The sequence below is a fragment of the Rana temporaria genome, chromosome 6 (assembly GCF_905171775.1).
Source record: "Rana temporaria chromosome 6, aRanTem1.1, whole genome shotgun sequence".
In the NCBI taxonomy this organism is placed as follows: domain Eukaryota; kingdom Metazoa; phylum Chordata; class Amphibia; order Anura; family Ranidae; genus Rana; species Rana temporaria.
In genome coordinates this window covers 224,573,275-224,717,453 of record NC_053494.1, presented here as the reverse complement: position 1 = coordinate 224,717,453, position 144,179 = coordinate 224,573,275, and the positions used below count along the sequence as shown (strand labels likewise).

At 51.3% G+C, this 144,179-nt stretch overlaps 1 protein-coding gene across 1 annotated transcript; it reads left to right on the top strand.

Annotated features, from left to right (window-relative positions):
• The first annotated feature begins 52,078 nt into the window (after positions 1-52,078).
• LYPD1 (LY6/PLAUR domain containing 1) lies at positions 52,079-141,215 on the top strand. Its single transcript, XM_040358379.1, has 3 exons — positions 52,079-52,254; positions 82,317-82,451; positions 140,771-141,215. Exons 1-3 carry the CDS (start codon positions 52,200-52,202, stop codon positions 141,004-141,006), a joined length of 426 nt encoding a protein of 141 aa, XP_040214313.1. The 5' UTR covers positions 52,079-52,199; the 3' UTR covers positions 141,007-141,215.
• The last annotated feature ends 2,964 nt before the right edge of the window (positions 141,216-144,179 follow it).

Genomic DNA, 144,179 nt, shown 5'->3' with positions numbered 1-144,179 from the left:
TATGAATCTCCTGTGATTGTCACTTCAGAGCCATAACCTGCCCCCTCCCATAGCGGGACACCTAGACGGCGGCGCACAGACCCATTCGCTGTCTTCACACTGACTTCTGGTGACTTTGCAGATCGCACAAAGACTTGGGGACTGACCGGCGTGTGATCTGACGACCCGGTGACATACCTGAGTCTGAAGCAGTTGCCAAGGGAGGTCAGTCACGCCAAACGGAGTTAACCTCGGACTAAAAGCTCTGAACCCGTCAACCCTACTGGACCAGGGAAGGTCCAACCGGGTTTGCCGGAGCAGGGAGCAAAAGGGGGGCCATTGTGATACATTTGCCTATATGTCTCAGTATACTGCTCCCTGCTAGCCATGGGTAGAGGTAGAAAGGAATGTCATGTGTGATTCATTCCTCTGACAGGTTATTGACGTGCTAATGTCCCCTCACTATTCTAAAGGTTAATTGATCTATTGTGTTGTGTAAAGAAGATCTGTGTTTACCCTTAAAAGATGTGTATTGTATCATCAGGCTAAATGATTAGAGAAGTAGTATGTTAATTATTCTGATTGCTTCAGTGTATTAATTAACTCCCCTGATGTCTTTATCTAAAGAAACGTGTCTGCATGGTCGGCTCCGACTTGTCTCCTATAATCTGTATGGGAAACCCCACTGTGTGAGGGGGGCGTTCCTAACAGGCTGTAACCACATATAAGCAGAGGTTTTGTGTCAATAAAGTGTCTTGTTCTAGCAGTAAGCTTGTCTCATGTGTGGCTTTCTGGGCGATTCCAGGGATATCCCTCCTCGTGGAATATTGGGGTGATTTTCGTTATGGGAAGAAGGGAACGTTGACGGGGATATCATACCGATACCGTCACAGTAACCATTAAAGTTGATCATTACATTTGAAACCAGAAGCACAGAGCTGTGTGTTTCGTGTCTGGGGGGAATTCTTATGGATCGGGTCCTGTTGGTTGGAGTGTCGATAAGCTGTCTTGGATGGGATGGAAGGTCGTAAACGATGGTGACCGTTACAGTGGTGGCAGCAGCGGGATAATTCCATCGCCTTAAAGGACGGCTACAAGGACACAGGACAATGGAAACGCTGTATGAACCTCTGAAGCTCTCTTCCCTCAAGGACTTACTGGAGAGCCGGGGCAGATCGGCCAGCAATCGTAAGAGAAGGGACATTATTGCAGAGCTTGTCCAATAGGATAGAGCTGAAAGGCCCAGCGTAACAGAAAGGCCCAGTATAACAGACAGGACACCCGATGAAGAGTTTTTTGACCGGGCTGTTAGACGTGGACTGGCACAGTATGGACCTAATCCTCCACCGGAGATCATAGACCGGGTTATAGCGGCTGTGGATGCCACTTGGCTAGAGCAAAGAGGTGCTGCAGCAACATAAGTCACCGCAGCACCAACTGAAGAGAGGGGAGAGGTACAGATGCCAGTCACCATGGAAGTGGAGTTCCAGGGAGCCGGGGCAATTGGCCCCTCTCCCCAGCAACAAGCTGTGGTGGTAAAGCATTTACTCCCAGCTGAATCTCTGACGGCAGGGCAGGATGCTACTGGCTGCTGCACACAACTGCAGCTTGAGCTGACATCGGGGGATGGGACTGTGGTCTCCCCCCAAAGTGACCCAGCAGAAGATCTGGCAACAGAGCAGAGAGCGAAAAGCCTCTGCTCTCAACTAGCAGGAGAGGGAGTTCCTGTGGGAGTGGATGGGACTGTGGTCTCCACTCAAAGCGACCCAGCAGAAGAGCTGGCAACAGAGCAGAGTGCCACAAGCCTCTGCTCTCACCTAGCAGTAGAGGGAGTTCCTGGACCAGTGGATGGGACTTCAGTCTCCACTGGTATACCCCAGGGATGGGGGGCAGTTGGCCCAGATCCCCAACAACATGATGGACTGAGCCCAGTCACCCTGTCTTCTCTCCAGCGGCTGAAAGGACTCCAGGGAGAAGGGCCAGTCCCGGCCTCTCCCCAGCGGCAGGCAGGTTCTCTGAGAGAGACAGAGGTTGGCAGGGTGAGTAATGCTCTGTTTGGAGCAATCTATTTGGGGTACGGTATGGATACCAGCATTGGAGGACTGGATCTACTGACTGACTTCGGAGTCAACCCGTTCGGGGTCTCCTCCTTTGTCAGTCTCCCACCGAAAGGGGAGAGATGTAACGTAATGACCCAGGACACCCAGAGACTTTGTGAGGATGGGGGGTACTCCTGTGTCAGCGTCACTGATAACTCTTGGGTCTGAGTCCACCCTGTGCCCTTTGGGCATGGGGTGGCAAGCAAATCATAATTCATGTATTACATGAGATGGGACATCACTGATAGTTCGTATTGCAGGATTTTGAGATACTGCAAGATGTTGGCCCAACCAGTCAATAGTGACTCATTCTATGATTAGCCCTGACTAGTGACATGCTAATTGAGTCAGGGCCTGGAAGACATTTCATTGTCCTTGTGTAAAGGTGTTGTAAGGGACAGGTGTTAATCCAGGTCTGCTCCCAGACCTCTAATTATGTATGCTAAATACTGTTTATGTGTGGAATATACTTGTTGGAGACAGAACGTCTGTCTGGGGATGTGGATTAGAAAGAGAGCATTGTGTGATGGTGTTTTGTTTGTAATGCTGTTAATGAAGGAATGTTTAGTAATTACCCTTAGTGTGTGGGTGGGGAGTTGATTGTTCCTTTAATGCCTTGTACTGTATATAAGACTGAGAAGAAACCATTAAAGTTGTCTTTCATTTGAAACAAGTACAGAGCTGCGTGTCTCGTCTTGATTCTGGGGAAATGGGAGGCCTGCTGGTTTGTCTGTGTGTCAGATGAGCTGTCGTAGCTGATGGAAGGTCGTAAACGGTGGTGACCGTTACATAGAGTATGTAATGTGTGTGTGTATAGGGTGTATATAGTGTGTATATAGGGTATGTTGTGTATATAGGGTATGTATTGTGTGTGTATACAGGGTATGCAGTGTGTATAGGGTATGTATTGTGTATATAGGGTATGTATTGTGTGTGTATAGGGTATATAGGGTATGTTGTGTATATAGGGTATGTATTGTGTGTGTGTATACGGGGTATGCAGTGTGTATATAGGGTATGTATTGTGTATATAGGGTATGTATTGTGTGTGTGTGTGTGTGTGTATAGGGTATATAGGGTATGTTGTGTATATAGGGTATGTATTGTGTGTGTATACTGGGTATGCAGTGTGTATATAGGGTATGTATTGTGTATATAGGGTATGTATTGTGTGTGTATAGGGTATATAGGGTATGTTGTGTATATAGGGTATGTATTGTGTGTGTGTATACGGGGTATGCAGTGTGTATATAGGGTATGTATTGTGTATATAGGGTATGTATTGTGTGTGTGTGTGTATAGGGTATATAGGGTATGTTGTGTATATAGGGTATGTATTGTGTGTGTGTGTATACGGGGTATGCAGTGTGTATAAGGTATGTATTGTGTGTGTGTATAGGTTATATAGGCCCGGATTCACATACATTGGTGCATATTTATGCCGGCGTAGCGTATCTTTTTTACGGGAAGCCGAACTAGCGCAGAGAGGCAAGCACAGTATTCACAAAGCACTCGCTCCCAAATCTACCCTGGGTTCCCTCGGCATAAGCCGGCGTAGGTAGAAGTGGGCGTGAGCCATGCTAATGAGGCGTGACCCCATGTAAATGAAGGACTGAGCGTCATAAAGTTACAAATAACGTACGGCGCATGCGCCGCCCCGTGGACACCTCCCAGTGCGCATGCTCAGAATCACGTCGAAACAACTGCCTAAGATACATCGAATCACTGAACGTAACCTACGCCGAGCCCTATTCACGTACTACGTAAACGACGTAAAATACGACGGCTGTGTTCCCTGGTCCATACCTTTGCATGACTTGCGCCTCCTATATGGGGAATAACTTTACGCCGGACGTACGACTTACGCAAACCGCGTATATTATGCGCCAGTCACAAGTACGTTCGTGAATCGACGTATCTCCCTCATTTATATATCGAATCGTAAATCAATAGGAGCGCCGCTTGCGGCCAGCGTAAATATGCGCCTAAGATACGACGGCGTAGGAAAGTTAGGTCGGTCGGATGAAGCCTATTTTCAGTCGTATCTAGTTCTGTGGGCATGGCGCACAGATACGACGGCGCATATTTACACTTACGCGGCGTATCTCAAGATACGTTGGCGTAAGTGCTTTGTGAATCCGGGCCATAGTGTGTATATAGGGTATGTTTTGTAAATAGGGTATGTATTGTGTGTATAGGGTATGTAATGTGTGTGTATATAGGGTATGTATTGTGTGTGTATAGGGTATGTATTGTGTGTGTATAGGGTATGTATTGTGTGTGTATATAGGGTATGTATTGTGTGTATAGGGTATGTATTGTGTGTATAGGGTATGTAATGTGTGTGTATATAGGATATGTATTGTGTGTGTGTATAGGGTATGTATTGTGTGTGTATAGGGTATGTATTGTGTGTGTATATAGGGTATGTATTGTGTGTATAGGGTATGTAATGTGTGTGTATATAGGGTATGTATTGTGTGTGTATATAGGGTATGTATTGTGTGTATAGGGTATGTATTGTGTGTATAGGGTATGTAATGTGTGTGTATATAGGATATGTATTGTGTGTGTGTATAGGGTATGTATTGTGTGTGTGTATAGGGTATGTATTGTGTGTATAGGGTATGTAATGTGTGTGTATATAGGGTATGTATTGTGTGTGTATATAGGGTATGTATTGTGTGTATAGGGTATGTAATGTGTGTGTATAGGGTATGTATTGTGTGTGTATAGGGTATGTATTGTGTGTGTATAGGGTATGTATTGTGTGTGTATAGGGTATGTATTGTGTGTGTATAGGGTATGTATTGTGTGTGTATATAGGGTATGTATTGTGTGTGTATATAGGGTATGTATTGTGTGTGTATATAGGGTATGTATTGTGTGTGTATATAGGGTATGTATTGTGTGTGTATAGGGTATGTATTGTGTGTGTATAGGGTATGTATTGTGTGTGTATATAGGGTATGTATTGTGTGTATAGGGTATGTATTGTGTGTATAGGGTATGTAATGTGTGTGTATATAGGGTATGTATTGTGTGTGTATATAGGGTATGTATTGTGTGTATAGGGTATGTAATGTGTGTGTATAGGGTATGTATTGTGTGTGTATAGGGTATGTATTGTGTGTGTATAGGGTATGTATTGTGTGTGTATAGGGTATGTATTGTGTGTATAGGGTATGTATTGTGTGTGTATGTAGGGTATGTATTGTGTGTGTATAGGGTATGTATTGTGTGTGTATATAAGGTATGTAGTGTATATATGATATGTAGTGTGTGTATATAGGGTATGTAGGGCCAGATTCACATACAAATGCGTTACGCTGCGGCGGCGTAACGTATCCCATTTACGTTACACCGCCGCAAGTTTACAGCGTAAGTGCCTAATTCACAAAGCACTTACCTGTAAACTTGCGGCGGCGTAGCGTAAATCCGCCCGGCGCAAGCCCGCCTAATTCAATGCGTGTACTGGAGAGAGGAGCCGGACTGCAGGAGTTGGGAGTAGGCAGGCCTCCCCCAGAGGCAATCTGCCACCTTTCTCCATGCCCCGGGTGGCAATGGTGGGTGTGTGAGTGGGCAGCCCGCCCTACCTGCTCCGCTTTGAAGCCCAACTGGGCAGAGGAACTCTCTATAAGGGAGTGAGAGGATCTAGCCCGCTCAACCAGCCCCGTTAGTCCTTCGCCTCTCTTTTTAGAGACCGCGTGGTCAAAGTGCGTGCATGTTAACCTAATTTCGAGTGCGTGTAAGTGTGGTGGTTTTTGTGGGAGGGGGGTGGGCGTACTAAGCGCAAGCTTACCTCGCATAGCACACCCACCGGGAGCCGGGCTGGGACCACCAAACTCAATTCACATGTAGCGGAGACCGGGAATCCGAACCTCTAGTTGCAGAGGTGAATGGCTTGTCAGCGCAGTGCCAATCGCGTTGAGCCACCGCAGCTCCCTCGGGCGGGGACCATTTAAATGAGGCGCGTTCCCGCGCCGAACGTACTGCGCATGCTCCGCCCCTAAAATCTCCCGAAGTGCATTGCACTAAATGACGTCGCAAGGACGTCATTGGTTTCGACGTTAACGTAAATGGCGTCCAGCGCCATTCACGGACGACTTACACAAACAACATGAAATTTAAAAATTCGACGTGGGAACGACGGCCATACTTAACATTGGTTAGACCACCTAGAGGGCATGCTTAGTTTTACGCGACGTATCTCTACGGAAACAACGTAAATTTAGAGCGACGGGCAAAGCGGACGTTCATGAATCGGCGTAACTAGTCCTTTGCATATTCTACGCTGACCGCAATGGAATCGCCACCTAGCGGCCGGCCTAGAATTGCAGCCCAAGATCCGACGGTGTGAGTCACTTACACCTGTCGGATCTTAGGGCTATCTATGCGTAACCTGATTCTATGAATCAGCCGCAAAGATACGACAATCGTATCTCTTTTGTGAATCTGGCCCGTAGTGTATATAGGGTGTATATAGGGTATATAGTGTGTGTAAATAGGGTATGTAGTGTGTATATAGGGCATGTAGTGTGTGTAAATAGGGTATGTAGTGTGTATATAGGGCATGTAGTGTGTGTAAATAGGGTATGTAGTGTGTATATAGGGCATGTAGTGTGTATATAGGGTATGTAGTGTGTATATAGGGTATTTAGTGTGTATATAGGGTATTTAGTGTGTATATAGGGTATATAGTGTGTGTAAATAGGGTATGTAGTGTGTATATAGGGTATATAGTGTGTGTAAATAGGGTATGTAGTGTGTATATAGGGTATGTAGTGTGTATATAGGGCATGTAGTGTGTATATAGGGTATGTAGTGTGTATATAGGGCATGTAGTGTGTATATAGGGTATGTAGTGTGTATATAGGGTATTTAGTGTGTATATAGGGTATATAGTGTGTGTAAATAGGGTATGTAGTGTGTATATAGGGCATGTAGTGTGTGTAAATAGGGTATGTAGTGTGTATATAGGGCATGTAGTGTGTGTAAATAGGGTATGTAGTGTGTATATAGGGTATGTAGTGTGTATATAGGGTATATAGTGTGTGTAAATAGGGTATGTAGTGTGTATATAGGGCATGTAGTGTGTGTAAATAGGGTATGTAGTGTGTATATAGGGTATGTAGTGTGTGTAAATAGGGTATGTAGTGTGTATATAGGGTATGTAGTGTGTATATAGGGTATATAGTGTGTGTAAATAGGGTATGTAGTGTGTATATAGGGTATGTAGTGTGTATATAGGGTATATAGTGTGTGTAAATAGGGTATGTAGTGTGTATATAGGGTATGTAGTGTGTATATAGGGTATATAGGGTATGCAATGTATATAGGGTGTATATAGGGCATGTAGTGTGTATATAGGGTGTGTAGTGTGTATATAGGGTATATAGGGTATGCAATGTATATAGGGTGTATATAGGGCATGTAGTGTGTATATAGGGTGTGTAGTGTATATAGGGTATGTAGTGTGTATATAGGGTGTGTAGTGTGTATATAGGGTGTGTAGTGTATATAGGGTATGCAGTGTATATAGGATGTATACAGGGTATGTATTGTGTATATAGGGTATGTAGTGTGTATATAGGGTGTGTAGTGTATATAGGGTATGTAGTATATACAGTGTATATAGGGAAAGAGTGGAAATGAAGATTGCAGCTTTTCATTTGCTGAAGCTTTTAATGTTTTTCTTTGATTGGAACAAATGACCTTCATGGGAATCGGTTGCCTCGTCCCTCCGCCGGTTATCGAGCGTTTTATTGAGTCTTGGCCTAAAAAGCAGAACTAAAACTTCCTGTAAAATCCGGCGTGGAACCGATCCCGAATGGCGGGGAATTCACGACTCTCTGCAATGGAGCGACGCATTTCTTTTATTTATCACCTTTCTCTATCTGGTGAATTAACAAAGAAAACGATTGTCTGAGGGGGAGGGGTGACCTGCCCTCTGGGGGACCTCCGGGTCCGTTATTGAACAACCTACACTGCTTAATAAGTTAAAATCTGATTGGATGTGGGAGATGATGGCACCATTGCATCGTCTTTTATATTTCATAATAATGATTAATAATAAAATAAAGTAAAAATTGGACTGGCGATCCTGCTAATGATCGGCGTGAAGTCCGGCGGCTCCAATAACCGGGTTTGATTTTCTTAGAATTAGACCAGCCGGCTGTTTTCAATACAAATTTTAATAAATATGGAAATGAAATGAGGACAACGGTCTTTCTCCTCTGACTAGAAATGGAATATTATCGGTTTTAGGATGTAAAATAATCGCTCGTTGTGATGAAATATTATCCGCCGTCTCGCCCGCAGTTGTTTGCTTATCTTATCTCTGAAGGAACTTGGTAAAAATTGATTAGCGAGGAGTCTATCAATGAGTCCATAATTCAGATGAATTAGATTCTTCCAATCAAGCGTCGGGCTGGGAGCCAGTGAGACCTCAGAAAACGGCTCCCCTGTGGATTGCAGCGCCATTTCTAATCACCAATCAGATTAAAGGCAGAACATCACCGCCAGCGTTTTCCTCTCTCAGCGTTATCTCCGGATGGAAAGTTGTTCTACGTATCGCGCTGCCATCTCCCTCCGCTGATTACAGAACCGAGAGGCTGTGAGTGCGCTCATCCGTCTTCTCTCATCGTGTCCTCGGGATTCCTCGCCTGGACAGACCGACGTCTTCTCTCATCGTGTCCTCGGGATTCCTCGCCTGGATAGACCGACGTCTTCTCTCATCGTGTCCTCGGGATTCCTCGCCTGGACAGACCGACGTCTTCTCTCATCGTGTCCTCGGATCCCTCGCCTGGACAGACCGACGTCTTCTCTCATCGTGTCCTCGGGATTCCTCGCCTGGATAGACCGACGTCTTCTCTCATCGTGTCCTCGGATCCCTCGCCTGGATAGACCGACGTCTTCTCTCATCGTGTCCTCGGGATTCCTCGCATGGACAGACCGACGTCTTCTCTCATCGTGTCCTCGGATCCCTCGCCTGGACAGACCGACGTCTTCTCTCATCGTGTCCTCGGATCCCTCGCCTGGATAGACCGACGTCTTCTCTCATCGTGTCCTCGGATCCCTCGCCTGGACAGACCGACGTCTTCTCTCATCGTGTCCTCGGATCCCTCGCCTGGACAGACCGACGTCTTCTCTCATCGTGTCCTCGGATCCCTCGCCTGGACAGACCGACGTCTTCTCTCATCGTGTCCTCGGATCCCTCGCATGGACAGACCGACGTCTTCTCTCATCGTGTCCTCGGATCCCTCGCCTGGACAGACCGACGTCTTCTCTCATCGTGTCCTCGGATCCCTCGCCTGGATAGACCGACGTCTTCTCTCATCGTGTCCTCGGGATTCCTCGCCTGGACAGACCGACGTCTTCTCTCATCCTACCGCCAGGACAGACAGACGTCTTCTCTCATCCTACCGCCTGGACAGACAGACGTCTTCTCTCATACTACCGCCTAGACAGACGTCTTCTCTCATCCTACCGCCTGGATAGACCGACGTCTTCTCTCATCGTGTCCTCGGGATTCCTCGCCTGGACAGACCGACGTCTTCTCTCATCGTGTCCTCGGATCCCTCGCCTGGACAGACCGACGTCTTCTCTCATCGTGTCCTCGGGATCCCTCGCCTGGATAGACCGACGTCTTCTCTCATCGTGTCCTCGGGATTCCTCGCCTGGATAGACCGACGTCTTCTCTCATCGTGTCCTCGGATTCCTCGCCTGGACAGACCGACGTCTTCTCTCATCGTGTCCTCGGATCCCTCGCCTGGACAGACCGACGTCTTCTCTCATCGTGTCCTCGGATCCCTCGCCTGGATAGACCGACGTCTTCTCTCATCATGTCCTCGGGATTCCTTGCATGGACAGACCGACGTCTTCTCTCATCGTGTCCTCGGGATTCCTCGCCTGGACAGACCGACGTCTTCTCTCATCGTGTCCTCGGATCCCTCGCCTGGACAGACCGACGTCTTCTCTCATCGTGTCCTCGGGATTCCTCGCCTGGATAGATCGACGTCTTCTCTCATCGTGTCCTCGGATCCCTCGCCTGGATAGACCGACGTCTTCTGTCATCGTGTCCTCGGATCCCTCGCCTGGACAGACCGACGTCTTCTCTCATCGTGTCCTCGGATCCCTCGCCTGGACAGACCGACGTCTTCTCTCATCGTGTCCTCGGATCCCTCGCCTGGACAGACCGACGTCTTCTCTCATCGTGTCCTCGGATCCCTCGCCTGGACAGACCGACGTCTTCTGTCATCGTGTCCTCGGATCCCTCGCCTGGACAGACCGACGTCTTCTCTCATCGTGTCCTCGGATCCCTCGCCTGGACAGACCGACGTCTTCTCTCATCGTGTCCTCGGATCCCTCGCCTGGACAGACCGACGTCTTCTCTCATCGTGTCCTCGGATCCCTCGCCTGGACAGACCGACGTCTTCTGTCATCGTGTCCTCGGATCCCTCGCCTGGACAGACAGACGTCTTCTCTCATCCTACCGCCTGGACAGACCGACGTCTTCTCTCATCGTGTCCTCGGATCCCTCGCCTGGACAGACAGACGTCTTCTCTCATCCTACCGCCTGGACAGACCGACGTCTTCTCTCATCGTGTCCTCGGATCCCTCGCCTGGACAGACCAACGTCTTCTCTCATCGTGTCCTCTGGATTCCTCGCCTGGACAGACCGACGTCTTCTCTCATCGTGTCCTCGGATCCCTCGCCTGGACAGACCGACGTCTTCTCTCATCGTGTCCTCGGATCCCTCGCCTGGATAGACCGACGTCTTCTCTCATCGTGTCCTCGGATCCCTCGCCTGGACAGACCAACGTCTTCTCTCATCGTGTCCTCTGGATTCCTCGCCTGGACAGACCGACGTCTTCTCTCATCGTGTCCTCGGATCCCTCGCCTGGATAGACCGACGTCTTCTCTCATCGTGTCCTCGGGATTCCTCGCCTGGACAGACCGACGTCTTCTCTCATCGTGTCCTCGGATCCCTCGCCTGGACAGACCGACGTCTTCTCTCATCGTGTCCTCGGATCCCTCGCCTGGACAGACCGACGTCTTCTCTCATCGTGTCCTCGGATCCCTCGCCTGGACAGACCGACGTCTTCTGTCATCGTGTCCTCGGATCCCTCGCCTGGACAGACAGACGTCTTCTCTCATCCTACCGCCTGGACAGACCGACGTCTTCTCTCATCGTGTCCTCGGATCCCTCGCCTGGACAGACAGACGTCTTCTCTCATCCTACCGCCTGGACAGACCGACGTCTTCTCTCATCGTGTCCTCGGATCCCTCGCCTGGACAGACCAACGTCTTCTCTCATCGTGTCCTCGGGATTCCTCGCCTGGACAGACCGACGTCTTCTCTCATCGTGTCCTCGGATCCCTCGCCTGGACAGACCGACGTCTTCTCTCATCGTGTCCTCGGATCCCTCGCCTGGACAGACCGACGTCTTCTCTCATCGTGTCCTCGGATCCCTCGCCTGGAAAGACCGACGTCTTCTCTCATCGTGTCCTCGGATCCCTCGCCTGGACAGACCGACGTCTTCTGTCATCGTGTCCTCGGATCCCTCGCCTGGACAGACAGACGTCTTCTCTCATCCTCCCGCCTGGACAGACCGACGTCTTCTCTCATCGTGTCCTCGGATCCCTCGCCTGGACAGACAGACGTCTTCTCTCATCCTACCGCCTGGACAGACCGACGTCTTCTCTCATCGTGTCCTCGGATCCCTTGCCTGGACAGACCAACGTCTTCTCTCATCGTGTCCTCGGGATTCCTCGCCTTGACAGACCGACGTCTTCTCTCATCGTGTCCTCGGATCCCTCGCCTGGACAGACCGACGTCTTCTCTCATCGTGTCCTCGGATCCCTCGCCTGGATAGACCGACGTCTTCTCTCATCGTGTCCTCGGATCCCTCGCCTGGACAGACCAACGTCTTCTCTCATCGTGTCCTCGGGATTCCTCGCCTGGACAGACCGACGTCTTCTCTCATCGTGTTCTCGGATCCCTCGCCTGGACAGACCGACGTCTTCTCTCATCGTGTCCTCGGATCCCTCGCCTGGACAGACCGACGTCTTCTCTCATCGTGTCCTCGGATCCCTCGCCTGGACAGACCGACGTCTTCTGTCATCGTGTCCTCGGATCCCTCGCCTGGACAGACCGACGTCTTCTCTCATCGTGTCCTCGGATCCCTCGCCTGGACAGACCGACGTCTTCTCTCATCGTGTCCTCGGATCCCTCGCCTGGACAGACCGACGTCTTCTCTCATCCTACCGCCTGGACAGACCGAAGTCTTCTCTCATCGTGTCCTCGGATCCCTCGCCTGGATAGACCGACGTCTTCTCTCATCGTGTCCTCGGATCCCTCGCCTGGATAGACCGACGTCTTCTCTCATCGTGTCCTCGGATCCCTCGCCTGGACAGACCGACGTCTTCTCTCATCGTGTCCTCGGATCCCTCGCCTGGACAGACCGACGTCCTCTCTCATCGTGTCCTCGGATCCCTCGCCTGGACAGACCGACGTCTTCTCTCATCGTGTCCTCGGATCCCTCGCCTGGACAGACCGACGTCTTCTCTCATCGTGTCCTCGGATCCCTCGCCTGGATAGACCGACGTCTTCTGTCATCGTGTCCTCGGATCCCTCGCCTGGACAGACCGACGTCTTCTCTCATCGTGTCCTCGGATCCCTCGCCTGGACAGACCGACGTCTTCTCTCATCGTGTCCTCGGATCCCTCGCCTGGACAGACCGACGTCTTCTCTCATCGTGTCCTCGGATCCCTCGCCTGGACAGACCGACGTCTTCTGTCATCGTGTCCTCGGATCCCTCGCCTGGACAGACCGACGTCTTCTCTCATCGTGTCCTCGGATCCCTCGCCTGGACAGACCGACGTCTTCTCTCATCGTGTCCTCGGATCCCTCGCCTGGACAGACCGACGTCTTCTCTCATCGTGTCCTCGGATCCCTCGCCTGGACAGACCGACGTCTTCTGTCATCGTGTCCTCGGATCCCTCGCCTGGACAGACAGACGTCTTCTCTCATCCTACCGCCTGGACAGACCGACGTTTTCTCTCATCGTGTCCTCGGATCCCTCGCCTGGACAGACAGACGTCTTCTCTCATCCTACCGCCTGGACAGACCGACGTCTTCTCTCATCGTGTCCTCGGATCCCTCGCCTGGACAGACCAACGTCTTCTCTCATCGTGTCCTCGGGATTCCTCGCCTGGACAGACCGACGTCTTCTCTCATCGTGTCCTCGGATCCCTCGCCTGGACAGACCGACGTCTTCTCTCATCGTGTCCTCGGATCCCTCGCCTGGATAGACCGACGTCTTCTCTCATCGTGTCCTCGGATCCCTCGCCTGGACAGACCAACGTCTTCTCTCATCGTGTCCTCTGGATTCCTCGCCTGGACAGACCGACGTCTTCTCTCATCGTGTCCTCGGATCCCTCGCCTGGATAGACCGACGTCTTCTCTCATCGTGTCCTCGGGATTCCTCGCCTGGACAGACCGACGTCTTCTCTCATCGTGTCCTCGGATCCCTCGCCTGGACAGACCCACGTCTTCTCTCATCGTGTCCTCGGATCCCTCGCCTGGACAGACCGACGTCTTCTCTCATCGTGTCCTCGGATCCCTCGCCTGGACAGACCGACGTCTTCTGTCATCGTGTCCTCGGATCCCTCGCCTGGACAGACAGACGTCTTCTCTCATCCTACCGCCTGGACAGACCGACGTCTTCTCTCATCGTGTCCTCGGATCCCTCGCCTGGACAGACAGACGTCTTCTCTCATCCTACCGCCTGGACAGACCGACGTCTTCTCTCATCGTGTCCTCGGATCCCTCGCCTGGACAGACCAACGTCTTCTCTCATCGTGTCCTCGGGATTCCTCGCCTGGACAGACCGACGTCTTCTCTCATCGTGTCCTCGGATCCCTCGCCTGGACAGACCGACGTCTTCTCTCATCGTGTCCTCGGATCCCTCGCCTGGACAGACCGACGTCTTCTCTCATCGTGTCCTCGGATCCCTCGCCTGGAAAGACCGACGTCTTCTCTCATCGTGTCCTCGGATCCCTCGCCTGGACAGACCGACGTCTTCTGTCATCGTGTCCTCGGATCCCTCGCCTGGACAGACAGACGTCTTCTCTCATCCTACCGCCTGGACAGACCGACGTCTTCTCTCATCGTGTCCTCGGATCCCTCGCCTGGACAGACAGACGTCTTCTCTCATCCTACCGCCTGGACAGACCGACGTCTTCTCTCATCGTGTCCTCGGATCCCTCGCCTGGACAGACCAACGTCTTCTCTCATCGTGTCCTCGGGATTCCTCGCCTTGACAGACCGACGTCTTCTCTCATCGTGTCCTCGGATCCCTCGCCTGGACAGACCGACGTCTTCTCTCATCGTGTCCTCGGATCCCTCGCCTGGATAGACCGACGTCTTCTCTCATCGTGTCCTCGGATCCCTCGCCTGGACAGACCAACGTCTTCTCTCATCGTGTCCTCGGGATTCCTCGCCTGGACAGACCGACGTCTTCTCTCATCGTGTTCTCGGATCCCTCGCCTGGACAGACCGACGTCTTCTCTCATCGTGTCCTCGGATCCCTCGCCTGGACAGACCGACGTCTTCTCTCATCGTGTCCTCGGATCCCTCGCCTGGACAGACCGACGTCTTCTGTCATCGTGTCCTCGGATCCCTCGCCTGGACAGACCGACGTCTTCTCTCATCGTGTCCTCGGATCCCTCGCCTGGACAGACCGACGTCTTCTCTCATCGTGTCCTCGGATCCCTCGCCTGGACAGACCGACGTCTTCTCTCATCCTACCGCCTGGACAGACCGACGTCTTCTCTCATCGTGTCCTCGGATCCCTCGCCTGGATAGACCGACGTCTTCTCTCATCGTGTCCTCGGATCCCTCGCCTGGATAGACCGACGTCTTCTCTCATCGTGTCCTCGGATCCCTCGCCTGGACAGACCGACGTCTTCTCTCATCGTGTCCTCGGATCCCTCGCCTGGACAGACCGACGTCTTCTGTCATCGTGTCCTCGGATCCCTCGCCTGGACAGACCGACGTCTTCTCTCATCGTGTCCTCGGATCCCTCGCCTGGACAGACCGACGTCTTCTCTCATCGTGTCCTCGGATCCCTCGCCTGGATAGACCGACGTCTTCTCTCATCGTGTCCTCGGGATTCCTCGCCTGGACAGACCGACGTCTTCTCTCATCGTGTCCTCGGATCCCTCGCCTGGACAGACCGACGTCTTCTCTCATCGTGTCCTCGGATCCCTCGCCTGGACAGACCGACGTCTTCTCTCATCGTGTCCTCGGATCCCTCGCCTGGACAGACCGACGTCTTCTGTCATCGTGTCCTCGGATCCCTCGCCTGGACAGACCGACGTCTTCTCTCATCGTGTCCTCGGATCCCTCGCTTGGACAGACCGACGTCTTCTGTCATCGTGTCCTCGGATCCCTCGCCTGGACAGACCGACGTCTTCTCTCATCGTGTCCTCGGATCCCTCGCCTGGACAGACAGACGTCTTCTCTCATCCTACCGCCTGGACAGACCGACGTCTTCTCTCATCGTGTCCTCGGATCCCTCGCCTGGACAGACCGACGTCTTCTCTCATCGTGTCCTCGGATCCCTCGCCTGGACAGACCGACGTCTTCTGTCATCGTGTCCTCGGATCCCTCGCCTGGACAGACCGACGTCTTCTCTCATCGTGTCCTCGGATCCCTCGCCTGGACAGACCGACGTCTTCTCTCATCGTGTCCTCGGATCCCTCGCCTGGACAGACCGACGTCTTCTCTCATCCTACCGCCTGGACAGACCGACGTCTTCTCTCATCGTGTCCTCGGATCCCTCGCCTGGACAGACAGACGTCTTCTCTCATCCTACCGCCTGGACAGACCGACGTCTTCTCTCATCGTGTCCTCGGATCCCTCGCCTGGACAGACCAACGTCTTCTCTCATCGTGTCCTCGGGATTCCTCGCCTGGACAGACCGACGTCTTCTCTCATCGTGTCCTCGGATCCCTCGCCTGGACAGACCGACGTCTTCTCTCATCGTGTCCTCGGATCCCTCGCCTGGATAGACCGACGTCTTCTCTCATCGTGTCCTCGGATCCCTCGCCTGGACAGACCAACGTCTTCTCTCATCGTGTCCTCGGGATTCCTCGCCTGGACAGACGACGTCTTCTCTCATCGTGTCCTCGGATCCCTCGCCTGGATAGACCGACGTCTTCTCTCATCGTGTCCTCGGGATTCCTCGCCTGGACAGCCCGACGTCTTCTCTCATCGTGTCCTCGGTTCCCTCCCCTGGACAGACCGACGTCTTCTCTCATCGTGTCCTCGGATCCCTCGCCTGGACAGACCGACGTCTTCTCTCATCGTGTCCTCGGATCCCTCGCCTGGACAGACCGACGTCTTCTGTCATCGTGTCCTCGGATCCCTCGCCTGGACAGACAGACGTCTTCTCTCATCCTACCGCCTGGACAGACCGACGTCTTCTCTCATCGTGTCCTCGGATCCCTCGCCTGGACAGACAGACGTCTTCTCTCATCCTACCGCCTGGACAGACCGACGTCTTCTCTCATCGTGTCCTCGGATCCCTCGCCTGGACAGACCAACGTCTTCTCTCATCGTGTCCTCGGGATTCCTCGCCTGGACAGACCGACGTCTTCTCTCATCGTGTCCTCGGATCCCTCGCCTGGACAGACCGACGTCTTCTCTCATCGTGTCCTCGGATCCCTCGCCTGAACAGACCGACGTCTTCTCTCATCCTACCGCCTGGACAGACCGACGTCTTCTCTCATCGTGTCCTTGGATCCCTCGCCTGGACAGACCGACGTCTTCTCTCATCGTGTCCTCGGATCCCTCGCCTGGACAGACAGACGTCTTCTCTCATCCTACCGCCTGGACAGACCGACGTCTTCTCTCATCGTGTCCTCGGATCCCTTGCCTGGACAGACCGACGTCTTCTCTCATCGTGTCCTCGGATCCCTCGCCTGGACAGACCGACGTCTTCTCTCATCCTACCGCCAGGACAGACAGACGTCTTCTCTCATCCTACCGCCAGGACAGACAGACGTCTTCTCTCATGCTACCGCCTGGACAGACAGACGTCTTCTCTCATCCTACCGCCAGGACAGACAGACGTCTTCTCTCATCCTACCGCCAGGACAGACAGACGTCTTCTCTCATCCTACCGCCTGGACAGACAGACGTCTTCTCTCATCCTACCGCCTGGACAGACAGACATCTTCTCTCATCCTACCACCTGGACAGACAGACGTCTTCTCTCATACTACCGCCTAGACAGACGTCTTCTCTCATCCTACCGCCTGGACAGACAGACGTCTTCTCTCATCCTACCGCCAGGACAGACAGACGTCTTCTCTCATCCTACCGCCAGGACAGACAGACGTCTTCTCTCATGCTACCGCCTGGACAGACAGACGTCTTCTCTCATCCTACCGCCAGGACAGACAGACGTCTTCTCTCATCCTACCGCCAGGACAGACAGACGTCTTCTCTCATCCTACCGCCTGGACAGACAGACGTCTTCTCTCATCCTACCGCCTGGACAGACAGACATCTTCTCTCATCCTACCACCTGGACAGACAGACGTCTTCTCTCATACTACCGCCTAGACAGACGTCTTCTCTCATCCTACCGCCTGGACAGACAGACGTCTTCTCTCATCCTACCGCCTGGACAGACCGACGTCTTCTCTCATCCTACCGCCTGGACAGACAGACGTCTTCTCTCATCGTGTCCTTGGATCCCTCGCCTGGACAGACCGACATCTTCTCTCATCGTGTCCTCGGATCCCTCGCCTGGACAGACCAACGTCTTCTCTCATCGTGTCCTTGGACCCCTCGCCTGGACAGACCGACGTCTTCTCTCATCGTGTCCTCGGATCCCTCGCCTGGACAGACAGACGTCTTCTCTCATCCTACCGCCTGGACAGACAGACGTCTTCTCTCATTCTACCGCCTGGACAGACAGACATCTTCTCTCATCCTACCGCCTAGACAGACGTCTTCTCTCATCCTCCCGCCTGGACAGACAGACGTCTTCTCTCATCCTACCGCCTGGACAGACAGACGTCTTCTCTCATCGTGTCCTCGGATCCCTCGCCTGGACAGACAGACGTCTTCTCTCATCCTACCGCCTGGACAGACAGACGTCTTCTCTCATCCTACCGCCTAGACAGACGTCTTATCTCATCCTACCGCCTGGACAGACAGACGTCTTCTCTCATCCTACCGCCTGGACAGACAGACATCTTCTCTCATCGTGTCCTCGGATCCCTCGCCTGGACAGACCGACGTCTTCTCTCATCCTACCGCCTGGACAGACTGACGTCTTCTCTCATCCTACCGCCTGGACCGACAGACGTCTTTTCTCATCCTACCACCTAGACAGACGTCTTCTCTCATCCTACCACCTGGACAGACAGACGTCTTCTCTCATCCTACCGCCTGGACAGACAGACGTCTTCTCTTATCCTACCGCCTGGACAGACAGACGTCTTCTCTCATCCTACCACCTGGACAGACAGACGTCTTCTTTCATCCTACCGCCTGGACAGACAGACGTCTTCTCTTATCCTACCGCCTGGACAGACAGACGTCTTCTCTCATCCTACCACCTCGACAGACAGACGTCTTCTCTCATCCTACCGCCTGGACAGACAGACGTCTTCTCTCATCCTTCCACCTGGACAAACAGACGTCTTCTCTCATCCTACCGCCTGGACAGACAGACGTCTTCTCTCATCCTACCGCCTTAACAGACAGATGTCTTCTCTCATCCTACCGCCTGGACAGACAGACGTCTTCTCTCATCCTACTGCCTGGACAGACAGACGTCTTCTCTCATCCTACCGCCTGGACAGACAGACATCTTCTCTCATCCTACCGCCTAGACAGACGTCTTCTCTCATCCTACCGCCTGGACAGACAGACGTCTTCTCACATCCTACCGCCTGGACAGACAGACGTCTTCTCTCATCGTGTCCTCGGATCCCTTGCCTGGACAGACAGACGTCTTCTCTCATCCTGCCGCCTGGACAGACAGACGTCTTCTCTCATCCTACCGCCTGGACAGACAGACGTCTTCTCTCATCCTACCGCCTGGACAGACAGAAGTCTTCTCTCATCCTACACCGCATAGACAGACAGACGTCTTCTCTCATCCTACCACCTAGACAGACGTCTTCTCTCATCCTACCGCCTGGACAGACAGACGTCTTCTCTCATCCTACCGCCTGGACAGACAGACGTCTTCTCTCATCCTACCGCCTGGACAGACAGACGTCTTCTCTCATCGTGTCCTCGGATCCCTCGCCTGGACAGACCGACGTCTTCTCTCATCCTACCGCCTGGACAGACAGATGTCTTCTCTCATCCTACCGCCTGGACAGACAGACGTCTTCTCTCATCCTACCGCCTGGACAGACAGACGTCTTCTCTCATTCTACCACCTGGACAGACAGACGTCTTCTTTCATCCTACCGCCTGGACAGACAGACGTCTTCTCTCATTGTGTATTCGGATCCAACCATATGTATACAGGGCCTATGGATTATATATGATGTGCGTCAGTACATACAATATTTAGTGCTGCCTCCTGCATTCCCTTCCTTTACTTGACAGCCGACTGGGAATTTTGTACATAAATATCTCTCCACCACCGCAAGCCAATCGCTTTAAGCCTTATTCATGGTTCTGCCAACTGAACACGGCGCGTGGGGGGCTGCAGCAAAAAAAATAGTCACTGCCACCCACATGCCCAGCGTCTAAATTCAAGCTTATCCAAACAAAGAAAGCTTGCTGGCAAAATATCAATTTTTCTGCAGCAGGTTCTATATATGGTACAGATGCCCCACTTTACAGACAGACTAAGGGGACCCCCCAGGCACTACATTTAAATAAATGTTATTCTTTCACGTTAAGCATTAGTAAAATCACTGTTCCTTTAAAAACTATGGCCCAGATTCTCAAAGGAGTTACGCCGGCGTATCTCCAGATGACGCCGTCGTAACTCTGAGTGCGGCCCGTCCCAACTCTGCGCCTGATTCATAGAATCAGATACGCCTCACTGTTGCCTAGATACGAGCGGCGTAAGTCTCCTACGCCGTCGTATCTTAGGGTGCATATTTACGCTGGTCGCTAGGTGGCGCTTCCGTTTTTTTCTGCGTCAAATATGCTAATTAGCTAGATACGCCGATTCAGGAACGTACGTGTGCCCGGCGTATCAAGATACATTGTTTACATAAGGCATACGCCGGCGTAAAGTTACCCCTCATAAAGCAGGGGTAAGTCCTGTTTGCGTAAGTCGTCCGTGAATGGGGCTGGACGTAAGTTACGTTCACGTCAACTAGGCATTGAGCGGGCCTAATTTAATTTGAAAATTCGACGTGATACTGAGCATGCGCCATTCAAAAAAAGCGTCATTTACGTGGGGTCATGATTAGTTTACATAAAACACGCCCCCCTGTTCCTCATTTGATTTAGGCGCGCTTACGCCGGCACATTTACGCTACGCCAACGTAACTTTGGACGCAAGTGCTTTGTGAATACAGCGCTTGCCTCTCTAAGTTGCGGCGGCGTAGCGTAACTACGATACGCTACGCCCGCTTACATTTACGCCGCCCTACGAGAATCTGGGCCTATCTTTTTTTGCATTTCTACATGTCCCCCAGGGCAGTACCTGGGTCCCATAGACTTCAATGGGGTTCATAATTCAGGTCCGAACTTTTGCAAAGTTCCAGAGTTCTGGTGTGAACCGAACTAAGGGGTGTTCGGCCCATCTCTACTGCTGAGGCCAAACCCTCATATTGCCCCACATAACCAGGGCTTTTTTCTCAAATAACAGGTGCTGGAACCAGGGCCCCACAAAACCTCTCCTCCTACACACATCCTCCAAATTACAGAAAATAGTGGGTGCAGCTTAATTCCTATTGGCAGCCACCCGGCCGGCTCTCCACTGTCCTGTCCACTCTGAACTGTAATGGCGGTGGAGAGACTCTCTGCTTCTATGGCATCATACCTGATGATGTAAGGGGGGACTCCGCTGGGAATGCCTGATGTAAGGGGGGACTCTGCTGGGAATGCCTGATGTAAGGGGGGACTCCGCTGGGAATGCCTGATGTAAGGGGGGACTCCGCTGGGAATGCCTGATGTAAGGGGGGACTCCGCTGGGAATGCCTGATGAAAGGGGGGACTCCGCTGGGAATGCCTGATGAAAGGAGGGACTCCGCTGGGAATGCCTGATGTAAGGGGGGACTCCGCTGGGATTGTCTGGTGAGTGAGTGAATAACTTGTATATCGCTAGAAATGCGAACTGAATCGCCTCAAGGCACTGGGAATGCCTGGTGTAAGGGGGGACTCCGCTGGGAATACCTGATGTAAGGAGGGGCTCCACTGGGGACACCTGGTGTAAGGGGGACTCCGCTGGGATTGCCTGGTGTAAAGAGGGAACTCTGCTAGGAATACCTGATGTAAGGAAGGGCTCCACTGGGGACACCTGGTGTAAGGGGGACTCCGCTGGGAATGCCGGATGTATAAAGGGACTCCACTGGAAATGCCGGAATGCCTGGTGTAAGGGGGACTCCGCTGGGAATGCCTAATGTAAGGGGGACTCCGCTGGGAATGCCTGGTGTAAGAAGGGACTATGCTGGGAGTGCCTGGTGTAAGAAGGGACTATGCTGGGAGTGCCTGGTGTAAGGGGGACTATGCTGGGAGTGCCTGGTGTAAGGAGGGACTCTGCTGGGAATGCTTGGTGTAAGTAGGGACTCCGCTGGGAGTGCCTGGTGTAAGGGGGGACTCTGCTGGGAATACCTGATGTAAGGAGGGGCTCCACTGGGGACACCTGGTGTAAGGGGGACTCCGCTGGGAATGCCTAATGTAAGGGGGACTCCGCTGGGAATGCCTGGTGTAAGAAGGGACTATGCTGGGAGTGCCTGGTGTAAGAAGGGACTATGCTGGGAGTGCCTGGTGTAAGCGGGACTATGCTGGGAGTGCCTGGTGTAAGGAGGGACTCTGCTGGGAATGCTTGGTGTAAGTAGGGACTCCGCTGGGAGTGCCTGGTGTAAGGGGGGACTCTGCTGGGAATACCTGATGTAAGGAGGGGCTCCACTGGGGACACCTGGTGTAAGGGGGACTCCGCTGGGAATGCCTAATGTAAGGGGGACTCCGCTGGGAATGCCTGGTGTAAGAAGGGACTATGCTGGGAGTGCCTGGTGTAAGAAGGGACTATGCTGGAAGTGCCTGGTGTAAGGGGGGACTCTGCTGGGAATACCTGATGTAAGGAGGGGCTCCACTGGGGACACCTGGTGTAAGGGGGACTCCGCTGTGAGTGCCTGGTGTAAGGGGGGACTCTGCTGGGAATACCTGGTGTAAGGAGAACTCCGCTGGGAATGCCAGATGTAAGAAGGGATTCCACTGGAAATGCCGGAATGCCTGGTGTAAGGGGGACTCCGCTGGGAATGCCTGATGTAAGGAGGGGCTCCTCTGGGAATACCTGGTGTAAGGGGGACTCCGCTGGGAATGCCAGATGTAAGAAGGGATTCCACTGGAAATGCCGGAATGCCTGGTGTAAGGGGGACTCCGCTGGGAATGCCTGGTGTAAGAAGGGACTATGCTGGGAATACCTGATGTAAGGAGGGGTTCCGCTGGGGACACCTGATGTAAGGAGGGACTCCGCTGGGAATGCCTAATGTAAGGAGGGACTCTGCTGGGAATACCTGATGTAAGGAGGGGCTCCACTGGGGACACCTGGTGTAAGGGGGACTCCGCTGGGAGTGCCTGGTGTAAGGGGGGACTCTGCTGGGAATACCTGGTGTAAGGGGGACTCCGCTGGGAATGCCTGATGTAAGAAGGGACTCCGGACTTCCACTGATTCTGCATTATGGTGAGTTGAATAATTTCATTCTATATTACAATGTAATAATAGAAATAATGTGTTTCAATCATCCTGACACCATAACAACCATGGTGCCGGGATGATTGAAACACCACCAGATGTTTGGAGGATCTTTATCTGCTGATTTGGTAAACTTTCTGGAATACACAGATTGCTATTGTGGTGTAGGATCTGGGCCGGCTGTCCCTCCATCCCTCTTTCTTTTTTTTGTAATTATATATTTATTTATTTTTCTTTCCATAATATACATAGGAATAGAGACGGGGCAAATACAAAAAAAAAAAAAATGATATACATTCATCCTATTAAAAAAAAACATTCGCCCTGACCCACCCCTTTCCCATTATAATACACCTTTCCACTGTAACCCTTTGACAGGTGAAGAACCCCCCCTATCCCAACTTCCCAAGAAAGAGAAAGCTCACCACTCTCCTCCCTGTGAACCAAACGTCATGAGGAAAAAAAAAATCCCTCTTTCTCTCCTTATTTCTTTCTTTCTCTCCCTTTTTCTTTCTTTCTCTCCCCCTTTCTTTCTTTCATCTCAGACTCTAACCACACCCGAGCCACGCCCATGTAAGCCACGCCCACTATTGCCCTAACTACGCCCATTTTTCACCACCGTAGAGGGCCCCTTAACAGAATTTTGCTTGGGGCCCCAGGGAGGTCAGGATCGGCACTGATTACATCACACACAGAGTGCAGAGCCGTGAATTGTAAACACAGAAACCAAACTTCTGTGTTTTACAAGTGATTGTGGTGAGCAGGGAGCTTAGGGCCAGAGGTGGTGGAACCGAGTTCCACAAAGTTCCCCCTGAAAAAAGCCCTGCACATAACCCATATTGTGCCCCAGTCCCATGTCATTTGCCTCCTCATGATATTCCTGGACGTTGACCTCTTGTCAATTGGGACTCCTAATTGTCAAGAGAAAAAGAGGCAGACGGGTTCTCCGGATGTCTATGTAGCGCCTGTGTACTTTATAGTACTGGTGCTCGTCAAATTTTTGTATAGATCGGAGTGTAGTGAGACTCTGATCCTGATTGTTATGTGTGAGAATAGGGTCTCTGTCTCAGCTTGGCTGTGCTGTGGGTCATTCTGCTGTATTAGGGTGTCCTTCCAGCCCCGGTGCTGCAGGTGGCAGCAGTGAAATCAAGGTTTGGGTGCTCTTCCCAGCAGCCAATCACGAGGGTTTGTCCTCGCTGTGCATGCTGGGGAGGGGTATTTATGGGACAGACGTCATTGGTTCTGGGTTCTTCTTCGTCCAGTGTGGCACCCACCTTTAGCAATTTTCTGAAAAACTGCCAATTTTTTTTTTTAACATTTTCTATTTTTTCACAACGTTTTAAGATGTCGTATTTCAGGTTGTAAAAAATGATTGTGTGTGCGCTTTAACGACGTGAAAAACCTGCGCATGTTCAGAAACAAGTTATGAGACGGAGCAATCGTTCGTAATGGAGATCGCACATTCATCACGCTGTAACAGACAGAAAAGCGCAAATCGTCTTTTACTAACACGAAATCAGCTAAAAGCAGCCCCAAGGGTGGCGCCCTCCGCATGGAACCTCCCCTTTATAGTGCCGTCGTACGTGTTGTACGTCACCACGCTTTGCTAGAGCATTTTTTTTAACGATCGTGTGTAGGCAACGTCGTTTTAATGATGAAGTTGAAAAAAACTTTGTTTTTTACAACCCGAAAAATGATCGTGTGTACGCGGCATCAGAGGTAGAAGCCAAGGCAGGCAACTGAAATAAGCTATAACAGACTAGAATAGTAACCAAGCAGCGGGGATCATTGACATCCCAATCCTTTGACTTCATCAAAACCTTCAGCCTTTATATATGATGGCCCATCAGCGATAAGACACGTACCATTATCTGTAAAGAGATGACCTGTGAATACAGTGCACAACTGGTTCAGCTCAGAAAGGGCATATGCCTTCATACTACCCATGTCTACTGGAACTCTACAGGACGGCCATTCATTGTGCCGCCATGTTGGAACTTTAACGTGTCGTCATCCATCCCAGGTCTTGATGTGGACATACTGTGCAGAACCAGTGCAGCTTACAGGGGAATAGTGAGGACACATACCTTTATACTATCCATGTCTACTGGAACTCTACTGGACGGCCATTCATTGTGCCGCCATGTTGGAACTTTAACGTGTCGTCATCCATCCCAGGTCTTGATGTGGACATACTGTGCAGAACCAGTGCAGCTTACAGGGGAATAGTGAGGACACATACCTTTATACTATCCATGTCTACTGGAACTCTACTGGACGGCCATTCATTGTGCCGCCATGTTGGAACTTTAACGTGTCGTCATCCATCCCAGGTCTTGATGTGGACATACTGTGCAGAACCAGTGCAGCTTACAGAGGAATAGTGAGGACACATACCTTCTTACTACCCATGTCTACTGGAACTCTACAGGACGGCCATTCATTGTGCCGCCATGTTGGAACTTTAACGTGTCGTCATCCATCCCAGGTCTTGATGTGGACATACTGTGCAGAACCAGTGCAGCTTACAGGGGAATAGTGAGGACACATACCTTTATACTATCCATGTCTACTGGAACTCTACTGGACGGCCATTCATTGTGCCGCCATGTTGGAACTTTAACGTGTCGTCATCCATCCCAGGTCTTGATGTGGACATACTGTGCAGAACCAGTGCAGCTTACAGAGGAATAGTGAGGACACATACCTTTATACTACCCATGTCTACTGGAACTCTACAGGACGGCCATTCATTGTGCCGCCATGTTGGAACTTTAACGTGTCGTCATCCATCCCAGGTCTTGATGTGGACATACTGTGCAGAACCAGTGCAGCTTACAGGGGAATAGTGAGGACACATACCTTCATACTATCCATGTCTACTGGAACTCTACTGGACGGCCATTCATTGTGCCGCCATGTTGGAACTTTAACGTGTCGTCATCCATCCCAGGTCTTGATGTGAACATACTGTGCAGAACCAGTACAGCTTACAGAGGAATAGTGAGGACACATACCTTCATACTATCCATGTCTACTGGAACTCTACTGGACGGCCATTCATTGTGCCGCCATGTTGGAACTTTAACGTGTCGTCATCCATCCCAGGTCTTGATGTGGACATACTGTGCAGAACCAGTACAGCTTACAGAGGAATAGTGAGGACACATACCTTCATACTACCCATGTCTACTGGAACTCTACTGGACGGCCATTCATTGTGCCGCCATGTTGGAACTTTAACGTGTCGTCATCCATCCCAGGTCTTGATGTGAACATACTGTGCAGAACCAGTGCAGCTTACAGGGGAATAGTGAGGACACATACCTTCATACTATCTATGTCTACTGGGAGTCTTGTCTTGACTGGCCTTGCCATTCATTGTGCCGCCATATTGGAAATTTCAGCTGTCATCATCCAGCCCGGGTCTTGCACTGTTAATGAACATGTAATAAACCATTATCTTTTATCCCCTGAAGAGAAATGAGGAATGTGTTGCTGGGAGTCTCTTATTTCTCTCTCTTAGTAGAAGCTTTGAATAGTGAGGTTGGCGAGCGAGCGGCCTTGTAACGTCCTAGCACAGCGGGATGTGGCCCTCTCATTAGTTATGTTCAGAGCTGGATGGGGCCTCTCAGAAGGTCACTGTCTGCTACAGCCAAATAATCATGGGATTTCTGTGCAAGCAGCAAAAAAGAATAATGATTCATTATTTCAGAAATGATTTCACCTTCCGTCTTCTAAACAGATGAAGCTTTGTGACTACACAGAGAAGAAGCAGCTCCAGCTTATTACTGGAGGTTACCGTTTCCCGGAAGGTTCTCACATTACATTTTTAGCCGAGATGGTTTATAGAGATCACCGGCTTCCTCCTTCACCTTTCAACATTGAGAGAATAAGACCTGGGAAACGCTTCCTTCCCACTACCCTGACTATGCATCACCGGAAAAATACTGAAGGAAGAGATCTGCTGAGAGATGGACTTTGTATGATGGCGATTATATCCAGTCCTGGCTTCAAACCATTGCTTCTCATGGTTCAGAACATTCTGGGGTAACCTGCGGACCCGAGACACGGGTGAATTGGTAACCCTAAATGTTTAGCTGCTCCCCTGAAGGGGGCGCTCTGAAGGTAAAGGATGCCTGAATCTTATCAGGAAGAAGAGTCTTCATGCCCCCGGCGGTTCCATTTTCTTCATTTACTTGACTCTGAATATTCCATCAGCCATCTGTTCCTGGTGCAAAATTATTCTGAGAATTCTCACAAAGTTCAGTCAGTTTACTTTCACCCAAGTTCAATCTAATTTGAATGCAGCTGCATTCAGCAGGCTTTTCTTACTGCTTCTTTCCTTCAGGGCCAATCAGAAATGTCCATGATTGTGTTCAGGAGGTAGAAGATCTCACCGAAAGGAGATAAAATAAAGAGAAATGAATGGGATGACTTTTATGGCCCGGATTCACATACATCGGCGTATGTCTTTTACGCTACGCCGACGCAACGCAGAGAGGCAAGCATTCACAAAGCAAATGCTCCAAACGTTGCGCCGGCGTAACATAAATTCGTAGGCGTAAGCCAGCCTAATGCAAAGTAGGTGCAAGTGGGCGTGATCCATTTAAATTAAGCGTGACCCCATGCAAATGATGGGTCGAACGAACGGCGCATGCCCCATCCCGTGGACGCATCCCAGTGCGCATGCTCAGAATCACGTCGAAAATACTCCCTAAGATACGTCGAATCACTGCCTACGACGTGAACGTAACCGACGACCATCCATATTCACGTACTGCTACGTAAACAACGTAAAATACGGCGGCTGTTCCCTGGTCCATACCTTTGCATGAGTTGCGCCTCATAGATGGGGAATAACTATACGCCAGACGTAAGCCTTACGTAAACCGCGTATATTAATGTACGTTCGTGAATTGGCGTATCTCACTCATTTGCATATTCGAATTGTAAATCAATGGGAGCGCCCCTTGCGGCCAGCGTAAATATGCGCCCACGATACGACGGCGTAGGAAACTTACGTCGGTCGTAGGAGGCCGAATTTCAGGCGTATCTAGTTCTGTGGGCACGGTGCACAGATAAGACGGCGCACATTTACACTTATGCGGCATATCTCGAGATACGCCGGCGTAAGTGCTACGTGAATCCGGGCCATTGTATATTTCATGACTCTCCGGGACCTCCAACGCATCATTATTTCCACTTTCATTAACTGAATTTTTCTTTGTGGCCTATCGTCTTTTATGAAACTTCTTTACCCCTCAGTCAGTTTATTGCAGTGTGACATTTCTATGATGAGGCTTTGCATCCCTGATATCAGTCCATCCTCATTCAGTTTGGGGGTCAGAGGACCAAGTTCTCCAGCAGATACTACAAAATGTTCCCTTGAAGGGATAGATCCAATGTATACATCACTTGCGACCACATCCATCCGACCAATCAGGGGAGACCACCCTCTCCGCCACCAAATCAACAGGATAACAAGCCAACACCCGGCAAAGAGAGGCGGCCAGGGAGACCACCCTCTCCGCCACCATATCAACAGGATAACAAGCCAACACCCGGCCAGGAGAAGTAGCCAGGGAGACCACCCTCTCCTCCACCAAATCAACAGGATAACAAGCCAACACCCGGCAAAGAGAGGCGGCCAGGGAGACCACCCTCTCTGCCACCAAATCAACAGGATAACAAGCCAACACCTGGCAAAGAGAGGTGGCCGGGGAGACCACCCTCTCCTCCACCAAATCAACAGGATAACAAGCCAACACCCAGCAAAGAGAGGCGGCCGGGGAGACCACCCTCTCTGCCACCAAATCAACAGGATAACAAGCCAACACCCGGCCAGGAGAAGTAGCCAGGGAGACCACCCTCTCCTCCACCAAATCAACAGGATAACAAGCCAACACCCGGCAAAGAGAGGCGGCCAGGGAGACCACCCTCTCCGCCAACAAATCAACAGGATAACAAGCCAACACCCGGCAAAGAGAGAAGGTCAGGGAGACCACCCTCTCCTCCACCAAATCAACAGGATAACAAGCCAACACCCGGCAAAGAGAGTCGGCCAGGGAGACCACCCTCTCCGCCACCAAATCAACAGGATAACAAGCCAACACCTGGCAAAGAGAGGCGGCTGGGAAGACCATCCTCTCCTCCACCAAATCAACAGGATAACAAGCCAACACCCGGCAAAGAGAGGCGGCCAGGAAGACCACCCTCTCCGCCTTCAAATCGACAGGATAACAAGTCAACACCTGGCAAAGAGAGGCGGCTGGGAAGACCACCCTCTCCTCCACCAAATCAACAGGATAACAAGACAACACCCGGCAAAGAGAGGCGGCCGGGGAGACCACCCTCTCCTCCACCAAATCAACAGGATAACAAGCCAACACCCGGGAATGAGAGTCAGCCAGGGAGACCACCCTCTCCGCCACCAAATCAACAGGATAACAAGCCAACACCCGGCCAGGAGAAGTAGCCAGGGAGACCACCCTCTCCTCCACCAAATCAACAGGATAACAAGCCAACACCTGGCAAAGAGAGGTGGCCGGGAAGACCACCCTCTCCTCCACCAAATCAATAGGATAACAAGCCAACACCCGGCAAAGAGAGAAGGCCAGGGAGACCACCCTCTCCTCCACCAAACCACCAAATCAACAGGATAACAAGCCAACACCCAGCAAAGAGAGGCGGCCAGGAAGACCACCCTCTCCGCCTTCAAATTGACAGGATAACAAGCCAACACCCGGCAAAGAGAGGCGGCCGGGGAGACCACCCTCTCCTTCACCAAATCAACAGGATAACAAGCCAACACCTGGCAAAGAGAGAAGGCCAGGGAGACCACCCTCTCCTCCACCAAATCAACAGCATAACAAGCCAACACCCGGCAAAGAGAGGCGGCCGGGGAGACCACCCTCTTCTCCCCCAAATCCACAGGATAACAAGCCAACACCCGGCAAAGAGAGGCATCCAGGGAGACCACCCTCTCCGCCACCAAATCAACAGGATAACAAGCCAACACCCAGCAAAGAGAGGCGGCCAGGGAGACAACCCTCTCCTCCACCAAATCAACAGGATAACAAGCCAAAACCTGGCCAGGAGACATAGCCAGGGAGACCACCCTCTCCTCCACCAAATCAACAGGATAACAAGCCAACACCCGGCAAAGAGAGGGGGCTGGGGAGACCACCCTCTCCTCCACCAAATCAACAGGATAACAAGCCAACACCCGGCAAAGAGAGGCGGCCAGGAAGACCACCCTCTCCGCCTTCAAATCGACAGGATAACAAGCCAACACCTGGCAAAGAGAGGCGGCTGGGAAGACCACCCTCTCCTCCACCAAATCAACAGGATAACAAGACAACACCCGGCAAAGAGAGGCGGCCGGGGAGACCACCCTCTCCTCCACCAAATCAACAGGATAACAAGCCAACACCCGGGAATGAGAGTCAGCGAGGGAGACCACCCTCTCCGCCACCAAATCAACAGGATAACAAGCCAACACCTGGCCAGGAGAAGTAGCCAGGGAGACCACCCTCTCCTCCACCAAATCAACAGGATAACAAGCCAACACCTGGCAAAGAGAGGTGGCCGGGAAGACCACCCTCTCCTCCACCAAATCAATAGGATAACAAGCCAACACCCGGCAAAGAGAGAAGGCCAGGGAGACCACCCTCTCCTCCACCAAATCAACAGGATAACAAGCCAACACCCAGCAAAGAGAGGCGGCCAGGAAGACCACCCTCTCCGCCTTCAAATTGACAGGATAACAAGCCAACACCTGGCAAAGAGAGGCATCCAGGGAGACCACCCTCTCCGCCACCAAATCAACAGGATAACAAGCCAACACCCAGCAAAGAGAGGCGGCCAGGGAGACAACCCTCTCCTCCACCAAATCAACAGGATAACAAGCCAAAACCTGGCCAGGAGACGTAGCCAGGGAGACCACCCTCTCCTCCACCAAATTAACAGGATAACAAACCAACACCCGGCAAAGAGAGACGGCTGGGGAGACCGCCCTCTCCTCCACCAAATCAACAGGATAACAAGCCAACACCTGGCAAAGAGAGGCGGCCGGGGAGACCACCCTCTCCTCCACCAAATCAACAGGATAACAAGCCAACATCCGGCAAAGAGAGGCGGCCAGGGAGACCACCCTCTCCTCCACCAAATCAACAGGATAACAAGCCAACACCCGGCAAAGAGAGGCGGCCGGGGAGACCACCCTCTCCTCCACCAAATCAACAGGATAACAAGCCAACATCCGGCAAAGAGAGGTGGCCGGGGAGACCACCCTCTCCTCCACCAAATCAACAAGATAACAAGCCAACACCCGGCAAAGAGAGTCGGCCGGGGAGACCACCCTCTCCTCCACCAAATCAACAGGATAACAAGCCAACACCCAGCAAAGAGAGTCGGCCAGGTAGACCACCCTCTCCTCCACCAAATCAACAGGATAACAAGCCAACACCCGGCAAAGAGAGGCGGCCGGGGAGACCACCCTATCCTCCACCAAATCAACAGGATAACAAGCCAACACCTGGCAAAGAGAGGCGGCCGGGAAGACCACCCTCTCCTCCACCAAATCAACAGGATAACAAGCCAACATCCGGCAAAGAGAGGTGGCCGGGGAGACCACCCTCTCCTCCACCAAATCAACAGGATAACAAGCCAACACCCGGCAAAGAGAGTCGGCCGGGGAGACCACCCTCTCCTCCACCAAATCAACAGGATAACAAGCCAACACCCGGCAAAGAGAGTCGGCTGGGGAGACCACCCTCTCCTCCACCAAATCAACAGGATAACAAGCCAACACCCGGCAAAGAGAGGCGGCCGGGGAGACCACCCTCTCCTCCACCAAATCAACAGGATAACAAGCCAACACCCGGCAAAGAGAGTCGGCCGGGGAGACCACCCTCTCCTCCACCAAATCAACAGGATAACAAGCCAACACCCGGCAAAGAGAGGCGGCCGGGGAGACCACCCTCTCCTCCACCAAATCAACAGGATAACAAGCCAACACCCGGGAAAGAGAGGCGGCCAGGGAGACCACCCTCTCCTCCACCAAATCAACAGGATAACAAGCCAACACCCGGCAAAGAGAGGCGGCCGGGGAGACCACCCTCTCCGCCACCAAATCGACAGGATAACAAGCCAACACCTGGCAAAGAGAGGCATCCAGGGAGACCACCCTCTCCGCCACCAAATCAACAGGATAACAAGCCAACACCCGGCAAAGAGAGGCGGCCAGGGAGACCACCCTCTCCTCCACCAAATCAACAGGATAACAAGCCAACACCCGGCAAAGAGAGACGGCTGGGGAGACCACCCTCTCCTCCACCAAATCAACAGGATAACAAGCCAACACCCAGCAAAGAGAGGCGGCTGGGAAGACCATCCTCTCCTCCACCAAATCAACAGCATAACAAGCCAACACCCGGCAAAGAGAGGCGGCCGGGGAGACCACCCTCTCCGCCACCAAATCAACAGGATAACAAGCCAACACCCGGCAAAGAGAGACGGCTGGGGAGACCACCCTCTCCGCCACCAAATCAACAGGATAACAAGCCAACACCCGGCAAAGAGAGGCGGCCGGGGAGACCACCCTCTCCTCCACCAAATCAACAGGATAACAAGCCAACACCCGGCAAAGAGAGGCGGCCGGGGAGACCACCCTCTCCGCCTTCAAATCGACAGGATAACAAGCCAACACCTGGCAAAGAGAGGCATCCAGGGAGACCACCCTCTCCGCCACCAAATCAACAGGATAACAAGCCAACACCCGGCAAAGAGAGGCGGCCAGGGAGACCACCCTCTCCTCCACCAAATCAACAGGATAACAAGCCAACACCCGGCAAAGAGAGACGGCTGGGGAGACCACCCTCTCCTCCACCAAATCAACAGGATAACAAGCCAACACCCAGCAAAGAGAGGCGGCTGGGAAGACCATCCTCTCCTCCACCAAATCAACAGCATAACAAGCCAACACCCGGCAAAGAGAGGCGGCCGGGGAGACCACCCTCTCCGCCACCAAATCAACAGGATAACAAGCCAACACCCGGCAAAGAGAGGCGGCCGGGGAGATGACTAAGTTTAAACAAAGGGACATCAACAAAAACAACTTTTAATGAGACAGAATGGATACAAAAGTAATTATGTTACTTTATGTCTCTCCATCTCGTCTGATCAATGTTTATAAACAATGTTACTTTGTATCTCTCCATCTCGTCTGATCAATGTTTATAAACAATTAAAAAAAGGAAGAACAAGAGGCGGGACTTTATATGAGATGAAATGAAAATATTGGCATATAGCAGAATGCATAGAATGTAATTATATAACTAGATTTTACCTTAAACCAATTAAAAAGCCTTTTACATCTAATTTATTCCTCTGTGCCCATGTGTCTCATATAAAGTCCCGCCTCTTGTTCTTCCTTTTTTTAATACGATACCTGGATGGAGGAGGGGATCTGAACAGCCCCTGTTACCTCATTTAAAGGCCCAAACTACCTTTATTCCCCCTTTATGTTTATAAACAATGTTACTTTGTATCTCTCTATCTCCCCGTCTGATCAATGTTTATAAACAATGTTACTTTGTATCTCTCTATCTCCCCGTCTGATCAATGTTTATAAACAATGTTACTTTGTATCTCTCTATCTCCCATCTGATCAATGTTTATAAACAATGTTACTTTGTATCTCTCTATCTCCCGTCTGATCAATGTTTATAAACAATGTTACTTTGTATCTCTCTATCTCCCCGTCTGATCAATGTTTATAAACAATGTTACTTTGTATCTCTCTATCTTCCATCTGATCAATGTTTATAAACAATGTTACTTTGTATCTCTCTATCTCCTGTCTGATCAATGTTTATAAACAATGTTACTTTGTATCTCTCTCTCTCCCGTCTGATCAATGTTTATAAACAATGTTACTTTGTATCTCTCTATCTCCCGTCTGATCAATGTTTATAAACAATGTTACTTTGTATCTCTCTATCTCCCGTCTGATCAATGTTTATAAACAATGTTACTTTATCTATCTCCCCGTCTGATCAATGTTTATAAACAATGTTACTTTGTATCTCTCTATCTCCTGTCTGATCAATGTTTATAAACAATGTTACTTTGTATCTCTCTATCTCCCCGTCTGATCAATGTTTATAAACAATGTTACTTTGTATCTCTCTATCTCCCCGTCTGATCAATGTTTATAAACAATGTTACTTTATATCTCTCTATCTCCTGTCTGATCAATGTTTATAAACAATGTTACTTTGTATCTCTCTATCTCCTGTCTGATCAATGTTTATAAACAATGTTACTTTGTATCTCTCTATCTCCTGTCTGATCAATGTTTATAAACAATGTTACTTTGTATCTCTCTATCTCCTGTCTGATCAATGTTTATAAACAATGTTACTTTGTATCTCTATCTCCTGTCTGATCAATGTTTATAAACAATGTTACTTTGTATCTCTCTATCTCCCGTCTGATCAATGTTTATAAACAATGTTACTTTGTATCTCTCTATCTCCCGTCTGATCAATGTTTATAAACAATGTTACTTTGTATCTCTCTATCTCCTGTCTGATCAATGTTTATAAACAATGTTACTTTGTATCTCTCTATCTCCTGTCTGATCAATGTTTATAAACAATGTTACTTTGTATCTCTCTATCTCTATCTCCCGTCTGATCAATGTTTATAAACAATGTTACTTTGTATCTCTCTATCTCCCGTCTGATCAATGTTTATAAACAATGTTACTTTGTATCTCTCTATCTCCCATCTGATCAATGTTTATAAACAATGTTACTTTGTATCTCTCTATCTCCCGTCTGATCAATGTTTATTAACAATGTTACTTTGTATCTCTCTATCTCCCGTCTGATCAATGTTTATAAACAATGTTACTTTGTATCTCTCTATCTCCCGTCTGATCAATGTTTATAAACAATGTTACTTTGTATCTCTCTATCTCCCGTCTGATCAATGTTTATAAACAATGTTACTTTGTATCTCTCTATCTCCTGTCTGATCAATGTTTATAAACAATGTTACTTTGTATCTCTCTATCTCCTCTCTGATCAATGTTTATAAACAATGTCACTTTGTATCTCTCTATCTCCCGTCTGATCAATGTTTATAAACAATGTTACTTTGTATCTCTCTATCTCCTGTCTGATCAATGTTTATAAACAATGTTACTTTGTATCTCTCTATCTCTATCTCCCGTCTGATCAATGTTTATAAACAATGTTACTTTGTATCTCTCTATCTCCCGTCTGATCAATGTTTATAAACAATGTTACTTTGTATCTCTCTATCTCCCGTCTGATCAATGTTTATAAACAATGTTACTTTGTATCTCTCTATCTCCCGTCTGATCAATGTTTATAAACAATGTTACTTTGTATCTCTCTATCTCCTGTCTGATCAATGTTTATAAACAATGTTACTTTGTATCTCTCTATCTCCCGTCTGATCAATGTTTATAAACAATGTTACTTTGTATCTCTATCTTCCGTCTGATCAATGTTTATAAACAATGTTACTTTGTATCTCTCTATCTCCCGTCTGATCAATGTTTATAAACAATGTTACTTTGTATCTCTCTATCTCCCGTCTGATCAATGTTTATAAACAATGTTACTTTGTATCTCTCTATCTCCCGTCTGATCAATGTTTATAAACAATGTTACTTTGTATCTCTCTATCTCCCGTCTGATCAATGTTTATAAACAATGTTACTTTATCTATCTCCCGTCTGATCAATGTTTATAAACAATGTTACTTTGTATCTCTCTATCTCCCGTCTGATCAATGTTTATAAACAATGTTACTTTATCTATCTCCCGTCTGATCAATGTTTATAAACAATGTTACTTTGTATCTCTCCATCTCCTGTCTGATCAATGTTTATAAACAATGCTACTTTGTATCTCTCTATCTCCCGTCTGATCAATGTTTATAAACAATGTTACTTTGTATCTCTCTCTCTCCCGTCTGATCAATGTTTATAAACAATGTTACTTTGTATCTCTCTATCTCCCGTCTGATCAATGTTTATAAACAATGTTACTTTGTATCTCTCTCTCTCCCGTCTGATCAATGTTTATAAACAATGTTACTTTGTATCTCTCTCTCCCGTCTGATCAATGTTTATAAACAATGTTACTTTGTATCTCTCTCTCTCCTGTCTGATCAATGTTTATAAACAATGCTACTTTGTATCTCTCTATCTCCCGTCTGATCAATGTTTATAAACAATGTTACTTTGTATCTCTCTCTCCCGTCTGATCAATGTTTATAAACAATGTTACTTTGTATCTCTCTATCTCCCGTCTGATCAATGTTTATAAACAATGTTACTTTGTATCTCTCTCCCGTCTGATCAATGTTTATAAACAATGTTACTTTGTATCTCTCTATCTCCTGTCTGATCAATGTTTATAAACAATGTTACTTTGTATCTCTCCATCTCCTGTCTGATCAATGTTTATAAACAATGCTACTTTGTATCTCTCTATCTCCCGTCTGATCAATGTTTATAAACAATGTTACTTTGTATCTCTCTCTCCCGTCTGATCAATGTTTATAAACAATGTTACTTTGTATCTCTCTATCTCCCGTCTGATCAATGTTTATAAACAATGTTACTTTGTATCTCTCTCCCGTCTGATCAATGTTTATAAACAATGTTACTTTGTATCTCTCTATCTCCTGTCTGATCAATGTTTATAAACAATGTTACTTTGTATCTCTCTCTCTCCCGTCTGATCAATGTTTATAAACAATGTTACTTTGTATCTCTCTATCTCCCGTCTGATCAATGTTTATAAACAATGTTACTTTATCTATCTCCTGTCTGATCAATGTTTATAAACAATGTTACTTTGTATCTCTCTATCTCCCGTCTGATCAATGTTTATAAACAATGTTACTTTGTATCTCTCTATCTCCCGTCTGATCAATGTTTATAAACAATGTTACTTTATCTATCTCCTGTCTGATCAATGTTTTGCAATAAAATGATAGCCATTGTTGCTGCGGACAAGCTGCTCATACATGCACTGTGTTGTACTTGTACGTCACTGCTTGTTTCTGGGCAGGGGTGTATTTTAAAATCAGGTGTCCCCCAACTTATTTGCCCCACCCCTTCCTGTTTAACCAGTTCCCTACCAAGCCATAGTAATATAACGTCGGCAGGAACCTTGTCTCCCTCTGGGTGGACATCCTGGGCTTCCCGGCCGCTAGGGGGTGCGCGGCATCGCTCGGGACCCGGTGCGCGTGCCCGGCAGCTGTGATGTCCGCCGGGCACCCGCGATTGCCCGTGATCACGGCAGGAGTGTGGATCTGTGTGTACTGGGTGTAAACATACAGATCCACCTCCTGTCGGAGGGGAGGAGACCAATGTGTGTTCCCAGTACAGAGGAACACACATCGGTCTCCCCCCCTTGTGAATCCCCTCCCCCTACAGTAAGAATCACTCCCAGGGAACATTTTTAACCCCTTCCCCGCCCCCTAGTGTTAACCCCTTCCCTGACAGTCACATTTACACAGTAATTAGTGCATTTTTATAGCTCTGATCGCTGTATAAATGTGAATGGTCCCAAAAATGTGTCAAAAGTGTCCGCCATTACTAGTAGAAAAAAAATTAATAAATCTATCCCCTATGTAGACCAATCAATCAATAAACGCTTATTGTGAGGGAGGGGTGTGAGAGAGGTGAGGGGGATGAGAGAGAGGTGAGGGGGTGTGAGAGAGGTGAGGGATGAGAGAGGTGTGAGAGAGAGAGGGGTGTGAGGGAGGGGTGAGAGAGAGGTGAGGGGGTGAGAGAGAGGTGAGGGGGTGAGAGAGGTGTGTGAGAGAGAGAGGGGTGTGAGGGAGGGGTGAGAGAGAGGTGAGGGGGTGAGAGAGAGTTGAGGGGTGAGAGAGGTGTGTGAGAGAGGTGAGAGGGTGATAGAGGTGTGAGAGAGAGAGGTGAGAGGGAGGTGAGGGGGTGAGAGAGGTGTGTGAGAAGATGAGAGAGGTGTGAGAGAGAGAGGTTCGGGGGTAAAAGAGGTGTGTGAGAGAGAGGTGTGAGAGAGAGGTGAGGGGGTGAGAGAGGTGTGTGAGAGGGTGAGAGAGGTGTGTGAGAGGGTGAGAGAGGTGTGTGAGAGAGGTGAGGGGTGAGAGGGTGAGGGGGTGAGAGAGGGGTGAGAGAGGTGAGAGAGGTGTGTGAGAGGGTGAGAGAGGTGTGAGAGAGGTGTGTGAGAGGGTGAGAGAGGGTGAGAGAGAGGCGTGAGAAAGAGGGGTGAGAGAGGTGTGAGAGGTAGGTGAGGGGGTGAGAGAGGTGTGAGAGAGGGGTGAGAGGGTGAGGGGGTGAGAGAGGAGTGAGAGAGGTGTGTGAGAGGGTGAGAGAGGGTGAGAGAGGGTGAGAGAGAGGCGTGAGAAAGAGGGGTGAGAGAGGTGTGAGAGAGAGGTGAGGGGGTGAGAGAGTTGTGTGAGAGAGAGGTGTGTGAGGGAGGGGTGAGAGAGAGGTGAGGGGGTGAGAGAGGTGTGTGAGAGGGTGAGAGAGGTGTGAGAGAGAGGTGAGGGGTGAGAGGGTGAGGGGGTGAGAGAGGGGTGAGAGAGAGGTGAGAGAGGTGTGTGAGAGGGTGAGAGAGAGGCGTGAGAAAGAGGGGTGAGAGAGGTGTGAGAGGTAGGTGAGGGGGTGAGAGAGGTGTGAGAGAGGGGTGAGAGGGTGAGGGGGTGAGAGAGGAGTGAGAGAGGTGTGTGAGAGGGTGAGAGAGGGTGAGAGAGGGTGAGAGAGAGGCGTGAGAAAGAGGGGTGAGAGAGGTGTGAGAGAGAGGTGAGGGGGTGAGAGAGTTGTGTGAGAGAGAGGTGTGTGAGGGAGGGGTGAGAGAGAGGTGAGGGGGTGAGAGAGGTGTGTGAGAGGGTGAGAGAGGTGTGAGAGAGAGGTGAGGGGTGAGAGGGTGAGGGGGTGAGAGAGGGGTGAGAGAGAGGTGAGAGAGGTGTGTGAGAGGGTGAGAGAGAGGCGTGAGAAAGAGGGGTGAGAGAGGTGTGAGAGGTAGGTGAGGGGGTGAGAGAGGTGTGAGAGAGAGGTGAGGGAGCCCCTATAGCATCGGCTCGGGAGTCCCTATAGCATTGGCTCGGGAGCCCCTATAGCAGCGGCTCGGGAGCCCCTATAGCATCGACTCGGGAGCCCCTATAGCATCGGCTCGGGAGCCCCTATAGCAGCGGCTCGGGAGCCCCTATAGCATCGACTCGGGAGCCCCTATAGCATCGGCTCGGGAGCCCCTATAGCAGCGGCTCGGGAGCCCCTATAGCAGCGGCTCGGGAGCCCCTATAGCATCGGCTCGGGAGCCCCTGTAGCATCGGCTCGGGAGCCCCTATAGCAGCGGCTCGGGAGCCCCTATAGCATCGGCTCGGGAGCCCCTATAGCAGCGCTTCTCACCTCCTGTCCTCAGGACCCACTAACAGGACAGGTTTTCAGGATAATTAGATCACATGTGATATCTGCTCAGTGATTGCAGTTTTCTAGTCTGTATCTCCCCAAGGAAATACTTCAAATCTGGCCTGTTAGTGAGTCCTGAGGACAGGAGTTGAGAACCATTGCCTTAGAGGATACATGAATGGCCAGCAGGTTTAATCAGGGATAGTAGGCCTAAGCAGTGTCTGCCTAACCTTTCATGTATATATGGGGATGTGGCTGGGTGTGGAGGCCGGACACATAAGTGTGTGAGTTCCCCTTCTCAATCGTTTAATCGGCTTCTGTGGAAGAGACATGTTGGAAAATTTTCTCTCAATCATCGGTTGCTGTCAGTCAGATGAAGCCACCGGCCCGGATTCAGATAGGAGATAAGCCGTCGTATCTCGGAGTGCGCTCGGTCGTATCTATGCGCCTGATTCAGAGAATCAGTTACACATAGATTTCCCTAAGATCCGACCGGCGTAAGTGTCTTACACCGTCGTATCTTATGCTGCATATTTACACTGGCCGCTAGGTGGCGCTGGCCGATAGTTACGCAAGGAATATGCTAATTAGGTATTTACACTGATTCAGAAACGTACGTCCCGCTGGCGCATTTTTTTACGTCGTTTACGTTCGGCTTTTTTCGGCGTAAAGTTACCCCTGCTATATAAGGTGTAGCTAATGTTAAGTATGGACGTCGTTCCCGTGCAAAGTTTTGAAAATTTTACGCTGTTTGCGTAAGTCGTTCGCGAATAGGGCTGGACGTCGTTTACGTTCACGTCGAATCCAATATGTCCTTGCGGCGTACTTTGGAGCAATACACACTGGGATATTTTACGGACGGCGCATGCGCCGTTAAAAAAAAACAACAAAAACGCGGGGTTATCTTAAATTTAAATAAAACACACCCACAACATCCCCATTTGAATTAGGCGGGCTTACGCCGCCACACATACGTTACGCCGCCGTAACCAAGGGCGCAAGTTCTTTCTGCATACGGAACTTGCACCCAAAGTTACAGCGGCGTAACGTATCGGAGATACGTTACTAGTGTTGCTCACGAATATTCGTATTGCGAATATTCGGCTCGAATATGGCATATTCAAGTATTCGCGAATATATCGAATTTCGCGGCCAATATTCGCTATTCCGAATATTCGCATTTTTTCAATTTTATTTTTAGAACAGATCACATCCTAGTGATCTCCATCGACGTCTAAAAGCATTGCTGGTATGATTAGAGACACTGGGCCGAGTAGCTGAAGCGATCATTTTATATTGCCGAATATTCGCAATGCGAATAGGAATATTGCGCGATTATTTTCTCCGCCCTTCTTTTGCATCAGAGCCAATCAGAGTTCTCCTACCACAGTTGTCGAAATTCCGCAATCAATTTCGCATTTGCATTTGCGAAATTTCGATAATATATCACGAATATTCGATTTCAGCATGAGCCAATCAGAGTTCTCCTACCGCACTTGTCGAAATTTCGCAATTATTTTCGCATTCGCAATAGCGAAATTTCGCAAAAATTTCATTTGGATAAAATATCACGAATATTCGATTTTAGCGAATATTTCTCGAATATTCGGCTATATATTCGTGATATATCGCGAAATCGAATATGGCGTATTCCGCTCAACACTATACGTTAAGCCCACAGATAGATAGAGCATTCTATCTGAATCCGGGCCTCAGATTCATGTACATGAGTGGGCGCTGTTATCAGAATACAATGTCCCATCGGTGGGGATTCCTCCCACCACATGGAAAAAACAACCATGTTTGGCCAACTTAAAACGATTCTGATGCCCCCTACACACGATCGAAAATTCCCTGGATTTTTTCTGACGGAATGTTGGCTCTTCGCACACACGGTCACACAAATCTTGTCTGAAATTCCAATTGTCAAGAACGCGTGACATACAACACGTACGACGAGCCGAGATCAATGAAGTTCAATAGGCAGTTCGGCTCCTCTGCTTGATTCCGAGCATGCGTGTTTTTTTCGCGTTGGAATTGCATACAGACGAGCGGAATTTCCGACAAGAACCTTTTCAGTTGGAAAAATAGAGAACCTGTTCTCAATCTTTTGCTGGCGGAAATTCTGACAGAAAATGTTGGATGGAACCGAAACAAGGTCAGAATATCCGACCAAAAGCTCCCATCCAACTATTTTTGACGGAAAATCCCGACGTGTGTACAGGGCAGGAGCCTACAATGTAAAGGCCACGCAGTGCAGCATTATAGTCTCCTCCTGGGGGAATCCGCACAGAAACTTTAAATCTCAAACCTGGAGGATTGGTCTCCAACCCAGGCATGGCATTGATGCCGCCGATCACCTGACTGCCGGGTCCCGAAGACACACTGGGGTAGATTCAGAGAGCAATTGCTTACTTGCGCCGGCGTATCGAATGCTCCTGATTCAGGAACCTTGTTACGCCGACTGCAGCCTAAGATATGCGCGGCATAAGGCTCTTATACCATCATATCTTAGGCTGCATTCTTACTCAGGCCGCTAGGTGGCGTCCCCGTAGTGGTCAGCGTAGAGTATGCAAATTGCATACTAACGCCGATTCACAACCGTACGCGCGCCGTGCGTACGCAGTTTTCGTCGTTTGCGTACGTCGGTTTTTGCGTAAGGCTGCCCCTGCTATTAGCAGGGGCAGCCAATGCTACGTATACCCGTCGTTCCCGCGTCGCGTTTTTGAAAAATTACGTCGTTTGCGTAAGTGAATCGTCAATGGCGCTGGACGCCATTCATGTTCACTTTGAAGCAAATGACGTCCTTGCGACGTCATTTACCGCAATGCACGTCAGGAAAGTTTCCCGACGGAGCATGCGCACTACGTTCGGCGTGGGAACGCGCCTAATTTAAATGATCCACGCCCCCTATGGGATCATTTAAATTGTCTGTGGACTCTGATCTTAAGGGGAAACTCTGTGGACTCTGATGTAAAGGGGGAACTCTGTGGACTCTGATCTTAAGGGGAAACTCTGTGGACTCTGATGTAAAGGGGGACTCTGTGGACTCTGATCTTAAGGGGGGACTTTTGTGATTAACTTCATATGATTAGAAATGTTATTTAATAGCAACATCTATGCATACTATGAAAATTGCTGTGTGACGCTGAAGTGTTGGGGTTTGACTTGGAGAAAAGGTGGCGACCCCGATATATATAAATACCACCCAATAATGGGAGGGACAGGAAGGAGAGAAGGGGGGATTGGCTGACCAGCGATGGACAATCACATTTCTCTCTCTTTATATAAAGGCCTCTCAGGCGAGGTCAGGCCAAGGAATCGGCATTTTGCTATCCCTGTGCCATGGGGGGGCTCCGTGTCCCTTCTGGAGACACTTTACATCTTCCTTCGCTTCCTCCCGGACTGTCCTCCGGATCGCCTCATTTATCATCGAAGGTGCCGCCTCGTTATTGTCATTTCACATGGACACTTCTAATCCCCCCATCACCCTTTCTGCCCTCCCCCCCGGACACAGATCTGGATTCACAAGATACATTTATTTCAGCAAAAAAGGGAGCTGAGAATTTATAAAGTGCATGAAAGTCTGTGACCCCCCCATCCCCCCCAATGTACACATGGAGGAATCCTCTTCAGCCTGAAGCTGTTTTCCTTGTAAGTCACAATTGCACTTGTCAGGAATGAGCAGAATTTCCTCTCTATTAAATGGTGGTGATTATAGATTTTTTGATTGGGTTTCAGTCTGAGTAGTTGTGTGCAAGTAATTCCTTCTCATCTTTACATCAATTTTGCTGTTTAATTGTCTTCATCAAATGAGTCAAAACAGTGAAATCTCCGGGGAGAAGATTACGCTGAAAGGAATGTTATTCATGCAAAATTTTATACAAGAAAAGGTTGGGGCTCAGAGTGAGATCAACGCACCTTCCATTCTTCTGATCTAAACCGACCGACCGTCTGACCAACCTGGCTGACGGAATGATTGACCAACCCAACTGACCAAAAGATTGGCCAACCTGACCGACCTATTGACCGTCTGACCAACCTGGCTGACCGAATGATTGACCAACCCAACTGACCAAAAGATTGGCCAACCTGACCGACCGATTGACCGTCTGACCAACCTGGCTGACCGAATGATTGACCAACCCAACTGACCAAATGATTGACCAACTCAACGATTTGCCAACCTGGCTGACTGAATGATTGACCAACCCAACTGACCAAAAGATTGGCCAACCTGACCGACCGATTGACCGTCTGACCAACCTGGCTGACCGAATGATTGACCAACCCAACGATTTGCCAACCTGGCTGACTGAATGATTGGCCAACCTGACCGACCGATTGACCGTCTGACCAACCTGGCTGACCGAATGATTGACCAACTCAACGATTTGCCAACCTGAATGATTGACCAACCCAACTGACCAAAAGATTGGCCAACCTGACCGACCGATTGACCGTCTGACCAACCTGGCTGACCGAATGATTGACCAACCCAACGATTTGCCAACCTGGCTGACTGAATGATTGGCCAACCTGACCGACCGATTGACCGTCTGACCAACCTGGCTGACCGAATGATTGACCAACCCAACGATTGGCCAACCTGACCAACCGAATGATTGGCCAACCTGACCAACCGATTGACCGTCTGACCAACCTGGCTTACCGAATGATTGACCAACCCAACTGACCAAATGATTGGCCAACCTGACCGACCGATTGACCGTCTGACCAACCTGGCTGACCGAATGATTGACCAACCCAACGATTGGCCAACCTGGCTGACCGAATGATTGACCAACCCAACTGACCAAATGATTGGCCAACCTGATTGACCGTCTGACCAACCCGACTAACTGAACAATTGACCAAAACAACCGAACGATTTACCAACCTGACCGACTGAAGGATTAACCAACCTAACTGACGGACTGACCAACCCAACATTACAACCATTTCTAATGACAGATTGTGAAACTTGGGGGCATTTTCACCCTCATCCTGCCTGAGATAAGGAAAGTAAATCATACAACTATGGCCATCCTACCCTGACACGTCTGAGGACCCCACATCTTCTGATACCCTCAACCCCATGCCTGGAGGTGGAAGGTTAGAGCCGACATTGGAGATTTAGTGCTGTAACAGTAATCAGGATGACAGAAATTGAAGGGCCAAGGCAGGATATCGCCTCACTTTATGGGACAGAACATGAATGTAAACTGAACCTCAGAGAATTTTTAGTCCTTCCCCCACTCTGTCAAAAGTATGTTTCTTTGGTGTGATGATCAGTGTGATAATGACGTCAACATCCACAAACCAGCATATAGTTCAGTTTTGAAATGTCAAGGGCCATTCATTCATTGCCAGAATGGCTGATAGGCAGAGGAGGCACCGGCCTAAGGGCCCAACTCCATTTAAGGGAACCAAAACAATGGATGAAAGTAATATTGATTTAATGTAATGTTGCTTTCTTACATTGTTTACAAAAGATAGAAAAAATTAATCAACCCAATTAAAGGAAAACTTTACGATAAAGGTATAAGAGGGAGGTAGGAGATGTAAGTATGGAGGGGCGGTATAAGAGGGAGGTAGGAGGTATAGGTATGGAGGGGAGGTATATGAGGGCGGTAGGAGGTGTAGGTATGGAGTGAGGGGAGATATAAGAGGGGGTATGTAAGAGGTATTTACTGGATGGGAGGAATGGAAGAAATATTGGTTGTAGGGGGTTTTGGTTGGTGGGGAGGTATGGAAGGAGTATTGGTTGGATGAGGTGGTATGGGGTAGAAAGGGTTTTGGTTGGATGGGAGGTATGGAGGTGGTATGGAAGGAGTGTTGGTTGGAGGGGAAGTATAGAGAAGGTTTTGATTAGATGGGAAGATATGGAGGGAGTATGGAAGCAGTATTGATTGGATGGGAGGTATGGAGGAGGTATGGAGATGATTTTGGTTGGAGGGGAGGTATGGAAGAAGTATTGGTTGGATGGGAGGCATGGTGGTGGTATGGAAGAAGCATTGGTTGGATGGGAGGTATGGTGGTGGTATGGAAGGAGTATTGGTTGGATGGGAGGTATGGTGGTGGTATGGAAGAAGTATTGGTTGGATGGGAGGTATGGTGGTGGTATGGAAGGAGTATTGGTTGGATGGGAGGTATGGTGGTGGTATGGAAGGAGTATTGGTTGGATGGGAGGTATGGTGGTGGTATGGAAGAAGCATTGGTTGGATGGGAGGTATGGTGGTGGTATGGAAGAAGTATTGGTTGGATGGGAGGTATGGTGGTGGTATGGAAGGAGTATTGGTTGGAGCAGAGGTACGGAAGAAGTATTATGGGGCATGGAGAGTTTAAAGGGTAGGCAGCGAGGAAGTATGGAAGATGTAATGGTTGGATGGGAGGTGTGGGGTATTGAGGGAGTTTAGGTTGGAAGGGAAGTATTGGGTATGAAGAAGGTATCATGGTCGGAGGGGGGTATAGAGGAGATATGGAAGGGGTATTAGTTGGACGGGAGGTATGGGGTATGGAGGGGGTTTTGGTTGGATGGGAGGTATGGAGGAGGTATGGAAAGAGTATTGGTTGGAGGGGAGGTTTGGGAGAAGTTTGGGGAATGGAAGGGGTGTTGGTTCGGTAGAAGTTTGGGGAATGGAAGGGGTGTTGGTTTGGTAGAAGTTTGGGGAATGGAAGGGGTGCTGGTTTGGTAGAAGTTTGGGGAATGGAAAGGGTGCTGGTTTGGGGAATGGAAGGGGTGCTGGTTTGGTGGAAGTTTGGGGAATGGAAGGGGTGTTGGTTCGGTAGAAGTTTGGGGAATTGAAGGGGTGTTGGTTCGGTAGAAGTTTGGGGAATGGAAGGGGTGCTGGTTTGGTAGAAGTTTGGGGAATTGAAGGGGTGTTTGTTCGGTAGAAGTTTGGGGAATGGAAGGGGTGCTGGTTTGGTGGAAGTTTGGGGAATGGAAGGGGTGTTGGTTCGGTAGAAGTTTGGGGAATGGAAGGGGTGTTGGTTTGGTGGAGGTTTGGGAAATGGAAGGGGTGCTGGTTTGGTGGAAGTTTGGGGAATGGAAGGGGTGCTGGTTTGGTGGAGGTTTGGGGAATGGAAGGGGTGTTGGTTCGGTAGAAGTTTGGGGAATGGAAGGGGTGTTGGTTCGGTGGAGGTTTGGGAAATGGAAGGGGTGCTGGTTTGGTGGAAGTTTGGGGAATGGAAGGGGTGCTGGTTTGGTGGAGGTTTGGGGAATGGAAGGGGTGCTGGTTTGGTGGAAGTTTGGGGAATGGAAGGGGTGCTGGTTTGGTAGAAGTTTGGGGAATTGAAGGGGTGTTTGTTCGGTAGAAGTTTGGGGAATGGAAGGGGTGCTGGTTTGGTAGAAGTTTGGGGAATGGAAGGGGTGCTGGTTTGGTAGAAGTTTGGGGAATGGAAGGGGTGTTGGTTTGGTAGAAGTTTGGGGAATGGAAGGGGTGCTGGTTTGGTGGAAGTTTGGGGAATGGAAGGGGTGCTGGTTTGGGGAATGGAAGGGATGCTGGTTTGGTAGAAGTTTGGGGAATGGAAGGGGTGTTGGTTTGGTAGAAGTTTGGGGAATGGAAGGGGTGCTGGTTTGGTAGAAGTTTGGGGAATAGAAGGGGTGCTGGTTTGGTGGAAGTTTGGGGAATGGAAGGGGTTCTGGTTTGGTAGAAGTTTGGGGAATGGAAGGGGTGTTGGTTTGGTAGAAGTTTGGGGAATGGAAGGGGTGTTGGTTTGGTAGAAGTTTGGGGAATGGAAGGGGTGTTGGTTTGGTAGAAGTTTGGGGAATGGAAGGGGTGCTGGTTTGGTAGAAGTTTGGGGAATGGAAGGGGTGTTGGTTCGGTAGAAGTTTGGGGAATGGAAGGGGTGTTGGTTTGGTGGAAGTTTGGGGAATGGAAGGTGTGCTGGTTTGGTAGAAGTTTGGGGAATGGAAGGGGTGATAGTTTGGTGGAAGTTTGGGGAATGGAAGGGGTGTTGGTTTGGTAGAAGTTTGGGGAATGGAAGGGGTGTTGGTTTGGTAGAAGTTTGGGGAATGGACGGGGTGCTGGTTTGGTGGAAGTTTGGGGAATGGAAGGGGTGCTGGTTTGGTAGAAGTTTGGGGAATGGAAGGGGTGCTGGTTTGGTGGAAGTTTGGGGAATGGAAGGGGTGTTGGTTTGGTAGAAGTTTGGGGAATGGAAGGGGTGCTGGTTTGGGGAATGGAAGGGGTGCTGGTTTGGTGGAAGTTTGGGGAATGGAAGGGGTGCTGGTTTGGAGGAAGTTTGGGGAATGGAAGGGGTGTTGGTTTGGTAGAAGTTTGGGGAATGGAAGGGGTGTTGGTTTGGTAGAAGTTTGGGGAATGGAAGGGGTGCTGGTTTGGTGGAAGTTTGGGGAATGGAAGGGGTGCTGGTTTGGAGGAAGTTTGGGGAATGGAAGGGGTGTTGGTTTGGTAGAAGTTTGGGGAATGGAAGGGGTGTTGGTTTGGTAGAAGTTTGGGGAATGAGGGGGGTGCTGGTTTGGTAGAAGTTTGGGGAATGGAAGTGGTGCTGGTTTGGTAGAAGTTTGGGGAATGGAAGGGGTGTTGGTTTGGGAGAAGTTTGGGGAATGGAAGGGGTGCTGGTTTGGTAGAAGTTTGGGGAATGGAAGGGGTGTTGGTTTGGTAGAAGTTTGGGGAATGGAAGGGGTGCTGGTTTGGTAGAAGTTTGGGGAATGGAAGGGGTGTTGGTTTGGTAGAAGTTTGGGGAATGGAAGGGGTGCTGGTTTGGGGAATGGAAGGGGTGCTGGTTTGGGAGAAGTTTGGGGAATGGAAGGGGTGCTGGTTTGGTAGAAGTTTGGGGAATGGAAGTGGTGCTGGTTTGGTAGAAGTTTGGGGAATGGAAGGGGTGTTGGTTTGGTTGAAGTTTGGGGAATGGAAGGGGTGTTGGTTTGGTGGAAGTTTGGGGAATGGAAGGGGTGTTGGTTTGGTGGAAGTTTGGGGAATGGAAGGGGTGTTGGTTTGGTGGAAGTTTGGGGAATGGAAGGGGTGCTGGTTTGGTAGAAGTTTGGGGAATGGAAGGGGTGTTGGTTTGGTAGAAGTTTGGGGAATGGAAGGGGTGTTGGTTTGGTAGAAGTTTGGGGAATGGAAGGGGTGTTGGTTTGGTAGAAGTTTGGGGAATGGAAGGGGTGTTGGTTTGGTAAAAGTTTGGGGAATGGAAGGGGTGCTGGTTTGGGGAATGGAAGGGGTGCTGGTTTGGGAGAAGTTTGGGGAATGGAAGGGGTGCTGGTTTGGTAGAAGTTTGGGGAATGGAAGTGGTGCTGGTTTGGTAGAAGTTTGGGGAATGGAAGGGGTGTTGGTTTGGTTGAAGTTTGGGGAATGGAAGGGGTGTTGGTTTGGTGGAAGTTTGGGGAATGGAAGGGGTGTTGGTTTGGTGGAAGTTTGGGGAATGGAAGGGGTGCTGGTTTGGTAGAAGTTTGGGGAATGGAAGGGGTGTTGGTTTGGTAGAAGTTTGGGGAATGGAAGGGGTGTTGGTTTGGTAGAAGTTTGGGGAATGGAAGGGGTGCTGGTTTGGGGAATGGAAGGGGTGCTGGTTTGGGAGAAGTTTGGGGAATGGAAGGGGTGCTGGTTTGGTAGAAGTTTGGGGAATGGAAGTGGTGCTGGTTTGGTAGAAGTTTGGGGAATGGAAGGGGTGTTGGTTTGGTAGAAGTTTGGGGAATGGAAGGGGAATGGAAGGGGTGCTGGTTTGGTGGAAGTTTGGGGAATGGAAGGGGTGCTGGTTTGGTGGAAGTTTGGGGAATGGAAGGGGTGCTGGTTTGGTAGAAGTTTGGGGAATGGAAGGGGTGCTGGTTTGGTAGAAGTTTGGGGAATGGAAGGGGTGCTGGTTTGGTGGAAGTTTGGGGAATGGAAGGGGTGTTGGTATGGTAGAAGTTTGGGGAATGGACGGGGTGCTGGTTTGGTGGAAGTTTGGGAAATGGAAGGGGTGTTGGTTTGGTAGAAGTTTGGGGAATGGAAGGGGTGCTGGTTTGGTAGAAGTTTGGGGAATGGAAGGGGTGCTGGTTTGGAGGAAGTTTGGGGAATGGAAGGGGTGTTGGTTTGGTAGAAGTTTGGGGAATGGAAGGGGTGCTGGTTTGGTGGAAGTTTGGGAAATGGAAGGGGTGTTGGTTTGGTAGAAGTTTGGGAAATGGAAGTGGTGTTGGTTTGGTGGAGGTTTGGGGAATGGAAGGGGTGTTGGTTTGGTAGAAGTTTGGGGAATGGAAGGGGTGCTGGTTTGGTAGAAGTTTGGGGAATGGAAGGGGTGCTGGTTTGGAGGAAGTTTGGGGAATGGAAGGGGTGCTGGTTTGGTAGAAGTTTGGGGAATGGAAGGGGTGCTGGTTTGGTAGAAGTTTGGGGAATGGAAGTGGTGTTGGTTTGGTAGAAGTTTGGGGAATGGAAGGGGTGTTGGTTTGGTAGAAGTTTGGGGAATGGAAGGGGTGTTGGTTTGGTAGAAGTTTGGGGAATGGAAGGGGTGTTGGTTTGGTGGAGGTTTGGGGAATGGAAGGGGTGTTGGTTTGGTGGAGGTTTGGGGAATGGAAGGGGTGTTGGTTTGGTGGAAGTTTGGGGAATGGAAGGGGTGTTGGTTTGGTAGAAGTTTGGGGAATGGAAGGGGTGTTGGTTTGGTGGAAGTTTGGGGAATGGAAGTGGTGCTGGTTTGGTGGAAGTTTGGGGAATGGAAGGGGTGCTGGTTTGGTGGAAGTTTGGGGAATGGAAGGGGTGTTGGTTTGGTAGAAGTTTGGGGAATGGAAGGGGTGCTGGTTTGGTAGAAGTTTGGGGAATGGAAGGGGTTCTGGTTTGGTAGAAGTTTGGGGAATGGAAGGGGTGTTGGTTTGGTAGAAGTTTGGGGAATGGAAGTGGTGCTGGTTTGGTAGAAGTTTGGGGAATGGAAGGGGTGTTGGTTTGGTAGAAGTTTGGGGAATGGAAGGGGTGTTGGTTTGGTGGAAGTTTGGGGAATGGAAGGGGTGCTGGTTTGGTGGAAGTTTGGGGAATGGAAGGGGTGCTGGTTTGGTGGAAGTTTGGGGAATGGAAGGGGTGCTGGTTTGGTGGAAGTTTGGGGAATGGAAGGGGTGCTGGTTTGGTGGAAGTTTGGGGAATGGAAGGGGTGCTGGTTTGGTGGAAGTTTGGGGAATGGAAGGGGTGTTGGTTTGGTAGAAGTTTGGGGAATGGAAGGGGTGCTGGTTTGGTAGAAGTTTGGGGAATGGAAGGGGTGCTGGTTTGGTGGAAGTTTGGGGAATGGAAGGGGTGTTGGTATGGTAGAAGTTTGGGGAATGGACGGGGTGCTGGTTTGGTGGAAGTTTGGGAAATGGAAGGGGTGTTGGTTTGGTAGAAGTTTGGGGAATGGAAGGGGTGCTGGTTTGGTAGAAGTTTGGGGAATGGAAGGGGTGCTGGTTTGGAGGAAGTTTGGGGAATGGAAGGGGTGTTGGTTTGGTAGAAGTTTGGGGAATGGAAGGGGTGCTGGTTTGGTGGAAGTTTGGGAAATGGAAGGGGTGTTGGTTTGGTAGAAGTTTGGGAAATGGAAGGGGTGTTGGTTTGGTAGAAGTTTGGGGAATGGAAGGGGTGTTGGTTTGGTAGAAGTTTGGGGAATGGAAGGGGTGCTGGTTTGGTGGAGGTTTGGGGAATGGAAGGGGTGTTGGTTTGGTAGAAGTTTGGGGAATGGAAGGGGTGCTGGTTTGGTGGAGGTTTGGGGAATACAAGGGGTGTTGGTTTGGTAGAAGTTTGGGGAATGGAAGGGGTGCTGGTTTGGGGAATGGAAGGGGTGCTGGTTTGGTGGAGGTTTGGGGAATGGAAGGGGTGTTGGTTTGGTAGAAGTTTGGGGAATGGAAGGGGTGCTGGTTTGGTGGAAGTTTGGGGAATAGAAGGGGTGCTGGTTTGGAGGAAGTTTGGGGAATGGAAGGGGTGCTGGTTTGGTAGAAGTTTGGGGAATGGAAGGGGTGTTGGTTTGGTAGAAGTTTGGGGAATGGAAGGGGTGTTGGTTTGGTAGAAGTTTGGGGAATGGAAGGGGTGTTGGTTTGGTGGAGGTTTGGGGAATGGAAGGGGTGCTGGTTTGGTGGAAGTTTGGGGAATGGAAGGGGTGTTGGTTTGGTAGAAGTTTGGGGAATGGAAGGGGTGTTGGTTTGGTAGAAGTTTGGGGAATGGAAAGGGTGTTGGTATGGTAGAAGTTTGGGGAATGGAAGGGGTGTTGGTTTGGAGGAAGTTTGGGGAATGGAAGGGGTGCTGGTTTGGTAGAAGTTTGGGGAATGGAAGGGGTGTTGGTTTGGAGGAAGTTTGGGGAATGGAAGGGGTGTTGGTTTGGAGGAAGTTTGGGGAATGGAAGGGGTGTTGGTTTGGAGGAAGTTTGGGGAATGGAAGGGGTGCTGGTTTGGTGGAAGTTTGGTGAATGGAGAAGTTATGGGATATGGAAGGGGCTTTGGTGGGGTATTGAAGGGGTGTTGGTTGTCAGAGAGTTGAGGGGTATAGATGGGTAACTAGTGGTTAGGGAGGTATGGAAAAGGTAAGGGCATCGGGAAGAATTGTTGGTTGGAGGGGAGATACGGAGAAGGTATGTGGCACGGAGGGTGATGGTGGGAGGAGATCGGTGGAAGAGGCACGGAGGGTGATGGTGGGAGGAGATCGGTGGGAAGGATTGAGGACGGCGCGGTGGGTGATGCGGTTAGGAGGCGGGGCCCCGGCGGCCAGTGGGCGGGGATTCGGCTGGTGCCGATGTTGGAGCCGGAGATGCTCGGAGCAGCGGAGAAGAGAGGAGACCCCCCGGGATCCGGAGCGGAGAGGAGACCCCCGGAGACACCATGTGGATGCAACTGATTTGTGCGGCGTGCTGCTGCTGGGGGCTTCTGGGGGCAGGTACGTCCGAGATCTACCCCCCCTCATCTCCCGACTCCTAACCCCCTCATCTCCCGACTACTAACCCCCTCATCTCCCGACTACTAATCCCCTCATCTCCCGACTACTAACCCCATCATCTCCCGACTACTAACCCCCTCATCTCCCGACTACTAATCCCCTCATCTCCCGACTACTATCCCCATCATCTCCCGACTACTAACCCCCTCATCTCCCTACTACTAACCCCATCATCTCCCGACTACTAACCCCCTCATCTCCCGACTACTAATCCCCTCATCTCCCGACTACTAATCCCCTCATCTCCCGACTACTAACCCCCTCATCTCCCGACTACTAACCCTATCATCTCCCGACTACTAACCCTATCATCTCCCGACTACTAACCCCCTCATCTCCCAACTACTAACCCCCTCATCTCCCGACTACTAACCCCCTCATCTCCCTACTACTAACCCCATCATCTCCCGACTACTAACCCCCTCATCTCCCGACTACTAATCCCCTCATCTCCCGACTACTAATCCCCTCATCTCCCGACTACTAACCCCCTCATCTCCCTACTACTAACCCTATCATCTCCCGACTACTAACCCTATCATCTCCCGACTACTAACCCCCTCATCTCCCAACTACTAACCCCCTCATCTCCCGACTACTAACCCCCTCATCTCCCGACTACTAACCCCCTCATCTCCCGACTACTAACCCCCTCATCTCCCGACTACTAACCCTATCATCTCCCGACTACTAACCCCCTCATCTCCCAACTACTAACCCCCTCATCTCCCGACTACTAACCCCATCATCTCCCGACTACTAACCCCCTCATCTCCCGACTACTAACCCCCTCATCTCCCGACTACTAACCCCCTCATCTCCCGACTACTAACCCCCTCATCTCCCGACTACTAACCCCATCATCTCCCGACTACTAACCCCATCATCTCCCGACTACTAATCCCCTCATCTCCCGACTACTAACCCCATCATCTCCCGACTACTAACCCCCTCATCTCCCGACTACTAACCCCATCATCTCCCGACTACTAACCCTATCATCTCCCGACTACTAACCCCCTCATCTCCCGACTACTAATCCCATCATCTCCCAACTACTAACCCCCTCATCTCCCGACTACTAACCCCATCATCTCCCGACTACCACCCCCCTCATCTCCCGACTACTAACCCCATCATCTCCCGACTACTAACCCCCTCATCTCCCGACTACTAACCCCATCATCTCCCGACTACTAACCCCCTCATCTCCCGACTACTAAGCCCCTCATCTCCCGACTACTAATCCCCTCATCTCCCGACTACTATCCCCATCATCTCCCGACTACTAAACCCCTCATCTCCCGACTACTACCCCCCTCATCTCCCGACTACTACCCCGCTCATCTCCCGACTACTAATCTCCATCATCTCCCGACTACTAACCCCCTCATCTCCCGACTACTAATCCCATCATCTCCCGACTACTAACCCCCTCATCTCCCGACTACTAATCCCCTCATCTCCCGACTACTATCCCCATCATCTCCCGACTACTAACCCTATCATCTCCCGACTACTAATCCCATCATCTCCCGACTACTAACCCCTTCATCTCCCGACTACTAATCCCATCATCTCCCGACTACTACCCCCCTCATCTCCCGACTACTAACCCTATCATCTCCCGACTACTAACCCCATCATCTCCCGACTACTAACCCCCTCATCTCCCGACTACTAACCCCATCATCTCCCGACTACTAACCCCCTCATCTCCCGACTACTAACCCCCTCATCTCCCGACTACTAACCCTATCATCTCCCGACTACTAACCCTATCATCTCCCGACTACTAACCCCCTCATCTCCCAACTACTAACCCCCTCATCTCCCGACTACTAACCCCCTCATCTCCCGACTACTAACCCCCTCATCTCCCGACTACTAACCCTATCATCTCCCGACTACTAACCCCCTCATCTCCCAACTACTAACCCCCTCATCTCCCGACTACTAACCCCATCATCTCCCGACTACTAACCCCCTCATCTCCCGACTACTAACCCCATCATCTCCCGACTCCTAACCCCATCATCTCCCGACTACTAACCCCCTCATCTCCCGACTACTAAACCCCTCATCTCCCGACTACTAACCCCATCATCTCCCGACTACTACCCCCCTCATCTCCCGACTACTAACCCCATCATCTCCCGACTACTAACCCCCTCATCTCCCGACTACTAACCCCCTCATCTCCCGACTACTAACCCCCTCATCTCCCGACTACTAACCCTATCATCTCCCGACTACTAAGCCCCTCATCTCCCGACTACTAACCCCATCATCTCCCGACTACTAACCCCCTCATCTCTCGACTACTAACCCTATCATCTCCCGACTACTAACCCTATCATCTCCCGACTACTAACCCCCTCATCTCCCGACTACTAACCCCCTCATCTCCCGACTACTAATCCCCTCATCTCCCGACTACTATCCCCATCATCTCCCGACTACTAACCCCCTCATCTCCCTACTACTAACCCCATCATCTCCCGACTACTAACCCCTTCATCTCCCGACTACTAATCCCATCATCTCCCGACTACTACCCCCCTCATCTCCCGACTACTAACCCCATCATCTCCCGACTACTAACCCCATCATCTCCCGACTACTAACCCCATCATCTCCCGACTACTAACCCCATCATCTCCCGACTACTAACCCCATCATCTCCCGACTACTAACCCCATCATCTCCCGACTACTAACCCCATCATCTCCCGACTACTAACCCCCTCATCTCCCGACTACTAACCCCCTCATCTCCCGACTACTAACCCCCTCATCTCCCGACTACTAACCCCCTCATCTCCCGACTACTAACCCCCTCATCTCCCGACTACTAACCCCCTCATCTCCCGACTACTAACCCCCTCATCTCCCAACTACTAACCCCCTCATCTCCCGACTACTACCCCCCTCATCTCCCGACTACTAACCCCCTCATCTCCCGACTACTAACCCCCTCATCTCCCGACTACTAACCCCCTCATCTCCCGACTACTAACCCCCTCATCTCCCGACTACTAACCCTATCATCTCCCGACTACTAACCCCCTCATCTCCCGACTACTAACCCTATCATCTCCCGACTACTAACCCCCTCATCTCCCGACTACTAACCCCCTCATCTCCCGACTACTAACCCTATCATCTCCCGACTACTAACCCCCTCATCTCCCGACTACTAACCCCCTCATCTCCCGACTACTAACCCTATCATCTCCCGACTACTAATCCTATCATCTCCCGACTACTAACCCCCTCATCTCCCGACTACTAATCCCCTCATCTCCCGACTACTAATCCCCTCATCTCCCGACTACTAACCCCATCATCTCCCGACTACTAACCCCCTCATCTCTCGACTACTAACCCTATCATCTCCCGACTACTAATCCCCTCATCTCCCGACTACTAACCCCCTCATCTCCCGACTACTAACCTCATCATCTCCCGACTACTATCCCCCTCATCTCCCGACTACTATCCCCCTCATCTCCCGACTACTAACCCCCTCATCTCCCGACTACTAACCCCCTCATCTCCCGACTACTACCCCCCTCATCTCCCGACTACTAACCCTATCATCTCCCGACTACTAACCCCATCATCTCCCGACTACTAACCCCCTCATCTCCCGACCACTAACCCCCTCATCTCCCGACTACTAACCCCCTCATCTCCCGACTACTAACCCCCTCATCTCCCGACTACTAACCTCATCATCTCCCGACTACTATCCCCCTCATCTCCCGACTACTAACCCCCTCATCTCCCGACTACTAACCCCCTCATCTCCCGACTACTACCCCCCTCATCTCCCGACTACTAACCCTATCATCTCCCGACTACTAACCCCATCATCTCCCGACTACTAACCCCCTCATCTCCCGACCACTAACCCCCTCATCTCCCGACTACTAACCCCCTCATCTCCCGACTACTAACCCCATCATCTCCCGACTACTAATCCCCTCATCTCCCGACTACTATCCCCCTCATCTCCCGACTACTACCCCCCTCATCTCCCAACTACTATCCCCATCATCTCCCGACTACTAACCCCATCATCTCCCGACTACTAACCCCATCATCTCCCGACTACTAACCCCATCATCTCCCGACCACTAACCCCCTCATCTCCCGACTACTAACCCCTTCATCTCCCGACTACTAACCCCCTCATCTCCCAACTACTAACCCCCTCATCTCCCGACTACTACCCCCCTCATCTCCCGACTACTAACCCTATCATCTCCCGACTACTAACCCCATCATCTCCCGACTACTAACCCCCTCATCTCCCGACTACTAACCCCATCATCTCCCGACTACTATCCCCATCATCTCCCGACTACTACCCCCCTCATCTCCCGACTACTACCCCCCTCATCTCCCGACTACTACCCCCCTCATCTCCCGACTACTAACCCCATCATCTCCCGACTACTATCCCCATCATCTCCCGACTACTACCCCCCTCATCTCCCGACTACTACCCCCCTCATCTCCCGACTACTACCCCCCTCATCTCCCGACTACTAACCCTATCATCTCCCGACTACTAACCCCATCATCTCCCGACTACTAACCCTATCATCTCCCGACTACTAACCCCATCATCTCCCGACTACTAACCCCCTCATCTCCCGACTACTACCCCCCTCATCTCCCGACTACTAACCCCCTCATCTCCCGACTACTAATCCCCATCATCTCCCGACTACTAAACCCCTCATCTCCCGACTACTAACCCCATCATCTCCCGACTACTACCCCCCTCATCTCCCGACTACTAACCCCCTCATCTCCCGACTACTAACCCCCTCATCTCCCGACTACTAACCCCCTCATCTCCCGACTACTAACCCCCTCATCTCCCGACTACTAACCCCCTCATCTCCCGACTACTGTACACCACCATCTATTACCGTGTTTGCTGGTTGTTGCCTGGTTCACCAGTGCCCATCAACTCAGCCTCATCAGTGCCCATCAATGCAGCCTCACCAATGCCCATCAATGCAGCCTCACCAATGCCCATCAACGCAGCCTCACCAGTGCCCATCAACTCAGCCTCACCAGTGCCCATCAACTCAGCCTCACCAGTGCCCATCAACTCAGCCTCACCAGTGCCCATCAACTCAGCCTCACCAGTGCCCATCAACTCAGCCTCACCAGTGCCCATCAACTCAGCCTCACCAGTGCCCATCAACTCAGCCTCACCAGTGCCCATCAACGCAGCCTCACCAGTGCCCATCAACACAGCCTCACCAGTGCCCATCAACGCAGCCTCACCAGTGCCCATCAACGCAGCCTCACCAGTGCCCATCAACTCAGCCTCACCAGTGCCCATCAACTCAGCCTCACCAGTGCCCATCAACTCAGCCTCACCAGTGCCCATCAACGCAGCCTCACCAGTGCCCATCAACGCAGCCTCACCAGTGCCCATCAACGCAGCCTCACCAGTGCCCATCAACGCAGCCTCACCAGTGCCCATCAACTCAGCCTCACCAGTGCCCATCAACTCAGCCTCACCAGTGCCCATCAACTCAGCCTCACCAGTGCCCATCAACTCAGCCTCACCAGTGCCCATCAACTCAGCCTCACCAGTGCCCATCAACTCAGCCTCACCAGTGCCCATCAACGCAGCCTCACCAGTGCCCATCAATGCAGCCTCATCAGTGCCCATAAATGAAGCCTGATCAGTGCTTATCACTGCAGCCTTAGCTATGCCCATCACTGCAGCTTTATTAGTGTCCATCAATGCCCATCAGCTTGGCCTCAACATTGCCCACCAATTCAGCCTCACCAGTGCCCTTCAATGCAGCCTCATCAGTGCCCATCAGCTCAGCCTCGCCAATCCACATCAATGCAGCCTGGTCAGTGCTAATCAGCGCAGACTTACCTGTGCCCATCAGCTCAGCCTCACTGTTGCCCATAAATACAGCATCATCAGCGCATGGAGAGACAAGAGACGTCCGTTTAAACAGAGAGTCCCTTCTCCATTGCCCATCATGCAGCCAAACCAGTGCCCATCAATGCAGCATCATCAATGCCCATCAATGCAGCCTCACCAGTGTCCATCAATGCAGCCTTATAAATGCCCATCAGCTCGGCCTCAACATTGCCCACCAATGCAGCCTCATCAATGCCCATCAGGCTGCGTTGATAGGCACTGATCAAGCTGCATTGATAGGCATTGGTTAGGCTTCATTGATGGGCACTGGTGAGGCCGAGCTGTACTCTCATCACTTCCTCTCTATGACTCTGATGCACCTCTCTCCCTCTCTATGACTCTGCTGCACCTCTCTCCCTCTCTATGACTCTGCTGCACCTCTCTCCATCTCTATGACTCTGCTGTACTTCTCTCCCTCTCTATGACTCTGCTGCACCTCTCTCCATCTCTATGACTCTGCTGCACCTCGCTCCCTCTCTGTGACTCTGCTGCACCTCTCTCCATCTCTGTGACTCTGCTGCACCTCTCTCCATCTCTATGACTCTGCTGCACCTCTCTATGACTCTGCTGCACCTCTCTCCCTCTCTATGACTCTGCTGCACCTCTCTCCATCTCTATGACTCTGCTGTACTTCTCTCCCTCTCTATGACTCTGCTGCACCTCTCTCCCTCTCTGTGACTCTGCTGCACCTCTCTCCATCTCTATGACTCTGCTGCACCTCTCTCCCTCTCTATGACTCTGATGCACCTCTCTCCATCTCTATGACTCTGATGCACCTCTCTCCCTCTCTGTGACTCTGCTGCACCTCTCTCCATCTCTGTGACTCTGCTGCACCTCTCTCCCTCTCTATGACTCTGCTGCACCTCTCTCCATCTCTATGACTCTGCTGTACTTCTCTCCCTCTCTATGACTCTGCTGCACCTCTCTCCCTCTCTGTGACTCTGCTGCACCTCTCTCCATCTCTATGACTCTGCTGCACCTCGCTCCCTCTCTGTGACTCTGCTGCACCTCTCTCCATCTCTGTGACTCTGCTGCACCTCTCTCCATCTCTATGACTCTGCTGCACCTCGCTCCCTCTCTGTGACTCTGCTGCACCTCTCTCCATCTCTGTGACTCTGCTGCACCTCTCTCCCTCTCTGTGACTCTGCTGCACCTCGCTCCCTCTCTATGACTCTGCTGTACTTCTCTCCCTCTCTATGACTCTGATGCACCTCTCTCCATCTCTATGACTCTGCTGCACCTCGCTCCCTCTCTATGACTCTGCTGCACCTCTCTCCCTCTCTGTGACTCTGCTGCACCTCTCTCCCTCTCTATGACTCTGCTGTACTTCTCTCCCTCTCTATGACTCTGATGCACCTCGCTCCCTCTCTATGACTCTGCTGCACCTCGCTCCCTCTCTATGACTCTGCTGCACCTCTCTCCCTCTCTGTGACTCTGCTGCACCTCTCTCCCTCTCTATTACTCTGCTGCACCTCTCTCCCTCTCTATGACTCTGCTGTACTTCTCTCCCTCTCTATGACTCTGATGCACCTCTTTCCCTCTCTGTGACTCTGCTGTACTTCTCTCCCTCTCTATTACTCTGCTGCACCTCTCTCCATCTCTATTACTCTGCTGCACCTCTCTCCCTCTCTGTGACTCTGCTGCACCTCTCTATGACTCTGCTGCACCTCTCTCCATCTCTGTGACTCTGCTGCACCTCTCTCCCTCTCTGTGACTCTGCTGCACCTCTCTCCCTCTCTGTGACTCTGATGCACCTCTCTCCCTCTCTGTGACTCTGCTGCACCTCTCTCCATCTCTGTGACTCTGCTGCACCTCTCTCCCTCTCTATGACTCTGCTGCACCTCTCTCCCTCTCTATGACTCTGATGCACCTCTCTCCATCTCTATGACTCTGATGCACCTCTCTCCCTCTCTGTGACTCTGCTGCACCTCTCTCCATCTCTGTGACTCTGCTGCACCTCTCTCCCTCTCTGTGACTCTGCTGCACCTCTCTCCCTCTCTATTACTCTGCTGCACCTCTCTCCCTCTCTATGACTCTGCTGTACTTCTCTCCCTCTCTATGACTCTGATGCACCTCTCTCCATCTCTATGACTCTGCTGCACCTCTTTCCCTCTCTGTGACTCTGCTGTACTTCTCTCCCTCTCTATTACTCTGCTGCACCTCTCTCCCTCTCTGTGACTCTGCTGCACCTCTCTATGACTCTGCTGCACCTCTCTCCCTCTCTATGACTCTGCTGCACCTCGCTCCCCCTCTATGACTCTGCTGCACCTCTCTCCATCTCTATGACTCTGCTGCACCTCTCTCCCTCTCTATGACTCTGCTGCACCTCTTTCCCTCTCTGTGACTCTGCTGCACCTCTCTATGACTCTGCTGCACCTCTCTCCCTCTCTATGACTCTGATGCACCTCTCTCCATCTCTATGACTCTGATGCACCTCTCTCCCTCTCTGTGACTCTGCTGCACCTCTCTCCATCTCTGTGACTCTGCTGCACCTCTCTCCCTCTCTGTGACTCTGCTGCACCTCTCTCCCTCTCTGTGACTCTGCTGCACCTCTCTCCATCTCTGTGACTCTGCTGCACCTCTCTCCCTCTCTGTGACTCTGCTGCACCTCTCTCCCTCTCTGTGACTCTGCTGCACCTCTCTCCCTCTCTGTGACTCTGCTGCACCTCTCTCCCTCTCTGTGACTCTGCTGCACCTCTCTCCCTCTCTGTGACTCTGCTGCACCTCTCTCCCTCTCTATGACTCTGCTGCACCTCTCTCCCTCTCTGTGACTCTGCTGCACCTCTCTATGACTCTGCTGCACCTCTCTCCCTCTCTGTGACTCTGCTGCACCTCTCTCCCTCTCTATGACTCTGCTGCGCCTCTCTCTATCTCTATGACTCTGCTGTACTTCTCTCCCTCTCTGTGACTCTGCTGCACCTCTCTCCCTCTCTATGACTCTGCTGCACCTCTCTCCCTCTCTGTGACTCTGCTGCACCTCTCTATGACTCTGCTGCACCTCTCCCCCTCTCTATGACTCTGCTGCACCTCTCCCCCTCTCTATGACTCTGCTGCACCTCTCCCCCTCTCTATGACTCTGCTGCACCTCTCTCCCTCTCTATGACTCTGCTGTACTTCTCTCCCTCTCTATGACTCTGCTGTACTTCTCTCCCTCTCTATGACTCTGCTGCACCTCTCTCCCTCTCTATGACTCTGCTGCACCTCTCTCCCTCTCTATGACTCTGCTGCACCTCGCTCCCTCTCTATGACTCTGCTGTACTTCTCTCCCTCTCTATGACTCTGCTGCACCTCTCTCCATCTCTGTGACTCTGCTGCACCTCTCTCCATCTCTATGACTCTGCTGCACCTCTCTCCCTCTCTGTGACTCTGCTGCACCTCTCTCCCTCTCTATGACTCTGCTGCACCTCGCTCCCTCTCTATGACTCTGCTGTACTTCTCTCCCTCTCTATGACTCTGCTGCACCTCTCTCCCTCTCTATGACTCTGCTGCACCTCGCTCCCTCTCTATGACTCTGCTGCACCTCTCTCCCTCTCTATGACTCTGCTGCACCTCTCTCCCTCTCTATGACTCTGCTGCACCTCGCTCCCTCTCTATGACTCTGCTGTACTTCTCTCCCTCTCTATGACTCTGCTGCACCTCTCTCCATCTCTGTGACGCTGCTGCACCTCTCTCCATCTCTATGACTCTGCTGCACCTCGCTCCATCTCTATGACTCTGCTGCACCTCTCTCCCTCTCTATGACTCTGCTGCACCTCTTTCCCTCTCTATGACTCTGCTGTACTTCTCTCCCTCTCTATTACTCTGCTGCACCTCTCTCCCTCTCTGTGACTCTGCTGCACCTCTCTATGACTCTGCTGCACCTCTCCCCCTCTCTATGACTCTGCTGCACCTCTCCCCCTCTCTATGACTCTGCTGCACCTCTCCCCCTCTCTATGACTCTGCTGCACCTCTCTCCCTCTCTATGACTCTGCTGTACTTCTCTCCCTCTCTATGACTCTGCTGTACTTCTCTCCCTCTCTATGACTCTGCTGCACCTCTCTCCCTCTCTATGACTCTGCTGCACCTCTCTCCCTCTCTATGACTCTGCTGCACCTCGCTCCCTCTCTATGACTCTGCTGTACTTCTCTCCCTCTCTATGACTCTGCTGCACCTCTCTCCATCTCTGTGACTCTGCTGCACCTCTCTCCATCTCTATGACTCTGCTGCACCTCTCTCCCTCTCTGTGACTCTGCTGCACCTCTCTCCCTCTCTATGACTCTGCTGCACCTCGCTCCCTCTCTATGACTCTGCTGTACTTCTCTCCCTCTCTATGACTCTGCTGCACCTCTCTCCCTCTCTATGACTCTGCTGCACCTCGCTCCCTCTCTATGACTCTGCTGCACCTCTCTCCCTCTCTATGACTCTGCTGCACCTCTCTCCCTCTCTATGACTCTGCTGCACCTCGCTCCCTCTCTATGACTCTGCTGTACTTCTCTCCCTCTCTATGACTCTGCTGCACCTCTCTCCATCTCTGTGACGCTGCTGCACCTCTCTCCATCTCTATGACTCTGCTGCACCTCGCTCCATCTCTATGACTCTGCTGCACCTCTCTCCCTCTCTATGACTCTGCTGCACCTCTTTCCCTCTCTATGACTCTGCTGTACTTCTCTCCCTCTCTATTACTCTGCTGCACCTCTCTCCCTCTCTGTGACTCTGCTGCACCTCTCTATGACTCTGCTGCACCTCTCTCCCTCTCTATGACTCTGCTGCACCTCGCTCCCCCTCTATGACTCTGCTGCACCTCTCTCCATCTCTATGACTCTGCTGCACCTCTCTCCCTCTCTATGACTCTGCTGCACCTCTTTCCCTCTCTGTGACTCTGCTGCACCTCTCTATGACTCTGCTGCACCTCTCTCCCTCTCTATGACTCTGATGCACCTCTCTCCATCTCTATGACTCTGATGCACCTCTCTCCCTCTCTGTGACTCTGCTGCACCTCTCTCCATCTCTGTGACTCTGCTGCACCTCTCTCCCTCTCTGTGACTCTGCTGCACCTCTCTCCCTCTCTGTGACTCTGCTGCACCTCTCTCCCTCTCTGTGACTCTGCTGCACCTCTCTCCCTCTCTGTGACTCTGCTGCACCTCTCTCCCTCTCTGTGACTCTGCTGCACCTCTCTCCCTCTCTATGACTCTGCTGCACCTCTCTCCCTCTCTGTGACTCTGCTGCACCTCTCTATGACTCTGCTGCACCTCGCTCCCTCTCTATGACTCTGCTGCACCTCTCTCCATCTCTATGACTCTGCTGCACCTCTCTCCCTCTCTATGACTCTGCTGCACCTCTTTCCCTCTCTGTGACTCTGCTGCACCTCTCTATGACTCTGCTGCACCTCTCTCCCTCTCTATGACTCTGCTGCACCTCGCTCCCTCTCTATGACTCTGCTGCACCTCTCTATGACTCTGCTGCACCTCTCTATGACTCTGCTGCACCTCTCTCCCTCTCTGTGACTCTGCTGCACCTCTCTATGACTCTGCTGCACCTCTCTCCCTCTCTATGACTCTGCTGCACCTCTCTATGACTCTGCTGCACCTCTCTCCCTCTCTGTGACTCTGCTGCACCTCTCTATGACTCCGCTGCACCTCTCTCCCTCTCTGTGACTCTGCTGCACCTCTCTATGACTCTGCTGCACCTCTCTCCCTCTCTATGACTCTGCTGCACCTCGCTCCCTCTCTATGACTCTGCTGCACCTCGCTCCCTCTCTATGACTCTGCTGCACCTCTCTTCCATCTCTATGACTCTGCTGTACTTCTCTCCCTCTCTTACTCTGCTGCACCTCTCTATGACTCTGCTGCACCTCGCTCCCTCTCTATGACTCTGCTGCACCTCTCTCCCTCTCTGTGACTCTGCTGCACCTCTCTATGACTCTGCTGCACCTCTCTCCCTCTCTATGACTCTGCTGTACTTCTCTCCCTCTCTATGACTCTGCTGCACCTCTCTCCATCTCTATGACTCTGCTGCACCTCTCTCCATCTCTATGACTCTGCTGCACCTCTCTCCATCTCTATGACTCTGCTGCACCTCTCTCCCTCTCTATGACTCTGCTGCACCTCTCTCCCTCTCTGTGACTCTGCTGCATCTCTCTCCCTCTTTGTGACTCTGCTGCACCTCTCTATGACTCTGCTGCACCTCGCTCCCTCTCTATGACTCTGCTGCACCTCGCTCCCTCTCTATGACTCTGCTGCACCTCTCTCCATCTCTATGACTCTGCTGTACTTCTCTCCCTCTCTTACTCTGCTGCACCTCTCTATGACTCTGCTGTACCTCTCTCCCTCTCTTTGACTCTGCTGCACCTCTCTCCATCTCTGTGACTCTGCTGCACCTCTCTCCATCTCTGTGACTCTGCTGCACCTCTCTCCATCTCTATGACTCTGCTGCACCTCTCTCCCTCTCTGTGACTCTGCTGCACCTCTCTATGACTCTGCTGCACCTCGCTCCCTCTCTATGACTCTGCTGTACTTCTCTCCCTCTCTATTACTCTGCTGCACCTCTCTCCCTCTCTGTGACTCTGCTGCACCTCTCTATGACTCTGCTGCACCTCTCTCCCTCTCTATGACTCTGCTGCACCTCGCTCCCTCTCTATGACTCTGCTGCACCTCTCTATGACTCTGCTGCACCTCTCTCCCTCTCTGTGACTCTGCTGCACCTCTCTATGACTCTGCTGCACCTCTCTCCATCTCTGTGACTCTGCTGCACCTCTCTCCATCTCTATGACTCTGCTGCACCTCTCTCCCTCTCTGTGACTCTGCTGCACCTCTCTATGACTCTGCTGCACCTCGCTCCCTCTCTATGACTCTGCTGTACTTCTCTCCCTCTCTATTACTCTGCTGCACCTCTCTCCCTCTCTGTGACTCTGCTGCACCTCTCTATGACTCTGCTGCACCTCTCTCCCTCTCTATGACTCTGCTGCACCTCTCTATGACTCTGCTGCACCTCTCTCCCTCTCTGTGACTCTGCTGCACCTCTCTATGACTCTGCTGCACCTCTCTCCCTCTCTGTGACTCTGCTGCACCTCTCTATGACTCTGCTGCACCTCGCTCCCTCTCTATGACTCTGCTGCACCTCGCTCCCTCTCTATGACTCTGCTGCACCTCTCTATGACTCTGCTGCACCTCTCTCCATCTCTATCACTCTGCTGTACTTCTCTCCCTCTCTATTACTCTGCTGCACCTCGCTCCCTCTCTATGACTCTGCTGCACCTCTCTCCATCTCTATGACTCTGCTGTACCTCTCTCCCTCTCTATTACTCTGCTGCACCTCGCTCCCTCTCTATGACTCTGCTGCACCTCTCTCCATCTCTATGACTCTGCTGTACTTCTCTCCCTCTCTATGACTCTGCTGCACCTCTCTATGACTCTGCTGTACTTCTCTCCCTCTCTGTGACTCTGCTGCACCTCTCTCCCTCTCGGAACTCTCTCCTATGTCCTCTCTAGGGAAGTCTTCTGTCTCTCTTTCTCTCATTGTATCTCTCTTGTATATTCTCTCTAGCGGTCTCATTCTTAGGTTCTGTGTCTCTGTGTCTCTTGCGGTCTCATTCTTAGGTTCTGTGTCTCTGTCTCTCTAGCGGTCTCATTCTTAGGTTCTGTGTCTCTGTCTCTCTAGCGGTCTCATTCTTAGGTTCTGTGTCTCTGTCTCTCTAGCGGTCTCATTCTTAGGTTCTGTGTCTCTGTCTCTCTAGCGGTCTCATTCTTAGGTTCTGTGTCTCTGTCTCTCTTGTGGTCTGTCTCGTGGAGTCTTTCCATCTCGCTTCCTTCCATAGTCTCCCCGTCACTCTCATTCCTCTAATCCCTTTGTGACAGTCTCGGTATTGCGCTCCCCAAAGCCCTCCTGGAGCTCACATTGTCTTCTGCCCGGTGTGGTCAGCACTCAATTTGCTCTCTCTGTCAGTCTTTTCGCGGTTGGGGGGGGGGGGGCCCGTGGTGCGGGGGGGCCCCGTGGTGATTCTGCCTTTCTCCTCGGTAGGAACGGCGGACTGTTATTAGGATTCCATTAGTCTGTTTGCAGTGAATGGTCCGGGGCACGGCGAAGGAGCGAGATCAGAAAGACGCGGCGGGCGGCTGTGATTATCGGTCACTTTGTCCTTTCATGTCATTTTCTTTCTTTTCTTCAGCTTCTCCGTTTCCCATCACAATTTTCTTTGGCTTTTTGTTGTGTGCTAATCGACACCGACCCTCTGCTCAGAGCATCAGAGGAAGCGCAGTCCCCCCTTTTATGGGGTCTCCACTTTATTGGGGGTCCTCAGTTATCATAATGCAGCTTTATCTGGTGCCATTGGATCCTTTACTTCACCACCAGAACCACCTCCACCGTCACCACGGCTGCCGTCCTGAGCACCACTTTCCCTGGACCTTCACCTCCACCATTGCCCATCTCCTTCATACCGCCACCTCTACTGTCCCCCTCCACGTCTATCATCCCCTCCACCATTGCTTATCTCCTTCATACCGCCACCACTACTGTCCCCCTCCACGTCTATCATCCCCTCCACCATTCCTTATCTCCTTCATACCGCCACCTCTACTGTCCCCCTCCACGTCTATCATCCCCTCCACCATTGCTTATCTCCTTCGTACCGCCACCACTACTGTCCCCCTCCACGTCTATCATCACCTCCACCATTGCTTATCTCCTTCGTACCGCCACCACTACTGTCCCCCTCCACGTCTATCATCACCTCCACCATTGCTTATCTCCTTCGTACCGCCACCACTACTGTCCCCCTCCACGTCTATCATCACCTCCACCATTGCTTATCTCCTTCGTACCGCCACCACTACTGTCCCCCTCCACGTCTATCATCACCTCCACCATTGCTTATCTCCTTCGTACCGCCACCACTACTGTCCCCCTCCACGTCTATCATCACCTCCACCATTGCTTATCTCCTTCATGCCGCCACCTCTACTGTCCCCCTCCACGTCTATCATCACCTCCACCATTGCCCATCTCCTTCATGCCGCCACCTCTACTGTCCCCCTCCACGTCTATCATCACCTCCACCATTGCCCATCTCCTTCGTACCGCCACCTCTACTGTCCCCCTCCACGTCTATCATCACCTCCACCATTGCCCATCTCCTTCGTACCGCCACCTCTACTGTCCCCCTCCACGTCTATCATCACCTCCTCCATTGCTTATCTCCTTAGTACCGCAACCACTACTGTCCCCCTCCACGTCTATCATCACCTCCACCATTGCTTATCTCCTTCATACCGCCACCACTACTGTCCCCCTCCACGTCTATCATCCCCTCCACCATTGCCCATCTCCTTCATACCGCCACCGCTAATGTCCCCCTCCACGTCTATCATCCCCTCCACCATTGCTTATCTCCTTCGTACTGCCACCTCTACTGTCCCCCTCCACGTCTATCATTACCTCCACCATTGCCCATCTCCTTCATACCGCCACCTCTACTGTCCCCCTCCACGTCTATCATCCCCTCCACCATTGCTTATCTCCTTCGTACCGCCACCTCTACTGTCCCCCTCCACGTCTATCATTACCTCCACCATTGCCCATCTCCTTCATACCGCCACCTCTACTGTCCCCCTCCACGTCTATCATCACCTCCACCATTGCCCATCTCCTTCGTACCGCCACCTCTACTGTCCCCCTCCACGTCTATCATCCCCTCCACCATTGCTTATCTCCTTCATACCGCCACCTCTACTGTCCCCCTCCACGTCTATCATCCCCTCCACCATTGCTTATCTCCTTCGTACCGCCACCTTTTCTGTCCTCCTCCACGTCTATCATCACCTCCACCATTGCTTATCTCCTTCATACCGCCACCACTACTGTCCCCCTCCACGTCTATCATCACCTCCACCATTGCTTATCTCCTTCGTACCGCCACCACTACTGTCCCCCTCCACGTCTATCATCACCTCCACCATTGCTTATCTCCTTCGTACCGCCACCACTACTGTCCCCCTCCACGTCTATCATCACCTCCACCATTGCTTATCTCCTTCGTACCGCCACCACTACTGTCCCCCTCCACGTCTATCATCACCTCCACCATTGCTTATCTCCTTCATGCCGCCACCTCTACTGTCCCCCTCCACGTCTATCATCACCTCCACCATTGCCCATCTCCTTCATGCCGCCACCTCTACTGTCCCCCTCCACGTCTATCATCACCTCCACCATTGCCCATCTCCTTCGTACCGCCACCTCTACTGTCCCCCTCCACGTCTATCATCACCTCCACCATTGCCCATCTCCTTCGTACCGCCACCTCTACTGTCCCCCTCCACGTCTATCATCACCTCCTCCATTGCTTATCTCCTTCGTACCGCAACCACTACTGTCCCCCTCCACGTCTATCATCACCTCCACCATTGCTTATCTCCTTCATACCGCCACCACTACTGTCCCCCTCCACGTCTATCATCCCCTCCACCATTGCCCATCTCCTTCATACCGCCACCGCTAATGTCCCCCTCCACGTCTATCATCCCCTCCACCATTGCTTATCTCCTTCGTACTGCCACCTCTACTGTCCCCCTCCACGTCTATCATTACCTCCACCATTGCCCATCTCCTTCATACCGCCACCTCTACTGTCCCCCTCCACGTCTATCATCCCCTCCACCATTGCTTATCTCCTTCGTACCGCCACCTCTACTGTCCCCCTCCACGTCTATCATTACCTCCACCATTGCCCATCTCCTTCATACCGCCACCTCTACTGTCCCCCTCCACGTCTATCATCACCTCCACCATTGCTTATCTCCTTCGTACCGCCACCACTACTGTCCCCCTCCACGTCTATCATCCCCTCCACCATTGCTTATCTCCTTCGTACCGCCACCACTACTGTCCCCCTCCACGTCTATCATCACCTCCACCATTGCTTATCTCCTTTATACCGCCACCACTACTGTCCCCCTCCACGTCTATCATCACCTCCACCATTGCCCATCTCCTTCGTACCGCCACCACTACTATCCCCCTCCACGTCTATCATCACCTCCACCATTGCTTATCTTCTTCGTACCGCCACCACTACTATCCCCCTCCACGTCTATCATCCCCTCCACCATTGCTTATCTCCTTCGTACCGCATCCTCTACTGTCCTCCTCCATGTGTCACACTCCCCCTCCATTCCCTTTACAGGATTAGGACCACAAATATCAGATCTACCACTAGTGTCACCTTACCTCCAAATACTTCATCACTGCCCTCAGAAATGCCACCACCAGCGAGTCCCCCTCCCACCAGCGAGTCCCCCTCCCACCAGCGAGTCCCCCTCCCACCAGCAAGTCCCCCTCCCACCACGCCTGTCACCCTCCAGACCGATGTAGACTGGCTTCAATGTAATAACACAGTGAGCTTTGACATCAGTTTTAGGCCCTCCTGAAATAATTCATTGCTGAGCGGTTCATCTGCCATTATCTGCATTTAACTTCTTTGAGCTGCTTTTGTATTAATATTGACTTATATGAGCCAAGAAGAAATTCTAAGTAAGCTCACCTCCCAACATTCTGAGATGGGAATGAGGGACACTTACTAACAAACATATGTAGGCATAGGACACGCCCCCCTGTCACACCCCCTTAAAGTAGAATTGACCAAAGAAAAGGTTAATTAAAGCGGGAGTTCACCCAATTCTTTTTTTTTTCTCTTTTCCCCTTAGCTTCCTGCTCGTTTTGTCTAGGGGAATCGGCAATTTGTTTTAAAATATGATCCGTACTTACCGTTTTCGAGATGCATCGTCTCCGTCGCTTCCGGGTATGGGTCTTCGGGAGCGGGCGTTCCTTCTTGATTGACAGTCTTCCGACGGTCGCATCCATCGCGTCACTCGTAGCCGAAAGAAGCCGAACGTCGGTGCGGCTCTATACTGCGCCTGCGCACCGACGTTCGGCCTCTTTCGGAAAATCGTGACGCGATGGATGCGACCGTCGGAAGCCTCTCGGAAGACTGTCAATCAAGAAGGAACGCCCAGTCCCGCAGCCCATACCCGGAAGCGGCGGAGAAGATGCATCTCGAAAACGGGTAAGTACGGATCATATTTTAAAACAAATTGCCGATTCCCCTAGACTCAACGAGCATCCATCTAAGGGGAAAAGGTGTTGGCTATGGGTGAACCTCCGCTTTAAATCCACAAGGATTCCCACCACTATTCCTTTATATTAGCTTTTAAAATGTACACACCACAACAATCAACAACACCAGAAATCCACCATCACCGACTTCAACACCACTACCAGAAATCCACCATCACCGACTTCAACACCACTACCAGAAATCCACCATCACCGACTTCATCACCACCACCTGAAATCCACCATAACCGACTTCAACAACACCACCACCAGAAATCCCCCATCACCGACTTCAACACCACCACTACCAGAAATCCACCATCACCGACTTCAACACCACCACCAGAAATCCACCATCACCGACTTCATCACCACCACCAGAAATCCACCATCGCCGACTTCAACACCACTACCAGAAATCCACCATCACCGACTTCATCACCACCACCAGAAATCCACCATCACCGACTTCATCACCACCACCAGAAATCCACCACCACCAGAAATCCACCATCACCGACTGTGACGGTATCGGTATGATATCCCCGTCAAGCATTCCCTCCTCTCCATACAAGAACATCACAGGATTCCCCACACATGAGTCAAGACTGGATGCTGGAACCAAGACTGATTTATTGACACAAAAACTCAGCTTATATGTGGTTACAGCCTGTTAGGAACGCCCCCCTCACACAGTGGGGTTTCCCATACAGATTATAGGAGCCAAGTCGGAGCCGACCCTGCAGACACGTTTCTTTAGATAAAGACATCACTGGAGTTAATTACTACACTGAAGCAATCAGAATAATTAACATACTACTTCTCTAATCATTTAGCCTGATGATACAATACACATCTTTTAAGGGTAAACACAGATCTTCTTTACACAACACAATAGATCAATTAACGTTTAGAATAGTGAGGGGACATTAGCACGTCAATAACCTGTCAGAGGAATGAATCACACATGAAATTCCTTTCTACCTCTACCCATGGCTAGCAGGGAGCAGTACACTGAGACATATAGGCAAATGTATCACAATGGCCCCCCTTTTGCTCCCTGCTCCGGCAAATCCGGTTGGACCTTCCCTGGTCCAGTAGGGTTGACGGGTTCAGAGCTTTTAGTCCGAGGTTAACTCCGTTTGGCATGACTGACCTCCCTTGACAACTGCTTCAGACTCAGGTATGTCACCGGGTCGTCAGATCACACGCCGGTCAGTCCCCAAGTCTTTGTGCGATCTGCAAAGTCACCAGAAGTCAGTGTGAAGACAGCGAATGGGTCTGTGCGCCGCCGTCTAGGTGTCCCGCTATGGGAGGGGGCAGGTTATGGCTCTGAAGTGACAATCACAGGAGATTCATAAAAAGGAAAAGTTATATTTGTTGTAGCACTGGTGCTCAGAGTCCGGGGGGGGGGGGAGAGAGGGCACTCAGAGCCCCATAATGTCAGCCACCCCCTGCTCCCTCCGCAGCCGCCGGTTCTCCTCTTGGAGCTTCTCCAGCTCCATCTCCAGTTCATGGAGCCTGGGGGGGGTCAGCCTGCTGTGACCTCAGGTGGTTGTTCTCCTCCTCCATGCGGCTTATGCACTCCTCCAGCTCTATGTACTCACGGATCAGATCCTGCTTGCTCATGTCCTGCAGGCTCTCCACGTGGTCCTTCATCATCAGGAACTGGGTGGTGGTGTAAGGGGCCACCGGTGGGCCCTTGGCGAACATCTCGGCCCGCATCTGGGACGCCCGCTGCGACTCCCTCTTCTCCAGTCGCTTCTTCTCCTCCCAGGTCCGCTGGTTATATGACTTCCAGGACCTCTTCTTCTTGAAGGATGGCCGGCGGTGCCTCTTTCTGCCCAGCTCCCTCCAGGGCCCCTCCGGCTCAGGGCTGGAGCCCATGACCAGCTGACAATGGTGTTCCCTGTTGTCCGTAATAGCAGATTGTACCATGAGGGCTTCGTAAGGGGTGCCCAATGGTTCTTCCCGACCCCGCTCCTGGGGATCCCAAGCCGAGTCTACACAATGGGCTGCTGCTGGTGGGCGGTACCCAGGTTGAGACCAATTTGACCTGGTGTTGTCATTCATGGGGCAATTCTGCTTGAAGTGACCCAACTGTTTGCACCGGAAGCAGCGTTGTTCGTTGTCCTCCTGGCGTGGATAGCGAGGGCTAGATGTCACCGGTCTGTTAGGAGGTTGGTATCTAGCGGCTGGTGGGTGTGAGGGCGCCGTTGGTCGTGGAGGTTGTACGCGTGGTGTGACCTGGTTTGTCTTGCGAGTATCCGCATATTCATCCGCCAACTTCGCGGCCTCTGGTAGAGTCATGGGCCTGCGATCTCTCACCCAATCTTTGACATCCGTCTGGATGTGATTGTAAAATTGCTCCAGGAGCATTAGTTGCAAAATGTCCTCTGCGGTGGTGGCCTGGCTGCTGTTAACCCAGTTAGAGGCCGACAGGGACAGCTGGCATGCCCACTCCGCATAAGTCTTTCGTGGTTTTGCGTGAGTCCCTGAACTTCTGTCGGTGGGACTCTGGGGTTACTGCATAACGAGCCAGGAGCACTTCTTTAACCCGGGCGTAGCTATGGATATCCTGATCTGGCACGGTCCGGAAAGCATCAGAAGCTTTGCCTGACAGTTTGCCTGACAATATTGCAACCCACTCTCTTCTAGCTATTCGGTGCAGGTTACATTGTCGCTCAAAATCCGCCAGGTAGTTATCAATTTCACAGTCCTTTTCATCAAAAGCTTTAAAAGCGCTAAACGGAATCTTCCTTGCGTCTGCTGTGCTGTACTCACTGTTCGGAGAAGGTGCGGCTGCTTGTTGGACTGCTGCCAGTTTTAACTGTAGTTCTGCGTCCCTTATTTGTTTATCCTCCTCCGCTAACAGGTCCATCACTTTCAGCACCATATCCGGCGTTGGGTTCGGGCCGAACCACGCTAGCTTCTCTCTCATTAGCTTGTTGGCTGGTGATTCCTCCTCCTGAATCACTGGTGTATCCATCTCTTGTACTGCTGGCGTTGCTGCAATCCCGTCCTCCTGGTCTATCTCCATTGATTCCGCTATGATGACCCGCTTGGTTTTGTTGCTAGCAATCCTTCCAGTAGTTCTTCCAGTGTCTGCTTGGAATCCGGGTGTGAAGGAGAGTAGAAGGGAAGATCCCGCTGCTGCCAACCAATTTGTGACGGTATCGGTATGATATCCCCGTCAAGCATTCCCTCCTCTCCATACAAGAACATCACAGGATTCCCCACACATGAGTCAAGACTGGATGCTGGAACCAAGACACTTTATTGACACAAAAACTCAGCTTATATGTGGTTACAGCCTGTTAGGAACGCCCCCCTCACACAGTGGGGTTTCCCATACAGATTATAGGAGACAAGTCGGAGCCGACCATGCAGACACGTTTCTTTAGATAAAGACATCACTGGAGTTAATTACTACACTGAAGCAATCAGAATAATTAACATACTACTTCTCTAATCATTTAGCCTGATGATACAATACTCATCTTTTAAGGGTAAACACAGATCTTCTTTACACAACACAATAGATCAATTAACCTTTAGAATAGTGAGGGGACATTAGCACGTCAATAACCTGTCAGAGGAATGAATCACACATGAAATTCCTTTCTACCTCTACCCATGGCTAGCAGGGAGCAGTACACTGAGACATATAGGCAAAGGTATCACACCTGCTCACCCACCTTCATCACCACTACCAGAAATCCACCATCACCGACTTCATCACCACCACCAGAAATCCACCATCACCGACTCCAACAACACCACTACCAGAAATCCACCATCACCGACTCCAACAACACCACTACCAGAAATCCACCATCACCGACTTCAACACCACCACCAGAAATCCACCATCACCGACTTCATCACCACTACCAGAAATCCACCATCACCGACTTCATCACCACCACCAGAAATCCACCATCACCGACTTCATCACCACCACCAGAAATCCACCATCACCGACTCCAACAACACCACTACTAGAAATCCACCATCACCGACTTCAACACCACCACCAGAAATCCACCATCACCGACTTCAACACCACCACCAGAAATCCACCATCACCGACTTCATCACCACGACCAGAAATCCACCATCGCCGACTTCAACACCACTACCAGAAATCCACCATCACCGACTTCATCACCACCACCAGAAATCCACCATCACCGACTTCATCACCACCACTACCAGAAATCCACCATCACCGACTTCAACACCACTACCAGAAATCCGCCATCACCGACTTCAACACCACCACCAGAAATCCACCATCACCGACTCCAACAACACCACTACCAGAAATCCACCATCATCGACGTCAACACCACCACCAGAAATCCACCATCACCGACTTCATCACCACTACCAGAAATCCACCATCGCCGACTTCAACACCACTACCAGAAATCCACCATCACCGACTTCATCACCACCACCAGAAATCCACCATCACCGACTTCATCACCACCACCAGAAATCCACCATCACCGACTCCAACAACACCACTACTAGAAATCCACCATCACCGACTTCAACACCACCACCAGAAATCCACCATCACCGACTTCAACACCACCACCAGAAATCCACCATCACCGACTTCATCACCACGACCAGAAATCCACCATCGCCGACTTCAACACCACTACCAGAAATCCACCATCACCGACTTCATCACCACCACCAGAAATCCACCATCACCGACTTCATCACCACCACTACCAGAAATCCACCATCACCGACTTCAACACCACTACCAGAAATCCACCATCACCGACTCCAACAACACCACTACCAGAAATCCACCATCACCGACTCCAACAACACCACTACCAGAAATCCACCATCACCGACTTCAACAACACCACTACCAGAAATCCACCATCACCGACTCCAACAACACCACTACCAGAAATCCACCATCACCGACTCCAACAACACCACTACCAGAAATCCACCATCACCGACTCCAACAACACCACTACCAGAAATCCACCATCACCGACTCCAACAACACCACCACCAGAAATCCACCATCACCGACTTCAACAACACCACTACCAGAAATCCACCATCACCGACTTCAACACCACCACCAGAAATCCACCATCACCGACTCCAACAACACCACCTGAAATCCACCATCACTGACTCCAACAACACCACTACCAGAAATCCACCATCACCGACTCCAACAACACCACTACCAGAAATCCACCATCACCGACTCCAACAACACCACTACCAGAAATCCACCATCACCGACTCCAACAACACCACTACCAGAAATCCACCATCACCGACTCCAACAACACCACTACCAGAAATCCACCATCACCGACTCCAACAACACCACTACCAGAAATCCACCATCACCGACTCCAACAACACCACCACCAGAAATCCACCATCACCGACTTCAACAACACCACTACCAGAAATCCACCATCACCGACTTCAACACCACCACCAGAAATCCACCATCACCGACTCCAACAACACCACTACCAGAAAACCACCATCACCGACTCCAACAACACCACCTGAAATCCACCATCACCGACTCCAACAACACCACTACCAGAAATCCACCATCACCGACTCCAACAACACCACTACCAGAAATCCACCATCACCGACTCCAACAACACCACTACCAGAAATCCACCATCACCGACTTCAACAACACCACCACCAGAAATCCACCATCACCGACTTCAACATCACCACCACCAGAAATCCACCATCACCGACTTCAACACCACTACCAGAAATCTAGAAGACAGAGGGGGTCTGTGCCCAGGAGTGTTCCACCTAGGAGACAGGAGGTCTGTGCCCAGGAGTTTTCCACCTAGGAGACAGGGGAGGTCTATGTCCAGGAGTCAGGATGACTCCACCTAGAATCCAGAGGAGGTCTATGTCCAGGAGTCAGGATCACTCCACCTAGAATCCAGAGGAGGTCTGTGCCCATGAGTCGGGAGTGTTCCACCTAGGAGATAGAGGAGGTCTCTGTCCAGGAATCAGGAGTTTTCCACCTAGGAGACAGGGGAGGTCTATGTCCAGGAGTCAGGATGACTCCACTTAGAATCCAGAGGAGGTCTGTGTCCAGGAGTCAGGAGTGTTCCACCTAGAAGACAGAGGAGGTCTGTGCCCAATTGTTTGGGTGAATGATTAGGGGTGTGTACCTCAAAACCAGCCATGTGAGGGGAAGGCACGAACTGGCAGCCTCTTTATTATTAAGGGACTTCTAGATTCTGATAAGCCCCCCCCCCCCTGCATACCATCAGCCAGGGTTGTGGGGTCAAGGCCTTTGTCCTCATCATTCAGGGGCCAATGTGCACCCCCCCATCATGTTGAGAGTATGGAATGGTTCAGGCCAGGCTGCATGTTCGGATTAGGGGGTCTGCATTTTATGGGGAACTTTTTTCTTTGTTTTGTTTTGCATGCAGTTCCCTTTAAAATCTGTTACAGCAAAAGTGACATTTGCAAACAATCATACAGCAAATGACATCCATTGTCAGCTTATTAAAAAGAGCAACGTACCTGTCTAAGGTACTAAGTACTGTTGTTTTTTTCTTTGTAGTTTTTTTTAAAGAGGCCGGGAATAAAATGTTATTTGCCAGCAATTTTAAAACGTTCTTCCTTTGCAAATGTATCACCCTCTAGTGTGTATTACTAGTATAGAGTAGGCAAATTATAGCCTGGCCCAGGGATAAACCTGAGTCACTGAACCTGGGTCAGGGTTATTAGAGGTCAGGGCTGGATGACTTATCCTGGCAGCTCTCTGGTGCTTCCCCCTGTTTCTAGAATGTTGGGGAACATTCTGGAAGTTAGTGAGTGAAAGCCAGGAGGGGTTGCCTTGAAGTGGGCCTAGTAAGGAACTAAGTGCTGTTGGTGGCCCTTGAGGAACCCCTGCAGGGGAGGGGATTTACTTTGGGCTGGCCTGAGAGGATCCCACCACAGCAGGCAGCTGAAGAGACCCTATGCAGAGAGAGCAAGGAGAGATAGTGAGTAGATTAGCATGGTGCAGGCACAGACTGCCATCTGTAGAAGTGCTCTCTTGAAGACAGCGGTGTGCCAAGTCGTCATCTAACCTTGCCCTGAGAGATCTCCAGTGTGTCAGTTGGATAGACTGGGAAGAGGAGGTGGCCGGGTGGGCTGGGGAAGTGGCAGCCGAGTGGGCTGGCATTTCTGTGGGAAGTAGAGTTGGGACCAGTGTCTACAAGGAAGCGAAAGGTGATACAGGATGCAGTTCTCTCCACATGTGCTATTTTCCACAAGGGACAGAGAGTTCCTGCCTGTAAGGGGCTATTGATCTAACGAGAGACTGTTAGTTCCCAGAAAGACGGGACCCAGCAAAGCGATGCAAAGAGTCAAGTGTTGTGCAGGAAGAAGAAGCTGTAAATAGGGAGGAAGATGTCCCTGGTTCTGTTTGTTGGACATTTTTCAAGTTGGGCATCCCAAAATCCCTACCCCTTCCAAGTTATGACCCCCTAATAAGAACTGTGATGCAATTGCCTATATATGCTTCAGTTAATTCTCCCTGCTAATTTAATGCTGTGGGTTAGAGGTAACAGGTGTTTTCATGTGTGACTCATCTCTCTGTGAAGACTGTTCATATGTTAAATAAGGCTAGCTTTTGAAAGGCCTTTAATTGTGTGATAACACTGTCTAAAAACCTATTGATGCTCAGAGGTGTTAATAGGTGTCAAGCTGCATGCAGGGACGAAACGTCTGCCTAGGAAACTTAAGTGTGTGAAGGTGGTTTGTTGTTATGCTGTTTAAGGAATGTGCAGTGATTAGACATGATAATTATCGGTCGGTGCCGACCTGTCTAGAATGTTTTAGTAATTAGCCTTGGTGTGTGATTAGGGGTGTGGAGATCTCATTGTTGCTTTAATGTCTTGGACTGTATAAAAAGCTGAGAAGAAAAGTGTGTTGTTCCAGCAGTAAGCTTGGCATGTGTGGCTTATTGGGGCGACTCCAGGAATATTCCCCCTTGTGGAATATTGGGTGATTATCTTTATGGGAAGAAGGGAAGACTTTGACGGGGCTATCATTCTAATACCGTCACAAATGGTTGGCAGCAGCGGGATTTTCCCTTCTATTCCCCTTCACACCCGGATTCCAAGCAGACACTGGAAGAACTACTGGAAGTTCGTGGAAGGATTGCTAGCAACAAAACCAAGCGGGTCATCATAGCAGAATTATTGGAGATAGACCAGGAGGACGGGATTGCAGCAATGCCAGCAGTACAAGAGATGGAGACACCAGTGATTCAGGAAGAGGAATCACCAGCCAACAAGCTAATGAGAGAGAAGCTAGCATGGTTCGGTCCGAACCCAACAGCGGATGTGGTGCTGAAAGTGATGGACCTGTTAGCGAAGGAGGCTAAACAAATAAGAGACGCAGAACTACAGAAGGATAAACAAATAAGAGACGCAGAACTACAGTTAAAACTGGCAGCAGTCCGACAAGCAGCCGCACATTCTCCAAACAGTGAGTACAGCACAGCAGACGCAAGGAAGATTCCGTTTAGCCTTTTTAAAGATTTTGATGAAAAGGACTGTGAAATTGATAACTACCTGGCAGACTTTGAGCGACAATGTAACCTGCACCGAATAGCTAGAGGAGAGTGGGTTGCAATATTGTCAGGCAAACTGTCAGGCAAAGCTTCTGATGCTTTCCGGACCGTGCCAGATCAGGATTATCCATAGCTACGCCCGGGTTAAAGAAGTGCTCCTGGCTCGTTATACAGTAACCCCAGAGTCCCACCGACAGAAGTTCAGGGACTCACGCAAAACCACAAAAGACTCTTACGCGGAATGGGCATGCCAGTTATCCCTGTCGGCCTCTAACTGGGTTAACAGCAGCCAGGCCACCACCGCAGAGGACATTTTGCAACTAATGCTCCTGGAGCAATTTTACAATCACATCCAGACGGACGTCAAAGACTGGGTGAGAGATCGCAGGCCCATGACTCTACCAGAGGCCGCTAAGTTGGCGGATGAATATGCGGAAACTCGCAAGACGAACCAGGTCACACCACAGGTACAACCTCCACGACCAACGGTGCCCTCACACCCACCAACCGCTAGATACCAACCTCCTAACAGACCGGTGACATCTAGCCCTCGCTACCCACGCCAGGAGGACAACGAACAACGCTGCTTCCGGTGCAAACAGCTGGGTCACTTCAAGCAGAATTGCCCCATGAATGACAACACCAGGTCAAATTGGTCTCAACCTTGGTACCGCCCACCAGCAGCAGCCCATTGTGTAGACTCGGCTTGGGATCCCCAGGAGCTGGGTCAGGAAGAACCATTGGACACCCTTTACGAAGTCCTCACGGTACAATCTGTTATTACGGACAACAGGGAACACCATTGTCAGCTGGTCATGGGTGACAGCCATGAGCCGGAGGGGCCTTGGAGGGAGCTGGGCAGAAAGAGGCACCGCCGGCTACCCCCCAAGAAGAAGAGGTCCTGGAAGCCGTATAACAAGCTGACCTGGGAGGAGAAGAAGCGACTGGAGGAGAGGGAGTCGCAGCGGGCGTCCCAGATGCGGGCTGAGATGTTCGCCAAGGGCCCACCGGTGGCACCTTACACCACCACCCAGTTCCTGATGATGAAGGACCACGTGGAGAGCCTGCAGGACATAAGCAAGCAGGATCTGATTCGTGAGTACATAGAGCTGGAGGAGTGCATAAGCCGCATGGAGGAGGAGAACAACCACCTGAGGTCACAGCGGGCTGACCCCCCCAGGCTCCATGAACTGGAGATGGAGCTGGAGAAGCTCAAAGAGGAGAACCGGCGGCTGCGGAGGGAGCAGAGGGTGGCTGACCCTATGGGGCACTGATCCCCCCCCCCCCCCGGACTCTGAGCACCAGTACTACAGCATTTCAACAAATATTACTTTTTCTTTTTATGAATCTCCTGTGATTGTCACTTCAGAGCCATAACCTGCCCCCTCCCATAGCGGGACACCTAGATGGCGGTGCACAGACCCATTCGCCGTCTTCACACTGACTTCTGGTGACTCTGCAGATCGCACAAAGACTTGGGGACTGACCGGCGTGTGATCTGACGACCCGGTGACATACCTGAGTCGGAAGCTGTTGCCAAGGGAGGTCAGTTACGCCAAACGGAGTTAACCTCGGACTAAAAGCTCTGAACCCGTCAACCCTACTGGACCAGGGAAGGTCCAACCGGGTTTGCCGGAGCAGGGAGAAAAAGGGGGGCCATTGTGATGCAATTGCCTATATATGCTTCAGTTAATTCTCCCTGCTAATTTAATGCTGTGGGTTAGAGGTAACAGGTGTTTTCATGTGTGATTCATCTCTCTGTGAAGACTGTTCATATGTTAAATAAGGCTAGCTTTTGAAAGGCCTTTAATTGTGTGATAACACTGTCTAAAAACCTATTGATGCTCAGAGGTGTTAATAGGTGTCAAGCTGCATGCAGGGACGAAACGTCTGCCTAGGAAACTCAGTGTGTGAAGGTGGTTTGTTGTTATGCTGTTTAAGGAATGTGCAGTGATTAGACATGATAATTATCGGTCGGTGCCGACCTGTCTGGAATGTTTTAGTAATTAGCCTTAGTGTGTGATTAGGGGGGGTGGAGATCTCATTGTTGCTTTAATGTCTTGGACTATATAAAAAGCTTAGAAGAAAACCATTAAAGTCTGTGTTGTTCCAGCAGTAAGCTTGGCATGTGTGGCTTATTGGGGCGACTCCAGGAATATTCCCCCTTGTGGAATATTGGGTGATTATCTTTATGGGAAGAAGGGAAGACTTTGACGGGGATATCATTCTAATACCGTCACAACAACAAAAACCAAAAGACTGTTTTCTGTGTCTGGAAAGAAGGAAGTGCTGTGTGCCTGGCTGTGCAGCAGTGGGGAACCCTGAAATGTGCGGCTCCTATGGGGGTAGTGCTACACAAATGTTAGCGCTGCTGCAGCACTTTCTGCACATCAGACATACCCCTTCACAGGCAGGATAAGGATCCCCCCAGGTATGGGGACTTCTAATGGTTCACTTTAAGCATTTAAAAATCACGGCTTCTGCCAAATGGAATGTTGATAACAACATGTTCCCGAGGGCAGCACAAATCTCCATGCTATTTCTCACACACTTCTGACTTTTAGCCCAGAAAATGGTCATTTTTTTATTTGACAGATTCGGTACCTCTCGATTTCATTGGGATTTGGGTTCGACATCCAAGCTTTGTTGAAGTTCAATGAATATCACTCAGACCAAACCCAGGGCAGTGCAGCTCATCACTATTCACTATCCACCATTAAAAGCTCTTCTCACCATCAGAAGGTTTTTTTTCCACTATAATGCCGCGTACACACCATCATTTTTCGGCATGAAAAAAACGTTGTTTTAAAAAAATGTACTTTAAAATGATGGTGTGTGGGCTTCACATCATTTTTCGGCTTCTGAAAAACGACAACATTTTTTTTCGAGCATGCTGCATTTGATCGTGCGTGGGCTAAAACGACGTTAAAAATCCGCGCATGCTCAGAAGAAAGTTATGAGACAGGAGCGCTCGTTCTGGTAAAACTAGCATTCATAATGGAGATCGCACATTCATCACGCTGTAACAGACAGAAAAGCGCAAATCGTCTTTTACTAACACGGAATCAGCTAAAGCAGCCCCAAGGGTGGCGCCATCCGCATGGAACCTCCCCTTCATAGTGCCGTCGTACATGCTGTACGTCACCACGCTTTGCTAGAGCGTTTTTAAAAAACGATGGTGTGTGGGCAACCTCTTTTTAATGATGAAGTTGGAAAAACTTTGTTTTCTTTCATGTCGAAAAACGATCGTGTGTACGCGGCATAAGACGCTTCATCTTTAAGATTACCTTCATCTGGTCTCACCATATTTCTCTTGTCTGTCTCTTTCTTGTAGGCCTGGCTCTGCAGATCCAGTGCTACCAGTGTGAAGAATTCCAGCGAGATGACTGCTCAGCCCCAGAATTCATTGTCAACTGTACAGTCAATGTCCAGGACACGTGTCAGAAGGAAGTCATGGAGAAGAGTGATGGTGAGTATGACGTTGTCTGCTGGCAGCGTAGATGGAGCTGGTCCTGATAGATGAGAACGTAGATGACTCTGGTGGTCGGTATTAAGGGACATCCAGTACAAAGTTCATGACTAGGGATGAGCCGAACACCCCCCGGCCCGGTTCGGTTCGCATCAGAACCTTCGACGAACCGAACGTTCACGCGAACTTTAGAACCCAATTGAAGTCTATGGGACTCGAATGTTTGAAATCAAAAGTTTTATTTTAAGTGCTAATATGCAAGTTATTGTCGAAAAACAGGTTTGGGGACCCGGTTCTTGCCCCAGGGAACATGTATGAATGCAAAAAAAGCGTTAAAAACGTCTGTTTTTCTGGGAGCAGTGATTTTAATGATGCTTAAAGTGAAAACATTATTTTTTAAAAATTCCTTTAAATATCGTACCTGCTGGGTGTCTATAGTATGCCTGTGAAGTGGCACGTGTTTAGAACTGTCCCTGCACACAATGACATTTATATAGGGAAAAAAGTCATTTAAAACTGCTTGCGGCTTTATTGTAATGTCTAGTCCCTGCAATATGGATGAAAATCAGTGAGAAAAATAGCATGGGTTTCCCTGCCCCCCTCCCCCAGGTCATTACAAGCCCCTTTGGCCCTATATACTTTGAACAGCAGTATATAGGCGGTGCAAACAAGACAGGGACTGTAGGTTTGTTGTTAAGTAGAATCTGTTTGTAATTTTGAACAGGTACTTTTTTAAAGTGTAGCTCCAGCCAAAAAATCTATTTTTAAGCTTTTCCGAAAACATAGAGAAGGGTTATCACCCCTGTAAAAATTTGTTTTGCTGTCTGTGTGCATCTGTTCAGAAGATTGCACCTCACTTTCTGTCCCAATGACAAATTATTTTTTAGAAAATGTGGGTTTTTTAGTGAAACAAGGATGGTGATAAAGCATCAGTGGACAGGAGACACCTCTTACAGAAGAGCATTTCCCTTCCTAGGGGTAGATTTCCTCTCACTTCCTGTTGTCTCCTTCCGTTTGCAAGTAGGAGTCGTTTGTAAGTTGGATGTTTGAAAGTAGGGGCCTGCCGTATATACTCTGCAGAAATTTGGGCCCTAGGTGTTGGTGTTGCCACAACACTGTAAGCCCTCACAGTTAGTCTTGGTGGGCGCTGGAACGCCCTGCTGTGAACTATTAGATCAAGAATTGTAATTACACGCCCCTGTTGAACGGGGCAGAAAAATTGGGCCTTAGGCACTGGTTCCACAACACAGCGAGCACTCACAGATACTCTAGTTGGAGCGCAGGAATGAGCCCTGCTGCAATGTATTGCATCAAAAATTGTAAACAGGGGCAGAAAAATTGGGCCTTAGACACTGGTGGCGGTGCCCAAAGCCAAAACATTTCTTACAAGCTATCAGCATGATCATTGAGGAGGAAAAGGATAGTCACTCAGCATGACAGGATAGTAACTCAACATCAGCATAGGAAGTCTTGAAGGGATCTGACATTTCAAAAAAAAAATATTCATCTACATCAGCATCAGGTGCTTGGTAGCTGGTGGTGATCCAAGCCTGATTAATTTTTATGAAGGTCAGTCGATCGACCGAGTCGGTGGAGAGGCGCACCCTGTGATCGGTTACAAAGCCTCCAGCAGCACTGAATGTGCGTTCCGAAAGAACACTGGATGCAGGGCAGGCCAGTAGCTCAATTGCGTACTGTGCAAGCTCTGGCCAGTGATCCATCCTCAAGACCCAGCAAGCCAGAGGATTTTCGGTGGGAAAGGTGTCCAAGTCTGATCTTGCCCCTAGGTATTCCCGCACCATGTAAAACAGACGCTGGCAATGATTGCTGGAACCGGTCATACCTTGGGGCTGCGGACTAAAAAATTGTCTGAATGCATCGGTCAGACGGCCACCTTCTCCACCGCTCCTTCTTTGACTGACCGAAGTCTCAGCAACACGTTGTCCAGGACCAGGATTTTGTAACCCCCCAGTCTCTGGGAACGCGTTGCACAGACCTTTCTGCAAGGCCTCCCAAAGATGTTTCATTTTCTGCTCCCTCTGCGACGGCAAGATAAGCTCTGCAACCTTACTCTTGTAACATGGATCAAGGAGAGTTGCCAGCCAGTAATGATCCCTCTCCTTGATACCACAAATACGAGGATCCTTCCGCAGGCTTTGCAGGATCAAGGAGGCCATACAGCGTAGGTTTGCTGAGGCATTCGGTCTGGAGTCCTCTGGGTCACTGAGGACGACATGATCCGCAGCCACCTCGTCCCAGCCACGTACAAGTCCATGGGTTTCTTGGGACTGTAATTGATCCCTTGAAGGCTGATGCTGAGTGCTAGGCTCCACCTCCATGCTGACACAATCCTCCTCCTCGTCCTCTTCATGTGTGATAGGCGGGCAAACAGGACCACTGTCTGGATAAAGGGGGCCTTGAGAGGAAAGGAAGTCCTCTTCCTCCCTCTGTTCTGCCTCAAGTGCCCTGTCCATTATTAAATGCAGCGTGTGCTCCAACAGGTGGATAAGAGGGACAGTCTCACTGATGCATGCACTGTCACTGATCACCATCCCTGTGGCCTCCTCAAATGGTGACAGGACAGTGCATGCATCCCTGATCATGGCCTACTGGTGTGGGGAAAAAAACCAAGCTCCCCTGACCCTGTCCTGGTGCCATATTGGCACAGATACTCATTGATGGCCCTCTGCTGCATGTGCAGCTGCTGCAGCATGGCCAACGTAGAGTTCCATCTGGGGGGCATGTCACAGATTAAGCAGTTCTTGGGCAGGTTGTATTCCTTTTGGAGGTCAGCCAGCCGAGCACTGGCATTATATGACCATCGGAAATGCACACAGAATTTCCTGGCCTGCTTCAGGACATCCTGTAAGCCCGGGTACCTGCCCAAGAACTGCTGCACCACCAAGTTAACGACGTGAGCAAAACAGGGCACATGGGTCAGTTGTCCCTGTCGGAGGGCGGAGAGGAGGTTGGTGCATGTAACAGGAGTCACTTTTGGGCACAGGTTGAGCCAGGAAATAGAGACATATATTGGATTGTTTTAACATGGACAGTAATCTACCATATATTCTTTAAATGTCTGTAAAGGATATTGTGACCCAACCAGTCAATACTGACTCTTTTCTATGATTAGCCCTGACTAGTGACATGCTAATTGAGTCAGGGCCTGGAAGACATTTCATTGTCCTTGTGTAAAGGTGTTAATCCAGGTCTGCTCCCAGACCTCTAATTATGTATGCTAAATACTGTTTATGTGTGGAATGTACTTGTTGGAGACAGAGCGTCTGTCTGGGATGTGGATTGGAAGGAGATCATTGTGTGATGTGTGGGTGGGGAGTTGATTGTTCCTTTAATGCCTTGTACTGTATATAAGACTGAATGAAACCATTAAAGTTGTCATTACATTTGAAACCAGAAGCACAGAGCTGTGTGTCTCGTGTCTGGGCGGAATTCTTATGGAATGGATCGGTTCCTGTTGGTTGGAGTGTCGATAAGCTGTCGTGGATGGGATGGAAGGTCGTAAACGGTGGTGACCGTTTACATTGCTGGCTAGCAGCGGGATAATTCCATCGCTTAAAGGACAGCTACAAGGACTACTGGAGAACCGTGGCAGACCAGCCAGCAACCATAAGAAGATGGACGTGATCACAGAACTTGTCCAAATGGATGGAGCGGAAAGACCCAGCTTAACGGAAAGGCCCAGCGTAACAGACAGGACCCCGGAGGAGGAAAGTTTTGATCGGGCTGTCAAACTAAGGCTGGCACACTATGGTCCAGAGATCATAGACCGAGTTATAGCTGCTGTGGACGCAAATTGGCTAAGGCAAAGACGTTCTGCAGCAGCAGAAGTCACAGCAGCACCAACTGAAAGGAGAAAGATACATTTGGCTGCTTTTAAGAACTTCATTGAAACTGAAGGGGAGATTGATGGGTACCTTGCTGATTTGGAACGGCAATGTGCCCTACACCGGGTGCCCACAGAGGAATGGGTTACCATTTTGTTTGGGAAATTGTCCGGCCGGGCCAGTGAAGTGTTCAGGGCCATCCCAGACAAGGATATTATGAACTATGGACTGGTAAAAGAAGCACTTTTGGCCAGGTATGCCGTCACACCAGAGGCGGTTCCGAGAGACGAGCAAGCAGACTGGAGACTCATATACCGAGTGGGCATGCCGCCTACACCGCACAGCATCCAACTGGGTCGATGGATGCCAAGCAGAATCCGGGGAAGAGGTGCTGCAGGTGTTCCTGCTGGAGCACTTCTTTGACAAACTGTCCCGGGAAGTCAGAGAATGGGTCCGGGACAGAAACCCTTTCTCCTTGTCTGAAGCAGCTCGCCTGGCAGACAAATACACAGACGCCCGCAAACTGGACAACTCTGTGGTCAAGACCACAGCTCGGGTGGATTATCGATCAGCGGCACCCCCGCTGGCAATTGCCTACAAACCCCAGTCGGACCGTCCTACAACACCACCTCCAGCGGCCACTTATCCTCAGAAGCCTAGGTTCAACTCCCAGGACTACTCACAGCCCATCAGGTGTTTTGGGTGTAAACAGCTAGGACACAGAAAGCTAGACTGTCCATTGAATCCACCCAGGCAGTCACAGTCATGGAGACAGCCAGAAAGGGGGAACCCCCACACATCCATGCCTGCAGCCCACTGCGTTGAGGAGGAAGAACATTGGGGAGTTCTGCACGAGGCAGATCCGATACAAGCAGCTAACCAGGACAACAGGCAGCAACACAGGCAGACTGTCTGGGTCAATGGAAAGGTAGCCAATGGGCTACGTGATACTGGGGCCACGATGACACTGCTACAGAAGAAACTCATCCCAGAGAGCCAGCACACCGGAGACACCGTAGCCGTAAGAGTAGCGGGAGGCACCGTCTTCCGGCTACCCATTGCCCGGGTTCACCTGGATTGGGGGGTTGGTTTGGGACATGGGAATGTGGGGGTGATGAAGGATTTGCCAGCAGATGTACTACTGGGGAATGATTTGGCCCCCCTTGTTTTTGCGTACGCCCAGATGTGTCCCGCTGAAGCCCACACAGTGACTACCTGTGCCCCAACCCGCGTTGCTGGAACCAACTCGCTTGCGGCTGAGACCCGGGTAAGACTACCTTCCCCGACATGTACTGTAGATCCGGCACAATATCAGTCTAAAATCGGAATGTGACAAGTTGGCCAGTGAGAAATCAGAGATGAAACGACACTATGTCATGTATTATGAGATGTCCCGTGGCCTGAACATTGAAATGCACAAACAGGCTGAAATTGTCAAAAGATTAAATGGGATTTGCATCCAGGAGGTGCCTTATCTGTCCCAAGAGCATCAGCAACAGGTTTTGGGAGCCATTGAGAGAGCAAAACAAGTGACTGTTCCAGAACTGAATTCCATTATTCACCTTCACCATCAGCTACCGACCTGGTAAGCCAAATGGCAATGCTGATGGTTTATCCCAGCAAACAGACGTCATCCCGGCCTCCTAGTTCCGGACATCCCCAAGTTGACCCGAAAAGGATCAAGCCGGGTCTGCCGGAGTGTTCCACAAGGAGGGAGCCATGTAACAGGAGTCACTTTTGGGCACAGGTTGAGCCAGGAAATAAAGAGACATATATTGGATTGTTTTAACATGGACAGTAATCTACCATATATTCTTTAAATGTCTGTAAAGGATATTGCGACCCAACCAGTCAATACTGACTCTTTTCTATGATTAGCCCTGACTAGTGACATGCTAATTGAGTCAGGGCCTGGAAGACATTTCATTGTCCTTGTGTAAAGGTGTTAATCCAGGTCTGCTCCCAGACCTCTAATTATGTATGTTAAAAACTGTTTATGTGTGGAATGTACTTGTCGGAGACAGAGCGTCTGTCTGGGGATGTGGATTGGAAGGAGATCATTGTGTGATGTGTGGGTGGGGAGTTGATTGTTCCTTTAATGCCTTGTACTGTATATAAGACTGAAAGAAACCATTAAAGTTGTCATTACATTTGAAACCAGAAGCACAGAGCTGTGTGTCTCGTGTCTGGGGGGAATTCCTATGGATCGGGTCCTGTTGGTTGGAGTGTCGATAAGCTGTCGTGGATGGGATGGAAGGTCGTAAACGGTGGTGACCGTTACAGTGTAATTGTCGCAAACCACCATTTCTGGCTTAATCTGGCGTGGCGTCAACCACCTCTGAGCCTGCCCCTGCAGAGCTGACAGAACCTCTGCCGCAGTGTGGCTCCTGTCCCCCCAAGCACACCAGCTCAAGCACCGCATGGCATCTTTTTGCCTGCGTACACACCTTACCGCGGACCGCCCTGTCCAGTGAGGCATGGACATTGCCTTCCACATGCCGGAGAGAGACGAAATGGCCTTGCGTGAGAAATAGTGGTGTTTGGGAACCTGCCACTGAGGTACCGCACATTCTACAAACTCATGGAAGGGGGCAGAGTCTACCAACTGAAAAGGCAGCAGTCGAAGTGCTAGCAATTTAGCTAAGCTAGCATTTAACCACTGGGCATGTGGATGGTTGGGAGAGAACTTCTTTCGGCGCTGCAGCAGATGGGGCAGGGAAATTTGCCTGGTACAATCTGACATCGGTGTACCGATAGTAGATTGCCGCAAGTACTTGGCTGTGACACACCTAATTCTACACCTTCAGTCCCATCAGTGCAGGCTTCAGAGAGGACTGAGGGTATAGTTGGGTTGGAGATCCCAGCTGATGAGGGGCAAGGGGAGGTCTGCTTTGTTCTTTGGTGTGGGTCTTTGAGGTACGCTTGCCTGGCAGGTCGACATATGTCTGGTCAAGCATGTGGTGCCCAAGCGGGTGATGTTTTGGCCACGCAAGATACGCTTGCGACATATGTTAGAAATAGCAGCGGTGCGATCTGATGCACTTGTCTCAAAGACCCACACCAACGAACTTTTGGAATAACGCCCTGCACATGTGGAGCTCAGCGGTGTGATGCAGTCGGTGTGCTGCCCTTAAGCTGGCCCCTGGAGGGCATCCTGCCGCGTTGGAGATGTGCCTCCTCCTCCTCTTCTCTCCTATCAGGCACCCACGTGGAGTCAGTGACCTCATCATCCCTTCCCTCCTCATCACTTTAGCAAACCTGGCAGTATGCTGCAGGTGGGGGAACATGACTGCCAGATTGCTGTCCTTCTTGGGCACCCCCTCTCTCTGGGCTCACGTTACTGCCTTCCTCTAGCTGGGTACCATCATCGGAGCCTTCAAAACGCTGCGCATCCTCCTGCAGCATATACCCAACACTGTGGTCAAACATTTCGGGGGACTCCTCAGGAGGACATGGTGGGGCTAGGGAAGGAGTGACTGATGCCATTGAGCAGAGGGAAGAGGCCACGTAGGCAGCTGTTTTGCCAAAGTACCTTGAGTCTGGGTGAGAGAGGATGAGGACGGCTTGGTCATCCACTCTACCAAGTGTTCGGCATGTTGCAGCTCAACACGGCCAGCTGCTGAAAAAAGGACAAGCGTGTCCCACGGGCCACGTGCTGATGAGGATGCACCGTGTCCACGACCAGCACTGTTGCCTCTAGACGCAGTGCGTGCTTGCCCTCTTTTATCAGCTCGTGACTCTCTGCCTCTCCTTGTTGTCCTTCCAGACATACTAATGGCCTGCAGGGAGATGTAGCTGCACAAATACTGATAATACTTGCAGATCCCTGCCTGTGGTATTAATATGAGAACACCAGCAATTGTATTCACGTAGCTTTTAGGTGCACACTGTGCAGAGGACACAGTACACCAAGTAAAAATACTTACAGATCCCTGACTGTGGTATTAATATGAGAACACCAGCAATTGTATTCACGTAGCTTTAGGTGCACACTGTGCAAAGGACATAGTACACCAAGTGAAAATACTTGTAGATCCCTGCCTGTGGTATTAATATGAGAACACCAGCAATTGTATTCACGTAGCTTTTAGGTGCACACTGTGCAGAGGACACAGTACACCAAGTGAAAATACTTGCAGATCTCTGACTGTGGTATTAATATGAGAACACCAGCAATTGTATTCACGTAGCTTTAGGTTAAGGTGACCAGGTTTTTTTAAATGAAATCCGGGGACATATTTTTTTTTTTACTAGTAATGGCAGCAATCGGTGACTCTCTGCCCATCGCCGCAGCCGTCTGCCTCAAAGCCTGTCAAATCTTACTCTCCAGGCCCCGGCTACTACTAGGTAGTGATGTGCAGAACTGACGAATAGTTCCCGGCGAACATCGCTTGTTCGCGTTCGCCGCCGCGGGCGAACATATGCGATGTTTGACCCGCCTCCTATTGACTAACATTGAGCAAACTTTGACCATCTACCTCACAGTCAGCAGACACATTCCAGCCAATCAGCAGCATACCCTCCCTCCCTGACCCTCCCACCTCTAATGCGGCATCCATTTTAGATTCATTCTGAACCTGCATTCTTAGTGATAGGAGGGACAGTGTTGCTGCTGCTGATTTTGTAGGGAAAGCGATAGCTAGGCCAGTGTACTCCAGTCCTGAAAGACTCATCTGATCTCTGCTGTTATAACAGCACCCCAAATAGCCCTTGTTAGGGCCAATCAATCAGTCTGCTTTTTTTTTTCTCTGTAATCTGTGCTGCGTGGTTTACAGAGAGAGAGAGAGAGAGAGAGTGTAATTTTTTGGAGTTAGGCAGGCTAGTCAGTTAATGTTACAGTGTGTAGAGGATATATATACATCCCAGGAGTTGTACATATATTTATACACTGTATAGTTTAGTTAGATTAGAGGTACAGGGTGCTGTGTAATATAAAGGGGTCCAGTGGTGCAGGGTGCTATGTAAAGGGGCCCAGAGCTGTGGGGTGCTGTGTAATGTAAGGGGCCCAGTGGTGCAAGCTGCTGTGTAATATAAAGTGGACCAGTGGTGCAAGCTGCTGTGTAATATAAAGGGGTCTAGTGGTGCTGGGTGCTATATAGAAGGGCCCAGAGCTGTGGGGTGCTGTGTAATGTAAGGGGCCCAGGCTCACAGGGTAAACTGTGCCCACCTGCCTGCCAGTGCCACATCTCATCTATTTTGTGTTGGCACAGTTGATAAGATATAAAAACAAAATTCACTGCAATACTAAATAGTAGTCTTTTGTCTGCCAGGGTGTCTTTGCCTCACAGGGTAAACTGTGCCCACCTGCCTGCCAGTGCCACATCTCATCTATATTGTGTTGGCACAGTTGATAAGTGTGATGCAATTGCCTATATGTCTCAGTTTAATTCTCCCTGCTTGCCCTGTGTGATTCTGTCCTCGGCTAACAGGTTATTGAAGTGCTAATGTCCCCTCACTATTTCTAAAGGTTAATTGATCTATTGTGTTGTGTGAAGGAGATCTGTGTTTAAGGGGCTTGTGTTAATTATTCTGATTGCTCCATTGTGGTAATTATCTCTCTATATGCGGGGTCGAGCCGTCTAGTTAATGTATTCAGTACAACTAGTAATCAGCGTCATTTATGTCATTGTCTAAAGAAAATGTGTTTTCACCATCGGCTCCGTCGTGTCTGCCTAATCATCCGTATGGAAGCCCCAGTGTGAGGGGGGGCGGAGATTTGTCATTGTAACAGTTTTGGAAATTACATATAAGCTGTGTGTTATAACATTAAAGGCTGTCTTGTTCTAGCAGTAAGCCTGGACTAATGTGTGGCTTAATGGGCGATCTTAGGAATATTCCTCCTAGTGGAATATTGGGTGACGTTCTTATGGAAGAAGGGAATCTTTGACGGGGATATCATACAAATACCGTCACAATTGGTTGGCAGCAGTGGGATTTTCCCTTCTACTCTCCTTTACACCCGGATTCCAAGCAGACACTGGAAGAACTACTGGAAGTTCGTGGAAGGATTGCTAGCAACAAAACCAAGCGGGTCATCATAGCAGAATCAATGGAGATAGACCAGGAGGACGGGATTGCAGCAACGCCAGCAGTACAAGAGATGGAGACACCAGTGATTCAGGAGGAGGAATCGCCAGCCAACAAGCTAATGAGAGAGAAGCTAGCATGGTTCGGCCCGAACCCAACGACGGATGTGGTGCTGAAAGTGATGGACCTGTTAGCGAAGGAGGCTAAACAAATAAGACGCAGAACTACAGAAGGCTAAACAAATAAGAGACGCAGAACTACAGAAGGCTAAACAAATAAGAGACGCAGAACTACAGGAGGCTAAACAAATAAGAGACGCAGAACTACAGTTAAAACTGGCAGCAGTCCAACAAGCAGCCGCACATTCTCCAAACAGTGAGTACAGCACAGCAGACGCAAGGAAGATTCCGTTTAGCGCTTTTAAAGCTTTTGATGAAAAGGACTGTGAGATTGATAACTACCTGGCAGATTTTGAGCGACAATGTAACCTGCACCGAATAGCTAGAGGAGAGTGGGTTTCAATATTGTCAGGCAAACTGTCAGGCAAAGCTTCTGATGCTTTCCGGACCGTGCCAGATCAGGATATCCATAGCTACGCCCGGGTTAAAGAAGCGCTCCTGGCTCGTTATGCAGTAACCCCAGAGTCCCACCGACAGAAGTTCAGGGACTCACGCAAAACCACGGAAGACTCTTACGCGGAATGGGCATGCCAGTTATCCCTGTCGGCCTCTAACTGGGTTAACAGCAGCCAGGCCACCACCGCAGAGGACATTTTGCAACTAATGCTCCTGGAGCAATTTTACAATCACATCCAGACAGATGTCAAAGATTGGGTGAGAGATCGCAGGCCCATGACTCTACCAGAGGCCGCGAAGTTGGCGGATGAATATGCGGATACTCGCAAGACAAACCAGGTCACACCACGGGTACAACCTCCACGACCAACGGCACCCTCACACCCACCAGCCGCTAGATACCAACCTCCTAACAGACCGATGACATCTAGCCCTCGCTATCCACGCCAGGAGGACAACGAACAACGCTGCTTCCGGTGCAAACAGCTGGGTCACTTCAAGCAGAATTGCCCCATGAATGACAACACCAGGTCAAATTGGTCTCAACCTGAGTAACGCCCACCAGCAGCAGCCCATTGTGTAGACTCGGCTTGGGATCCCCAGGAGCTGGGTCAGGAAGAACCATTGGGCACCCCTTACGAAGCCCTCATGGTACAATCTGTTATTACGGACAACAGGGAACACCATTGTCAGCTGGTCATGGGCGACAGCCCTGAGCCGGAGGGGCCCTGGAGGGAGCTGGGCAGAAAGAGGCACCGCCGGCAACCCCCAAGAAGAAGAGGTCCTGGAAGCCATATAACAAGCTGACCTGGGAGGATAAGAAGCGACTGGAGGAGAGGGAGTCGCAGCGGGCGTCCCAGATGCGGGCCGAGATGTTCGCCAAGGGCCCACCGGTGGCCCCTTACACCACCACCCAGTTCCTGATGATGAAGGACCACGTGGAGAGCCTGCAGGACATGAGAAAGCAGGAGCTGATCCGTGAGTACATAGAGCTGGAGGAGTGCATAAGCCGCATGGAGGAGGAGAACAAATACCTGAGGTCACAGCAGGCTGACCCCCCCAGGCTCCATGAACTGGAGATGGAGCTGGAGAAGCTCAAAGAGGAGAACTGGCGGCTGCGGAGGGAGCAGAGGGTGGCTGACCCTATGGGGCACTGAATCAAACCCCCCCCCCGGACTCTGAGCACCAGTGCTACAGCATTTCAACAAATATAACTTTTTCTTTTTATGAATCTCCTGGGATTGTCACTTCAGAGCCATAACCTGCCCCTCCCATAGCGGGACACCTAGATGGCGGCGCACAGACCCATTCGCCGTCTTCACACTGACTTCTGGTGACTTTGCAGATCGCACAAAGACTTGGGGACTGACCGGCGTGTGATCTGACGACCCGGTGGCATACCTGAGTCTGAAGCAGTTGCCAAGGGAGGTCAGTCACGCCAAACGGAGTTAACCTCGGACTAAAAGCTCTGAACCCGTCAACCCTTCTGGACCAGGGAAGGTCCAACCGGGTTTGCCGGAGCAGGGAGAAAAAGGGGGGCCATTGTGATGCAATTGCCTATATGTCTCAGTTTAATTCTCCCTGCTTGCCCTGTGTGATTCTGTCCTCGGCTAACAGGTTATTGAAGTGCTAATGTCCCCTCACTATTTCTAAAGGTTAATTGATCTATTGTGTTGTGTGAAGGAGATCTGTGTTTAAGGGGCTTGTGTTAATTATTCTGATTGCTCCATTGTGGTAATTATCTCTCTATATGTGGGGTCGAGCCATCTAGTTAATGTATTCAGTACAATTAGTAATCGGCGTCATTTATGTCATTGTCTAAAGAAAATGTGTTTTCAGCATCGGCTCCGTCGTGTCTGCCTAATCATCCGTATGGAAGCCCCAGTGTGAGGGGGGGCGGAGATTTGTCATTGTAAGGCCCCATACTCACGAGCAAACATGTCTGCTGAAACTGGCCCGCAGGCCAGTTTCAGCAGACATGTTTGGTCGTGTGTGGGCGCGAGCGGGCCGAATTCCAGCAAACATTTGCCCGCCGGGCCTTTTCCCAGCAGACAAATATTCCTGGACTTGTTTTAAAACAGTCCGCTGGAATTCAGCCCGCTCGGACATGTACGGTCGTCAGTACAGACCTACCGTACATGTCCAGGCGCCCGCCGTCCCTCGCATGCGTCGAATGACTTCGACGCATGCGTGGAAGCATTTTAAAGGCGGGCCGCCCACGTCGCCGCGTCATTGTCGCGGCGACACCGCGTCATCGACGCGGCGACACCGCGGACACGCCCCGCGTATTGTTTACGCGCGGACTTCTGTACGATGGTGTGTACAACCATCGTACAGAAGCCCTCTGGCAGACATGTATGGTGGAAACGGTCCGACGGACCGCTTTCACCATACATGTTTGTCCGTGTGTACCCGGCCTAACAGTTTTGGAAATTACATATAAGCTCTGTGTGTTATAACATTAAAGTCTGTCTTGTTCTAGCAGTAAGCCTGGACTAATGTGTGGCTTAATGGGCGATCTCAGGAATATTCCTCCTAGTGGAATATTGGGTGACGTTCTTATGGAAGAAGGGAATCTTTGACGGGGATATCATACAAATACCGTCACAATAAGATATAAAAACAAAATTCGCTGCAATACTAAATAGTAGTCTTTTGTCTGCCAGGGTGTCTTTGCCTCACAGGGTAAATTGTGCCCACCTGCCAGTGCCACATCTCATATCTGGTGGCACAGTAGCTTGCACGCATAGTACAACTAAACTAATCTAAAAAAAAAGGCTGGCAGAGGCAGGCCACCCCGCAGGGGCCGTCGTGGTGCTGTGATTCCCTTTGGCCCTAGAATAATGCCCAGTGTTCAGAGGCCACGTACCCTGAACTCAAAAAGTTCTGAGGACATAGTTGACTGGCTAACACAGGACACCCAATCTTCTACAGCTTCCGCTTGGAACCTTGACGCACCATCCTCCTCCAGCTCAGCTTCGGGCACCTCTCAAGTTACCACTCGCCCGCATGCCGCCACCACCAACACTAGCATCACAGCTGCTTCACTGGATCTGACAGAGAAGTTAATTGAACAATAGGTGGAAGAAATGAGTGATGTGCAACCATTATTGCCAGAGGATGTAGATAAAAGGGATATGACTCAGTCAGGCAGCATTACACACATGGGCGTATGGTGTGATGATGATGTACCCGCTGCTGCTTTCTTTGCTGAGTTGTCAGATACAAGTGAAGCGGTTGATGATGACGATGTGTCCGTGGATGTCACGTGGGTGCCCGCTCGAAGAGAAGAAGAACAAGGGGAAAGTTCAGATGGGGAGACAGAGAGGAGGAGGAGACGAGTTAGAAGCAGGGGGAGGTCGTCGCAGGGAGCTAGTGGCACAGTCAGACAGCATGTATCGGCACCCGGGGTCAGCCAGACAGCACGCCAATCAACGCATGCTGTTGCCACCACCAGAATACCGTCATTGCAAAGCTCAGCAGTGTGGCATTTTTTTTGTGTGTCTGCCTCTGATAACAGTGATGCCATTTGCAACCTGTGCCAAAAGAAACTGAGTCATGGGAAATCCAACACCCACCTAGGTACAACTGCTTTGCAAAGGCACATGATCGCACATCACAAACGCCTATGGGATCAACACATGATGAAGAGTACAAGCAGCACACAAGCCACCATCCTCCTCCTGGTGCAGCATCTTCAGTCACATCAACCACTGCTGTCCTCCTTGCCCCCTCTCAACCATCCGCCACTCCATCTCTCACCTTGAGCAGTTCCTGCTCATCTGCCCACAGTCAGGTGTCTGTCAAGGACATGTTTGAGCATAAGAAGCCAATGTCACAGAGTCACCCCCTTGCCCGGCGTTTGACAGCTGGCTTGTCGGAACTCTTAGCCCGCCAGCTTTTACCATACAAGCTGGTGGAGTCTGAGGCCTTCAAAAATTTGTAGCTATTGGGACACCGCAGTGGAAGGTACCCGGCCAAAATTTATTTTCACAAAAGGCAATCCCCAACCTGTACTCTATTGTGCAAAAGGAAGTCATGGCATCCCTGGCACACAGTGTTGGGGCAAGGGTCCATCTGACCACTGATACCTAGTCTGCAAAGCATGGTCAGGGCTGGTATATCACCTACACTGCGCATTGGGTAAACCTGCTGACGGCTGACAAGCATGTAATGCGTGGCTCTGCAGAGGAGTTGGTGACACCGCCACGACTTGCAGGAGGTCTGCTGCCACCTCCTCTACTCCTCCATCCTCTTCTATAACCTCCTCGGGTGAGTCCTCTTCTGCTGCTGCGTTTTGCTCCACATCAACTGCACCCCCCCAGCTCCCCAGGGGCTATTCCACATCCCGGATACGACAGTGTCACGCCGTCTTGGGGTTGACTTGCCTGAAAGCAGAGAGTCACAGCGGACCAGCACTCCTGTCCGCCCTGAACACACAGGTGGATCAGTGGCTGACTCCGCACCAACTGGAGATCGGCAAAGTGGTGTGTGACAACGGAAGCAATTTGTTGGCGGCATTGAATTTGGGCAAGTTGACACATGTCCCATGCATGGCACATGTGATGAATCTGATTGTACAACGCTTTGTGCATAAGTACCCAGACTTACAGGAAGTCCTCAAGCAGGCCAGGAAGGTGTGTGGCCATTTCAGGCGTTCCTACATGGCCATGGCGCACTTTTCAGATATCCAGCAGCGAAACAACATGCCAGTGAGGCGCTTGATTTGCGACAGCCCGACACGTTGGAATTCAACACTCCTAATGTTCGACCGCCTGCTCCAACAAGAAAAAGCCGTCAACGAGTATTTGTATGACCGGGGTGCTAGGACAGCCTCTGCGCAGCTGGGAATTTTTTTGCCACGTTACTGGACGCTCATGCGCAATGCCTGTAGGCTCATGCGTCCTTTTGAGGAGGTGACAAACCTAGTCAGTCGCACTGAAGGCAGCATCAGCGACATCATCCCATTTGTTTTTTTCCTGGAACGTGCGCTGCGAAGAGTGCTGGATCAGGCCGTAGATGAGCGTGAAGAGAAAGAGTTGTGGTCACCACCAGAAACAGCCTTATCAGCATCGCTAGCTGGACCTGCAGCAACGCTGGAAGAGGAGTCTGAGGAAGAGGAGTCAGAGGAGGAATGTGGCTTTGAGGAGGAGGAGGAAGACCAGGGCTCGAGTCCTGCGGGAACGCGTGGGAACGACGTCCCTGCACTTTTTTCACAGCAGGAACGCCCGTTCCCATTGCAGGACTCGAGCAGAGAATAGGTGGGAATGCAGTGTTTACTAAGTGAGGGGCGGCACACACTGGGGGGTGTCAGGCCGGCGCCCCCCTCCGATTGAAGCGGAGACTGCAGGCAGGTTAAGCAGCGGAGTGGCAGGCGCCCCCCCCCCCGCGCGAAGAGACAGCGAGGCTGAGCGGGCGGGCGGATTCAGAGACAGCGGGCGGGATTAGGCAGCGGCGCGCAATTTTTAGAAAACACACGGAGAAAAGAGCCTGAGGTAGTGTGGCTTTGCGGGGGTGCGAACCGCACTGTAGTGACACCCAGCCGTCAGATCCCTCCCTGCTCTCCCCTACACAGGGGGAGGGGATCCGACAGGTTCATGAGTGCTGTCTGGCATGTCCCGATTATCTCAGGTACATAAGGGCTACTGAATGGGGGGGGGTATGTACTGAATGGGGGGGAATCTGTACTGAATGGGGGGGGGGAGAATCTGAACTGAATGTGGGGGGGGGGGTATGTACTGAATGGGGGGGGAGAATCTGTACTGAAGGGGGGGGGAGAATCTGTACTGAAAGGGGGGGATCTGTACTGAATGGGGGGGGGGGTCTACTGTAGGGGGGTGGGTCTGTACTGAATGGGGGGTGTCTGCACTGTAGGGGGTATGTGTAACATGCAGGGGGTCCATAACTGTTAGGGGGGTGTCTGTGTAACATATAGGCGTCCAGAGGTGCAGGGTGCTGTGTAATGTAAAAGGGTCCAGAGGGACAAGGACTGTGTAATGTAAAGGGGTCCAGAGGGACAAGGACTGTGTAATGTAAAGGGGTTCAGAGGTGCAGGGGGTTGTGTAATGTAAAGGGCCCAGAGGTGCAGGGTGCTGTGTAATGTAAAGGGCCCAGAGGTGCAGGGGGCTGTGTAATGTAAAGGGGTCCAGAGGTGCAGGGTGCTGTGTAATGTAAAGGGCCCAGAAGTGCAAGGTGCTGTGTAATGTAAAGGGGCCCAGAGGTGCAGGGTGCTGTGTAATGTAAAGGGCCCAGAGGTGCAGGGGGCTGTGTAATGTAAAGGGGCCCAGAGGTGCAGGGTGCTGTGTAATGTAAAGGGGTCCAGAGGTGCAAGGTGCTGTGTAATGTAAAGGGGCCCAGATGTGCAGGGGGTTGTGTAATGTAAAGGGCCCAGAGGTGCAGGGTGCTGTGTAATGTAAAGGGCCCAGAGGTGCAGGGGGCTGTGTAATGTAAAGGGGTCCAGAGGTGCAGGGTGCTGTGTAATGTAAAGGGCCCAGAAGTGCAAGGTGCTGTGTAATGTAAAGGGGCCCAGAGGTGCAGGGTGCTGTGTAATGTAAAGGGCCCAGAGGTGCAGGGGGCTGTGTAATGTAAAGGGGCCCAGAGGTGCAGGGTGCTGTGTAATGTAAAGGGGTCCAGAGGTGCAAGGTGCTGTGTAATGTAAAGGGGCCCAGAGGTGCAGGGGGTTGTGTAATGTAAAGGGCCCAGAGGTGCAGGGTACTGTGTAATGTAAAGGGGTCCAGAGGTGCAGTTGTGGAGACCTAACCTACCTAAGACAGTGTTGTATCACAGTGGCTTAGCTATGTTAACTGTCTGATGTTTTTGTTTCTTGGGGGGGGGGGTAACTGACTCGCCTGCCTGCTCTATCTAACTCAATTGAAATGACTCTCTGAGTGAGTGAGAGAGAGACTTGTAAAGCGCAACACATGCGAACTGAATCGCCTCTGGGCGCTGTATCCATTCCATGGGTAAGGAACCCCCTGACCTCAGAAGAGATGGGTTTTAATCTTTCTCGTGAAGGCCAAGTGGTCCCACTCCAGTCTCTCTCTCTCTCTCTCTCTCTCTCTCTCTCTCTCTCTCTCTCTCTCTCTCTCTCTCTCTCTCTCTGTGTATGCCGCAGTGAATTATGGGCCATGGCGCGCCACTCGAATTTGGCACGATTGGCCCATAACGTTGACAATTGGCCCAACGAGCGAATATACGATGTTCGAGTCGAACACAAAGCTCACCCCTTTTCATGACATGCAGAGGTCCAATCAAAATGTTTATGAAGCTGGAGTAACAGATGAAGCCGCCTCCTTCTTCCTCAGATGAAATGTCTATCAATAGTAGAGATGTAACGACTGCATCTATTATGATATAGGCATATAGGGCCGGATTCAGGTAGCTGGGCGCATCTTTGTGCACGTAACTCTGAGAGGCAAGAGCAGTATTCACAAAGCACTCGCTCCCAACGTTGCGCCGGCGTAACGTAAATGGGCCGGCATAAGCCCGCCTAATTCAAAGTAGGAAGGTATCGGGCGTGATACATTTAAATTAACCGTGACCTAATGCAAATGAAGGGCCGAACGAACGAATCGCGTCGCATTTACTCCCAAGATACGACGGCTCAATGCCTATGACGTAAACGTAACCTACGCCCAGCCCCATTCACGTACGACTTACGTAAACGACGTAAAATCCGACGGCTGTTCCGTCGTCCATACCTTTGCATGGGATGCGCCTCCTATAGGTGGAATAACTTTACGCCGGACGTATGCCTTGCGTAAACAGCGTATACTACTGCGACGGGCGCAAGTACGTTTGTGAATGGGCGTATCTCGGTCATTTGCATATTTGACACGTAAATCAATGGAAGCGCCCCTTGCGGCCAGCGTAAATATGCGCACAAGATACGACGGCGTAGGAGACTTACATCGGTCGGATGGAGCCAAAATTCAGGAATATTTTATTTCAAGAATCGGGCGCATAGATACGACGGCACAACAGTGCACTTACGCGGCGTAAGTGCTCTCTGAATCCGGGCCATAATATATATAAAACAGTAGTATATACATAAATAGTAGTAAATCTATAAATCGTTTTATTTAACCACTTGCTTACTGGGCACATAAACCCCCTTCGTTCCCAGGCGAAATTTCAGCTTCCGGCACTGCGTCGCTTTAACTGACATTTGCGCGGTCGTGCGACGTGGCTCCCAAACAAAATTGACGTCCTTTTTTCCCCACAAATAGAGCTTTCTTTTGGTGACATTTGATCACCTCTGCCGTTTTTATTTTTTTGTGCTATAAACAAAAAAGAGCGACAATTTAAAAAATATATATTTTTTTTTTACTTGTTGCTATAATAAATATCCCAATTTTTTTTTTTTAAATATTTTTTTTCTCAGTTAAGGCCGTATTTTTCGACGTATTTTTGTAAAAAAAAAAAAAAAGAAAATCGCAATAAGCGACTGGTTTGCGCAAAAGTTATAGCGCCTACAAAATGGGAAACAGAATTATGTTTTTTTCATTATTTTTTTTTTTACTAGTAATGGCGGCGATCTGCGATTTTTTATTGGGACTGCGATATTGGGGCGGACGTATCGGACACTTTCGACACAAATTTGGGACCATTCACATTTATACAGCGATCAGTGCTATAAAAATGCACTAATTACTGTATAAATGTGACTGGCAGGGAAGGGGTTAACACTAGGGGGTGAGGAAGGGGTTAAATGTGTAGCCTGGGTGTGTTCTAACTGTGTGGGGGGTGACTGGGGGAGGTGACCGATCTGTGTCTCTATGTACAAGGGACACAGATCGGTCTCCTCTCCCTGACAGGACGTGGAGCTCTGTGTTTACACCCCATCATTACACACAGAGCTCCACGTCCTGCTGTGTTCCCGACGATCGCGTGTACTCGGCGGACATCGCGGCCCCCAGGTACACGCATCGGCTCCCCAGCGATGTGGCAGCACAGTGGTTACCCGCTGCGCGCCCCCCAGTGGCGCTCGAGGGTAATGCATTTCAAATGACGTCCAGTTGGCATCTGAGAGCCGTGCGGTTGACGTCTTTTGTCAATAGCGCGGGTCTCAAGTGGTTAATTTCTTAAACAAAAAACAATACAAGTCATGATAACACATCCATATATATTGGTAAAATGACACGATCCCATCACCTTGCATAGCAAAACCAAAGGAAAATTCTAGTAGTTATCACTATTATTGCCATTGTTTCTTAGCCCGAGTATCTCGTATGGGGAACATCCCTTCTATGAATCATTACCTCCCTCTATATTAGATGCCGTGTATGATTTGTCCAACCACTTTGCCTAAACGTCGTCATATTTACTAGGGCGACTCCTATTCCTATAGTTATCTCTATCCAATTGAAGATTATTATTTATCAATTGTTTCCAATATATAAGCGTAGGGCGATGAGGCTTCTTCCAATCAAATGCAATAGCTTTTGTTGCGTAAAATAATGTTGTATTGATAAATATTTACTGGGTCACTATGGGGGGTAATATCCTCTACCAAGCCCAGCAAACCGACATTGAATCCCGTACAAGAGCAGAGGTGATAGAATTTAATAGATACACCCAAAATGTGACTATATATGGGCAGGACCAGAAGATGTGTGAAATCTCCTCGAGACGCTCCGCACCTCCAACACTTAAGCCCTGTACACACGATCGGTTTGTCTAATGAAAATGGACCGATCGTGTGTGGGCCCCATCGGTTTGTTTTCCATCGGTGAAAAAAAATAGAACATGTTTTAAAATTTTCCTATGGATAAAAAAACGATCGTCTGTGTGGAAGTCCATCGGTCAAAAATCCACACATGCTCAGAATCAAGTCGACGCATGCTCGGAAGCATTGAACTTTATTTTTTTAACACGTCGTAGTGTTTTACGTCACCGCATTTGGACACGGTCTGATTTTTGACCGATGGTGTGTAGGCAAGACTGATGAAAGTCAGCTTCATCGGATATCTGACGAAAAAATCCATCGGATTAGATTCCATGAGATATCCGATCGTGTGTACAGGGCTTGAGAGGAAAATAAATAGTAGTAAATAATTTAGAAATCACACAATCTAATGAAGTATGGATTTCTTAGGACATTTCATATTTTAGGTTCTTATCTATACCAGGATATATAGTTGTTTCTTCCAGCTGTTATGGGGGAACAGAATATACGGAATGGGACTTACCTTCCTAGGCGGGAGGGTGGTCTAGGGATGATCAGCCCTGTAGTCTTTTTCTCTCTGATGTTTGTAAAGTACAATCTTGGTAATATGTTGGCAGAGAGACCGCCTGGGTGGGTTGGTATTTTCCAGTCCTGGTTTAGGCCCTTTCTGTGGGAAAATGGTGGGCCAGTGAAAAGCCTGAGGGTCAAGCATGACAAGCTCCCGGCTTATGTTGCCCCGTGTTTGAAAATGCTTCGGCAGTGGCAAGTAACGGCAGGAGAAGTCAGATCCCTTCCAAGGAAACTTCTTGAGAAGCGGATCATGAGCTTTGCTTTTTGCAAGCCACTGGCCCTAAGGTAGGGTGACCAGACATCCCCAGTTTCAGGGGACAGTCCCCGGATTGAGGATACTGTCCCCAGACCAAGTCTGTCCCCGGTTTTGTCCCCAGATAGGATTTGAACAGGGGCTGGGACAATTTCAAAGACAGTGCAGAATTAAGAATACAAATTTGGATTTACACCCCCCCCCCCCGCTCCGCCGCTCCTACTAGCTTAGGGGGGTGTATTTTTTTCCATTATCTGTGCCCCTTTCTGATGATCATGTGCTGCTCGAAGCGGAGGGAATATTTCTTCAGCACCGCTCGCATGTTCTTCTGCCTTGGCTCAAGTCCCGGCCAGCCGCCTGCTTATCTCCTCGCCTTCCCAGGTGGAGTGATCTTCCTCCACTCCCCACCCAGTAGTAGCCTGGGGCCGGAGAGTAAGAGTTGCCAGACTGTTAGTCGCTGATTGCCGCCATTACTAGTAAAAAAAAAAATGTCCCCGGATTTCATTTTAAAAATCTGGTCACCTTACCCTAAGGGATTGCCCAAGCCTGGTTTTGGGGGCGACTTTGCGATGAAATAATTTGGAGAGAATCCCAATGAAGTTTAGGGATCAGGCTTGGCTTGCCTTTCATGGGAAACTATATGTAAAATGCAACTTGAAGTTTCTTTCTATGAGTGATCGGGGTTAGGGTGAGGTCGGGAAGATTCAGGAACTTCAGAAGGACAGGTGGCAGCAGGAGGCCTGGATAAAGGCGTGGAGGAATATCAGGACTCTGTAGCTGCTGCCTGTTGATCTCGGGGTGTGCGGCTTTCTTTCTATTCTTGCTTCACTCCCCTAGATTTTCAGATCAAATATATTTTTGATAAAAGGCTCCATGCATGGTGACGGGATGTTCCTTAGTCTGGCTTCTCGTAGGGATTATGTTGTGTGCAATTTGGTTTTCACCGTTTATTTTGTTCTTTCTGTTTGTATTTATATTCAATTATTTTGTAAATATGTTTTACTTATTTATTATGGTTTTATTGTATATGTTGTTGTTTGTAAGATTTTCAATAAACAAAATTAACCCCTCATAATGGGCACAGCGGGTGTACAGACCCGGGAACTCAGCACAGGGATGGTGAGAACCTCTCATAATGGGGCACAGTGGGTGTACAGACCCGGGAACTCAGCACAGGGATGGTGGGAACCCCTCATAATGGGCACAGCGGGTGTACAGACCCGGCAACTCAGCACAGGGATGGTGGGAACCCCTCATAATGGGCACAGCGGGTGTAGAGACCCAGGAACTCAGCACAGGGATGGTGGGAACCCCTCATAATGGGCACAGCGGGTGTACAGACCCGCGAACTCAGCACAGGGATGGTGGGAAACTGCCATTCCACTCCTTGTCAGGGAGGGTGTGGTTGCTAGTTCCTTAGCTCCTGTGCTCCAGAGACCAGGGGCTGGAGTGACTTCTCTTCCCCAGGAGGGATGCTGGATCCTGGGGAGGAGCCGGGCGGGGCCCCCCTGGATAGGCCTGTGGAAGATTCTGGGCCTAGCCAAAGGCGAGATGAGTCCCTGTCAGCCTTTAGACAGAGGACTGTCAGCAAGCTGAAGCGGATTGAGAAGGAAGAGGAGAAATTGATGGTTTTGATGGCCGAATTCAGGAAAAAAAAGCAGATTTGTGCAAAAATGTACAGCAAGAAAAGACCGGCTCTGAGACCTGAGCTGAAGGACCTGGAACAAGCTGTAAGGAGGCAGAAGGATTTGCTGTATTCTCTGAAGGAGTAGAGCGGAATATTTAAAGAAAAATATAGGAATGAGGAGCGATTTAATCGCATGAGAAGAGGAGCCGCTTCATGCATGGAGTCAGCAGTGAGTGAGACGGTGGGCCCGGAGGATGAGCCCATCGGTTCAACACCTCGGGAATCTGCTGAGCCCTCAATGGCGGGGGCCTCTGTCCCTCTCCCTCCCCAGCAGTGTGGGACATCTCAGGAGGGTGAAGGTTCTGCCATGATGGAGTTTATCACCAGGCTGGAATCCCCTCCTGATGCAACTTCCCCGGATGATGATAAGATGGACACTGTCCCTGGCCCTGTGGAAGACAAACCTGTGCCCAGAGCGAGATCCACCATAAAGTCTGCAACAACTGGGAAGAAATCTGACCCCACTATCAGCCATGACATCGCTGCGGTGACAACACAGCAAGCAGGTGCAGGTGCAGGTACAGTGTGTGTGCAAGATGGTGTGAACTTTAATGACAACGCATCTGCTAATAACTGTCAGCATCAGTCTGCGGAAAGGTCCATGGACAATACAGTGACTTTGCCTGGACCAGGCACAGCGGCTGTACCTGCGAATGATGGAGGAGATGCTGGGTGCAGTAGTGCCACAACTCAGCAGAAGTCTGCATTGGACAGGACTGGAGCTGTGTGTACAGAGCGGGGGGAGGGGGTGGGTCCTGCCTCTGCTAATACAATCCCAGCTAAATCAGATGCTTTGCCGGCAGGTGTGACTGTGTCTAAGGACAGGACTGCAAGTACTGGGGGTGGAAGGAAATCCTATGCTGGTGTTGCTGCTGCAGGATCTGGGAAGGGGGAACAAGCAGGGAAGGAGCATGGGAATGGGTTGTCTTCCTCCCTGTTTAAAAGGAGGAATGTTGTGCAGCTGAGGTGGGAAGGCGGTGGAATCCCCCCACATAGGAGGGCGGTGGTGGATAAGATTCTGCAGATGGGGTTCACGCCCGCAGATATATTCGCCCTGATCAGTCCGGCAGGTTCCTATGAGTATGATTTGTCCTTTCTCCGCCCGGAGTCTTTGGACATTTTTTGGGAGAAATATGAACACGTGTGTAGGGGCCTGCCGGACTGGAAGGGGCTCATGCCCAAACTTGTCTCCCGCCAGCCAATCATTAAAGTGGTCACAATTCTGGTCCGTAATGAGTCCATACCACCGGGGGATCTATGTATATGGCTGAGGAGGTATGGAGACGTCCTGGGCCCCCTAAAGAAGATTCTGGATGACCGGGGAATATGGACGGGGGGATGGTCTGTACAGGTAAAACTAAAAGTCATTGATAATGTCGTCCAGCATCTGCCATCCTCAGCTTTCCTGGGGAGGGACAGGCTGACCATCTTCTATCCGGGCCAGCCAAAGCTCTGCAATAAATGTGGAGACAAAAGTCACCTTGCGTCCTCCTGTCCAGTGATGAAGTGCTCTCTGTGCCAGGGTATAGGACATCTGGCTAAGGATTGTAACATCATAAGGTGCAATCTGTGCAATGCAGTGGGACATCCTTATAGTCAGTGTCCTGAGGCAATGCACAATAAGCCTGAGCTCATGAGGGAGTTCTTCCGCCTGGACATGGAGGATGCTCGGAGCTCAACAGCTGGAGGGCCTGTGAGTCCATCTGAGTCTGTGCCAATTCCCAATGTGTCCGTGGTGCCCCAGACTGTGCCAATTCCCAATGTGTCCGTGGTGCCCCAGTCTGTGCCAATTCCCAATGTGTCTGTGGTGCCCCAGACTGTGCCAATTCCCAATGTGTCCGTGGTGCCCCAGACTGTGCCAATTCCCAATGTGTCCGTGTCTTCCCAGTCTGTAAGTAAGGTGTCAGTTGCAGAGAATGTGTCCAATCCTTCTGTGTCTTATAAAATTGCAGAGGCAGCAAGAGGTGCTGGTGCATCAGGTGCGGTGCCAGTCCCCCTCCCTCGATGCTGCAGGGTTCCTGTTAAGGATCGTGGGGTGCAGAGGAGTGGGGAGGATGGTGAAGAGGCTGGCCTGGTGGTAGATAAGGGAAGGGAGAGTGGAGGGGAGGATAGGTGTGGGGAGGCTGCTGACTCCGGGTTGTCCAAGGGTGATATGGAGTGGTTGGAGGATAAAAGGAGGAGAGGCAAAAAGGGAAAAAAAGGAGGTACAGTTACCTTAAGTCCTGAGGTTTTGCCTTTGGCGAATAAATTTACGGTACTGTCTGAGGATGACTATGAATGGGACTCGTTCAGTTCTGCATCCTCTATGGATGAAGAGTGCCAGGGTGCAACGAAGCGCGCTGGTTCTCCAGGGAGAGGGAGTAGCCAGGCTGAGAAACAGCCTCAGCCACCTTAATGGCAGTTCCCACTCACTTTATATAAAAGGCGACATGCATGGTGATGCTCTTTAGTCTGGCTCTCCCGTAGGGATTATGTTGTGCGCAATTTGGTTTGCACCGTTTATTATGTTCTTGTGTTTGTTTCTGTTTTGTATAGTCATATTCAATTGTTTTGTAAATATGTTTTATTTATTATGGTTTTATTGGATATAAGTTGTTGTTTGTAAGATTTTTTCAATAAACAAAATTAACCCCTCATAATGGGCACAGCGGGTGTACAGACCCGGGAACTCAGCACAGGGATGGTGGGAACCCCTCATAATGGGCACAGCAGGTGTACAGACCCGGGAACTCAGCACAGGGATGGTGGGAACCCCTCATAATGGGGCACAGCGGGTGTACAGACCCGGGAACTCAGCACAGGGATGGTGGGAACCCCTCATAATGGGGCACAGCGGGTGTACAGACCCGGGAACTCAGCACAGGGATGGTGGGAAACTGCCATTCCACTCCTTGTCAGTGAAGGGTGTGGTTGCTGGTTCCTTTGCTCCTGTGCTCCAGAGACCAGGGGCTGGAGTGGCTTCTCTGCCCCAGGAGGGATGCTGGATCCTGGGGAAGAGCCGGGCGGGGCCCCCCTGGATAGGCCTGTGGAAGATTCTGGGCCTACCCAAAGGAAAGATGAGTCCCTGTCAGCCTTCAGACAGAGGACTGTCAGTAAGTTGAAGCGGATTGAGAAGGAGGAGGAGAAATTGATGGTTTTGATGGACGAGTTCAGAAAGAAAAAACAGATCTGTGCTAAAGTATACAGTAAGAAAAGACCGGCTCTAAGGCCTGAGCTGAAGGACCTGGAACAAGCTGTAAGGAAGCAGAAAGAACTGGTGAGCTCTCTGAAGGAGAACAGCGGAATATTTAAAGAAAAATATAGTAATGAGGAGCGATTTAATCGCATGAGAAGAGGAGCCGCTTCATGCATGGAGGATGGGGAAGCCAGTGAGGAGATGCAGGTACAGGCAGGGTCGGCGGTGAGTGAGAAGGTGGGCCCGGAGGATGAGCCCATCAGTTCAACACCTCAGACATCCGCTGAGCCCCCACATCTCAGGAGGGTGAAGGTCCTGCCATGCTGGATTTCATAACCAAGTTGGAATCCCCTCCAGATGCGGTTTCCCCGGATGGTGATGTCAAAATGGACGCCGTTTCTAGTCCTGTGGAGAGAGCAAGATCCACCATGGAGTCTGCAGCAGCTGAGGGAAGCTCTGATCCCAGCCATAAAATCGCACAGGTGACAACCCAGCAAGCAGGTACAGTGTGTGTGCAGGATGGTGGTGGGAACTTTATTATTGACAATAAGCTTGCTGAGAGTTGTAGTGCTGCAGGCAGTCAGCCCATAGACAATGTACAGCATACACCTGATAAAAACTGCCAGTCTGCGGAGAGGTCCATGGACAATACAGTGACTTTGCCTGGACCAGGCACAGCGGCTGTACCTGCGAATGATGGAGGTGATGCTGGGTGCAGTGGTGCCACAACTCAGCAGAAGTCTGCATTGGACAGGACTGGAGCTGTGTGTACAGAGCGGGGGGAGGGGGTGGGTCCTGCCTCTGCTAATACAATCCCAGCTGAATCAGACGCTTTGCCGGCAGGTGTGACTGTGTCTAAGGACAGGACTGTGAATACTGGGGGTGTCAAAAAATCCTATGCTGGTGTTGCTGCTGCAGGATCTGGGAAGGGGGAACAAGCAGGGAAGGAGCATGGGAATGGGTTGTCTTCCTCCCTGTTTAAAAGGAGGAATGTTGTGCAGCTGAGGTGGGAAGGCGGTGGAATCCCCCCACATAGGAGGGCGGCGGTGGAATCCCCCCACACAGGAGGGCGGTGGTGGAATCCCCCCACATAGGAGGGCGGTGGAATCCCCCCACATAGGAGGGCGGTGGAATCCCCCCACATAGGAGGGCGGTGGTGGAATCCCCCACATAGGAGGGTGGTGGATTCCCCCCACATAGGAGGGCGGTGGTGGAATCCCCCCACATAGGAGGGCGGTGGTGGAATCCCCCACATAGGAGGGTGGTGGAATCCCCCCACATAGGAGGGTGGTGGAATCCCCCCACACAGGAGGGCGGTGGTGGAATCCCCCACATAGGAGGGCGGCAGTGGAATCCCCCCACATAGGAGGACGGTGGTGGATAAGATTCTACAGATGGGGTTCACGCCCGCAGATATCTTCGCCCTGATCAGTCCGGCAGGTTCCTATGAGTATGATTTGTCCTTTCTCCGCCCGGAGTCTTTGGACATATTTTGGGAGAAATATGAACACGTGTGTAGGGGCCTGCCGGACTGGAAGGGGCTCATGCCCAAACTTGTCTCCCGCCAGCCACTCATTAAAGTGGTCACGATTCTGGTCCGTAATGAGTCCATACCACCGGGGGATTTATGTATATGGCTGAGGAGGTATGGAGACGTCCTGGGCCCCCTAAAGAAGATTCTGGATGACCGGGGAATATGGACGGGGGGATGGTCTGCTCAGTTGAAACTAAAGATCATTGATCATGTCGTCCAGCATCTGCCATCCTCAGCTTTCCTGGGGAGGGACAGGCTGACCATCTTCTATCCGGGCCAGCCAAAGCTCTGCAATAAATGTGGAGACAAGAGTCACCTTGCGTCCTCCTGTCCAGTGATGAAGTGCTCTCTGTGCCAGGGTATAGGACATCTGGCTAAGGATTGTAACATCATAAGGTGCAATCTGTGCAATGCAGTGGGGCATCCTTATAGCCAGTGTCCTGAGGCAATGCACAATAAGCCTGAGCTCATGAGGGAGTTCTTCCGCCTGGACATGGAGGATGCTCGGAGCTCAACAGCTGGAGGGCCTGTGAGTCCATCTGAGTCTGTGCCAATTCCCAATGTGTCCGTGGTGCCCCAGACTGTGCCAATTCCCAATGTGTCCGTGGTGCCCCAGTCAGTGGTGTCCCAGTCTGTGCCAACACCCAATGTGCCCGTGTCTCCCCAGTCTGTGGTGCCCCAGTCTGTGCCAACACCCAATGTGCCCGTGTCTCCCCAGTCTGTGGTGCCCCAGTCTGTGCCAACACCCAATGTGCCCGTGTCTCCCCAGTCTGTGCGTTTACCTAGTGTGTCAGTGTCTTCTAAAATTTCAGAGGCAGCAAGAGGTGCTGGTGCATCAAGTGCAGTGCCAGTCCCCCTCCCTCGACGCTGCAGGGTTCCTGTTAAGGATCGTGGGGTGCAGAGGAGTGGGGAGGATGGTGAAGAGGCTGGCCTGGTGGTGGACAAGGGAAGGGAGTGTGGGGGGGAGGGGGGTGAAGGGTGTGGGGAGGCTGGTGACTCCAGTTTGTCCAAGGATGATATGGAGTGGTTGGAGGATAGGAGGAGGAGGGGCAAAAGGAAGAAAAAAAAAGGAGATACAGTTACCTTAAGTCCTGAGGTTTTGCCTTTGGCGAATAAATTTAAGGTGCTGTCTGATGTGGATGATGATGATGATGATGATGCTGATGATGAGGAATGGGACTCATTCAGTTCTGCATCCTCTATGGATGATGAGTGCCAGGGTGCAGCAAAGCGCGCTGGTTCTCCAGGGAGACGGAATAGTCAGGCTAAGAAACGGCTGCCTCAACTACCCTAATGGCAGTTCCCACTCCGTTAAAAGTGGCAACCATTAATGTTGCCAGCTTAAGATCAGTAAGTGCTCGTCATATGGCCTTATTTTTGCTCAGCGAGTTTGATGCTGACATTTTGTTTTTGCAAGAGACCCATCTGAGTAGTCTGGCCGATGTACATCTGGCAAAGAAGGAGTGGAGGCGTGGTCCCTCATTTTGGTCTCTTGCGGCCGAGCCTTACAGCGGGGTTGCGGTCTTTTTTTTTGTGGTATGGTAACGTGCCGGCGGGTAATTGAGGTAGAGATTGGGAGATGCATGGTCTTGGACGTCTCTGTGAAGGGGCAGGACCTGCGCCTGATTAACATCTATGGTCCCCAGACGAAGTGGGACAGGAAATGCCTCTTGACTATGGTATAAATACATACACCCTTATCTGCTAAGACCCACATTTTACTCAACTTTTACCTTAAATAAATAACTGAGACCACTACTGTAATCTTTGGAGTAAAAACTGGCCGTAGCAGCCTCCATTTATTTTTAAATAACCTTTTTTAAATATTAAAGCACATTAAATAACATTTCCACACATAAACATAAGTAAACCTGAAACACAATATTAACACTACTGGTGCTGGACTTTGCAGGCACATTAAACCATTTTAACCATCCAAAAACTTTTATGAGCACTGCGATACCTAAATCTGGTCTTAGGCCTCAAGCCGAAAACCTGACTCAGAGACGACCTTACCTGACCGCAGTGCCCCCATTAACCCCTTCCCAGCTACACCTTGGTAGACTGGACTACCAGCCCCTTCAGAACCCATACCACCTCTGGGTAATGGCATCCACTTTAGGGTACTTTCTTCTCCTGCAAAGTCCAAAACACCCGCCACCAGCACCCAAAGGTAACTCCTTACCTTTGGGCGCCCCTCCACACCCTCAACGCTCGCTGGATCCCGTCTTGCAGGCCCAACACCCACATGTCAATCCCCACGTCGGTCAAATGTACTCCATCTTTCAGCTGATACCTCCACATATCCACCTCCAGCTCAGGGTGTCTAACCACCAAGCCACCATTCCTGATCACAAACTTAGCCACGTCCCGATTGATCTTTCTCCTGGCCCTGTTCACGCCTTCCCACGATCTGGCCATCCGCCATGATGACCTGCCCACAATGTCGGACCATATCACTACCGTATCCGGGTAGGACATGCGAATTCGCAGAAAATCGAATTTGATGTCGCGTGCGACATCCAACATACTACGAATCCCAAGGTCGTTGCCCCCCGCATGTATCAATAAAACATCCGGCGGGCGATCCAACCGTGCAAACTTGTGCACTTCCGGCACCACCCTGCTCCACAACATCCCCGGGAACCCCAACCACCGCACCATCGCTTCCTGTCTTGGGATCCCCAGCTGTCGACCGTCCGGTCGCCTATCTGCTCTTGCCGCCCCCCTATGAACGAAGGAGTGGCCCATTATCCAGACCAGCCCTTGTCCCGCACCTGAAAGACAGCAAGTAAGAAAACCATCACAAATAAGTCCCATCGGGAGACGAACCCCATCCCCGACCCCAACATGTTCCCTTAACCAAAAAACCCCCGTTCCACTCCCACCAACATTGGAAGTGGCCCCTTAACTTTCTTGGGACGTATGTTAACCTGCACCCCCACTCACTCCTAATTCTACCATGAGCTGGGGCCTGACATATAGTCGAAACCTCCTAGACTCCCATCTGCCAATCCTCTTCACCAATTCCTCATCCAAGCCACAACGGGCCGCTTCCGTCGCAGCCCCAATCCGAAAAGAATGCGCCGAGAACTCCTGAGCCACAAGGCCCAAAGCCCCCAGGCACCGTCTAAACACCGTCACGAATTGATACCGCGACAACGCCGTACCATCCTCATGCAGCAAAAAAGACCCGCCCAACTCCGGCCGTACGTCCAAAAATTCCTGCACCACCCTAACAGGGCATAATTCCGACCCCTCAATAGGGAAAACTCGCACCACTTTTCCCTTCCCTTTCTGGTCCGTCTTGGACCGACGTAGTAACATTTTCACCCCTTCTCGCGTCCATGCCACATCACCGGCCAACATGCCACCCTGTACCGTCTTCGAGGGGCTAACCAATTCCCCTATTCGAAAAGCTCCAAAAAACGCCAACGCGAACGCCACCCTAAACAATAACACCTCAAACTGGGACGAACAAACTGTCCCCAACTTTCCCATAATACCCTTCAATATTTCAAACGACACTGGGCGCCGGGAATCCGCCCGACGCCCCTGTTTCCTGTAACCTTTAAGGGCCTGCCGGACACAAAAGTCCTTCGTAAAGTCCGGACACCCTTGCCACTTAAACAGAAAAGCCAAGCCGGCCAATTTTTTGTCCAACATGGACTGAGACACCCCGGCCTCCATGTTCCTGGCCAAGAAATAAATCACCAATCCCTTGACCTCGGGACCGGCCGGGTCCACCTCGGCCTCCCTAACCAGAGCCTGCCATTCTGCCCAAACCTTCTCATAAGCCCTCCAAGTGGTCACACTTACCGACTTTTTGATCCAACTGGAGACGATTCCAACGGAATCCTCCAAAGCCACTCCGGACAGGGTACCCCTTGCTCCTCTGCCTCCGGCACCAGCTCCCGAAACCGGTCCCACTGAAAGCGAGACAGAGCGTCAGCCACTACATTCTCCACCCCGGTAAATGCACCGCATACACAAATATGTTCATCTGCAAACAGCGCAGCACCAGGTGCCGTAATAGCCGAATAACTGGAGGAGAGGACGCCGTAACTTTGTTGATCACCTGGACCACCCCCAGATTGTCCCCATGGAACCGCACCTTCCGGTCCCGGAAGGCCGCCCCCCACAACTCTACTGCCAGCACCACCGGAAACAATTCCAACAGCACCAAGTTCTTTGTGAACCCCGCCTCCAACCAGGCCTGAGGCCAAGGGCCCGCACTCCATTGCCCCTGAAAGTATGCCCCAAAACCTGCGCCTCCGGCTGCATCCGTGAACAACTCCATGTCAAAGTTACTAACCGGACCGGACATCCACAATGCCCTGCCGTTGAAGGATTCCAAAAAGGAGTGCCACACCAACAAATCCTCCCTATGTTCTCTCCCCAGGCGCACATAGTGCCTGGGTGACCTGACCCCCGCTGTGGCCGCCGAAAGGCGCCTGCAAAAAACCCTCCCCATGGGGAGAATGCGGCACGCAAAGTTTAGCTTCCCCAGGAGCGACTGCAGCGCTCGGAGTTGCACTTTCCGCAAACCAACCATCTCCTGTATCTCAGCCTTGAGGCCTTCCAGCTTGTCCAGTGGCAACCTACACTCCATCACCTCTGAATCAATTACAATGCCCAAGAATTGGATGACCGATCTCGGACCCTCCGTTTTCTCGGGCGCCAGCGGCACCCCAAAACGCTCCGCAATGTGTTCCAGCGTGGCCAACAACACTGCGCAAATCCGTGACCCCGCCGGTCCAATGCAGAGAAAGTCGTCCAGATAGTGGATCACGGAGCTCACTCCAGACACATCCCGAACCACCCACTCCAGGAAAGAACTAAACCGTTCAAACAGCGCGCAGGAAATGGAGCAGCCCATCGGTAGGCACTTGTCTACGTAGAACTCCCCACCCCAATGGCAACCCAAAAGCCGAAAACTATCCGGGTGGACCGGCAGGAGCCGAAACGCCGCCTCAATGTCCGACTTGGCCATCAAGGCCCCCCGGCCATACCGCCTAACCCAGCCCACCGCAGCGTCAAAGGAGGTGTAGCTCACCGTACACTCCTCCATGCTGATAGCGTCGTTAACCGACCCCCCCCTTGGAAACGACAAATGATGAATGAGCCGGAATTTGTTCGGCTCCTTCTTAGGCACCACCCCCAAAGGTGAAACCACCAAATCGTCCAAGGGAGGCGAAACAAATGGGCCCCCCATCCTGCCCAACGCCACTTCCTTCAGCAGTTTCTCCGAAACCACCTCCGGATGTTGTAACGCGGAACGCAAATTCTTTGCCACCGGGGGGACCACCGCCAACTTGCACGGAATGCTGAAACCCACGGAGAATCCCCTTTCCAACAACAGGGCGGCCGCCCTGTCAGGATATCTACCGAGAAACGGTCGCATCCTTTCCACCATCACCGGAGTCCTCCCTCTTACTTGAAGCATCTCCGGAACGGCCCTTGCCTTGTTTAAAACACCGGGAAGAGGGGTGATTGCCACCACAGCCGGAGCACTCGTGCTTGAACCGGCAAGACCCTCCGAACTTGCAGTTTCCTTCGTTGAACTGCCAGCAGACCCCCTTTTTCTTTCCGGCCGACTGTCCTGGGGAAGAGGTTCCACCGCCCCCCCCCCTGAAAAAACGGCGTGGACGTCCGTGGGGCCGACATAAGCCGCATCCAAAGGCCGATGTCTTTAGTGTCCCACCTAATATCCGGCCTGATAGCCCGGCGTTGCCGGAACTGCTCATCATACCGGAGCCACCCAGTGCCCCCGTAGCACCGGTAGGCCTCGCTAATCGCCTCCTGGTAACTAAAAAGCGCCGAACAGTGTTCGGGGTTTTTCTCGCCGATCACGCTCGCCATGATCGAGTATGCCTGCGACCAGTTCGCAAAAGTTCTAGGTATAAGCCTATACCTCCTCTTCTCCTCGTCCTCTTTTTTGGACTCCTCCGGCTTAACCCTATCAAGGTTAAACTTTTCCAGCGGTAACAACGCAAATATCTCTACATATTCGCTCTTCCAAATCTTTTCCCGCACCTCTGGCTTCAAATGTGAACCCAGCGGTGCCTCATAACAGGTATACACCTCCCCTTTAGCTGCGTCCGCCAACCGGACCAAATCCCTCTTCTTTGCGGAATCGACCCCCACATCTCCTTTATCCGCAGGCGGCACCCCATTACCCGCTGCCACCGCCCCTACCTCTTTCCCCTTGTCCACAGGCACCACTGGCCCCGACACGGCGACCGCCACTGCAGGTGACGTGACCCCGGACCCCCCCGCCGGACCCCATGCTGCCGCGGGGCTAACGGCGGGGCTGCTCCCCCCCTTCAGCTGGCTCACCAATGCTTCTAGACCCACCAAAAACCGATGCAAACCCCCATCCTCTCCCGACTGTTCCCCCAAGGGACCCGAACCCCCACTACTCGCCCCTGCGGGCACCCCTAAACGCCTACGGGGACCCCCCCGTCCCCCCACTGACACCCCCACATTTTGTACATTAGAAGACAAAGCCAAAAACGACTCACCAGGCTGTCTGGAAGCAATCCCATCAGCCGTCCGGCTTGGCTCCCGCGCTGCGACCTCCGTCCTGGGCACGACTTCCTCCTCCGACAGCTCCCCTTCCGATCGATCTCCAGGGTGACCCTCCTCACCCGATGAAAGCCCACCAGGCGACTCGGGCCTGGGAGCCGTGGGCCCAGAGCTGGACTCGCTCTCGCTGCGCACCCTGGACCCGTGAACCGACTTCCTCGTTGCTTTCCTTGGTGCCTCGTACATTCTGCCGTCTTCCCCTCCCCCACGCTCCCTCACCACGGGGCTGGATTGGAGGTGGCTAGCCGCGGATGCTGGGGAGCTAGCCACCGCAGGGACCGATGTGCGTTGCTGAGGCTCTCGGCCCTCCGGTGCAAAACCGGGGTTGGAGCCCGCATCCCTCCGATCGTCTCGCCGAGCGGACCTGGCCGCCGCAGAAGAGCCCCCTGGTCGCCCCCTCCCTGCCCCACGCTGCCGCTCAATGGTCTTCTCCTGGCGCCCCCCCGCCGCTGTACGTTTCGCTGGGGGGCCCGAGGGGGCCCGGATGGGGCTGCCCTCCCTCCTATGGGACCGGGTGGATGGACCGGGTGAATAACGCACAGGGGGCCGGGACACCCGTGAACGCGGGGTGTCCCCCCCCCCCCCCCGGTGATCTCGTCACATTGCCCCGCTCCGCAGGCCGAGGCCCATGTGTTGCTGAGGTGCCCCCCTCCCCTCCCCGGACGGGTGAAACAGACCTGGCATCCCCCTGTGGCAGGAGCGGCCCCAGCATGGACTGGAGCCACCCCTCTCCGCGGCGATCTGCCTCCTCCCTAAGCTGGGCGAGCATAGCCTCAACCCCAGACATAGTAGCAGGCAGCTGGGTGAAAATTGAGTCCCCGGCTGCGGCCTGGCAGCGCTCGTTTTATTTTTTTTTTTTTTTTTTTTTTTTTTTTTCCAGGCAGAGCCAGCTACACCAGCAGCGTCTGTCCCTGGAGCCGATCGCCCGAAAATATAGCCCCCGGTCGCGGCCTGCCTCTAACGGAAGTCTCTGGCAGAACAACAGGCCCCAGCAGCGCCCCTAAGAACCGCCGATCGCCGGAAAATAGAGTCCCCGGTCGCTGCCTGCCTCTCCCTGGTATTTACTGGCAGAGCAATGGATCCCCAGCAGCGCCTATGTCCCGCCGGCCGCCCGCAAATAAAGTCCCCGGTCGCGGCCTACCTCTCCCCGGACGTTTCTGGCAGAGCACAGAGTCCCCAGCAGCAAACTTCGCCCCTCGTGCTGTTAGCCCGGGAAGCGTGGGAGGGTGATTTATAACCTCCCCTCCCACCGCTCTCCTTCACTGCAACCCCTCCCACTGACCATGGCAGGGCTTTCCTTTAACCCCGTCATGGCCGGCCCTGCGCCTATGCTGTGGGTTTTTTGCTCCGGGCCTCTCTTTACAATGATTAAGCCTTTTCTTTTTACGGCCCAGCAGGTTATCTTTGGAGGTGATTTCAACACCATTACTAGGTCTAAAGACAGGAGAGGTGTCAGAGATAAGCTGGGCTATGACACCCTTTTTCTTAATACGATAGTTAGGGAAGCAGGTCTGGTAGATGCGCACATTAAGCGCTGCCCAGACAGCACAGGGTTCATGTTTCAGCGAGGTAATAGTCAGAGTAGGATAGATAGGTTTTTTTTTTAAAGGGAGACTCTGCTTTTTCGGCACCTGTGTGTCGGGCAGTGGAGTTTTCTGATCACTGTATTCTATCTGTGACTCTGAATGCCTCAGACATGCCACCTAGGGGGAGGGGTATCTGGAGATTGAATTCGACCCTCCTGGAAGACGAGAGAGTAAGACAATCCTTTGAGGATTTTTTTCAAGCACAGGTAACGATCCTAGACTTTTGCAACAGCAAGTCAGAATGGTGGGAGCTTGTAAAACAGCGGACTGTTGGGCTTTTCAAGGCCATAGGGAAAAAGAAGCAGCAGGATAAGTATATCGCCTACCAGCGTTTGCGGAGGAAACTTGACCGCCTTGTTTCGAATGGAGGAGATTCTGGGGCGATCTCTGAGGTGAAGCTCCTCCTTAGGAGACATCAATATGACCGGCACGCCTCTTTGGTTCAGGAGAGGGATTACGGGAAATACCATTCGCCTGACCCTTACCAGAACTGTAAACAGAGCGTAGCAGTTAAGACGGTCAATGGCCTGAAGGACAGTACGGGCTCTCTGACGAAGTCTAGGTCAGGGATCCTGGAGGTTGTCAGGTCATACTATGCCGATCTCCTGGGAGGAAGGAACCTTGATCGGACAAGGATGTTGGGTTTTTTGGACTCTACACCAGGACTGGAAAGTAATGTTCCTTTGATGAATTTGACAGATGAAATCACTGCAGATGAGGTAATCCGGGCTATTGAGAAACTGGCCATCAAGAAAACGCCAGGGCCAGATGGTTTGACAGCCGAATTTTATAAATGTTTTAAGACGATCCTGGCTCCCTACCTTGCGGAGGTCTTTAATGGCTGTTTACAAGAGGGTTCTCTCCCTCCCTCCATGAGGCAATCTGCAGTGATCCTTCTGTCAAAGGGTAAAGATCCTTCGATGATTGAGAATTGGCGCCCCATCAGCCTTCTTAATGTCGATAGAAAGATACTGGCAAAGATTTTTTTCTGGCGATTATCACCAGTGGCAGGCAGTTTGTTATCCCACCACCAGCACTGCTCGATCCAAGGTAGAAGCACCTTCTCAGCATTGTTAGCTGTCCGGGAGGCCTTGGAACGTTGTAGGGCTGCTGGTTGGGGTAAATTTTTGCTGACATTGGATCAGGCTAAGGCCTTTGATCGGGTTAATCATGAGTACTTATGGCTCCTTCTTGGCAAATATGGCCTGGGGGGGGGGTTTCATTGATTGGCTCAAGATTTTGTACAAAGGGGCTGAAAGCTTTCCTCTGGTTAATGGTTGGGTCGGGCAGCCCTTTGTGGTTGGCTCGGGCGTGCGTCAGGGGTGCCCATTGAGTCCTCTGCTATGTGTTTGCAATTGACCCCTTCGTCAGAAGGCTAGAGAGTGGACCATTGTGCGGGGTACCTTTGGGCATCGCTGGTAAGCCTCCTTTGAAGGTAGTGGCCTATGCTGATGATGTTTCTGTTTTTGTCTCTGGGACTGAGGAGGCGCAAGAGGTGGTCTCAGTGATAAGGCAGTATACAGAGGCATCAGGTTCAAAGGTCAACCAGGACAAGTGTGAAGCTTTCTGGATGGGCGTGGAAGGTGAGAGCTTTGTTATCCCGGACGACTTCCCGCAGCCCCAACAAAAAATTAGAGTTCTAGGCATTGAATTCGGCCCAGGTGACTATGGCCATGCAAATTGGGTGAACAGGCTGGAGAATGCCGATGCCAAGGTGGCAAGCTGGAAGGGCTGGCGGCTTTCCTTGAGGGAAAAGGTTGACCTGATCAAGACTTACCTGATTCCGATTTTTCTGTATGTCAGTTTTGTTTGCATTTTGCCAGCTTCTCTCTATACCAGGATCTATAGTTGTTTCTTCCAGCTGTTATGGGGGAACAGAATAAACCTCGTCAAAAGGAATGTGACTTACCTTCCTAGGCGGGAGGGTGGTCTAGGGATGATCAACCCTGTAGTCTTTTTCTCTCTGATGTTTGTGAAGTACAATCTTGGTAATATGTTGGCAGAGAGACCGCCTGGGTGGGTTGGTATTTTCCAGTCCTGGTTTAGGCCCTTTCTGCGAGACTGGGAAAATGGTGGGCCAGTGAAGAGCCTGAGGGTCAAGCATGACAAGCTCCCGGCTTATGTTGCCCCATGTTTGAAAATGCTTCGGCAGTGGCAAGTAACGGCAGGAGAAGTCAGATCCCTTCCAAGGAAACTTCTTGAGAAGCGGATCATGAGCTTTGCTTTTTGCGAGCCACTGGCCTTAAGGGATTGCCCAAGCCTGGTTTTGGGGGCGGGTTTGCGATTGATTAATTTGGAGAGAATCCCAATGAAGTTTAGGGATCAGGCTTGGCTTGCCTTTCATGGAAAACTATATGTAAAGGGCAACTTGAAGTTTCTTTCCATGAGTGATCGGGGCTGCCCGAGAGTGGAGTGTGGAGGAGTGGTGGAGTCCATGGGTCACTTTCTGCTTCAGTGCCCTTTCAATATAGAGGTGTACAAGAGGGTGGGGAGGGCTCTGAGTATACCCTTCCTCCCCCATATGAGTTATGCAGAGTGGGTGTATGGGGCATTCCAGACTCATCGGGATTATGATTTGGAAACACTTTTTTTAGTTAGTCTAGTAGTTCGTTTTTTCACATGGAGTGCACGGTGTCAGGTATCCTTACGGAGTAAAATCCTCCCTGTCGATGTGGTGGTGCAGGATATTCTGGGTGAGGTTGGGAAGATTCGGGGTCTTGAGAAAAACAGGTGGCAGCAGGAGGCCTGGATAAGGGCGTGGAGGAATATCAGGACTCTGTAGCTGCTGCCTGTTGATCTCGGGGTGTGCGGCTTTCTTTCTATTCTTGCTTCACTCCCCTAGATTTTCAGATCAAATTATTTTTGATAAAAGGCTCCATGCATGGTGACGGGATGTTCCTTAGTCTGGCTTCTCGTAGGGATAATGTTTATTTTGTTCTTGTTCTTTCTGTTTGTATTTATATTTAATTATTTTGTAAATATGTTTTACTTATTTATTATGGTTTTATTGTATATGTTGTTGTTTGTAAGATTTTCAATAAACAAAATTAACCCCTCATAATGGGGCACAGCGGGTGTACAGACCCGGGAACTCAGCACAGGGATGGTGGGAACCCCTCATAATGGGGCACAGCGGGGGGTACAGACCCGGGAACTCAGCACAGGGATGGTGGGAACCCCTCATAATGGGGCACAGCGGGGGGTACAGACCCGGGAACTCAGCACAGGGATGGTGGGAACCCCTCATAATGGGCACAGCGGGGGTACAGACCCGGGAACTCAGCACAGGGATGGTGGGAACCCCTCATAATGGGCACAGCGGGTGTACAGACCCGGGAACTCAGCACAGGGATGGTGGGAACCCCTCATAATGGGGCACAGCGGGGGGTACAGCCCTGGGACCCTCGCCTATTATGTCCTGAGACCAGTATTTATTTTGGGGAGAAAGTAAGAATCTCTCCGGTAGGGAATATTAAGCGGCGTTTCTGGAAATCCTCATTATGGAAGTCTTGTCCACAGTTTTCTCTTTTATTAACAGGGCTGCCATTTAATTCCTCCGTCTTCTCTCAATTATACCTTGCCTGAGGCGGCCCATTTATTTGGCAGCTTTGCAGAGGACCGCCGGCTGAGATGGGATCAGATTGGACGGTAAAGTCTGCTGGAAGTGTTGTGCAGGTGTGTGTGTGTGTGGGGGGGGGGGGGGTGTATTGTGGCTTTCCTGCTGAGAAAAGTCCATCTATGTGATTGTGAGAATAACGAGGAGATGGATGTGACCCGGGGGGGGATGATTCTCATAGCATGGCAGAGAATAGCGGAGATATGGTGTGGGCAGACTGTGCATGGCTCCACAGGGGCCCTCTGGAACTGAGGGACCAATATACGGGAAATCTGGCCAGGATTAGAGATGGCTCACCTATAGGGCGAGTGAAACCAAATCTCTTCTAAATGATTTGTCAGTGCCCCACATGGGCCCCTTAGTGACTTTGTCCATGTTTGTGGCCCCTTGGTGAGTTTGTCCATGTTTGTGGCCCCTTGATGACTTTGTCTACTTTTGGGGCTCCTTAATGACTTTGGCCACCATTGGGGCTGTACAGGTTAATGGAATCTTGCCTATTCCAGAAGGGGTCATAGTGGGGCCTGAAGGTCAATCGTTTCTTTAAACCTCTTCTTATTGGTGGGATAAAGTCTGATTGTATGGACTGAGGTGTGCAGATATCTATACAATATACAGGTGAATCTGTATACAGTATATGGGTGATCTATGATGGTCCATTCTTTGTGATTATCATTTAGGGTGGGGTTGGTGTTTGGGGTGGAAAGATTTAGAGTTATGCCGCATACACACGATCATTTTTCGGGTTGTAAAAAACGACAACAAAAAAATTCGAACCTGCTCAATTTTTTTCACAACGTTTTAAGATGTCGTTTTTCGGGTTGTAAAAAATGATCGTGTGTGGGCTTTAACGATGTGAAAAAAACGTGCATGCTCAGAAGCAAGTTATGAGACGGGAGCGCTCGTTCTGGTAAAACTAGCGATCGTAATGGAGATCGCACATTCATCACGCTGTAACAGACAGAAAGGCGCAAATCGTCTTTTACTAACATGGAATCGGCTAAAGCAGCCCAAAGGGTGGCGCCATCCGCATGTGAACCTCCCCTTTATAGTGCCGTCGTACGTGTTGTACGTCACCGCGCTTTGCTAGAACATTTTTTTTTCACTATCGTGTGTAGGCAAAGCCGTTTTAATGCTAAGAACATCGGTATTTATTTTAAAAGTATTGCACTTACAGGAATGCTGATATAGCGCGCATTAAAATGAGCAGCCAATCCCCGACGACGTCATCTTGTGACGAAACGCGTAGGTGTGGCCTGCGTCCCGACGCCATCACGTCTTACACAGTAAACAGAGACAGCGGGAGGAGAAGACGCCGAGATTACTCGTTTGCATTGGCGGATGTTCATTTTAATGCGCGCTATATCAGCATTCCTGTAAGTGCAATACTTTTACAATAAATACCGATGTTCTTCGCATTTTCACACTATGGGGATCTTTACTCCTTTCTGAGACATATATGAAGCCATACCCAGGATCTAGGAACCGGATTTCCCATTAGTCTTGTTGGGAGACTTTAAACATATCCTGTGCCCATACTGAGCGCTGTAGTGGTCGTTTGCTCCGGTAAGCGACACTTTACCACTTGGGTGTTTCTTTGGTGGATAAATCGCATGGCTTTCTTCTGATGTCACAACTTGAGTATATTACCAGCCATTCACCTGATTCACATTGGAAATTCTATTTTTTGGACTTTTCCCTATACGTCGTTTTCTCACATGACGTGTTTTGCACTTTATTATTATTTACACTGACGTATAACACAGCACGGGTCTCTGATTGCCTGTGGATTTAAGGTTTTTTTCTTCTATTTACATAAGTTTTTTGTGTTTTTATTATATTACCTATTTCAGCCATTAGGTTCTTATTATCAAATGTTCACTGTTTTTTTGCGCTGTACCTCTCTTTTTAACTGTTTGGTACTTGGCAGCAATTACACAAATCATTTCTGCGCAGTGTTTTTTTTTTCTTATAAGAATTTTCTTTCTTTGAAAAAGTTTTTTTCCAAGTGCTTTGTGAATACAGTACTTGCCTCTCTGACTTACGGCGGCGTAGTGTAAATACGATACGCTACGCTGCCGCAAAGATGCGCGCCCCTACCTGAATCCAAATATTAGAGTAGGGTGGGTTGGTGTTTGGGGAGGAGCGGAGTGAGTTGTAGTGATTGGTGTAAAGCACGGGTCTTCAAACTTTGGCCCTCCAGTTGTTCAGGAACTACAATTCCCATCCTCTGCCGGGTTAGCCCCCCCCCCCCATATAAAAAAAATTGACTTTTTTTTATGCAGTTTGTTAGATCTTTGTTAGATCAATCATTGTTTGCGTTAGATCTCACACAGAAGAAGCAATATTAACAGTTATTTGCTGGGGGGGCTAACCCGTCATCCGCCCCCCCCCTTATCACATTTTCTGGCCAAAAATCATTCAGGCTAATAGATATTCGTTAGATCCGGTAAGATCAAGTGGTTTTAACGTTCGATCTCACATAATTAGAGACATATTAAGTGAGTAATGAGGGGGGGCTGGCTATCTATTAGCCTGAATCATTTTATTAATCACTTAATAAGTCTCTAATGATGTGAGATCGAACGTTAAAACCACTTGATCTTACCGGATCTAACGAATATCTATTAGCCTGAATGATTTTTGGCCAGAAAATGTGATAAGGGGGGGCGGATGACGGGTTAGCCCCCCCAGCAAATAACTGTTAATATTGCTTCTTCTGTGTGAGATCTAACGCAAACAATGATTGATCTAACAAAGATCTAACAAACTGCATAATAAAAAGGCAACATTTTTTATATGGAGGTCAATTCCCATCTTGCCGAGTCATGTCTGTGAATGTCAGAGTGTTACAATGTCTCATGGGATGTGTAGTTCTACAACAGCTGGAGGGCCGTAGTTTGAGGATCCCTGGTGTAAAGAGTCACAGGAAAGGAGGTGGTGGTGTTGTACAGCAAGTGGATCGATTTGTCCCCGGAAGTGGGCCCTCCCCGGAAGTGGGCGCTCCCCGGAAGTGGGCGCTCCCCGGAAGTGGGCCCTCCCCGGAAGTCAGCGATCCCTGGAAATTAGTGCTCCCTGGAAGTCTGCGATCCCCGGAAGTCTGCGATCCCCGGAAGTCTGCGCTCCCTGGAAGTCGGCGTTCCACGGAAATAGGTGATCCCTGGAAGTCGGCGCTCCCTGGAAGTCTGGCGATCCCTGCAAGTGGGCAATCCCTGCAAGTGGGCGCTCCCCGAAACTCGGCGCTCCCCGGAAGTCGGCGTTCCCGGGAAAGTCGGCACTCCCTGGAAATTGGCGCTCCCTGGAAGTGGGCGATCCCCGGAAGTCAGCGATCCCTGGAAATTGTCGCTCCCTGGAAGTGGGCGATCCCCGGAAGTCAGCGATCCCTGGAAATTGGTGCTCCCTGGAAGTCTGCGATCCCTGGAAGTCGGCGTTCCGCGGAAGTCGGTGCTCCCTGGATCGACGATCCCTGAAAAACGGTGCTCCCTGGAAGTCGGCGCTCCCTGGAAGTCGGCGATCCCGGAAAGTGGGCGATCCCTGGAAGTGGGCGATCCCCGGAAATTGGTGCTGCCTGGCAGAGGCGTTCCTAGGGGGGTGCGGGGGGTGTGGTCCACCCCGGGTGACACCCGCTAGAGGGGTGACACCATCCCAATTTAAAAAAAAATTTTTTTTTTTAGCTGACATGTGGGGGGGGGGGGGGGGGGCCCCCCCCCCGCGACTGCAGCGATGAGCGCCGCGGAATCAAAGCACCGAGCGCCGCGGTACAAGAGGAGGGGGGGTTGCGGGGTGACACCGCAGCACCATCCATCCCCTCCTCTCACAGCCACGGGCTGTTAGTGGTGCTCGGCAGTCGGCACACAGGCACAGCCCCCTCCTCTCTGTTTGTGTGTACAGAGGGGGAGGGGCCGAGGGGACCTTCTGTCCATGTGCCGTGGCGCTGCCTGCGATGATCTGAGGTACTGAATGAGGAGGGGGGGTGTTTGCACCTGGGGTAATTTCACTGAAGGGGTGGGGGGGATGTACTAAGGGGGTGTTTGCACTGAGGGGGTTTTCACTAAGGGGGGTTTGCACTGAGGGGGGGTTTGTACTAAGGGGGGGGGGGGTGTCTGCACTGAGGGGGTGTCTGCACTGAAGGGGGGTCTGTGTAACATGCAGGGGTCCAGAGGTGCAGGTGGCTGTGTAATGTAAAAGGGGTGCAGTGATGCAGGGTGCTGTGTAATGTAAAGGGGTGCAGAGGGCTGTGTAGTGTAAAAGGGTCCAGAGGTGCAGGGGGCTATGTGATGTAATGGGGTGCAGAGGTGCAGGCGGCTGTGTAATGTAAAAGGGGTGCAGTGATGCAGGGTGCTATGAGATGTAAAGGGGTCCAGTGATGCAGGGTGCTGTGTAATGTAAAAGGGTCCAGAGATGCAGGGTGCTGTGTAATGTAAAAGGGTCCAGAGATGCAGGGTGCTATGAGATGTAAAGGGGTCCAGTGATGCAGGGTGCTGTGTAATGTAAAGGGGTCCAGAGGTGCAGGGTGCTGTGTAATGTAAAGGGGTGCAGAGGTGCAGGGTGCTGTGTAATGTAAAGGGGTGCAGAGGGCTGTGTAGTGTAAAAGGGTCCAGAGGTGCAGGCGGCTGTGTAATGTAAAGGGGTGCAGAGGGCTGTGTAGTGTAAAAGGGTCCAGAGGTGCAGGCGGCTGTGTAATGTAAAGGGGTGCAGTGATGCAGGGTGCTGTGTAATGTAAAGGGGTCCAGAGGGCTATGTGATGTAAAGGGGTCCAGTGATGCAGGGTGCTGTGCAATGTAAAGGGGTCCAGTGATGCAGGGTGCTGTGCAATGTAAAGGGGTCCAGAGGTGCAGGGTGCTGTGCAATGTAAAGGGGTCCAGAGGTGCAGTTGTGGAGAGGGGTACATAGTAGTAACAAAAAGATATTGAAGGATGCAGAGGTATGCAGGGGGCACAGTGGGGTGTTTTTACATTTTAACGTGGGGGGGGGTGCCAGATATTGGATCCGCCCCAGGTGCCAAATGCTCTAGGTACGCCCCTGCTCCCCGGAAGTCGGCGCTCCCCGGAAGTCGGCGCTCCCCGGAAGTCGGCGCTCCCCGGAAGTCGGCGATCCCCATGAGTCGGCGCTTCCCGGAAATTGGTGCTCCCCGGAAGTCTGCAATCCCCGGAAGTCTGCAATCCCCGGAAGTCTGCGCTCCCCGGAAATTGGTGCTCCCTGGAAGTCGGCGCTCCCTGGAAGTCTGCAATCCCTGGAAATGGGCGATCCCCGGAAGTCGGCGCTCCCCGGAAATTGGTGCTCCCTGGAAGTCTGGCACACACCCGGAGAACGGCCCGGCCCGCTCTCTGCATTCTTTCACGGAGAATCGCCGCGTTCTGCGTAGAATTTGGCGTGTTTACAATGATGAAAGCTCGGCTCGGGAGACGCAGAGATCTGATATGAAAAGATGTTTCTAAAGCGTGAAAAGAATTTGATGTGCGGCGATGTAGTCGGCGTGATTTACACATCTAAGTGATGTGCGGGGGATGGGGCGCAGGGCCGGCGCCTGCAGCTGCTGATAAACAAACTTCCAAGTGAATGTGAACTTCCAGCATCTGTCATTAATTTTCAGCACGCAATGAACCTGACGCGGGATATATCGCACCGCGCCGCCTGCGGGGCGTCTTCATTTATTAATAAATCGCTTCCAATACTTTAAGGCGAACGGCAGATAAAGCGGATTAGGCGCCTTAAATAAGCCGGAACTGTGGAGAGCGTCTCATAAATTGTGATTTTACGGCCTGTAAAATGTGGTGAAGTCGGCTGACTGTCTACAGATGAGGGTTGCGGGAAGCGTGCGATTTAGCGGCGCGCACATGATGGAGTGCGGGATTATTGGACGGGCGCCGCGCTCCGCTGACTTTCATTCCTCACATGATATAGTCGGTGACTTTTAATGTTTTCCATTTTCCGCCTTCGTCCCGATATGTGGATCTCCTCCACCTTCACAAATCGCGGCGGATAAGGCGACTCTTCCCGGCGCTTCGCCATTTTCTACTCTATTTACTTTAACTCCGACATGAAAGAGACATCAGCGCCGGAGAATCTCGCTTCCACTTTATTCTTCTATAAATGTTTATTGAAACGAGGTGAGAATCGTTCATTACCGAGGCTGGGCGCCAAAATCCGAGACCGGGCCACCGCCATCACTACCCGGTCCGCCAATCGCTCTACTGACACACTGATTCCACCCAATATGGCCGCCGCCATCAATAACTGGCCCGCCAATCGCTCTACTGACACACTGATTCCACCCAATATGGCCGCCGCCATCACTAACCGGCCCGCCAATCGCTCTACTGACACACCGATTCCACCCAATATGGCCACCGCCATCACTAACCGGTCCGCCAATCGCTCTACTGACACACTGATTCCACCCAATATGGCCGCCGCCATCACTAACCGGCCCGCCAATCGCTCTACTGACACACCGATTCCACCCAATATGGCCGCCGCCATCACTAACCGGCCCGCCAATCGCTCTACTGACACACTGATTCCACCCAATATGGCCGCCGCCATCACTAACCGGCCCGCCAATCGCTCTACTGACACACCGATTCCACCCAATATGGCCGCCGCCATCACTAACCGGTCCGCCAATCGCTCTACTGACACACTGATTCCACCCAATATGGCCGCCGCCATCACTAACCGGCCCGCCAATCGCTCTACTGACACACTGATTCCACCCAATATGGCCGCCGCCATCACTCACCTATCCGCCAATCGCTCTACTGACACACTGATTCCACCCAATATGGCCGCCGCCATCACTAACCGGCCCGCCAATCGCTCTACTGACACACTGATTCCACCCAATATGGCCGCCGCCATCACTCACCGATCCGCCAATCGCTCTACTGACACACTGATTCCACCCAATATGGCCGCCGCCATCACTAACTGGCCCGCCAATCGCTCTACTGACACACTGATTCCACCCAATATGGCCGCCGCCATCACTAACCGGCCCGCCAATCGCTCTACTGATCTCGTCTCTCTCTGAGGATCTCGTCTCTCTCTCTCTGAGGATCTCGTCTCTCTCTCTCTCTCTGAGGATCTCGTCTCTCTCTCTCTCTGAGGATCTCGTCTCTCTCTCTCTCTCTGAGGATCTCGTCTCTCTCTCTCTGAGGATCTCGTCTCTCTCTCTCTCTGAGGATCTCGTCTCTCTCTCTCTGAGGATCTCGTCTCTCTCTGAGGATCTCGTCTCTCTCTCTCTGAGGATCTCGTCTCTCTCTCTCTCTGAGGATCTCGTCTCTCTCTCTCTCTCTCTGAGGATCTCGTCTCTCTCTCTCTCTCTCTCTGAGGATCTCGTCTCTCTCTCTCTCTGAGGATCTCGTCTCTCTCTCTCTGAGGATCTCGTCTCTCTCTCTCTGAGGATCTCGTCTCTCTCTCTCTGAGGATCTCGTCTCTCTCTCTCTCTGAGGATCTCGTCTCTCTCTCTCTCTGAGGATCTCGTCTCTCTCTGAGGATCTCGTCTCTCTGAGGATCTCGTCTCTCTCTCTGTCTCTCTCTGAGGATCTTGTCTCTCTCTGAGGATCTCGTCTCTCTCTGAGGATCTCGTCTCTCTCTGAGGATCTCGTCTCTCTGAGGATCTCGTCTCTCTCTCTGTCTCTCTCTGAGGATCTCGTCTCTCTCTGAGGATCTCGTCTCTCTCTGAGGATCTCGTCTCTCTCTGAGGATCTCTCTCTCTCTGAGGATCTCGTCTCTCTCTCTCTCTCAGGATCTCGTCTCTCTCTCTCTGAGGATCTCGTCTCTCTCTGAGGATCTCGTCTCTCTGAGGATCTCGTCTCTCTGTCTCTCTCTGAGGATCTCGTCTCTCTCTGAGGATCTCGTCTCTCTCTGAGGATCTCGTCTCTCTCTGAGGATCTCGTCTCTCTCTCTCTGAGGATCTCGTCTCTCTCTCTCTCTCTCTGAGGATCTCGTCTCTCTCTCTCTCTCTCTCTGAGGATCTCGTCTCTCTCTGAGGATCTCGTCTCTCTCTGAGGATCTCGTCTCTCTCTCTCTGAGGATCTCGTCTCTCTCTCTCTGAGGATCTCGTCTCTCTCTCTCTGAGGATCTCGTCTCTCTCTCTCTCTCTCTCTGAGGATCTCGTCTCTCTCTCTCTCTCTCTCTGAGGATCTCGTCTCTCTCTCTCTGAGGATCTCGTCTCTCTCTGAGGATCTCGTCTCTCTCTCTCTGAGGATCTCGTCTCTCTCTCTCTGAGGATCTCGTCTCTCTCTCTCTGAGGATCTCGTCTCTCTCTCTCTCTGAGGATCTCGTCTCTCTCTCTCTGAGGATCTCGTCTCTCTCTCTCTGAGGATCTCGTCTCTCTCTCTCTGAGGATCTCGTCTCTCTCTCTCTCTGAGGATCTCGTCTCTCTCTCTCTCTGAGGATCTCGTCTCTCTCTCTCTCTCTCTGAGGATCTCGTCTCTCTCTCTCTCTCTCTGAGGATCTCGTCTCTCTCTCTCTCTCTCTGAGGATCTCGTCTCTCTCTCTCTGAGGATCTCGTCTCTCTCTCTCTGAGGATCTCGTCTCTCTCTCTCTGAGGATCTCGTCTCTCTCTCTCTGAGGATCTCGTCTCTCTCTCTCTGAGGATCTCGTCTCTCTCTCTCTCTGAGGATCTCGTCTCTCTCTCTCTCTGAGGATCTCGTCTCTCTCTCTCTCTGAGGATCTCGTCTCTCTCTGAGGATCTCGTCTCTCTGAGGATCTCGTCTCTCTCTCTGTCTCTCTCTGAGGATCTTGTCTCTCTCTGAGGATCTCGTCTCTCTCTGAGGATCTCGTCTCTCTCTGAGGATCTCGTCTCTCTCTGAGGATCTCGTCTCTCTCTGAGGATCTCGTCTCTCTGAGGATCTCGTCTCTCTCTCTGTCTCTCTCTGAGGATCTCGTCTCTCTCTGAGGATCTCGTCTCTCTCTGAGGATCTCGTCTCTCTCTGAGGATCTCGTCTCTCTCTGAGGATCTCTCTCTCTCTGAGGATCTCGTCTCTCTCTCTCTCTCAGGATCTCGTCTCTCTCTCTCTGAGGATCTCGTCTCTCTCTGAGGATCTCGTCTCTCTGAGGATCTCGTCTCTCTCTCTGTCTCTCTCTGAGGATCTCGTCTCTCTCTGAGGATCTCGTCTCTCTCTGAGGATCTCGTCTCTCTCTGAGGATCTCGTCTCTCTCTCTCTGAGGATCTCGTCTCTCTCTCTCTCTGAGGATCTCGTCTCTCTCTCTCTCTCTCTGAGGATCTCGTCTCTCTCTGAGGATCTCGTCTCTCTCTGAGGATCTCGTCTCTCTCTGAGGATCTCGTCTCTCTCTGAGGATCTCGTCTCTCTCTCTCTGAGGATCTCGTCTCTCTCTCTCTGAGGATCTCGTCTCTCTCTCTCTCTCTCTCTGAGGATCTCGTCTCTCTCTCTCTCTCTGAGGATCTCGTCTCTCTCTCTCTGAGGATCTCGTCTCTCTCTGAGGATCTCGTCTCTCTCTCTCTGAGGATCTCGTCTCTCTCTCTCTCTGAGGATCTCGTCTCTCTCTCTCTGAGGATCTCGTCTCTCTCTCTCTCTGAGGATCTCGTCTCTCTCTCTCTGAGGATCTCGTCTCTCTCTCTCTGAGGATCTCGTCTCTCTCTCTCTGAGGATCTCGTCTCTCTCTCTCTCTGAGGATCTCGTCTCTCTCTCTCTCTGAGGATCTCGTCTCTCTGAGGATCTCGTCTCTCTCTCTGTCTCTCTCTGAGGATCTCGTCTCTCTCTGAGGATCTCGTCTCTCTGAGGATCTCGTCTCTCTCTCTGTCTCTCTCTGAGGATCTCGTCTCTCTCTGAGGATCTCGTCTCTCTCTGAGGATCTCGTCTCTCTCTGAGGATCTCGTCTCTCTCTGAGGATCTCGTCTCTCTCTGAGGATCTCGTCTCTCTCTGAGGATCTCTCTCTCTCTGAGGATCTCGTCTCTCTCTCTCTCTCAGGATCTCGTCTCTCTCTCTCTGAGGATCTCGTCTCTCTCTGAGGATCTCGTCTCTCTGAGGATCTCGTCTCTCTGAGGATCTCGTCTCTCTCTCTGTCTCTCTCTGAGGATCTCGTCTCTCTCTGAGGATCTCGTCTCTCTCTGAGGATCTCGTCTCTCTCTGAGGATCTCGTCTCTCTCTCTCTGAGGATCTCGTCTCTCTCTCTCTCTGAGGATCTCGTCTCTCTCTCTCTCTCTCTCTGAGGATCTCGTCTCTCTCTGAGGATCTCGTCTCTCTCTGAGGATCTCGTCTCTCTCTCTCTGAGGATCTCGTCTCTCTCTCTCTGAGGATCTCGTCTCTCTCTCTCTCTCTCTGAGGATCTCGTCTCTCTCTCTCTCTCTCTCTCTGAGGATCTCGTCTCTCTCTCTCTGAGGATCTCGTCTCTCTCTGAGGATCTCGTCTCTCTCTCTCTGAGGATCTCGTCTCTCTCTCTCTGAGGATCTCGTCTCTCTCTCTCTGAGGATCTCGTCTCTCTCTCTCTCTGAGGATCTCGTCTCTCTCTCTCTCTGAGGATCTCGTCTCTCTCTCTCTGAGGATCTCGTCTCTCTCTCTCTCTGAGGATCTCGTCTCTCTCTCTCTCTGAGGATCTCGTCTCTCTCTCTCTCTCTGAGGATCTCGTCTCTCTCTCTCTCTGAGGATCTCGTCTCTCTGAGGATCTCGTCTCTCTCTCTGTCTCTCTCTGAGGATCTCGTCTCTCTCTGAGGATCTCGTCTCTCTGAGGATCTCGTCTCTCTCTCTGTCTCTCTCTGAGGATCTCGTCTCTCTCTGAGGATCTCGTCTCTCTCTGAGGATCTCGTCTCTCTCTGAGGATCTCGTCTCTCTCTGAGGATCTCGTCTCTCTCTGAGGATCTCGTCTCTCTCTGAGGATCTCTCTCTCTCTGAGGATCTCGTCTCTCTCTCTCTCTCAGGATCTCGTCTCTCTCTCTCTGAGGATCTCGTCTCTCTCTGAGGATCTCGTCTCTCTGAGGATCTCGTCTCTCTCTCTGTCTCTCTCTGAGGATCTCGTCTCTCTCTGAGGATCTCGTCTCTCTCTGAGGATCTCGTCTCTCTCTGAGGATCTCGTCTCTCTCTCTCTGAGGATCTCGTCTCTCTCTCTCTCTGAGGATCTCGTCTCTCTCTCTCTCTCTCTCTGAGGATCTCGTCTCTCTCTGAGGATCTCGTCTCTCTCTGAGGATCTCGTCTCTCTCTCTCTGAGGATCTCGTCTCTCTCTCTCTGAGGATCTCGTCTCTCTCTCTCTCTCTCTGAGGATCTCGTCTCTCTCTCTCTCTCTCTCTCTCTGAGGATCTCGTCTCTCTCTCTCTCTCTCTGAGGATCTCGTCTCTCTCTCTCTGAGGATCTCGTCTCTCTCTGAGGATCTCGTCTCTCTCTCTCTGAGGATCTCGTCTCTCTCTCTCTGAGGATCTCGTCTCTCTCTCTCTGAGGATCTCGTCTCTCTCTCTCTCTGAGGATCTCGTCTCTCTCTCTCTGAGGATCTCGTCTCTCTCTCTCTGAGGATCTCGTCTCTCTCTCTCTCTGAGGATCTCGTCTCTCTCTCTCTCTGAGGATCTCGTCTCTCTCTCTCTCTGAGGATCTCGTCTCTCTCTCTCTCTGAGGATCTCGTCTCTCTGAGGATCTCGTCTCTCTCTCTGTCTCTCTCTGAGGATCTCGTCTCTCTCTGAGGATCTCGTCTCTCTCTGAGGATCTCTCTCTCTCTCTGAGGATCTCGTCTCTCTCTCTCTCAGGATCTCGTCTCTCTCTCTCTGAGGATCTCGTCTCACGTTATTCCCACATAAACCCCCCAAGCTTATAACTGTAACAAAATGAAGAATTTCACCGATTTGGAGAATTTTTTTTGCATGTTTAAAGAAATAAACAAATGAACTTTCCCTAAAACAGAAACAACAAACGTGACCCGGGAGCCGGAACATGAAGGTTGCCCGTCTGGGGCGGCACCAAAGTACCAAATTCAGGTTCTTTATCTACATTTCTACTTGACGATCCCCAAACACTCCACCACCGATACTTCCTTCCCCCCACTTCCCACCATTACCGGGGATCCAGCAGACCTCAGACGGGTCTCACTCTGACCCCTTCCAAAACGGGACCCCAGCTGACAAAACGGGAAAAACTGCAGATAAACCGATACAACGCGGGGGGCGGGGCTTCCTGCTCATCCGTTCCTCCGAGAGGTTTGTTACACTCTTAGGATCTCCAACCAGCATACCCCCCAGAAGCCCCTCCTCCCTCTACAAACCGACCAATAAGTGCAAAGGACCACCTAGACCACTCTCTTAACATTTAACCATTTTCTACCCGGTTCCCCCCCTTTTTCCCCCTCATTGGTCCCTCTGTCCCTCATTCCTCCTCATTTGTCCCTCATTCCTCATTTGTCCCTCATTACTCCTCATTTGTCCCTCTGTCCCTCATTCCTCCTCATTTGTCCCTCGTTCCTCCTCATTGGTCCCTCTGTCCCTCATTCCTCCTCATTGGTCCCTCTGTCCCTCATTCCTCCTTATTTGTCCCTCATTCCTCCTCATTTTTCCCTCGTTCCTCCTCATTGGTCCCTCTGTCCCTCATTCCTCCTCATTGGTCCCTCTGTCCCTCATTCCTCCTCATTTGTCCCTTGTTCCTCCTCATTTGTCCCTCGTTCCTCCTCCTTGGTCCCTCTGTCCCTCATTCCTCCTCCTTGGTCCCTCTGTCCCTCATTCCTCCTCATTGGTCCCTCTGTCCCTCATTCCTCCTTATTTGTCCCTCATTCCTCCTCATTTTTCCCTCGTTCCTCCTCATTGGTCCCTCTGTCCCTCATTCCTCCTCATTGGTCCCTCTGTCCCTCATTCCTCCTCATTTGTCCCTTGTTCCTCCTCATTTGTCCCTCGTTCCTCCTCCTTGGTCCCTCTGTCCCTCATTCCTCCTCATTGGTCCCTCTGTCCCTCTTTCCTCCTCATTTGTCCCTCTGCCCTTCTCATTGGTCCCTCTGTCCCTCTTTCCTCCTCATTTGTCCCTCTGCCCTTCTCATTGGTCCCTCATTCCTCCTCATTTGTCCCTCTGTCCTTCTCATTGGTCCCTCTGTCCTCCTCATTTGTCCTTCTCATTGGTCACTCTGACCCTCATTCCTCCTCATTTGTCCCTCGTTCCTCCTCATTGGTCCCTCTGTCCCTCATTCCTCCTCATTGGTCCCTCTGTCCCTCATTCCTCCTTATTTGTCCCTCATTCCTCCTCATTTTTCCCTCGTTCCTCCTCATTGGTCCCTCTGTCCCTCATTCCTCCTCATTGGTCCCTCTGTCCCTCATTCCTCCTCATTTGTCCCTTGTTCCTCCTCATTTGTCCCTCGTTCCTCCTCCTTGGTCCCTCTGTCCCTCATTCCTCCTCATTGGTCCCTCTGTCCCTCATTCCTCCTCATTTGTCCCTCATTTCTCCTCATTGGTCCCTCTGTCCCTCTTTCCTCCTCATTTGTCCCTCTGCCCTTCTCATTGGTCCCTCATTCCTCCTCATTTGTCCCTCTGTCCTTCTCATTGGTCCCTCTGTCCCTCTTTCCTCCTCATTTGTCCTTCTCATTGGTCCCTCTGTCCCTCATTCCTCCTCATTTGTCCCTCGTTCCTCCTCATTGGTCCCTCATGTTGCTCTTATCTATAGAGTTTTATATAAAATGCACTTTAGAAAAGTGTTTCCAGTGATAAATCTTCATCCAAATGATACATTTCTACATTTGTAAATTTTAGAAGCCGATATAAAGGAATATTAGTGGTAAAAATAAAGCACTTGTGGATTTGTTTAACCTTTTTTATTGGTTAATTCTCCTTTAAGGGGGTGTGGCAGGGGGCGTGTCCTATGCCTACATACGTTTGCTAGTAGGTGTCCCTCATTCCCATCTCACAATGTTGGGAGGTGTGGCTACACTGATGTCAATTTTGTTGTCCTTGTTGGAGTGGTCTGTGTGGGGAGCGCGGTCTGTGTGGGGAACGCGGTCTGTGTGGGGAGCGCAGTCTGTGTGGGGAGCGCGGTCTGTGTGGGGAGCGCGGTCTGTGTGGGGAACGCGGCCTGTGTGGGGAGCGCGGCCTGTGTGGGGAGAGCGGCCTGTGTGGGGAGAGCGGCCTGTGTGGGGAGCGCGGTCTGTGTGGGGAGCGCGGCCTGTGTGGGGAGAGCGGCCTGTGTGGGGAGCGCGGCCTGTGTGGGGAGCGCGGCCTGTGTGGGGAGAGCCGTCTGTGTGGGGAGCGCGGCCTGTGTGGGGAGCGCGGCCTGTGTGGGGAGCGCGGCCTGTGTGGGGAGCGCGGCCTGTGTGGGGAGCGCGGCCTGTGTGGGGAGCGCGGCCTGTGTGGGGAGCGCGGCCTGTGTGGGGAGCGCGGCCTGTGTGGGGAGAGCCGTCTGTGTGGGGAGCGCCGTCTGTGTGGGGAGCGCGGCCTGTGTGGGGAGCGCGGCCTGTGTGGGGAGCGCGGCCTGTGTGGGGAGCGCGGCCTGTGTGGGGAGCGCGGCCTGTGTGGGGAGCGCGGCCTGTGTGGGGAGCGCGGCCTGTGTGGGGAGCGCGGCCTGTGTGGGGAGCGCCGTCTGTGTGGGGAGCGCGGCCTGTGTGGGGAGCGCGGCCTGTGTGGGGAGCGCGGCCTGTGTGGGGAGAGCCGCCTGTGTGGGGAGAGCGGCCTGTGTGGGGAGCGCGGCCTGTGTGGGGAGCGCGGCCTGTGTGGGGAGCGCGGCCTGTGTGGGGAGCGCGGCCTGTGTGGGGAGCGCCGTCTGTGTGGGGAGCGCGGCCTGTGTGGGGAGCGCGGCCTGTGTGGGGAGCGCGGCCTGTGTGGGGAGCGCCGTCTGTGTGGGGAGCGCGGCCTGTGTGGGGAGCGCGGCCTGTGTGGGGAGCGCGGCCTGTGTGGGGAGAGCCGCCTGTGTGGGGAGAGCGGCCTGTGTGGGGAGAGCGGCCTGTGTGGGGAGCGCGGCCTGTGTGGGGAGCGCGGCCTGTGTGGGGAGCGCGGCCTGTGTGGGGAGCGCGGCCTGTGTGGGGAGCGCCGTCTGTGTGGGGAGCGCGGCCTGTGTGGGGAGCGCGGCCTGTGTGGGGAGCGCCGTCTGTGTGGGGAGCGCGGCCTGTGTGGGGAGCGCGGCCTGTGTGGGGAGAGCGGCCTGTGTGGGGAGAGCGGCCTGTGTGGGGAGAGCGGCCTGTGTGGGGAGAGCGGCCTGTGTGGGGAGCGCGGCCTGTGTGGGGAGCGCGGCCTGTGTGGGGAGAGCCGCCTGTGTGGGGAGAGCGGCCTGTGTGGGGAGCGCCGCCTGTGTGGGGAGCGCCGTCTGTGTGGGGAGCGCCGTCTGTGTGGGGAGCGCGGCCTGTGTGGGGAGAGCCGCCTGTGTGGGGAGAGCCGCCTGTGTGGGGAGAGCGGCCTGTGTGGGGAGCGCGGCCTGTGTGGGGAGCGCGGCCTGTGTGGGGAGCGCGGCCTGTGTGGGGAGCGCGGCCTGTGTGGGGAGCGCGGCCTGTGTGGGGAGCGCGGCCTGTGTGGGGAGCGCGGCCTGTGTGGGGAGCGCCGTCTGTGTGGGGAGCGCGGCCTGTGTGGGGAGCGCGGCCTGTGTGGGGAGCGCCGTCTGTGTGGGGAGCGCGGCCTGTGTGGGGAGCGCGGCCTGTGTGGGGAGCGCGGCCTGTGTGGGGAGAGCGGCCTGTGTGGGGAGCGCGGCCTGTGTGGGGAGCGCGGCCTGTGTGGGGAGCGCCGTCTGTGTAGGGAGCGCCGTCTGTGTGGGGAGCGCGGCCTGTGTGGGGAGCGCGGCCTGTGTGGGGAGAGCGGCCTGTGTGGGGAGAGCCGCCTGTGTGGGGAGCGCCGTCTGTGTGGGGAGCGCGGCCTGTGTGGGGAGCGCGGCCTGTGTGGGGAGCGCCGTCTGTGTGGGGATCCATAAAATTCCATTTCCTTGCAATGGGGACTTGTGATTGGCTTTGGTAGAGGTAATAATCTTCTTAACAGCTACGTCCGCTTCTCAGCATGTCCTCCGCACTCCATGAAAAGCTTTGCCTGCCGACTCAATGGCTGCTAATCCTGAACTTGGATACCGCCGACCCCACTGGCCCCGCCGACCCCACTGGCCCCGCCGACCCCACTGACCCCGCCGACCCCACTGACCCCGCCGACCCCACTGACCCTACTGACCCCGCCGACCCCACTGGCCCCGCCGACCCTACTGACCCCGCTGGAGCTGCTGCCTGTAGTTGGTCTCTTATATATTCTTCATTCCACCACATAATGTTCCGTCTGTTACATCAATACTTTTCTCCTTCTTGTGGTTTGATGTTCCATATTTTGGATAATTGGCGTCTCTCTCCAGAGACATTCAGGTTCCTCCTGGAATAATATTATAACGTGATAATAAAACTTCATTTCATTATAAATGATAAAAAAAAGATCGATTATCGGGATTGTGCGTCTCGTGATATGTGTGAAATCTTGTCTGCCTCGGTCCCCCCCCCCCATGACTCCATCCATCCCTCCCCCCATGGCTCCACCCCTCCCCCCATGGCTCCATCCATCCCCCCCCATGACTCCACCCATCCCTCCCCCCATGACTCCATCCATCCCCCCCATGACTCCATCCATCCCTCCCCCCATGACTCCATCCATCCCTCCCCCCATGACTCCATCCATCCCCCCCATGACTCCATCCATCCCTCCCTCCCATGACTCCAGCGGTGTCTTAGCGTTGTCCCAGCAGTGTCCTTGCGTTGTCCCAGCAGTGTCCTTGCGTTGTCCCAGCAGTGTCCTTGCGTTGTCCCAGCGATGTGATTAGTCCCAGCAGTGTCCTTGCGTTGTCCCAGCGCTGTGATTAGTCCCAGCAGTGTCCTTGCATTGTCCCAGCGGTGTCCTTGCGTTGTCCCAGCGCTGTGATTAGTCCCAGCAGTGTCCTTGCGTTGTCCCAGCGCTGTGATTAGTCCCAGCAGTGTCCTTGCGTTGTCCCAGCGATGTGATTAGTCCCAGCGGTGTCCCAGCAGTGTCCTTGCATTGTCCCAGCGGTGTCCTTGCGTTGTCCCAGCAGTGTCCTTGCGTTGTCCCAGCGCTGTGATTAGTCCCAGCGGTGTCCCAGCAGTGTCCTTGCGTTGTCCCAGCGCTGTGAGTAGTCCTAGCGGTGTCCCATCGCTGTGAGTAGTCCTAGCGGTGTCCCAGCAGTGTGAGTAGTCCTAGCGATGTCCTTGCGGTGTCCCAGCGCTGTGAGTAGTCCTAGCGGTATCCTTGCGGTGTCCCAGTGCTGTGAGTAGTCCTAGCGGTGTCCTTGCGGTGTGAGTAGTCCTAGCGGTATCCTTGCGGTGTCCCAGCGGTGTGAGTAGTCCTAGCGGTATCCTTGCGGTGTGAGTAGTCCTAGCGGTGTCCTTGCGGTGTGAGTAGTCCTAGCGGTGTCCTTGCGGTGTGAGTAGTCCCAGCGTTGTCCTTGCGTTGTCCCTGCGCTGTGAGTAGTTCTAGCGGTGTCCTTGCATTGTGAGTAGTCCCAGCGCTGTGAGTAGTCCTAGCGGTGTCCCTGCGTTGTGAGTAGTCCTAGCGGTGTCCCTGCGTTGTGAGTAGTCCTAGCGGTGTCCCTGCGTTGTGAGTAGTCCTTGCGGTGTCCCAGCGCTGTGAGTAGTCCTAGCGGTGTCCTTGCGTTGTCCCAGCGCTGTGAGTAGTCCTAGTGGTGTCCTTGCGTTGTGAGTAGTCCTAGCGGTGTCCTTTCAGTGTCCCAGCGGTGTGAGTAGTCCTAGCGGTGTCCTTTCAGTGTCCTAGCGGTGTGAGTAGTCCCAGTGTTGTCCTTGCGGTGTCCCAGCGGTGTGAGTAGTCCCAGCGTTGTCCTTGCGGTGTGAGTAGTCCTAGCGTTGTCCCTGCGCTGTGAGTTGTCCTTGCGGTGTCCCAGCGGTGTGAGTAGTCCCAGCGTTGTCCTTGCGGTGTGAGTAGTCCTAGCGCTGTGAGTTGTCCTTGCGGTGTCCCAGCGGTGTGAGTAGTCCTAGCGTTGTCCCAGCGCTGTGAGTAGTCCTAGCGGTGTCCTTGTGTTGTCCCAGTGCTGCGAGTTGTCCTTGCGTTGTCCCAGCGCTGCGAGTAGTCCTAGCGTTGTCCCAGCGCTGCGAGTAGTCCTTGCCGTGTCCCAGCGTTGTCCCTGCGCTGTGAGTAGTCCTTGCGGTGTGAGTAGTCCCAGCGTTGTCCCAGCGTTGTCCTTGCGCTGTGAGTAGTCCCAGCGTTGTCCTTGGTCCCAGCGTTGTCCTTGCGTTGTCCCTGCGCTGTGAGTAGTCCCAGCGTTGTCCTTGGTCCCAGCGTTGTCCTTGCGTTGTCCCTGCGCTGTGAGTAGTCCCAGCGTTGTCCTTGGTCCCAGCGTTGTCCTTGGTCCCAGCGTTGTCCTTGGTCCCAGCGCTCTGAGTAGTCCCAGCGCTCTGAGTAGTCCTAGCGGTATGAGTAGTCCCAGCGTTGTCCTTGGTCCCAGCGTTGTCCTTGCGTTGTCCCTGCGCTGTGAGTAGTCCTTGCGGTGTGAGTAGTCCCAGCGTTGTCCTTGCGGTGTGAGTAGTCCCAGCGTTGTCCTTGCGGTGTGAGTAGTCCCAGCGTTGTCCTTGCGGTGTCCCTGCGCTGTGAGTAGTCCCAGCGTTGTCCTTGCGGTGTGAGTAGTCCTAGCGGTGTCCTTGCGTTGTCCCTGCGCTGTGAGTAGTCCTAGCGGTGTCCTTAGTCCCAGCGTTGTCCCAGCGCTGTGAGTAGTCCCGGCGCTGTGAGTAGTCCCGGCGCTGTGAGTAGTCCCGGCGCTGTGAGTAGTCCCGGCGCTGTGAGTAGTCCCGGCGCTGTGAGTAGTCCCAGCGTTGTCCTTGGTCCCAGCGTTGTCCTTGGTCCCAGCGTTGTCCTTGGTCCCAGCGTTGTCCTTGGTCCCAGCGTTGTCCTTGGTCCCAGCGTTGTCCTTGGTCCCAGCGTTGTCCTTGCGCTGTGAGTAGTCCTTGCGCTGTGAGTAGTCCTAGCGGTATGAGTAGTCCCAGCGTTGTCCTTGCGGTGTGAGTAGTCCCAGCGTTGTCCTTGGTCCCAGCGCTCTGAGTAGTCCCAGCGTTGTCCCTGCGCTGTGAGTAGACGCACAAGGTGATGTGGTGACCTTCACGGGACACGGGTGGCACATCCCTCGGCTTTTACATTCATGGCACATTATGCTGATCGGGAACAATGATCGGGTCATTCCGCCGGCTCGATACTCAAGAAGCAGGTGGAGGAGATCGGCTTTTATCTCGCAGAATATCAATAGTTCATTTCACAGATCAGCGTTTCTCTGATCGGAAAGTAATTGGCTCTTCTTGTTTTTCCAGGCATATTCTATCGCAAGTCATGTGCTTCATCAGCCGCTTGTCTTATCGCTTCTGCTGGATACCAGTCCTTCTGCACGCCGGGGAAAGTCAATTCCGTTTGTATCAGCTGCTGTGACACGTCCCTCTGCAATGGACCCCGCGCCAAAAGGAACCGGAGCGCCGCAGTGATGCATCATGGGAGTTCCCCCGCAATACTCATGTCTCTAGTGGTGGGCCTGCTGACAAAGCAGCTATAGGTGGGACTCAGGACTGCTCGCCCCCGGGCCCCCAGGAACTGAAATTCTTGTTGGTTTGTTGGAAAAGCAAACATGACAGGTCACCAAAAATCTATTTTGTTATATTTCTTGCTGGGCTCCAGTGAGATGAATCCTCCGTTGTATTTTAAAACTGCACTTTAATAAAGGCCATTCTTTTTTGCGCACAGAGAATAAATGGAAGCAAATGGGAGATTTGTCAATGTCTGTAGATGACGCCATGTCCTATAAATTGAGTCCTTTCTTTCCCATAATTTTCCTTTTCCAGCTCATTTGTCTGAAAAGAACTAGCCATGAATCCCAGAATGCTCTTCTATAGGAATCGACCAATAGGAACGCTTTACAATTCAGCCTGAAAGGAGTCATATCTACCATGTTTGGCTCTGTGATTGGTCTGTGAAATATCTGGATGGAGCTAAGACTCCCCGAGGCCCCACCTCCTTCCCGCCCTCTGGTGGAGGCCGACCGAATCCTGACCAGTGACTGAGAATTATACCGACACCTTCACTTCATCAATGTCCCCCTCATATCTTCATCAATGTCCTCCTCATATCTTCATCAATGTCCCCCTCATATCTTCATCAATGTCCTCCTCATATCTTCATCAATGTCCCCCTCATATCTTCATCAATGTCCCCCTCATATCTTCATCAATGTCCCCCTCATATCTTCATCAATGTCCCCCTCATATCTTCATCAATGTCCCCCTCATATCTTCATCAATGTCCTCCTCATATCTTCATCAATGTCCTCCTCATATCTTCATCAATGTCCCCCTCATATCTTCATCAATGTCCTCCTCATATCTTCATCAATGTCCCCCTCATATCTTCATCAATGTCCTCCTCATATCTTCATCAATGTCCCCCTCATATCTTCATCAATGTCCCCCTCATATCTTCATCAATGTCCCCCTCATATCTTCATCAATGTCCTCCTCATATCTTCATCAATGTCCTCCTCATATCTTCATCAATGTCCCCCTCATATCTTCATCAATGCCCCCCTCATATCTTCATCAATGTCCCCCTCATATCTTCATCAATGTCCTTCCTCATATCTTCATCAATGTCCTCCTCATATCTTCATCAATGTCCTCTCATATCTTCATCAATGTCCTCCTCATATCTTCATCAATGTCCTCCTCATATCTTCATCAATGTCCCCCTCATACCTTCATCAATGTCCCCCTCATACCTTCATCAATGTCCCCCTCATATCTTCATCAATGTCCCCCTCATATCTTCATCAATGTCCCCCTCATATCTTCATCAATGTCCTCCTCATATCTTCATCAATGTCCTCCTCATATCTTCATCAATGTCCCCCTCATATCTTCATCAATGCCCCCCTCATATCTTCATCAATGTCCCCCTCATATCTTCATCAATGTCCTTCCTCATATCTTCATCAATGTCCTCCTCATATCTTCATCAATGTCCTCTCATATCTTCATCAATGTCCTCCTCATATCTTCATCAATGTCCTCCTCATATCTTCATCAATGTCCCCCTCATACCTTCATCAATGTCCCCCTCATACCTTCATCAATGTCCCCCTCATATCTTCATCAATGTCCCCCTCATATCTTCATCAATGTCCTCCTCATATCTTCATCAATGTCCCCCTCATATCTTCATCAATGTCCTCCTCATATCTTCATCAATGTCCTCCTCATATCTTCATCAATGTCCCCCTCATATCTTCATCAATGTCCTCCTCATATCTTCATCAATGTCCTCATATCTTCATCAATGTCCCCCTCATATCTTCATCAATGTCCTCCTCATATCTTCATCAATGTCCCCCTCATATCTTCATCAATGTCCTTCCTCATATCTTCATCAATGTCCTCCTCATATCTTCATCAATGTCCTCTCATATCTTCATCAATGTCCTCCTCATATCTTCATCAATGTCCTCCTCATATCTTCATCAATGTCCCCCTCATACCTTCATCAATGTCCCCCTCATACCTTCATCAATGTCCCCCTCATATCTTCATCAATGTCCCCCTCATATCTTCATCAATGTCCTCCTCATATCTTCATCAATGTCCCCCTCATATCTTCATCAATGTCCTCCTCATATCTTCATCAATGTCCTCCTCATATCTTCATCAATGTCCCCCTCATATCTTCATCAATGTCCTCCTCATATCTTCATCAATGTCCTCATATCTTCATCAATGTCCCCCTCATATCTTCATCAATGTCCTCCTCATATCTTCATCAATGTCCCCCTCATATCTTCATCAATGTCCTCCTCATATCTTCATCAATGTCCCCCTCATATCTTCATCAATGTCCCCCTCATATCTTCATCAATGTCCCCCTCATATCTTCATCAATGTCCCCCTCATATCTTCATCAATGTCCCCCTCATATCTTCATCAATGTCCCCCTCATATCTTCATCAATGCCCCCCTCATATCTTCATCAATGCCCCCCTCATATCTTCATCAATGCCCCCCTGATATCTTCATCAATGTCCCCCTCATATCTTCATCAATGTCCCCCTCATATCTTCATCAATGTCCCCCTCATATCTTCATCAATGTCCCCCTCATATCTTCATCAATGTCCCCCTCATATCTTCATCAATGTCCCCCTCATATCTTCATCAATGTCCCCCTCATACCTTCATCAATGTCCCCCTCATACCTTCATCAATGTCCCCCTCATACCTTCATCAATGTCCCCCTCATATCTTCATCAATGTCCTCCTCATATCTTCATCAATGTCCCCCTCATATCTTCATCAATGTCCCCCTCATATCTTCATCAATGTCACCTCATATCTTCATCAATGTCCTCCTCATATCTTCATCAATGTCCTCCTCATATCTTCATCAATGTCCTTCCTCATATCTTCATCAATGTCCTTCCTCATATCTTCATCAATGTCCCCCTCATATCTTCATCAATGTCACCTCATATCTTCATCAATGTCCTCCTCATATCTTCATCAATGTCCCCCTCATATCTTCATCAATGTCCTCTCATATCTTCATCAATGTCCTCCTCATATCTTCATCAATGTCCTCCTCATATCTTCATCAATGTCCCCCTCATATCTTCATCAATGTCCTTCCTCATATCTTCATCAATGTCCCCCTCATATCTTCATCAATGTCCCCCTCATATCTTCATCAA

Bases quoted from the DNA above. Each gene is read 5' to 3' on its own strand.
- LYPD1 (XM_040358379.1), top strand. From the start codon at position 52,200: ATGTGGATGCAACTGATTTGTGCGGCGTGCTGCTGCTGGGGGCTTCTG. The intron at 52,255-82,316 runs GTACGTCCGAGA...TCTTTCTTGTAG, and splicing joins CTGGGGGCTTCTGGGGGCAG to GCCTGGCTCTGCAGATCCAG. The intron at 82,452-140,770 runs GTGAGTATGACG...TTGTTTTTCCAG, and splicing joins AGTCATGGAGAAGAGTGATG to GCATATTCTATCGCAAGTCA.